The sequence below is a fragment of the Hesperophylax consimilis genome, chromosome 1, assembly GCF_061612785.1.
Source record: "Hesperophylax consimilis isolate HC1 chromosome 1, BYU_Hcon_1.0, whole genome shotgun sequence".
NCBI classification, from domain to species: Eukaryota; Metazoa; Arthropoda; class Insecta; order Trichoptera; family Limnephilidae; genus Hesperophylax; species Hesperophylax consimilis.
Window position 1 is genome coordinate 44,375,854 of NC_142836.1, and position 144,179 is coordinate 44,520,032.

The following is a 144,179-nucleotide window of genomic DNA, read 5'->3' on the forward strand; positions in this document are numbered from 1 at the left end:
GATAGAAGTACCGCCACCAGCACCAAATCAAGAGGAGGAGGTGTATTAATAACAACATTTAAAACAGTGCGCACGTCAAATAATCGCTCCACAAAAATCGCTCAAATTCATAGTTAAAATCTCACCAAAATCAAACAACCGACGGTTGGTGTTTACCTGAAAAACCAGTGAAGTGATTCATCCAATTTAGTTTAGTCTAAACGGCCTAGTCATTACAATTTTAAGTGATTAAAGTGACAATTTGAAGTGACAGTGACCGCCTTGCTAACTCAATCAAAACCTTTTATTACAACAAATACAAACGGACCTGTGCCCTCACAATTAATATTATAATTATTTATCGATACGTCACAGGCGGTCAGTAGCCTGGTGGTATAAACGTTTCGCCAATTCTCTCCGTGGAATACGGGAAGTCAGTTCAAACCCCACAGTTTCCAAAAAAAAAAAAAAAACTTTGCTGCTTTTTTTTTCAACCGCATTTTTTTGTTCTTTTAAATTTAATTTTAATATAATAAATAATATATATATAATATAATATATAATATAAATAATTTAATTTTAATATGGTATAAACGTTTCGCCAATTCTCTCCGTGGAATACGGGAAGTCAGTTCAAACCCCACAGTTTCCAAAAAAAAAAAAAAAAAAAACTTTGCTGCTTTTTTTTCAACCGCATTTTTTTTGTTCTTTTAAATTTAATTTTAATCTGCATTGTAACGTGTGATATTTTTGAAACCCTTTAAACAAAAAAAATATAGAACATCTAATTAAACAATAAACTTATTTTAAAAAATACACAATGAGCAGCACCAGAGGCAAGACAACCATTCTGGATAGCGAAGATAAAATCATACAGTTCCTAGAAAAAAAAATGGACGTAATGAAAAAAGACATAATGTCTCAAATAGCTATTCAAAACATTGAAAACCAAAAAAACATCGATAGCTTAAAAAAAGATATGTCGGAAATTATAGAAAAAAAATTCTCTGCTGAATTAAAAGATGTAAAAAACCTCAAGAACCAGCTGTGCGAACTCACCAAGACCATTGACTTTCTTTCACTAAAAATCGATGACTATGAAGTAGAGAGAAATAAACTACACAAAAAAATTAAGGAAGTGGAAAAAGAAAACAAAAATTTAAAATCTGTTGTAAATCAATCTCTACAAAACTGCCTTGAAACATCGCTCGAAATCAACGGAATCGAAACTAAAAAAGAAGAAAATCCTAAATTACCTATTGAATGCATCTTTAAAAAAATAGGGTGTGAAGATTTACTAAATAATAATTCCATAATAAACATTTACACCAACTCACTAAAGAAATGTATAACAATAAAGATGGCTACAAAAGAACTGAAAGACAGGATCCTTTCCCAAAAAAAGAAAGCGGGATATTTCTCCGCCAAAGATATAAATCACTCCACCTCGATAAACCCTATCTACATAAATGAAAAGCTGACGCCACAAAACAAGCAATTACTCTGGCTAGCGAGAGCAACAAAGGCGATGGGTTACCAATACGCGTGGACGAAGAACGGGAACGTCCTTCTCCGCAAAAATAAGGATACTCCAATTATATACATCAGAGACGCGAGCGACATACCCCTTCAATAACCTGGACTCCCTCCTGTACCTTCAAAGATGACCTCCGGACTCAACTAAAAATGGCCCCTTCAGAAGAAAACAGCATCCCTGAAACTCTTGAATGTGACAATTTTGAAGATGTAAACACACTTTTCTACGACACATCTTTCAACATACTAAACATGAACATCAGAAGCATTCGAAAAAATTTTGATGATTTCTGTATCATTTTAAATTCGTTAACCTTCCAAATTGATTTTATTGCACTCACTGAAACACAAATGCGTGAATGTACCCCTTTCAACTTACCAAACTACACTACTTTTTCAATTCCGTCTAGACACACCTCTCACGATGGCATAACCATATTTTACAATATACACACCATATCCAACATTAGCATAGACAACACTCATTTCAAATATGCAAATGCCGTCCATGCAACCTTCTCCTCCAAAGGAAAAAAATACTCAATTTTAACAGCATACCGCTCCCCTTCTTTATCCCCAATTTTGTTCACACAAGAAATCAAAACTTTTATCAACAATAACAGCTCTAATCAATTCGATTTTGCATTTTTTATGGGTGATATTAACATAAATATACAAAACGCTGTATTAAATCCGACCGCAAACGAATATCTAAATGTTCTATACTCCACAGGATACCTATCATATATAAACAACACTACCAGACCTAATCATCCAAACGATACATGTCTTGACCATATATTTCTAAAAACACACAAAAATTTCCAACATAAATCCGCTACATTAAAAATCGACATAACTGACCACTATCCCACCTTTTACGGCCATCATACACCAAATTTATCCATCTCTGTTGAACCGAAAAACAAAGCAATGATTAAAATCAACTATTCAACTTTAAATAACTTACTGAACGAAGAATCGTGGATCGCTGTCCTATCTAATGACAACCCAAATTTGGCTTTAAATACCTTCTATGAAATACTTCAAAATTATATTAAAAAAAGTCAAGAAACAATAGCACCGCCAAAAAGTAAGCACAAACACATAAAACCGTGGATTACGCGCGGACTAATAATCTCAATACAACACAGAAACAAACTTTTTAAGATCTATAAAAATCACGAAAAATATTGCACATCCAAAAACGAAGCACAGAACCACACCAAACGGAACGAATACATTTTATTTAGAAACTACCTAAACTCAATCATAAAAAAACAAAAACAACAATACTACTCTACACAACTACATAATGCTCATAACGACTCCAAAAAAACATGGCACGTCATAAACGAAATCTCAAACAGGAACCAAAAAGTTCATAAAATTCCTCAAAAAATCATTACTGACAATAACACAACCATCGAAGACGCTGAGAGCATTGCAAACAATTTCAATCACTTCTTTACAAACATCGCCTCAACCCTCATAGATGATAATCCCAGTCTTAGCATTCACTCGAATCAAATTCCTCCCGGCCTTTCAGATTCTAATGTCAATACATATGAACTATCTACATTCAACGAAATAACAGAACTTGAAATCTCAAAACAAATTGACAACCTTAAAGAGAAGTCTGCAAATGGCCCAGATAACATTAGCAATACCACAATTAAATCAATTAAAAAGCATATAATCATTCCAATACATCATATTTTCAACAACTGCATCAGGCATAGCATTTACCCCAATGACTTCAAACTCTCTCACATCATTCCAATACATAAATCCGGATCTCAATTCAAAACAGACAACTACAGACCTATAACTTTAACTTCTCAATTATCCAAAATCTTCGAAAAGTGTTTAAAACGACAAATTATGAACTTTCTAGAATCTAATGATATCCTCTCAGCTAATCAATACGGCTTTAGAACCAAACTGTGCACCGATGACGCTATCTTTAGCTTAACCAAAAGCATATACTCTAACCTTGACTCTAACACTAAAACGCTAACCATTTTCTTGGATTTAAAGAAAGCGTTTGACACAGTCAACCACAGAATTTTATTAAAAAAAATCTCTAAAGTCGGTATTAAAAACAAAAGTTTCATGTTATTAAAAAGCTATATATTGAATCGCCAACAACGCACAAAAATAGGAACAAGCTTAAGTACCTATGACTTGACAAAACATGGTATTCCTCAAGGAACTGTCTTAGGGCCACTACTCTTTCTAATCTACATCAATGACCTATGCAATATTGCAATACCAGGTAAAATTCTCTCTTTTGCCGATGATACTGCAATAACAGTACAAGGTAAAACGTGGGAAGAAACAACCAGTAAAGCCAACAAATGTATTGCAACAGTCAAAGATTGGCTTGATAGAAATCTCCTCAGTCTAAATTTGAATAAAACTATCTTTATTCCCTTTTACAATTCCCAAAAGTCATCCCCTAAAAATAATCTTAATCTGAAGTTCCACAACCCTAATTGTAACTTTGCGACATGCTTAAATTGCGAAGACGTGAAATTCGGACAATATATCAAGTATTTAGGAGTTACTATAGACTGCCAACTCAAATGGACTTACCATATAGAAAAGACGGTCAATAAACTGAGATACCTAAGTTACATTTTCAAACGAATGAGCAACATTGTCAATATAAGAACCATGAAACTTGTTTATGACGCGTTAGTGCTTTCATCTATTTCCTATGGAATAATTGCCTGGGGAGGAACTTACAATAATCACGTAAAACCCTTAGAAATCGCTCAGAAATCCATCATTAAAATAATGTACCAAAGGACCAAGACATATCCCACCAACCAGTTATTTCAAGAAACAGAAATCATGGAACTAAGACGGATCTATTGTATTCAATGTCTCAAATTTATATTTACGCGTCCTATCAATTTCACCAAAAACACAAATCGCTCGAGCCAGAGACATACCACATGCGTGTTCACAGTCCCTCACTGCAAAACTAGGCTGGGCCAAAGGCACATCAACTATATTGCCCCAAAATTGTTCAATTCTTTACCCAATTCCATCAACATGTCTCAAAACCTGAACTTATATAAGAAAAATGTTAAAAGTTGGATAAGAAATAATTTCGAAGCGAGTAACTTTTTTCTATAATTTAAGCCATCTGTTTCTAAATAACTAAACTACCACATGTCTTTCTGTAAATTAAAGATTAATTTCTTTAAATCAAAGAAATATATACATGCATCTATGTTTTATGTGTGTGTGTGGGTGTGTGTGTGAGTTTGTATGCACCTTTATTCGAGGACCTTCACAGGCCTTTAGACCCAGAATCCGAGGACTCACACGAATCCGAGGACGTCCTCGGATTCAAAATGCGAAAAACTGAATATGTACCTATAATCTATGCGTTCTGATTGGTCAACTGTCGAAATTTTGGGCCGATCGGAGAGAGTCCTCATTTTCGTGGCGAAAAATATCGTGTTTAATTTGGCTAGTGTTTCATTAGTACGGATGTGTGACCACCAGGGCGGCGCCGCTAATGCTGGAAATCACACACAGACCCTAAACCGAGGACTCTCTCAAAGTCCTCGGTTTCGTGTTAAAAGGTGCCGATTGCCGGAATGTGAACACCAGGAGGCGCTGCAAGCTCGAGTGTCAAGAAATCTCACCTACGCCCTAAACCGAGGACCCGTCGTTCGAAATTCCTACGTGCATGTGTATATAATAAGTATTGCACTATTAAGATTGTGCCGACAAGGAATTCAGTTTTTGACTGTTGAAACAAAATTCAATATTGCATTTAGTTCGTATTGTGAACTATGTTCTGTAATACTGTTTAATTCGATGTACGGTATTGTAATATTTAATAAGTAATTAGGACACCTGATCAAGTATTTGATTAATCCGCGTCATATATTCTTCTTTCACTCCATTCTTCGTTAATCCGCTCTATGACCCTATTACCTACACCTCACAAAAACGCCTCTGTCTGAATTAAGGACAAGGGAAGAATATCGCCACCTGGATGGGTGATGTTATCAAGCGGGTTAAGGAGGAGCTGTAGGAAGGGTTTTATTAATGCGGATCTTGAAGAGTCGGAAAAAATAACCAAACGCAGAGTAACATTATCATCAAATAAAACATACAAAATCGTTAAAAAAAATTTATGGTTTTTTAGTCGTTTATAATTAAAATTATTGAACCAATATAATAATGATTTAAAACAAATATATGCCAAGAATATTCTTATACATCATTTTAAACACAGAAAATCTCCCAATGAAACTCGGATACATGACACAAGAGCCTCAAAAATGATTTTTTTTTTATTAGTAAAAAAAGATACACGAATTACATAATATAACAATTACATAATATAATTACACAATATAGTACAGTTATTAATTACATAATATTAGTATTTGATGTACCCCCATAAATAAGCAGGGCTTGTGTGTATGGGGGTGTTGTTATATTGGTTTATATTTGGTACGATTCAGTTCAACTGTTCGGAATACTTTTTAAGGTGGCTTTTGAATTCGTTTATATTTGCATTCATTTTTTCTGGTAATGAGTTAAAAAATTTAACTCCGAGATATTCATGGTTGAACTGTCCTATTGTTTTTTTACATTTAGGAGTAGGAAGTATTGACCTTTGTCTAAGATTTCTGTTATTTTTAAAGGGTGCAATTTTATTTTGAATATAGTTTTTATAAATTTGTAATGTTGCATGGTAGAAGTATAATGCACTTAATTTTCTGACCTTAAATTGTTTGAATAAAAGTTCGGACGAATATGAATAGGGTTTTTTAATATGGTTTTTATTATTAGTTTTTGTGATATGTAAATTGTTTGAGTTTGATTTTTATATGTACCGCCCCAGCCTATAATGCCGTATTGTATAATTGATTGACAGAAAGCAAAGTATTTGGTTCTAAGTAATTTTTCGTTTAAAATATCTCTTAAACATCTAAATATATATGTTAGTTTCCTTATTCTGTTGTTCAGAATATTTATATGTGGGGACCATTTTAAACGCTGGTCTATTGTTATGCTTAGGTACTTAATATCGGTCTTGCTTTCTATGTTTGTACATAACATATTGCATTTGTAGTTTTCTGTATTTTTCACAGAGTGAATAATTATATTTATTTCTTTAGGTGTTTCTTGTTTTTTAATGAAAAATGGTAAATAATAAGTTTTTTTAGAATTTAAAGTCAACAGGTTTTCATCAAACCATAATTTTAGTTCATTGATATCTGTATTTGCCATGTTATTTAATTCTGACCAGGTGTTTGCTTTTAGTAGTAGGACTGTATCGTCAGCGTAAGAGACAATGTCTCCATATTTGGAAATATTGAATATATCATTGACATATATAATAAATAACAATGGTCCCAAAACCGTGCCTTGGGGTATTGAAAAGTCGCTATATTTTGAATCGCTGACTTGATTGAGTAATTTTACTTGTTGGGGTCTTTTATGTAAATAACTAGTTATCCATGCTAAGACTTTTCCACTAATCCCTACTGATTTTAATTTACTTATTAATTTTTTATGTGATATGCTGTCGAAAGCTTTTTTGAGGTCTATAAATATGCCAAGACATTTTTTATCGGAATCTAGGGCCGTATATAAATAGTTGGTTATTTTTGCTATCGCGTCGTGAGTACTTGTATTTTTTTGAATCCGAATTGGTTATAATTAATTATTTTATTTTCTTCTAAGAATGTCCAAATTTGTTTTTTTACAATTTTTTCATATATTTTTGATATATTCGAGAGAAGTGAAATCGGGCTATATCGATATACGAGATGTTTCAAAATTCAAGACAAGTTTTGGCCAAAGAAACCACATATATCTGGCAACCAAACTCTATAACATCCTTCATCCAAGTTTGAAAAAGATAGAAAAGATAAATAAGTTTAAGGAAAAAATCAAAACATGAGTAGAAATTAATACAGACATACAATGTATTAAAAACATAAACCTACCAGTCCGCCTCAGCACAGGACCACCTAGTGAGGAGGACTAAGAACAAACAGATGAAACATTTATATTTATATACACTATCATATCTTGTAATTCTCATCAAACCTGTAATTAAATAGTCACTAATAAAAAAAAATTAAAAATTAAAAAAATTATTAAATGAAGACAATGTAAGCGAAACTCAATCAAAAATCTGGAAATAGAAAAATCAGAAAAAGATATTGGCACCTCTAGGACTCGAACCCAGGACCTCTCGCTCTTCCGGGCGAACGCGCTAACCACTGCGCCAAGGTGTCGATATCAAATTCGTCGTTGTTTGTCCTGGGCTCGAGTCCTAGAGGTGCCAATATCTTTTTTCTGATTTTTCTGTTTCCAGATTTTCGATTGAGTTTCGCTTACATTGTCTTCATTTAATTAAATGTTACAATTCGAGGTTTTACTCATAAAGTTAAAATAAAAATTAAAAAAAATTATAATTCTTTCCTTCCAGGCATGATTCTTTATATTTTATTTCTTGGCGTTCTTTTGTATGATGTTGTGCACATAAAATTTAATGTTTTTCCATGTTCTCTGTCTTAAATCTGGTTGATTGGTCAAACATTCTTCGCACTCTTTTTTGTTTGGAATTTTTTTCTTATCCAGAAGACAGCCATTTGCCTTGATACGGCATCCTTCTCAGCAGAAGTCCACATTTTCCTTGCTGTTATTTTCTTTTTCCTTGTGACATGTGCATTTATTGTTGGAATCTCATCCGTACCTACTCCGTGGTCATCTGAATCCCAATCTTCATTTTCCACGTTTGTACCATTAGGAATCGGAGGAATGGATACCGAAGACGGTAATATTGTCGCGGACACGGATTTTTCTTGAAGGTCAATAGTATCTAGATTTCTGCCTTTATTTTCGGCCAACTTTCCGCCATCCATGGCCAGCAAGAGTTTACTCACCTTGCTCAATTGTATGGTACTTTCAGGAAGACGGTAAAACTCTCTATGAACCCGAATGTCATGGCCCATGTATGTTGCCAGTTGGTCCATTTCGTTATTTTTGAGGTTCAATAGCTGATATGCAGTTGCCACTTGCTTCCGTAATTTTGTGGATGTCAGAGCTTTGGGATCTTTAGCACCACATTCCAAAGCGAATTGTCGTAATGATGTGTCTGATCTCAAGAACATAAGCGAATTTATTTTAGCAAATAGGTATACGTTTCTGTCTAAAATTCCCACAGATGACCTCTTTTCAATAAAATATTTAGCAATACGATGAGGCGTATACTTTTGTTGCCTGTTCACCGAACGAGCGAACGTTGGGACGAGCCGCGACGCTTCCAAGATACGTGTAAGAAATTCGTTCCACACTATTTCGAGGACCCAAGACCTCCAAAAACTATAGACCACTAAATCGAGGACCTTCCGAGATCCGTGTATTTTACGTATGTGTAATCCTGAATACGTGGACAGGCCTCGGATATGGGAAGTCCTCAGTTACCGGCTGTGTATTCCGGTTTTTTGAGGACCGTTTTCTAGGTGCTTACCGGGTGTATGATGAAACCGAATAGACAGCAACGATCACGATTAACTTGAGTATACGTATAAGTGTAGAATACATGTCTACTTTATATAATATAACAGGACCTCGAATTCGGGTAGCCAGTTGAAGTCCTCGAATTCGGGATTGGACAAACAAGGGTGTGTGCGTGAGTGTGTGTGCGTGTGTCTGTGTGTGCGTGTGTCTGTGTGTGCGTGTGTCTGTTTGTGCGTGTATCTGTGTGTGTATGTGTGTGTGTGTGTGTGTGTGTGTGTGTGTGTGTATATGTTTGTAAATTTAAAAAAAAAAAAAAGAAAAAATAGAAACTTCTCTAAAAAAAAAAACCAATCACATTGATCTCTATAGATACATTTAACAAGTTTAAAAAAAACTATATTTTAAACACCACTGTTTTATCCTTACACTATAATACCCACGCTCAGGCTTCGACTTTGTGGGATTTTTTTGTTACTCTTTCATTCTATATTACTATGTATGTACCTGAATTGTATATGTATCAAAAATTTTGTTAATAAAAAAAAAAAAAAAAAAAAAATATCAGTCACCAAATCTATAACTTCATCCAGGCTAAAATGCAAACACAAAAATATAGAACAAATTTTCCTACTACTCAAGACGAACCTAGGAAAAATCATTCTTGGATGTGTTTATATTCCTCCCGGATCAATTACACAAATTTACGTAAACCACATTGAAGATGTAGAGGCCCTCAAGCTCAAATATCCGGAAGCTAGAATGCTGCTAATCGGCGACTACAATACTCCCAATATAGACTGGATTACCCATAGCGATAACTCAACAACTCATTTTAATACATCTGCTAATGCTCGTGAAATTATAAATATGTCAAATTTACTAGGTCTTAAACAAATTAATAACGTATACAACTCTAATCACCACTTACTAGATCTTGCATTTAGTAGCGATCCTTCAGTAAAATTATGTAAATCCATAGACCCCCTTCTTCCCGAAGATTCCCACCATCCTCCCTTAAACATCACCATTACTAACAACTTCCTAAACATTTACTCTAATAGTGTTCCTAAATATTCATACAATTTTGCAAGGGCAGATTATCCACTGATAACAAAATACTTAGAAAGTACAGACTGGTCCTTTTTAGACAAAAACACAAATGTTAACCAAAATCTTGAATCTTTTTACTCCATCAACAACACGGCTATTGAAAAATATGTTCCCTTAATTCAATTCAAACCATCAAAGTTCCCCAAATGGTTTAATAATGACTTAAAACACTTAATAATTAACAAAAAAATCTGGCAGAAAAATTTCAAAGAGAGCAACTCTATCTCAGACTACAAAATATTTCATAAATATAGAACTGACTGTAAAAAGCTCTCCAAAAAATTATATCAAACATACATACTCAACACAGAACAGTCTATTCCTTCAAATACCAAAAACTTTTTTACACATGTAAACTCACTAAGAAAAAACAAACCTAGCCTACCAACATACATGTATTTCGAAGGGAAAAGTAGTAGTGATACTAATGACATCGTTAATTTGTTTGCCGACTTCTTCAAAAATGTTTACGATAATGATATCCCAAATGTTCAACTTCCACCCTTTCATCCAAAGGAATCGGTCCACATTCCCGCTTTACATATAAATGTTCCTGATGTTATACGCAAAATAAAAACACTCGACTTAAAGAAAAAAGCGGGTCCTGACAAAATTAGTCCTGCCTTTCTAATTAACTGTGCATCAATAATAGCCAATCCACTATGTCATATATTTAACCAATCATTAAATTCTGGCTGCTTCCCCGACCTATGGAAAAGTTGCTATCTAACACCTGTATTTTCAAAAAGGCGATATTCATGATGTCACTAATTACCGACCCATCTGCATGCTCTCAACTATCCCCAAACTGTTTGAAAAACTTATCCTCGATAAAATCTCCATACATATTAACAACATCATTGTAACTAATCAACATGGATTTATGCCAGGCAGATCCACACTAACAAATCTCTCCTTATCTGAAAATTTTATAGCATGTTCACTCGAAAACAAAACCTTAGTCGACTCAATATATACAGACTTTGTAAAAGCGTTTGACAAAGTTAACCATAAAATTCTTCTCAATAAACTTAGTCAAATTGGAATTGAGGGTAAACTATTGGAATGGATAAAAAGCTACTTAACAAATAGAAATCTATAAGTAAAAAATAACTCTAACCTTTCACACAAATTCATATCTACTAGCGGTGTACCCCAAGGGTCACATTTAGGCCCAATACTGTTTCTCCTTTTCATAAACGATATTGTTACTGTATTTGATAAAAATGTTGAAGTGCTACTTTTTGCCGATGACCTTAAACTATTTAAAATTATAAAAACAATAAATGACTGTATTCAAATTCAATTAAATTTAAATAAACTTCAAGATTGGTGCAAAACTAACAAACTTTATCTCAATATTAGTAAATGCCACATTATAAGATTTTTCAGAACAACACAACCCCTTAACTATCAATACAAAATTAATAATGTTTCTCTCGCCTCTGTAAGTGAAATTAACGATCTCGGCATTATTTTCGATTCAAAATTTAACTTTCTTTCACATGTAGAAACAATCACCAACAAAGGATTAAAAATGCTCGGCTTCATTCTCCGAAATGGCAGAGACTTTAAAAATATTTCAACACTAAAAATCTTATATTCCTCACTTGTTCGAAGTCAAATCGAATATAATTCTCCTATTTGGTGTCCTTACTTTAAAATCCACTCCGACTCTATTGAAAAAATTCAGCATAAATTCCTAAGATACATTAACTATAAACTCGGTCTACCTATAGAATCAATAAATTACAATCACTTGATGAAAGAATTAAACTTACTTAAACTCTCAGATAGAAGACTTATTTCCGATTTGACTTTTATTTTTAAAATTGTCAATGGTATTATAGACAGCCCTGATATATTAAGCCTTCTATTAAACCTTCCATATACCCACTAGAACCACTCGATCCAAAATTCTTTTTAATTTCAATAACAATATCAGGACTGAGTCATTTAGAAACTCGCTTATACCTAGATTGCATGCGGTTGGCAATGCTTTCTCAGAAGTAGTAGATGTGTTCAGCTGCACGGAATATAGTTATAAGAAGGCTATAATAACATACGTCTGTCGTAATTATCAATGTTATTAGGCATAATTCTATTCATAAGTTATCACAGAACCTAAACTATGCACTTACATTTACATCAGATATCAGACAGATGAGTGTTATCTAATAATTTTATATACTTAATCAAAACTATAATTTTTCCCGAAATTGTTATGAGATGTCTTACTGACAGCCCTGATTCAATAGAGCTAACTCTTAGTTCTCAGCAAATTCAACCAAATTCAATATTGAAGGTAACAATAACCTCAATACTAAACTACTGTACGGATTGAAAATAAAAATGCTATTGTACATATGTATACCAGATGTTATTCTTGTTTAATTTTCAACATAATTTCTCAGTAATTATTCTGTTAAACATAATACTGTTTCGCTCCTGTGAACCACTGTAAACATAAATCATGTATATTGTAAAAGCCTTTTACGGCGTCTAAATAAATAAGTAAATAAATAATCATCCACCTCTTCTATAGAAGTCTTTTTATTATATTATATGCCCTCATATCGTCATGACCCCTAACATCCCCTATATTTTTTGATAGACCACTGAATATGAGCCTTAAAAAATCAACACGTAAAAAAACAAAAATATTTGAAATGTCTTGTAAAACTATTTTTTTTAAGCCACCTGACCATGAACTGGAGTCGACAACTCTACCAACGTCGCCAAATGCCGATCGGGTATGACCGAAATTTATTTCGTATATTAACCTCTATAATGTCATCCGATTCCAGAGAAAGGTGTGTGTGTGTCCGAGTTTCAGCTCGATCGGATGTCGAGAAGTGGGTCAATTTCTGATTCTTGATTTGCAATTCATTACCGAAAAACAAAAGTGAAATTAAACGAATTTTAAAATGTTCAGCATTTTTCCCTACGCGAACACACAAGCATTCGCTACAAAGTGATGAAATCCATATCCAACTAACGTATGTATTTGTGATTTTTTAGTCACCGGTGTGCGTTAGCAATAAAGGTTCATTTATTATTTCCGAGACTCTGACGTTTGGGTTGGCTCTCGGCCAGTTTACATCGCTAGTCGCAACGCTAGGGGCTTTTACTATAAGCGCCTTGCCTGACGTATTCATTTTTTTAGTGTTCTGACGCACAAGTTTTTTTGGGCACACTCTCGTCAGATTCCACATAATGGCATCCTTCTAAACCACGCCCTTCCTAGGATTGGCGCATCCACATCCGCATCCACGCATCTTGTCTTGAAGTTATGCAACATATACCTTTGATATTCCCACGACCCCAAGAGTCATCACACGTTATTTGAAAAATGGTCAATGTCTGTTTATTCAACATTCGTTGTGGTGATGGCAACCAGTTTAATTTTATTTGGGAGGCGGGTTTGCACCAACAACACCTTTGCCACAAGTGGTTCTCTACATTTGGTGATTTAGCAGGGGTGCCCGGGTTCATTGGGTAATGTGTGTTCAGGTCTTAGCGGAGAATGCACCTGTCGACTGTCGACAAGCAGCGTGGCGGACCAGATCGGGAGAGGCTATTTGGGGAGACCCTTTGACCTCTCCTAATGGTCTCTCTCTACCCGTCGCCTTGCACCGCAGCGTCATCCTGGACATACTAATCCCTAGATTCTTACCCACCCCTCATACTTTTTCGTTTCCAGAACTTCCTTTCCTTAAAAAGATCCTCCACACAGCATCCTTGAAGATGATATAGGCCCCGACGAAAATTATTTTCCTAAGTTAGGTAGGTGCCGAAGAAGAATTCTCAGGATTCAGAATACCATCGAGAGGCAGATGCACTAATCTAACCTTTATGGAAGAGCTAGGCATCCGAAACTGCTTGGAATCTATCAGGTATCCTAATACACTGTCATTAGACGCGTCGCTCGTCAAAGGGAGTAGGTACTCGAATCTAGAGAAATTCATGGTCAAGATCACCGATGCGTCGGACTGAACACAATCAAGTATCACTGTTCACAAGTCTGTCATGACATGCGGTGCAGGACAATGTAATCCGGGGGTGGTTGGAGAATTTCTGAGATAACACAAAGATCTCAAGAAATAACTTTTAAATTATCGTTTTACGAGAATGAGTTTTTTGAAATTTAAGAGCTAGAATGTGTGAAAATGGAGCTTAGACTTTAATCCATTATTTGGCATTGCAAAGTTCATTCGGCGGCTTCATCTGGAATTGGAGTTGACGTATAAAGAGCCGCAAACGCCTGTGCGAATAGACGCATGCCTTCTGCCGACCCCTGGACTAGCTCATCAGGGTATCGATTCTCCAATCCTTATTCTTGAGTCTCTTCGAAGGTACATTAGACTTACATACACCAAACCTCAAAATACGTTCCACTCGAACAACGAGTGGGTCGAACCAATCGTTGTTCGAGTGGAATGACTTCGTCGAGAATCGACGCCTAAGGTTCTTGCTACAGGGAGGGGGTCACGATCCTCAGAAATAGTGGCTCAAGAAGAAAGGTACATATCAACACATGTGACGCTAAAAAACAAACGTGGCTATCTCCAAAAATCGTATTTTTTAGGTTTTTGATTGGTATCACTGCTTATGTTTTTTTTACTTTATAATATTCAGTTCAAACATGGTTATATCACGTTTTTCTGCTTTAAAAATGAATTTAATAGTAGTAGTTTTTTTCAAACTCGGTCATCTCCATCCTGTTTTTAAATCAAACATGGCCAAATCCGTTTGAACCAATTACATTACGGCATTTTTCAAGATGGCGTCCCATTCTCGAAATGTTTGCTATGCGTGCTAGGTGTGCTCTTCGTGTTTTTTAGTGAAATAACAATTTTAAAATGGAAAACAATACAAATGTGGTGGAAATAATGACTCCAGATAAAGCCCGAAAGATTACCAGATCAAATTATGCCATTAAACGTACAAACAAGACTGAAAAACTGTAAGTAAACTTTGAAATTTAACCGAATTTCGACAGTTACCATCTCAAACGCTCAGGGCTGTGCATGTTTTTTATTATGTTGTTTTAATTCATTGCTGCACCACATAAACTTATAATGTATCATTACTGTGTGCCCGTATTGAACTGTGACATTCAATTAATGTTTTTGGTATATTTATGCTGTTTATTTAAAATAAGTATCTCTTGTTATAAACGAACAGAATTTTATAGTAGATTTTTTAATTTAATTTACCCATTTTGCAATTGAGGAGGAGAATTAACAATGTATTGAATAACTAGAGACTTAATTAGGCAAATTAAATAAAGAAAATCGCAATAAAAAATTATGGAATTTAAATAAGTTTTAAAAATTATGGTAGGTATCTCAATATCATTTGAGATTTTCACAGTAAAAAGTATTATCGTGATTTATTTAAGGGTTATTTTGCCGTTTGCGTCATCTCCTTATTTAGCCAACGTTTCGGAGAGCATTCGGTGTCCATCATCAGGGTAATCGATTACACATTTGCCCTGATGATATACACTGTAATGCTGCTCGAAACTTTGGTTAAATAAAGATGTAGCGCAACACGGCATAATAACCCTAAATTATATCTCTATTATCAAACCTAATTTATAGATAACACTGGCTATTTTTTAATGAGTATGCAGGAACTATAATTGAAGTTTTTTTCTAGATACAAAGCTCCAGGATTGCCTCTCAGACCGCGTTGCGGACATAACAAAAATGCTTTTCAATGTGCCAAATTGAATTATTTTTCCGGTTACTGGCCATTCCTTTTTACCTGCAGACAGGGTATTTGCACTAAATAACTGTGCAACCTGATGAATATGCAAACATTATAAGGGAGCATGCGACTGTGCACAAGATGGTCACAGATATTCCAGTTTTAGATTGGAAAACAGCCTGTAAAGATGTTCTGAAATCCACTTCAAGCTGGCATTTTCAAATTAGTAAATGCAAGCGGATCATTTTCAACAGAAGTGGGAATACAAAGGTTGCAATCCGTGGAGAAATGTCATACAATTGTGACCTAGGAGTGTCAAAAAACATTGTGAGGCGTGGAAAAATGATTTCTCAAATAATTCCGGTGCCGATGCCAACGGGTGTATCTGTGAAAGAAGCCAAATTATCAGATGTCAAAAATCTTCTTAACAAGCACTATGGTGAAGATTGGCAAACTAAATTCGAGGAATTAAATTATTAAAAAAACGTATTTTTCGACGAAGAAGAAATAGTAATCGATGATACAGAGGAGATTTTGGACTTTGTTTAGTGTTTAAATAATATATATTTTTTTATGTAATAAGCACGGATTTGATTTTTTTTATTATGTTTGGCTACTGGTCTGTTCTTCTTTTAATGTTTAATAATGTTTTTTTTCAAATACTCTGCTGTAAAAGTGATTATTATAATTTTCTCCTTTCATATTATCGATCGGTGTCTGTTTTTATTAATAAACACATTTTGTTTTGTTGAGTAAATTGTAACATAATTATGTAAGTTGTGTAAATTTAACTATACGAAATTGTTTTGGTTATTTGAATAAATGAGGAGTTTTTTCAATAATATGAACGCGCATCTTAGCACAACCCTGTTTTATTATGAACACACCTAAATGTAAGTGTACAAAACAAAGATTGATATCTCCAGTGGTTTTTATTTCAAACCTGGCCATCTCCGGATGATACAAAACAAACATGGTCATCTCCAAACTAAAATCTATAATTTCTCGTTTATTATGGATTTGAGATTATTAAGAAGTCCTAAAATCGTATTTTTTAAAGTAAGGCATAGTTATAAAGTAGTATAATATTATCTCAATGGTTAATTTAACCCCGCAAAAGAAAAACTTGATTTACTCTGTTGCGTTTATGATGGAGATGGCCACGTTTGTTTTTTAGCGTCACACATTTCACAGCCGGAAACATCGAAGTCCAGAATCGAAGTTCTAGCCTGAACATCTATAAAATATAGCTGTGATTCGAGAGGAATCTATCTGACAACCTTACAAGGGTTAAATAGCTTGATGGATAGAAAGAGAGTTGGTATAGGTCTAAGTGGGATTCTGAGATTATTATCCGGAGTTTCTTGGTTCGGCAAACTGGTGAAGGGTTGCTCTGTTGAAAAACAATAACAACAGACAAACAAAAAATAGTCGCAATAAAAAAATATCAATTCGTAATTGCTCACAATAAATATCACTGGAAAAATAAATCAATCACTTCATTGTTCCCAATTGATGAATGATTACTAAACTTGTGTGTGTGTGTGTGTATAATTTAGTATGTACGTCTAATATAAAATACCTACGTACAACCAATACATCAATTGTTATTACGTTATTACAAAAACTATAAAAAAATAATGAAAAATTTATGTAAAACTTGGGTTCTTATTTGTTTACTTCGCTCTTTTTATTAAGTGATTATTTATCTATTGACGTAGATAGGTGCCTACTATTTTTCTGTATAATATTGCTGAGTTCCGATATTATTATAGTAGTAATTTTTCGAAGAAAACTTCTTCTAACTGCTTTTCACTTTGTGATGGCATTATTTATTTTTTATTAAAACACAAATAACTTAGTTTACATCACTTTATTTCGATACAAAATCTCAACATGTTTCGTGAACCAAGTTCACATCGTCAGGAGCACAAGTATACTAAAGTTATAATTAAAAATTAGGTCTAGAAAGAAGAGGTAGAAGGAGCGGGGAGGGGTAAGAGTGGGGGAGGGTTATTCAAAGTAGGAATTAAAATGTCATTAGACGGGAAAGACCGGGTAATTGGGAAAATATTTAAAATGGGGTTTATAAAAATTTTTTGTTTATTAATAATATCTGCTTTCATATTCACGTGTTTTCTTATTTCTAAGATTTCAAAATTATTGATTTGAGATACCTTGTAACCAGAATGTAGTATTTTAAAACCTGAATTAATATCGAAAGTATGGTCGTTATTTAATAAATGATCCGCAAATTCTGATTCACAGTTTCCCTTTAAAGCCCTAAGATGTTCTTTAATTCTGATCTCAAAGTTTCTATTAGTTTTTCCTATATAAAAGGAATTACAGTCATTACAGTTGAGTTTATAAACACCTGATTTTTTAGTTTGACTATCAATATCTTTATTATTAAGAATATATTTTTTTAATTTGTTATCCGTATAAAACGCCGGTTGAATATTAAAGGGGATGTTTTTATTTATAATTTTGGAAGTATCATTATCTACAAATAGAATTCTACGCCATTGTTTGTTTGTATCTTTATAAATAGGATAAATATAAAGTTTAAAGAGTTATAATAATAATAATATAATAATAATATCTTTATTTAGGAAAGTTTACACATTACAACTATACATACATATTAAGGTGTACATTAATTTGTAACTTTTATATTTAAGGTTATAAATTTAACAAAAATTAAGAACTATTTATGCAAACATAATATTTTGAAGGTAAATAGAAAATAAAAGCACAGTTGTGGTTTCTCAAATACCGCCTCACTAGGCTAGCCTGTGTTGAGGCAGAATTATTTGTGTTAGTTCCTAATACCATTGAACATACCTATACTTGTATTAAGAAGTATTCGCTCAATAATGTGGTGACTTCAATAATTGCAAATTTGGGTGAATGCACCGGTAAAGGCCCTATTCTTATTTTTAATCCAAATTTTTACATTATCTTTGTAATTTTTTTGTGAATCACTTTGTTTTATGCTGTCTGGAAGAATGTTGTAGAGTCTTGTCGCAAAGTATTTAAAATTTCGTTGACCAAACGTAGTATGTGTTTTCGGAATTTGTAATAAGATTTTGTTATTGCTTCGAGTACATCGTGTATTTGAACTTTTTATGTAGTAATTATTTATATTTGAGTATAGATGAGTTAAGATAGTTTTTGCATATAGCTGCCGAACATCGAATACATTCATAATATTAAAAATTAGATTTGAGTCTGTAATTATAGGTAGCCTTAGAATTATTTTTAAAATTGTTTTCTGAGCCTTTATGATTGGGTCTAGTGCAGATGAAGTGCCGCCTCCCCATGCTATGATACCATACTCAATAATAGATTGGCAGACTGAAAAATAAATCATTTTCAGGTCTTGAAAGCCGAGAAAGTTTCGTATGATTCTAAAAAAGTGCATGGTTTTTCTAATTTTGTTTGCAATTATTTGGGTATGAAGGTTCCATTTGAGATATGGATCAATGGTGAGGCCGAGGTACTTCATCTGAGTAGAGCGCTCAATGTAGGGGCACTGACAACATTCATCGGAATTCAAACACGAGTGTATTCTGATGGAGGCATCATCAGGAGGTTGACCAGTAATATTAATACTAGGTGTGACATATTTAGTTTTCTCTGTGTTCAGTGTGAGCGTGTTTATATCCAACCATTTTTTTACCATGCTTATGTCCGTTTCAGCTTTTTTGTAGACAGCTAGCCAAGTGTCAGCTTCAAACAGTAAGACGGTGTCATCGGCAAAACTAACGATTTTCCCCTGAATATTAATGTTGCATAAGTCGTTAATATACAACAGGAACAAAGACGGACCTAATATACTACCTTGTGGTATACCGTAGTTAGATGAACAAGTGTTGCTAAGTATGTTATTTATTTTAACTTGTTGCTTGCGCTCATTAAGGTAACTTTTAAAAAAGTTAAGTTCGTTTCCCGTAATACCGATTTGTTCAAGTTTGTTTATTAATTTACTGTGTGATATTGTATCAAAGGCTTTGGAAAGATCTAAGAAGATTGAAATACATTTTTTCCTTTTATCAAGGTGTTTTACAATGAAATCTGTGACAGCGGCTATAGCGTCCGAGGTGCTCTTGTTTTCTTGAAACCCGTATTGATTTTCTGAGATCAGTTTATGGCTCACGAGGAATCTTACCAGCTGTGAGTTGATGACTTTTTCAAATACTTTTGATAGGCTTGTTAGTAGGGTTATTGGTCGGTAATTATTTATATCAGTCTTGTTTCCTGTTTTATGTATAGGAATAACGATACCTTGTTTAAGATTTGAGGGGAAGTGGCCCTGAGTGATACTAAGGTTTATTAAATGTTCTAGGGGCAATGCAATTTCCGTAGACAGCGTTTTCAAGATCTTGGTTGTTATGCCATCAACCCCGGCTGAAGAAGTGATTTTTAGGGAATTGATAATTTTTAGAATCTCTTCTTCTGACACCGTTTGGAAATTGAGTCTTCTGTTGGAGTATTGAAGTCCTCTTTCAGTAGGTTGAACATTCCCATAATTTGGTAGACGAGAAGCAAGATTTGAACCAATATTAATAAAGAAATTATTGATGTAATCCGCAACGACCTTAGGATTTTTTGATGTGTCAATAATTTTTCCATCAATGCAGAGTTTTTGTATGGCCTGTTTGTCTTTGGCATATTGAGTATTTGTGGCTTCTCTTAGAATTTGCCATATTTTTTTGGGATCGTTATTGCTTCCTTTGATTTTGTCTCCATAGTAGATTTCTTTTGCCTTTCTAATGACTTCCCCGCACGTATTTCTGTATCTTTTATAGATGTTTAATGAGATTACGTCGTAAGGATTGTCTTTCACTTTTTTGTGTAGTGCATTTCTTCTGCGAATGCAGTTGATGATTGAATGACTTATCCATGATTTCAAGGGTTTAATTTTGTTTGGAATTTTTTTTGACAAAGTTGTGGTATTATTACTTAATTCATTTTTCAAAAAGTCAACAAAATATCTCCATGCATCATCTGAGTTTTTTATTTGGAAAAGCTCTTGCCAAGATTTATTTTTAATTGAGGTTTTTAAATTTTCAAAGTTAATATTATTGTATATACAGGGCCGCCGACAGCTAATCTGGGCCCAAAGTCTAGTAGACTATACCGGGCCCCCTCCCAACAACTTACCGGGGGGGGGGGTGAGATAACAATTAATAAGTTCATGCTTACCTGCTACTGCTAGGAATACTACTTCATTACCTTTTCTTATACCATTATACCAATCATTCGAATTTAGCATAATTATTCAATGGAAATGTTTAAAAAGTTATGGTGAATACTCAAAATAAAATACTTGTGTTTCTTGTTTGTGTGTATTTACATATTCTTCGTTAATCAAGATATCTTGAGGCTAAATTAAATTATTATATTTGAAAGACAGAAAACAGGTAACAAAAATAAATAATCAATTTTCAAATCCAATGGAAAATAAATTAGGAGTACCGCAGTGATCGATCCTTGGCCCCCTATTGTTCATACTCTATAAGTCTATATTAATGACATGGTGAAAATATTTTCAAAATGCAAAGTACGACTATTTGCCGATGATACACTTATATACTTAATTGGAGATAACTATAAAGAACTAATAAATATTTTAAATAATGAACTAGATGATGTATCAAGATGGCTATAAATAAATAAGCTTAAATTAAAAACAAAATGTATGGTGATTGGAAATAAGAAGACATTCAGTGAAAGCAAAATTAAAATTGATGGTGAAATTATTGAAAATGTTACTGAAATCAAATACTTAGGAGTTATATTAGATTCCAAACTAAACTTCAATAGACATGCCGAATATACCCAAAAGAAAATTGGCAAAAAGATATCTTTTTTGGGAAGAATCCGGCCTAAAATTTCCAGAAAAATCGCCATCACCATTTACAATTCAGGCCACTTGCATGAATTTCATAACGACTTGGTAAAAATCGTGTGGATAGATCTTTTTACTAAGATTACGAAAATGTTAGTAAAATTTTGTAGAAATGTACATTTATTTTTATTTTTAAATAAATAAATCCATTATTTGGGCTCGTGTCGTCACTACATGAAAATGTCCCGTCTACTAAAAATGTTCCTATTAATTTTGTAAAATTCCACACTGATTCAATTTTTTTATATGGCATCACTTTGATTTCAGGCGAATTTTTGAATTAGTTCACTAGATTTATTGTTTGTTCTCTGCGAACTTTTCATTTGGTTTGAATTTTTGACAGATGTGAAGAGAACCCCGTACAATTTAGATGTCGGTACGTGTTTTAGAGGTATAATGGTTATGGTGCTGATTTTATCAAAATCAAATTTTATAATATTCTTATTATTATTATAATTTACAAGTACAAGTACAGGGTCTGCCATCTAACTTTTTACATTGGATTTATTGGAATTACATTAGAATTACATTGGATTTATTAATATAGACGTTGTACATTATAATGATTTATGATCAATAAGATGGATCAAGGAAAAAAATATTTATGAGATGTAATATTTTTGGTATGCCTCGTTATTCGGTTGTGTCATTCGTGTGGAAAACGTTCTTTTTTTAAAAAATGATTTTCGGCTATGTAATCATTGTTTTTTCTCACCTATAAAATTATGTCCCATCTTTCCGGTTTATAAAAAAGTACTGATTTTTCGGAACACGCTCTGACAGTTGGGCCTACGGAGCGTGCGGGCCTGGGCGCCCGGCCCACGTCCGTTCCTAGTGTCATTGGCATTTTTTAGTAAAATATCCGGGCCCCGTCCCGGGCCCCCCTTAGGCCCGGGCCCCAAGTTTCGGACTTGGCTAACGTGCCCTCTCGGCGGCCCTGTGTATATAAGAGACTGATCTCGTCTATTTTGTGTGGTGTTGGATTGCTAAGTGAAGATTGTTGTGTAATGATCTGTAATTGTTGATTTGTAAACGATGCTTTTGTTTTGTTTATTAGTTTTGAGTTTTGACCATTATGTGATCAATACATGAACTTGATTCATTGACTATTCTTGTTGGTGTATTGATGGTACTAATTAATCCATGGAATTCTAACATGTTCAGGTAGTCGTGACATTGGTGATGTGGATTATTTGGGAGGATTGTTTGAAAGTTATATTTTATAAATATAACTTTCAAATTAGCGTCAGCAATCAATACTGTAATTAATAATGCTAATATATTTCAACCAACATACACAGTTAAAAATTCGTTAGAATTAGTTAATTATCTAAAGGATTTGGAAATTCCTAATCATGCTATGTTGGTTTCTTTTGATGTAGTAAATTTATTCCCTAGTATTCCAATAGAAGAAAGTAAAACCATCATCAATAATTTGTTAAATTCATCTAACTTACAGAAAGACCTTATCCATGACCTTATTTTATTTTTCGAAGTTATTTTTAAACAAAATTATTTTCAATTTAACAATACAATTTTTAAACAAAAAGATGGCTTGGCAATGGGGAACAGTACGAGTCCTTTGATTGCAGATATTTTTATTAATAATTTAGAAAATAAGATTTTCAATAGCGGTGCCTTGTTACTTAAAAATGTATATTGTTGGAAGAGATATGTGGACGACATTTTTTGCATTTGGTTAGGAACAGAAAGACAATTGAACATGTTCTTAAACTTTTTAAATAAAATACATAAAAATATTCAATTTACATTAGAAATAGGTATAGATAAGAGTTTAAATTTCTTAGATTTAAATTTAACAATAATAGATAATAAAATAGATTTCAATATTTTCCGTAAAGATACGTACACTGATATTATCATACATAATTCATCAAATCATCCCTTTTCTCAAAAAGTCGCAGCTTTCCATTCTATGCTTAATAGATTAATTTCGATTCCTTTGTCGGATCCTAATTATACCTCAGAATTAAATATCATAAAACAAATAGCATCTAATAACGGCTATCCTTATAAATTGATAGTTGAAATACTAAATAAAAAAATTAAACATAAACTCTTTAAACTTTATATTTATCCTATTTATAAAGATACAAACAAACAATGGCGTAGAATTCTATTTGTAGATAATGATACTTCCAAAATTATAAATAAAAACATCCCCTTTACTATTCAACCGGCGTTTTATACGGATAACAAATTAAAAAAATATATTCTTAATAATAAAGATATTGATAGTCAAACTAAAAAATCAGGTGTTTATAAACTCAACTGTAATGACTGTAATTCCTTTTATATAGGAAAAACTAATAGAAACTTTGAGATCAGAATTAAAGAACATCTTAGGGCTTTAAAGGGAAACTGTGAATCAGAATTTGCGGATCATTTATTAAATAACGACCATACTTTCGATATTAATTCAGGTTTTAAAATACTACATTCTGGTTACCAGGTATCTCAAATCAATAATTTTGAAATCTTAGAAATAAGAAAACACGTGAATATGAAAGCAGATATTATTAATAAACAAAAAATTTTTATAAACCCCATTTTAAATATTTTCCCAATTACCCGGTCTTTCCCGTCTAATGACATTTTAATTCCTACTTTGAATAACCCTCCCCCACTCTTACCCCTCCCCGCTCCTTCTACCTCTTCTTTCTAGACCTAATTTTTAATTATAACTTTAGTATACTTGTGCTCCTGATGATGTGAACTTGGTTCACGAAACATGTTGAGATTTTGTATCGAAATAAAGTGATGTAAACTAAGTTATTTGTGTTTTAATAAAAAAATAAAAAATATTATAGTAGTGTTTGCCCAACAATAATAATGATTGGCCGATATTGTTCATTGCGAACCAATCACCGATATTATTATTATTAGGATTGTTCTACATTTCTATATCCATCGTCTCGCAAAACGATCCAAAATATTTAAAATAAATATTTTTACGCTGAATTTATACGCGACGGTCAAATGAGGAATCCACGAGTTAACCCTTCAGGACTCGAAAGGTCATTACTAGCCACAAACACCATATTCTATTAGAGCCTCTGAAGGACAGATATGACCGGGGCGTCCATACATTATAAAAGTATTTTTATCTTTTTTTTTCTATAATACGTAGAAATGTCATTTGTTCGTCATTGGAAAGGTAAATAATCAATCTTTTCAGTTTATATCAAATATTTATACATAATTACATAGATAAAATAAATAAAAAAAGTCAAAATGTACATTACGAATTGGTGGAATTTTTTTAAATGACAGTTGAAAGTAAAATATAATTTTTTTAACTGTATAAACGGCGTAAAAAGTGAAGTTATATTTTTTTCACTAATTACCCAATAAAAGGAATATGTTTTATAAATATTAAACACTTACCAAATTATAGACGTTCCGAGTGAAAATGTCTCGGTAAGTTTTTTTGTTAACATTTTCATGTTTGATATTGAAAAATAATTTTTATAACCATCTATGTTTATGTCAAATACAAACATTGCAAATATAATTTTATCCAGTTTCTAGAATGGTATTTCTTACAACGACAACTTTAAAAAAAGCATAATGTAGCACCTTTTAGATACCTTGGGAGCATTCCAAAATTCTATGAAATTTCACCATTTCGTTGGGACTTGTTGGCAAAAATATTTTAAATCTGAAGGGTCAAAATTATATAATAAAAAGAAGTGTGTCTATAACGGCGTGACACTATTTTTTATTCAAATCTACAGTTTTGGTGAAATTTTGCACACTTGACCTTCAAAACAAGATGAAGTTGACTGTCTACATAAGATTTCGAAGAACCCTCCGATTATTATTTACACAATTCTCATTTATAACTTTTCAACTTGAAATATACTTTACTTATTTTACACCTACCTATAAGTATTTACTGTGTACCTCATCTATCTTAAGTCAGTTACTTAAGATATATAACGTAATATATATTTTTTATTTCCAATACTGTATTACTTAAACAAGATCTCAATTTGCTTTGTTATTTTCTCGTGTTTCTTATACTGTAAGTATCATATGTGAAAATAAGAGATGTGATCTTTGGTTGACAATTACCGGATTTGAGGCAAGTCCGAAGTCCGAACAGCTGGTCTGGTGGACAAATTATTACTGTCGACACTAAAAAGCACGATACACAAGAAAAAGTTTTTAAAAAGTAACCGCCTTCAGTTCGAAGCACTCCGTCCACACGTGTCTGTCCTGTCCAGTCCTGTTGCAACTCAAACGATGGCCATGTCTCAAAAATTTCAACTAAAGTAGACAAACTGTCAACAATGTCAGCAGCCATCATTCGATTCAACAGAACAGTTCAGCAACGTTTTTGATAAATGGTTTATTTTTTTCTCAATTTAATCTTTATTTTTTTGGTTTTATTTTATTTAGTAAAAAATACCAATTTTTATATCTAGGATTATAAATATCTGTGCCTTTGTAGATTTACAAAAAGCATACGACCGAGTCGACAGGAAAAAGCTATGGAAGGTGTTGTCCAAGTATGGAGTGAATACGAATCTGACTCAGGCAATTGCGTCTCTGTATGAGGGAAGCGTTGCATGTGTTAGGGTAAACGGTGGTTTTACGGGGTGGTTTGATATCACAAAAGGTGTTAAACAAGGCTGCGTAATGTCACCGTGGTTATTCAATCTATACATGGATAATTGTATGCAAGAATTGAAGGAGGTGGGATTGGGCGCGAATTTGAATAATTTGAAAGTATGTTGCCTGTTGTATGCTGATGATGCGGTGCTGATTGCTAATAGTATAGATGATCTACAGTCTCTCGTGTCTAGGATGAACGAAGTATGCATGAAGAATGAGTTAATGATGAATGTAAGTAAGTCTAAAGTAATGGTGTTTGAAAGAGAGAGTACGAAAACAGTGTGCAATATAATTGTGAATGGGGAATACTTGGAGCAGGTGGATGAGTTTGTGTATTTAGGAAGTATGTTTACGAGAGATGGGAAGGCTGACAGAGATATTGAAAGAAGGGTAAATGCAGGTAATTCCGTTAATGGAGGACTAAACGCCGTAGGCGCTAACAAAAAATTGTCCAAAGAAGCGAAGTTAGCAGTCCACAACGGAGTGCTGGTACCTACCTTGATGTATGGAAGTGAGGCATGGAACTGGCAAAGAAAGGATGAAAGTAGATTAAATGCTGTTGAAATGAGATCCCTGAGGCGTATGTGTGGTAAAACCATGTTTGATCGTGTGAGGAATGTGGAGATCCGCAAAGAGTGCAAGGCTGATGTAAGCGTAATGAGTAAGATTAAGAAAGGGACGCTTAGATGGTTTGGGCATGTAGAGCGAATGAGCGAAGATAGGAGTGTAAGGAGGATATATGATGCAAATGTGAATGGTAGCAGAAGTCGGGGTCGCCCGAGGAAGACATGGCACGATCAAGTGAATCAGATACTCGAGTCGGGCCATGTCAAGAGTCAGAATAATAGAAGAGTATGTATGAGACGATGTATGAATGTGAATGAGGCAAGGAGTGTGTGCCAAGACCGAGTTGTTTGGCGGTCCGTCCTCTCTGCCTACCCCTGCGGGGAAACGGCGTGATGGTTAGTTAGTTAGTTAGTTTAGGATTATAAACCTTTTTGAACATCTAAAACTTTTTTAAAGCATTTAGGCATAACTCACGAAAAGCTACAAGGCTTTTAGCTTCTTTAACATCTGTCGGTAGTTACTAGTCGGTAGATATACGAGTATATCTTGAAACCTTTACAATAAAGATTATTTTGGGTTCCCGACAAATTTATTTTCGGAGGTCTAAAATCTCCACAGCTTCTCGTGTCAATCAGATAAAGCGACTCTTGATCCTAGCAGGAGTGCCAAGCGTTATTTTTATGTCACTCAGCCAAAGCAATTCTTGATCCTAGCAGGAGTGCCAAGCGTTATTTTTATGTTATTCAGCTAAAGCGACTCTTGATCCTAGCAGGAGTGCCAAGCGTTATTTTTATGTTATTCAGCTAAAGCGACTCTTGATCCTAGCAGGAGTGCCAAGCTTTATTTTTATGTCATTCAGCTAAAGCGATTCTCGATCCTAGCAGGAGTGCCAAGCGTTATTTTTATGTTATTCAGCTAAAGCGACTCTTGATCCTAGCAGGAGTGCCAAGCGCTATTTTTATGTTATTCAGCTAAAGCGACTCTTGATCCTAGCATGAGTGCCAAGCGTTATTTTTATGTTATTCAGCTAAAGCGACTTTTGATCCTAGCAGGAGTGCCAAGCGTTATTTTTATGTCATTCAGCTAAAGCGATTCTCGATCCTAGCAGGAGTGCCAAGCGTTGTTTTTATGTCATTCAGCTAAAAGCGATTCTTGATCCTAGCAGAAGTCTCAAGCGTTATTTATTTTTTCAAATCAATGTTAATTATTTTCCAGAGAATCTTAAGGGAAAACCTGACGGGTTGCTCGATGTACTCACAAAATTTACAAAATGCCCTCGTTTTCAACAAAAACACTATAATTCCGCGTTTCCATCGTTTCAGGAAACTTGTATGTTTATTTACATTTTTTTTTAATATAAAGAAAATTAGTACTTATATAATATATTTGTAAACTAACTAGCCTATATCTAGGATATCTCTGGTAAGACAACACTGTAAAAATATTTGTAAATCCTACTTTCATGGATATGTCCCAAATATTAAATAAATAAAATAGTATTTCTATGGGGCTGTTTAGGAGTGTTTAGTCTCTAGTCCTAGTCTGAGTTCTAGTCCTAATCTCGGTCTTAGTCATAATCCTAGTCCTGGTCCTAGTCCTAGTCTTATACCTGCTTTACACGATAATTTTTTCGAACCGATCCCCACATGGGACCCATACGATTTTTTTTCGCTTTACAAGATCATTATTTTCAAACTTACCATTTCATACAGATAGTTGCTATTAGAGAAGAAATCATATTTTGAGACTGTACTAAATCTTCAAAAATGGCAATACCTTGAACACAACCATAGATCACAATTATGAAAACATCTGTCTTGCGAGCTGTGTCACGTGCTGGGTCATTATCCAATCGATGTTTTTGTTTACCCGTTCGTCTTTGAATCTTTATCATAATGATTTTTATATGTCTATGCCTTGGCCTAAAAATGTCCACCATCTTAAACTGTTGGAAAATCGGTAATAAGAACACGCGTCCCTCACGGTACCAACTACAAAGATTACTAATAGACAAACTGGATGAAAAAAGGTATCGTGTAAAACGGGTACCAGTCCTAGTCTTAACTTGAATCTCGCCAAAACATATCCCTAGTCCTTTTCATAGTCTTAATCTCAGTCTCAGTATTAGTCCTAGTCCAATTGTTTTAGGCATATTATTTGTCTTACTCTTAGACTTAATCTCAGTCCTAGTCGCAGTCCTAGTCTTAGTATTAGTCCTAATCCCAGTCAATGGCAGAATGTGTTATGTTAAAAATGTATTCAACCAGTGGACGCAACCAAACAGCATGCTTTTGCTGAACTCTAGGTTACCTCATCTATCTAAAAATAATTTTAATATCCGGCTCAATTATTGTGGGGTTATTAAGACCATTAACTGAGGAGTTATTTGTAATGATGGCAATTATCCGTATTGTAAGCTAAATTGATGTAAGGTCTGGTTTTTGTTGTATTCTCTCAAGCCTTAGAATTCTACTTTTTAAAATCTGTAAATAGTATAACACAAAGTCGCTATACGCGTCTGTCTGTTTGTGCGTTTAGTTCTTCTAAACTACGCAACAGATTTTGGTAGAGTTTTCACTATCGTTTAGAAAATTTCTTCCGGAAGGTTTATATATACATACTTGCATATTATATTTATAGAAAGTAGAGAAAAGTCGATGTTTTGTAATCAAGTAGTAAAAAATTTTTTTTCGGGTGCTTACATTGCTGACACTGACTAAACCTTGTGAAATAAATAAAAATAATGAACTACGGAATTGCATATCTTAAAAAGGCCTAAAAAAAGTCCGTGATCGAATATATCTCCCAAGGATAACCCACAGCAAACGCCGGGTACGTCAGCTAATTTTAACAATAAAGAAAAGAAAACATCAACATTAAAAACTAAAAACAACAAAACATTAAAAACTAAATTTAAATAACTAGACACTTTTCAACTGGCGTCTTACCCTCCCATCCAATGCATTATCATCCCCCATTCGCTTAGGCTACTCGGCATTGTCAAAATGGGGATGACCGAGTTCCGGTGTGTCCCGTCAGTGATACGTTAGTGTGGAATTGGCATAAAAATCTATTTGAGTGATATTTACAAATATTTAATGCACATTATGTAAATAACACTTACAAGAAACAACTATTTACGGAGGGGGAGATGGTAAATGATGTAAAGATGCATTCAATTTTGTTCCAATCAAAGTTGAAAATTTCCCTTCTTTTGACGAACGATAATCCCCATGTTTGGTTTTGGTTGCATTTTGACCTTTGCACGAAGGTTCCGCGTCAATCGAAATACGCTCAATATAACCCAAACTAAGAACCAAATAATTACCTATTGTGTGCATGTTTTTCCATCTCCCCCGACACAAATAATAATGTTGTTTATTTGACTAATTAAGTTGAAACTAAGCTTTGTTTCAATAATATAGGCTCTTATAATGTAAGCGGAGTACAGAAATTTTACGAAAAACATTAAATAACGATTGTGAATCGGATTATGTAACTCCAAATATAGAGTGACATCTCAAAATACTGTTCACATGACACAGGGCTTAATACCAACGTTTCACCTTACCGTATAATTGCTACAGTGGCGTTTCGTGCAATGATGCAGAGGAGGCTGTGCCTCTCCGCAAAAATAAAGGATAAAGGGGGGAAAATAATCATATCTACATCCACAATAAAGTAAAGCTTTAATTCAAATGGTATAAGCCTTAAAGATACTTCAATTGAAATATTACTCATTGATATTTTCGTATTTCAGGGTTGTCTTTATATTACGTAACTCATCACACTTAGATTTAGACACAACACAATAATACGCTAGTGAGGCAGAGATAGGGCCCGCCTCAGAGATCCGCTGATTTCGCGCAGTCGGAGGAGAGTGGGGAAGTCACATGTAATCGAAATGAACGGTACCCGTCTGGTCGCGCCTTGTTCAGTTTGAGGCGCTCTGGTGACCAAGTTTTGTTTGGTTTTGTGATTATTTGTCACGTTTTTTCTGCAGTACCTACAAGGTAAGGCTATTTGAATAAATTTATTAGGACGAATTTCCAGTTGACGGTCTATTTTGTGTTCGTGTGTCTAAGTAATTCACCTTGATCATGTTTGCACATTATTATCATAGTTTGACGTCGGTAATAGTTTCATTGTTTTTTTTTCTCTCTATAGGTAGGTGTGGGTATACATAATAATTAATTTAAGCAATTTTTTGTGCCTCCCCACTTTTCAACCCCGCAAACCGCCACTAATCTACTACCAACGTATCAACGTCAGTTTTCAACAATATCAACAAGGTTGAAGGCAGTTCTGCAGTAGGTACCCCGATCCATTTTGCGATTGTTGCCTGGTTGGTCAATGTAAACGCACACACCCACTTTATTTATATGCGGAGAGGCCGGTCACTTTGTCAATTAATAACAAGAAACCTAGTCAAACTCAAATAGTGAACAACAAAATTAATATTCATTTAATCTACAGTCTATTACTCGGCGTAGTACCTATGTATTGGTTTAACGATATTGACGTTATAAATAATAATAAAATAAAAACACGCATACCAGAGAGGAAACTTTAAACTTCTCTCTCATTTGTTTATTTTATTTCGCTCGAACAAACAGTTCCGTTAGAATGTGTTGCCTTTGTTTGAGAACTCACCCCAAAAATACTCAATGTTCTACCAACTAAATAAATTTTACTTATTTCATTATATCCTTGTGTGACGAAAACAAATTAAGATCGGTAAATGCCTACGGTTTGTTAAGGGAGCAATAACTAAATTGCAAGCGAATAAATTGATAGGATAGTGGTCAGATGATTGGAGTCATGCGTGTATTATAATACCCCAATGACATGTATAGTATACAAAACAATGATCGTTAGAAAGAAAATAATGATCTGCGTTTCTGTGCTTATCAATTAATAGTTGTGGCTGAATAATATCTACATTGATATGGCGTGATGTTGTAAAAACCTACTGCCTACATGAGAACACCAAATCCAATATGCATTTGAAATAGATTTTAATTGAAAACATATCTCTTGAATTAAGTTTACCATTCGCTCGAATCATTACAGCGTTGCCGAAAATGTTATAAACATCTCCTGCTCTCGCTCTAACTCATTGTAATTCAGAGAAACACGTTCATAGGAATACTAAAAAATAACTTGCTTACGTGAACGCGACAACATTACGTTTATTGATTATGTACTCGGGTCTTACTTATAATGTGTAAATAGATGTCCTGCCTATTAAGTTAATAGTTTATTAGTTCTATGCATAGAATAAAGAAGAAAACTAGAAGTGCTTTCCCTGCAAATTTGAATGGAAACAAATGTGCCACTGATTTACTACCCTTTAGTTCTAAACCATTTACCACCCGGTCTGTCTCTTTCACTTGTTGAAATTGATTGCCATCCCAAATGAATTTCGTAGTCATGGTGAATCCCAGTTTTGCGTGGAAATAAAGGCCCAAATTGGGCTTATATTTGGATCAAGAAACACGCCCACAGGGCTTGTGTTATTCTTTATTCAATTGTGCTATGTTGTATCATGTGATGAAATACAATATGATGCTTTTATTATGTATACTATCGTATCGGTGAAAATTAAATCCAGTTCCAGTGTCAGTTGCTTGACCTAATTTACATAGCTAAGCTAGACGGTTTGTACCTACCAAAAGTAACTGATATATTATATTATTCCATGCAAAATAGTGAGCAAATGCGTCGATCTACTGCTACACAAACAATCTGAAACTTTCCACAGTCCGCGATATTGTAAATAGTTACTAAATATTCACAAAAAAAGGCACTATACAAAATTACCACATTATTGTTATTATTGAATGAACACCCTATACAATACGGACACGTCAATTGATCAGGGCCGGGTGCGCCTGCGCTGCCCCCCTCCCGAGTCGCGCTCCGGGCCACAGGGCAGGGGGGGAGCGGGGCTAGTCCGCTGGTCCGACTGAGCGAACTACGTGACGACGCTCGTCAGTCGGAATAGAAACATCGAGTGCGGGGCATGTAATATGGATCGCTAGCACAGGGAATAATTTGTCTTTCATACACCACGGCCTTTGTCCGCTAATTCGCATTTTACTTTTTCTTTTCTTCCCATCATTCTTTCTTCAGCGTAGTGGAAATATCGAATAGTGCCAAATTTATGTGAATCTTAAGCGGGTGACTTCAGCGGCTGCTTTTTGTTTACTTTCCGATCCTATATCGTCATTATCATTTTTTTTGTTGTGAGCTATCACAATAAATTTCTTCTCTCTTCAAATAATATTATTCATCTGTAATCCATAATGGTTGAGAAAATTTTGGAAGAAGCCAATTATGAAGGTAAGAATCTTTACATTTTATAAAATAGATTTTCGGTTCTGATTAGAGTTTAGCAGTGAAGTGAAATTGAACGAAAATACCTAGTGCACAAGCAGCTAAAGTTCTCTTGGTAAAGTTCCCTGCTGAGAGTGTTGGTTGGTTTTGGTTTGGCCGAGTTGGCTGATCTGTGTAGGCAGATGTGTCGTGTTGTCCCAATCACCTGATCGCGGCCACGCCGGTGTTGGTGCGTGTAGATGTGTGTGGCGTTATTCCGTGTGTTGGTGTGATGTGGAGTATTGTGCCGGTGTATTGGTGTGCAGGCTCGTGTAATGGTGTGCTGGTGTTGCCCAAGTGGTGTTAAAAACAAACCCGGTTTCTCTTGTATAGCAACAATCGCACACACCCTCATTGAAACCCACTAGCCGCATTTATTTTTCCTTGCTTTTGACGTTTATGACGCCTACTTACTCCATCGCCTATGTGTATCACATTTGCAAAAAATATTATAATTATTATCACGAATTTTGCGTTTTGTACAATGTACTTCTTATTAGAAACAACCTGGAAGGATGAGCGTGACAATATTTGGCAAGCTCATTTATAGTGTGACATGCGCCGAATGTTTTCATTATGCACTTGGTAAATACCCACAATGTTTGTAGAGCGAATGATTCAGAACCCTTTTCCTTGCGATTTGAAATATTTATTATCTTCTAGCAGAAATTCAGAAGTGATAGCGTTTGTGAGATTTGTGTTAGCAATATGTATGTACCCGAAGTTCGTAGAAAACATGTTTTTTATGTATCTGCCTTTTAACATCGTATGCTCGAAAGTACAGCAATTGTCATTAGAGTAGTTCCTACCCACCCATTTACATACGCAAAGTTGTATGATTTTTTTCTATTTTTACTCTATGGCATTTTAATTTAAGTACCTACCTACCCTTTACTTTAGTTAAAGTCATTGAAAATAATGTAACTAGATTTTCCCTTTCAGAAAGTGGTGGAAAAGTTTTATAACTCCGAGGGTGTGTCTTGGTGCCGGTTGCGAGAAACCGGTTTCCCTCGACCAAATAATATCTCTTGCCGGCCGCCTAGCAGTTTTCTTTTCACTACGTACCCACCTTATATTATTATTTAAATAGCTATCGAAATATGATATCACCCGTCTAGAACTGACTCGCCGTTTATTATTAAATTATAATTTTTTGTTTGTCTTTGTTTTCCAATAAAAAAATATTAATACTACCAGCTACCTCTATTACTTATAGTTTTTGTTTATTGACGATAATAACAGTTACCTGTCATCAATATGTTATTTAGAGTTATAGTTTAGCACATAGAACATCGTTGGGCTATTTGCCATTGAGTAGGTAACAACCGTAATTTTCTTTTAATGACACTACAATCTTGCTATGAATGAAAATCTTTGCCAGTTTTCCGGGCGTGAAACGCGATGAAAAGGCGAAGCATAACCTCAAATATTGCCTCGTGCTTCTATTATTGCGAATACGCGTAAATAAAAGCATAATGTTACGCCAGATAACAGGCACGTTCGCAGTATGACATCGTTTTTATTAATCTTAATTGGTACCTATCTCGAATGTCTAATATCTTGAGTTATACAAAGCTCGTATGTGGCCGATTCTAAGTGTTCCAGAAAATTAACGTTTCTTTTTGTCTATTTTTTGTAAGCGACATAATCAAAAGTTGTTGACGTTTTGGTCGAACGTTCCTCCCTTGTATGTTTTTATTTGAATACCCCTCACTTGGTCGATGGAAAAGTATTTCTGTTATGGAAAATATTGTATAACTTTATGGCTCTACTTCGCCTAGTTACATAGTTTGTAAGTAATCAAAGCCTTTTCATCCTGGTTTCATCTATAATTTATAGAAGAAGTTCCATATTGACTTCGTGATAGATTATTGCTAGATTAGACCTTTTTTACAGAAATGATCGCATCAGTTTTAAGAATCAGGGAAGGTGCTATATTTTGTCACAATAACTGGATTATAATATATTTGCGACTAGTCATAATAATGTTATTATGGTGCTTATGGCAGCATATTCTGTTTAGCAACAAACGGTGACAAGGAAACAAAGGCAGCAACCGAGTCGTTTCGGCTTTGACCGTCACGGCCTGAAATAACTTCCCAGTTATCCATACTGCCATACCGATAGCCGGTAGGGTAGATAATATCTACCTACACACCATATAAGTGGTCACATAGGTGGAAGACGAATTATTGCAATCCACGCTTTGTCCATCATTTAATCACATTATTGTGATGTATGTATCTTGTAGTAAGTGACGAAGCAAGGTGCCTAACTGGTAATAAATAGTCCAACCAGGCACACGAATATAATATCCTTGAAGCGCCCGAAAGCGGCACAACAGACATGCACTATTTTTGAAACCACATTAGCGCTTGCAAAAACTACTCTCGACCTACATCTCGGGAACATAGATCATTAGAACATCGCTGATTTACATAATATTTATCCAAAACAACCTTTTCGTAGAGGATAACGAACCAGTCGCTCCCGCCGACTACAAACTTTGTTTTTTGATATTAATTGTGTTCTCTTTTAGAGTTGTAGTATCCGTTCGTGTGCGTTTGTTCAATTTCTCAATCTCCCATGAGGAGTTTGACGCTTGTTTTTTATGGCTGCGTAATGTTGTATAATATCATCACGCACGATTATAAATAGTGTTTAGTGTTGGATGAGGCCCAACATACAGTACCCAGTAATCTCAGTATGTTACTGTACTGCGGGTGCTGACTGCTTGCCGAGTATCGTATTGATTGCTCCCGCCGAGGATTATTAATGTGATGGCACCGCACTTTTTGTAGGAGACTTACTACTATATGCGTATATTAATTAGGAAGTTAGTTGATTTGCCAATTAAACAGGTGTAATTCAGTTTTTGGGGTAAAAATATCGACACCCGAATGGTTGCCAAAATAATGTATGATTTTTAACTAAAGATTTTTCATTAATTGTTCGTTAAATAATTTTAATATCTTCTGAGGACATACCTACTCCGATGCAATGCGTGTCGGTAAAACGTAAAGTAGTATTTTCTTACGTAATATTAATTTAAATTCTTGTATTTGTAAAGGTTCGTGATAATAATTGAATAATTGCTTGGGGAGGAGCAACAAACGCAGCTATCGCTCAAATAGAAATCGCACAGAAAACGATATTAAAAGTAATACTCAAAAAACATAAACTAACCGACACAGACCAAATATTTAAAAGCTGTGACGTACTTGATATACGCCAATTATATGTTAAAACACTACTAAACTACATTTTCGACCAAAAAAACAAACCCCAACAAACACAAAATATCACTAATAGACCGGTCAGACAAGCGTACAAAGAAAACATAAAAACTCCAACGGTAAACACTACCTTTGGACAAAGACACCATAAATACCACGCTATTAAAGCATTCAACAGTCTTCCACTTGAAACAAAAATTGAGGAAAATAAAAATAAATTCAAACACAAAATAAAAAAATGGATTAAAGAACAAAAAGACAATATTACCAAAATACTATAACATAAAAGAATAAAACATATACACGCAACACAAAAAAAATATATATAAAACACGCAACACGCACAAACACATATATCATTATAAATGCCGATTTACATTCTCTTTTGATATTTTTCTTTTAGTGTTATAATTATATTTTAATTTTTAATCTTTATTTTTTATTTTAAATTTATCTTTATTTTAATGTTGTTTTTCTTTTATTTTTTTTAAATGTATAAATTCTTAAATTATAAAATGGGGGCCCCAGCAAGGGTAAACAACCCAGTGAGGCCAACATTACTAAATTGAAATATGAAATATTGTAAAAAAAATGTATCAACAATAAAAAAAAAATATATATATATATTTTGATTTATTGCGTCATGTGATTTTTTGCGTTCTTGTTTTGTATTTAAAATGAAAATACTTAGGCACGTTCGTTTTCTTATGAATTGGTTAGATTTTAGTATCAGCACAACGCTTTCCTATCTCCATTTTCGTATCTTTAGAACACCCGAAATCTCCATAATATTAGTAACTGACATACCCAACCCACTCGAAATTCGACAAATCACTTATCGTAGTACATTTTTTTAAATTCGTCTGTTTGAATTTCACTTTAGTTTTCGGTAATGAATGAATGCAAATCTTGGAAGCGGGAATTAACCAACATCCCGACATCCGATCGAACTGAAACTCGGCAAATAGACTCGTTGTCGATCACAATGTGTTCTACCAACTTTTGGTGGCAATCACGCACATACACGCGGACCAATACGCATTTCTCTAAAATCAGACGACATTACAGCAGTTAATAATACACGAAAGTAATGTCGGTCTTACCCGATCGGCATTTGGTGACGTTGGTAGAGTTGCCGTCTCCAATTCCTGGATAGGAAGGTTTAATCTTCGGTCAAACCATTTTTTTTAACCTTCCAGCGGGCGCGTTGAGAAATTTCCCTTGAGCGGGCGCTTGTCGTAAATTTTACGTCATCTAGTTTTCTCCATGTGAGTGGTGTTTTCTTTATACAAATGTTAGGAAATTTCTTTAAGGTTATGAAAAATGATAATAGGCAGTACTTAAAAAAAAACGAAGCAACACTCTAAACGTGTTAGTATTTCAAAACAACTTATTTAGTCAGATTCAATATTCTCATCCTTACAATTGTTACAAACCACCTCAATTGAAGAATGGTTCTTGCATGTAAAGGACTGGCAACGGCAACACTTCATTGATGCTGAGGATCTTTTCTTATCCAGTGCACATAGCCGACAAACACCGCATTTTGGAAAGCTTCTGTTTTCTTCTTCTGTTATCGGTTCAACTGCCCGACCGTAATTAACTTTGAGAAAATCACTTATATCTTGCGGTAAATGTTTGACATTTGATTTGATTTTACTCTAGCATAACTCCAAATTCGATGCTTACGACTAAGTGGTAAGAGGGGGGGGAAGCGATATGGCGCGTCTGTCGTAAATTTTATGACAGCGCGCCCGCTGGAAGGTTAAAGTTTAAAATAGATGTATTATTGTAAAAAAAACTTTGTTTTTCCGTAGATATATTTTTTTTGTCAATAGATTATTATTTGAGTATGGGTTAAATCCACAAATTGGACAAACTTTTTGATTGATTTTAGATATGTGGTCGCTGAATAAAATAATGTGGCCGGATATAAATATTATGTTATTTACGTAGTTTAGTGCGTTATGCCGGCAAGTCGCGCGCTTGCCGGCTGTCCTTGAGTTTATCGTACGCCGCTGGCTTCGTAGGTACTCGGCATATTGCGAATGTAGGCACTGGCAGTACTTGGTTACTACTACAGCAGTGTACTAGTGAAGTAGGTAATGCGGTAGCTGTGTACCCGAATTGCGTCGTTTCTGAAATCGCGAGCCGGCCGGCTTAGGTCGCTCGGCGGCGGCTTCGGTTCACCAATTTGCAGTCGCCACTTGAACAATGGCGAAATTTCGCAGACTCTACTAATTTTATGTGAACTCTCCGAGAAATTTATAAAAAAAACTTTCGTCTTTTTGACGTTGGTTGCTTGCTTTGTTATCTTTTCTCATTCATATGCCTTTATATGTTGTTTACACAACACAATAAATGCAGCTGCGCATTCTCGCATCTCAGTGCACAGTTTAGCATCCTTGTAATTATCATATTGGGAAAAGGACCGATTTATTCCTAATGAACAAAGAATGACATTTTGTTTTGATCTCTAGTTTAGTGGGTAATTGGGTTTACGAAAAAACTACCCATTTCATAAAACTCAATGAATTGACATCGCGTTTGGGTCCCACCCAGGCGCAGTGTGTTCAATTCCTCGGCTGGCTAAGTCCTGCATCACAACACAAGCAACATTTTCAGCTTACTGTGGTGGTAGTAGGAGATTTTCAAATATTGTCAGGTTATTCGTAACCCGGGAAAGTTTGTCTTTCTTTAAAAAAAATAAAATTATAAATACCTATTTTAAAAGGTTTTCTTCACAAATCTGAAATTAAAAAAATGTCTTTCTTAGATTTTCTCGAAGGAGAAACGGTTCCATGATAAGTCGACACCAATGGTAATTCAACAAACCTTTAAAAAGTGAAATAAAGTCATTAAAAGCGATTAAAAAAAAAACAACCAACCTATTTGACCAATTTTTTGTTTCATCACTTTATAACACTTTTTAAAGGTATGTCGAATTCTCATTTTGATGAGTTATCTGTCACCCTTAAAAACAACTCATTTTACCCTATTGCCTCGACTGCATATTTTTAAAATCTCTATTGATAAAATAAACACGTTTACAAATGTAATAATTATAAAACAAAGATCAGAATATCCCTAGGAATGAAACTTAAAAAGAAGAACATCTCTGCAGACTATGCTCTCATAATATCCTCCCGAGATAATAGCAATGTTATTTAATTGACTTGACTAATTAGTGTTTGTTTGTGTGCAGGCCATGAGGGTTCCTTGAGCAACTCGGGCAGCGAGCGCGAGTGCGGGGGGCGCGGCGGGTCTGTGGGCGGTGGCGGCGGGGGCCGAGCGGGGCCCGAGTCTGCCGAGGACCTGCAGCGCCGCAAAGAGGAGGCACGCCGCCGCCGCAAGAAGAAGAAGCGCGCTGCCAGCTCAGTGGTTTCCTCTTGCTTCCAAGGTAACTATGACAGTCTATCCCAACCAAACAAATTCCCAACTTCAACATGTAGGTAAACGTATTGGTTCAATAATGGTTCCTCATATCTGGGAACAATGTCAAGTGAAGTTAGAACCCTCTCCAACTGAGGTTTATTCACTTATTATTTGCGTGATCCTGTTACATTCCAGCTACCCTTTATATAACAGACATTGCCTAGTGAAAAGGGTAACACAATGTATTTTTATTACATTGAGATGAATGTACTGCTCTTCTGCAAGACTTTTGAATAAAATTGAAATGCTAATGAATTGATTAGACGTTACTCCGCTATACAGGGTGTATCAGCACTAACCCGACAAACTTTAACCAGCTATTCCTTAGCATATTTGGAGTAAAAAATCTTATCTGCACTTTGCTGTCCGGTAACGTTTTTTTTTAATAAAAAAATTATTATTCATATTTTCACCACATGTCACCACTGTTTTATCCTTTGTCAAAGTTTGAAAACGCATCTGGCAATATTTTATTCGAATTCGGTTGAATAATGTACGTGTGTACCTATATTGGCGCGCTTTTACAATCATTACGAAATGGCACGGCACCATTCGTCTCATTTTTAACTATTATTATTTAGTGTGTGCGAAAGAGCGAAGACGCTTTTCGACATACTTGCTTATAACAGCTGTTGAACACGAAAAGCAATGCAAATGACAGTGATGGAGTGTGGAAATTATAAATTTTTTTGTTTTTAATTGAAAAAAAATGCTACCGGACAGCAAAGTGCCCATAACATTTTTTACTCCAAATGTGCTAAGGAATAGCTGGTTAAAATTTGTCGGGTTATTGCCGATACACCCTGTATAGATTGACCTGTGTAATAATAGTATTATTTTGTTTCAGAATTGTATAAGCTGACGGGTGAGGTGTTGGGTGAAGGGGCCTACGCCTCTGTGCAGACTTGTGTGAACATCTACACGGAGATGGAGTTTGCCGTCAAGATCATCGACAAGGTTCCCGGACACGCCCGCGCCCGGGTCTTCCGCGAAGTGGAAACCTTCCACCACTGCCACGGCCACCCCAGCATCATACAACTCATAGAGTTCTTCGAGGATGAAGAAAAGTTCTATCTTGTTTTTGAGAAGGTACATTATCTAAAACAATATAAAAAAAATTATACAATGCCCTCTAAAATAATTGTTTGTACTCATTTTAAAATGTCCAATGACAATGAATATTAATAATATTGTTTCTACAGATAATTGGTGGACAGCTGCTGACTCGCATCCAACAACACCAACACTTCTCTGAACAGCAGGCGGCAAAGATAGTTCGTGAAATTGCTCTAGCACTTAACTTCCTGCACGCCAAGGGGATCGCCCACCGGGATCTCAAGCCAGAGAACATCCTGTGTGTCTACCCCAACAGTTTGTGCCCCATCAAGATCTGCGATTTTGATCTCGGATCCGGGATTAACTTCAGCACAAGCCTCACCAGCCCCCTGGCTACTCCTCAGCTCAGGACACCTGTGGGGAGTGCCGAGTTCATGGCACCAGAGGTGGTGTCCCTATTTGTGGGGGCTTCAGCAGCGTACGACAAGCGCTGCGACCTCTGGTCCTTGGGGGTTATCACGTATATCCTGCTGTGCGGCTACCCTCCCTTCTACGGGAACTGCGGCACCGACTGCGGCTGGGAGAGAGGTGAGAACTGCCAGAGTTGCCAGGAACTTCTCTTCTCCTCCATCCAGGACGGGCACTACTACTTCCCGCAGGAGGAGTGGGGACACATCTCCGACGATGCCAAGGACCTTATCGACAACCTGCTTGTGCGCAATGCTTCCAGTCGCATGAGCGCGGCGCAGATCTTGCAACATCCTTGGCTGAAACGAGCAGACGAGGAGCAAGCCGAGGAGGCAGCAGAATCTCGCCCCTTGCGCACTCCTACTAACATCCGCAAAAACCAGTCGGCACAAGATGTTTCCAATAAAGCCGAAACTATCATGGATGTCAACCGGGTCATTTGTCAGCATTTCTCCATGAATTACTCGTACATGGAGAGGCCCAACATCTATCCAAAACAGAAAACGCTGCGAGCCACCCAGTCCTATTACGGGACGGCCAAGAAGCGGCCCGCCATGCTCATGCGGCGTAGCAAGCACGTGCCTAAGGATGTCAATAGCATCTATCAGTTAGAACTTCACAGTGAAAACATTAACACTGAAGATCTCGAAGATAGAATTAACGCCGCCATGAATAAAGATAAGAGTGAACCCAGAGACATACCGTCTGATTCGCACGAAAGCTACCAGACAGCCAGTGACGACGATGTGTTCGGAGATAAAGCCGAAGAGTTCACTCGCCGAGATAAATCTTTATCGGCAAGCGTGAATACCGCAAAGGGTGTTAGGAAAATGTTTGACCAATTAGAACTCTCTGGTGAAAGCGCCAGGTATGAGAATTGGCGTGACCGACCTATTACAAAGCAAACTTCGGCCCAGAAAGAAACTAACTGGAGGGCCCCCGTGGAGGGCCTCTCCACACCCCCGGTGGATTACCCGGTCCCCGTGAGGTACTCCTCTCCCGGTGGGTACTCCTCCACCATGGGGCTCTCGCCCCCCAATGAGTCTCTGTTGATGCAGAGGCGAATCGCAGCCCACACTTCCGTGGAGAAGATCGCAGTGGGCACTTGCTAACTTTTCTACTATTGTAAATGTTCTCATCTGGAAAAAAAAAATTATACTCAAAAGGAATTTCGAAAATTACAAAAAAAAAAGAAAAAATGTGTTTGGCTTCGACAAGGAGAGCATTTGCATAAAAAGTATTTTATTTTATAGTTCGATATTAAAATCATAACTGGTGAAAAAAAATTGAGGTATTACCGGTGATTGAAAAAGTGAAAATGGTTCTTTTTTTTAGTTGTTAAATTTCTTTGTTTTGGATTCTGTAAAGATTCCTCAAATTTATGATAATATCAATTTGAGGTATTATTTATATTTTTCCTGTGTAATCCGTACTATGTTTGTTTGTTAAGATTGTAGAGTTTGGTTTATCACCACACCAGACACCTGCCAACCTCCCACTTTCTCCCATGTTTTATTTTGTCAATGTGATGGGAGAGGGCCATTACATTATTAGTCCATAAAAGTCAACTGGTTTGCTCGAGTTTCTCTATGCAAAATCAGCGGATCTTGCTTCATCTCTGAAAGCTGATAAAACTTGACCATTCTTTTAATGATTCCTAACACTAATAATAATTAGTATTATAGTGGCAATAGCCACAGATTCTCAGAGCAATCTTGGTGGATTGCTAAATGAACCCAATGTCTACGTGATTTTTATTATTTCCTCTAACAATTAAGTTATCTATTAATTTGGATGAACTGAAATAGAACTAGATGCATATATGAAATATATTTGTAATAAAAGCGCAACAAATGAAGTAAGAGTGAAGCGTGTATGATTCTTATGGATAAGTGTAAACGAGTCAAGTTCTTCCTGTCCGAGGATGCAGATATGATATTGTGGAATGAAGCATTTAATATTCTAGTTGTAAGACTTTTCACTTGTGTTATTATTTATATTGTTGACATTGCCGCATGTTCTTTTATTTGATTGTTTTGTTTTTTTTTTGCTAAACTTATCACTTTGAAGTAAATAACATTTTGATTAAAGTACATTTTCCTTTCAAATAGAAATAATGACAACATTTAGCTCACTATCAAGTATATATTTTTTTTTACTTTGAATAGTGACAAAATGTATTGTATTCATTCCATACATATAGAGTAATGCCTAATGTATCTTCAAGCTAAATGTGGATGTAGCTTATTTTATCCGTAAAAAGATCACAATCCTAATTTGTATTGCATATGGACCAAAATTATTTTCCATCTGCACACTGTAATTTTCATGTCATTTCCTTTTACTTTACGTGACTAACTAGATGCAAGTTAAGAAAAGTTATTGTTTTCTTTCGTCAAGCATCCGTTGTATTAGCTGCAATTCTATATAAATGAAATATCCAGTATTTGAGTAGATCTTGCTACTCGACAGAATATAATCCCCCCCATGCATAATCCTGTGATCTTTAATCAATTGTTATTATTTTGATATATAAAATGAATCACTATAAATTATTTGATCATGATTCTCTATTTAAGATACTGTATTTATTGTTAGTCGTGTTTCTTCACACCATTGCCTTATCAATCATTTATTGCATTCGGAAGAAGTGAGACACACAAATGTGTTTTAGTGCACTAATTGTAATAATGAATGCAAACGCCTGGAACACCCGGAGATAAAGATCTTATTCCCACGTTGACTTGTTCAGTCGGGTGGGCGCATTTGGAACCTCACTTCGTTCTCTACTTTAAAACGTCATCCAAAAATTAATATTTTAGGTATACCTTTACTTTGATACGTCAAGTCTCTTAGCCAAAGCCGTTTAAGGTTTCTGTGAACTAAGATGGCGTGTGTATGGTTATGTTATGGTAGTTGGTTACAACTTATATAATTTGTGATATATGCATAAGCAATAATGAGAAACTGACCGAGGGCGGTCAGAGTAGTGCGCTTGCTTACAAGTCTCTAGTATGGTAGTCAAGTAGTCGGCTATCGACTCCCACCACTTCGGTCCTACAAATAGTGTTTAGGTGTTCAGCCGGAATCTTGTGTTGTCTTTTTATTATTCCATAGAGGAAGTGTTAATTCTTTTTAATGAATTCTATTCATCTTCAGTCATACCTGTATAAGCTGCTTGTAAATTACTCCTTTGAATGATTTGAAGTTACATACAGATATAATATTGGAAGTATAATTATAAACTTTTGTCATTTTTCTGATGAACTTATTTAAATTGTTTACTTCAAAGTCACCGTTGATATTTATCAATGACAAATTATATTGTTGGGTTTTTATTTCCTCTATATATGTTGAAAAGATGATAGTCTATTGAATTATTTGTTAGATTTTAAGAGGGTTCTAGCAGGACCTATTGAATAAAATGTGTACCTTATAAAGTTGTAACTGTGGGGGTTGGTGACTCTGTACCTGCCCGAGTTGGTTGGACTAGTGTGAGGAAGCTGTGTCATATATCATGTCCATCCTTTTTCATCTCAGTTGATGACCGCTCCCGGTACGGAATGGTTCCAGTGCGAGTTTTCAATTAACTCTTTGAAGAATGCTTACTAGAATTTACTAGAATTAAGGAATAAAAAGTGTACAAAGATATTTTTAAAAACACAAAACTTTTATATGACTTTAAAATGTTATCTGTAAAAAATAAAACTCAGATGGTTCATTTTTGCGCTGTGGCCTGATTAAAATAAAATAATTTGCAAACAGTATCGAAGTAATAAAGACTTAGAAAACTAGTGAAGGAAGAGGCCATTCTGAGTTTAAATTTCTAATAAATCTAAATTGGAGGAAAACCAGCATTTCCAGTGTATTAAGATATAAGTGAGATTGATTGGAAGTTGGTGCCATTATAGTGGGGGTAAAGTAACACCCGACGTGTCCAGTGAGACAGTGAGATATGGTGGAAGGGAGAAGCAGGATAATACTAAACAATTTGTCCTGTCAAATTGTTTTGTATTATTGACACATATTTTGATAGGTATTTATATACTGTTATATCTATCAAACTGTGCTTTATCTTGTATTTTTTCCAAATAAAGCAGTTTTTTACTGGGCAAATGAAAAACTTAAATATTTTATTTCTCCCTACATGAATATAAAAACCCCTTACACAATATTATGATAGTAATATTTTTTTATTAAATTTATTTTACGTTTCAAACTTATAAAAAAGGAATACACAAAAAAAATATATGTAAGGTATGCAGAACAAAAAAAATTAAGCATTAAAGATCACGTCTGAGAGATTCTTTAAAAAATCAATAGGTTTTACCCATTGATGATTATTAGTCTATGGTTTTACCTTTTGAATTTCTCACTGATGCAAAAAAGAAAACAATGTACTCTCCACCGGGAGAACCATTGTGAGGTTGGTCTTACAGACTGGAAGATAGAATAATCTATGATGGTGCTCTCTAAGACAGTCATCAGGAACATAGAGAATCACACTGCAAAATAGCTGATTTCTCGATATAGCCTCGCGCAGTCTGAACAAGTGGGTGGCATAAGTCCTTTCCTTCTGAGCTGCAAGGAGAAGTCCGAGAATGCCCAGATGAATGTTCCATTGGTATGGCCATAGATATAGATAGTAGCTGCACATAGAGAAATCTTTTTCTAAGCCCTCTATCATGATAGAGCATCTCACAAAAACAACAAACCTTAACATCTTTAAGGCCGACTGGCACGTCTCTTCCATATAAACATGAAATGTCAGCTTACCTCCTTACACAATTCTAAAAGCCGAATTACACTTACCGAGTGCTCGGTCAGCCACTCCGTATGTTACTCGGTCGAGTAATCTCCTTTTTGGAAAGTAAAGGTGATCACATCTAGAAGAGACAGTGAGAGAGTCAGTTGATTGAGATTAGTTTAAAGTGTTGTTAACATGGTTTTGCAATGAAGTTAGACATCAACAAACATCACATACATATAGATTTTTTTTTTCATTGACTGCCTCGGCAGATTCCACTGACCAAGTGAAGCGCCAAGTTGAGTGTGCAGATAGAGAGGGTACTTACTGGATCGAGTTATTGGGCCTCGCTTCTATCCATTGTCTCATCTGAATCACTCACCCGCTACTAAGCCGAGTACTGACTGCACTGATAATATCAGCCGAGCACTCGGCAGGTGTGATTCAGGCATAAGGTCCTTTATATTTGAAACTCGTTTGAGATTATGACCGAGCATAGTGTATCTGTAGTAGTTGAAACTAAATTTTCTGGTGAAAGTCAGTATCATTTCAAGATTTTAACTGAAGCTGGTTTCATTGACTCCATTCAGAAAAGTTATCAACCTCAACTTACGCAAGCAATCTATTTATATATTGTTGATAATGAATAAATAAAATATCGACACTGGAGAGGAAAAATGGCTTAAGTGCCATAAGCTGCGTATATGGCGGTTTAGCCATTTATACTTTCCAGCTTCGATATATAAGGAGTTTATGTGACGGCGTGGCTGTTTTTTTTATTCTGAGATTGATGAAATTTTGCACACTTGACCTTCAAAACAAAAGGAAGGTCTGCATGAAATTTTTATAAACCACCCCCATCCCATTTCCCACCCCTTATAGCAGAAATGTAATTTTTTTATTTTCAAAAAGAAAGACCAGCATTCACGTGTTACGGCTAACCTGACATTATTTGAAAAACTCCTACAACCACCACAGTAAGCGGGAAATGTTGCTTGTGTTATGATGGAGGACTTAAGCAGCCTATTGATACTTTAATAAAATTTTGCACACTTGACATTCAAAATAAAAAATTATATCTGATATAAAAAAAAATCTGCGTAAAGCTTGGGCTATGCTGAGGACTTCAGCTAGTTTCTGCTTTTCCGGCACACACAATCTCGAATATTGGATGACATTATCAAAATTTACTGAAGTTAATATACAAAATAAATCTCAGTACCATCGAATTAGGACATGGCTTTAAGTTAAGAAGTCAAGAGCCAGTCCCTGGGGAGGAAGCTTCCTCCTAATCAAACAAAAAAAAAAAAAAATGTTAGGTAATAACATTAGATATATAATAGTAAAAAAATAACCTTCGTTTTTTACGGTTTAATTTTTCTTAATTTGAACTTGTTTTTGAGTAAATAGAGTTCAAAATTGGACTTTTGTAGGTCAAATTTGAAAAAAAAATGGTCAGTAGGGGGTAAATATTAGCTGTAAATGCATGGAAGCTTAGAACCGGCTCCAAAAGATGTTAACCCTTTAGTTGCCTGTAAAATTTAAAAAAATATATTTATGATGGAGCGGGGTAAGGTCACTGAATAGAGAAGAGAATATTTTATTTAGTCATTGGGTAAGGCTAACATAGACTGACAAATTTTTCAAAAAATTATATATTGCCTCGGAAGGATAAGCATTGTTTCTCAGGTACACAACAATGAAATAGTGACAGAAAAAAATAGACAGTACCTCTGTTCTTCTATAGATACAAGCAAAAAAATTAAAACACAAATAAAATGAGACAAAGACCTTAAAAACAAAATTCATAAAGTGTTTGTTCAAAATACGTAACATATGGTACGAACCTTGAGAACATATAATCTGGTGACACATTCTTTTCTTTGAGATGTGTGCCGGAGATGAAAGCATGTGTGCGGACTATTTTTAACAAATGTGGAGTTGCAGCACAGGCGCACACCTTAGAGGGAACATTAATCGTCAGTGAAATGGAGAAATACAGATTGTAAAGATCCTACGTCTAAAGAAATAAAAGAGACAGTATGAATTATACCGACTAGTATAAATGGGTAGGTCTTCTTTTGTTTCATGTCTTTTTACCAGTAGCTTCCTTCCTGAGTGGTTTATTTATGCTTTCTTCTAAGTAACATGTACCAGCAGTGCGACAACAAAGTCTACCTACACACGAGTATTATCATTTTATTACAAAGATCATCCACTGATCTCTCTACCAGGAGAATACCAAATATATACAAAGAGTATTCAGTACTCCACAAGTTAGTGCAGCAGATCACTACAGATTGGTAAGGTAAGAACATCACATAGATGACTTCAGCAATGTTATTAATGAAAATAGAAAAGAGAAGAAACCTAGGATTGAGCAATGGGTACCCCAGAAAAAACAAGAAACTGAGCAGATTCAAAGATTCCGTTTGTGACAAATCAAATGAATAAAGCAGGTGCTGGGAGTGCACATAAGGACGGGTTGTTTCGGAGAATTTGAACAATTCATCAAATTTCAACGTTCATTTTCGGGTTCTGTGAAAGTCCTATTCAAGTTCTGTTATTATATCATTGTAGGCTAGTTGCTTGACAAAACTGAAATATTAACAGAACTTGAAAAAATCTTTCACAGAACTTGAAAATGAACGTTGAAATTTGATGAATTGTTCAAATTCTCCGAAACAACCCGTCCTAAGTGATGTTAATTCTAAAATGTTGAACCCAGTTGTAATGCACCACATGGGTTTGTAATTCGTATTTTTGAATGGTTACCGATTTTTAATTATGCAAATGGTGTGCAATGAATAATGTCATGCAAAACAATTATTATTTTAACAACTCTAAATTAAATTAGAGTATTCAGATAAAAACAATTGTTCCAAACAATACCTGCATCAGGAGATTTTGAGTGACTGTTACTTGTGTCAAGCTGTAAATAGACAAGTTGTCCATCCTAAGACTTATTAAGAGCGGGAGCACACAGAGAGCGGTCAGAGTTCTGCGTTCTAGTGACCGTTGACCGCTCAAGAGTTCCAAAGCACACAAGCGGCGTTCAAATTCTCGCGTTCTAGTTTCGTTTGGGTCTTTGCATATGCAACATGTCACTAGAAAGTTCATCATCCGATGAAGAATTATTGCTCTTGTGGAGCTTAGCAGCTTCTAAAAAGAAAAGGAAGTATTGGGTGCACCCAATCAACACAACGCGAAAGAGCAAGGCGAATTTACTAGTATTTTTCAGGATTTACTTAAAGATGAACAACGATTCTATATTTATTTTCGAATGTCGATTAATAGTTTTAATGAATTGTATAACATCATACAACCCGATATCGAAAAACAAAATACTAACTGGAGGAACTGTGTTTCATAAAAAGAAAGGCTGGCTGTATTTTCAAGGAATGTATTTATTTATTAAGGATAAGAAAAGACATTAGAATGTTTATAAATAATAACAAAATATACGAATAAATAATTAACATCACTTAAATCGTATAATAAACTCCTTTCCCTAACCAATTCAATGAACTTTTCCGTGTTTGTAACCTCAGACATCGCGGCGTTCTGGCGTTCTCTGCCTCGGCGGGAAAAGAACTCTTAGAACGCGACGTTCCGTTTTGACCGCCGCGGTCTGACTGCCGGCTGTGTGCGTTGTTGTTATAGTATCAGTGCATTCTAATGAACGCCGAACACGGAACTCGGAACTCCTGACCGCTCTCTGTGTGCTCCCGCTCTAAATTATCAATCATGCACTTGGGAAAGAGATATCTTTGTATAGATCCTGTTTATTCATAGTAGTCAATTTAATAGATCTCATTTCTACAGCATTCAGTCCTTCCTCTGCCAGTTCCATGCTTCACAGCAATACATCAGGGATGGTATGACCACTCCATTGTTATCTTGTTGTTAATAATAATATTTTATTCCTTAAGTGACTTTTTTTAAATTGGTTTTTTTAATTAGTTTATTTTGCTTCAGAACAGTAAACCTGAATTTCTTTTTTCATTAGACAAAGATGAGTTTTACAAAAAAAATTAAGGGTAAATAAAAAACAGAACTGTGTTTAAATCAAGAATATATTTAGATTAAAAAATAAGTGGGGTCAAATCACTTTTTACCCTTGGATTTGAAATTTTGGCGACGGGCTTTACCCGGCCTAGAGTTCTTGCCAGCGGACTTATTTTTACCTTTGCCTGAATTATTGTAATCCCCGAAATCGGCGGACGACTCTCTCGTGTTCAATTTGTTGCCGCGCTTCTTGCCTCCGAAACCATATTTACTATTTTTCATATTTCTTTTAGCGATGCTCTTATTTTGCATCATCATATTCTTTTTACCTCCCTTTTTAGGATCAACAAAGTCATCTTGACCCTTCAGACCTTTACGGATCCTTTTAACTTGATTCAGCATGTCCTTCTTTTCTGAATCTCTCCTTTGTTTAGTTTGCGACTGAAATAAAAAAATAAAATGTGAATTTGGAGGATCGCTAGTGTTATGTTTTTATTCTTAGTTTTATCACTTGTACCTTAATAATAATCAGAGTCTGCAGAATTACTAACCTGAAGCTGTTTGCCCATTTTCTTTTGTTGGCGGAGCTGACGCACCTTCTCCGCTCTGACTTGGCCGGCCTGTTTGGCCATCAGATTCTGCCTCACTTTGTGCATATGTGTGTCGCTCTTCGCCATTTCAGCAAAGTAAGTGTCTGGTCTGCAATCAATTCAAAAACATCAAAGCACAAAGACAATTCACCTACCTAGCTCCCAGAACCTTCAACCTTCTCCCTTACATCCTGAAAAAAGAAACTCCGCTCCATACTTTCAAAACACAAATAACTCTATGGATCCTAACATCTGCAATACATTTCAACTACAACACCCATACATTCTACACTTTAACCCCCTATTCTCCCTCCACACATCTCTCAATTGTTTTTATTCATATAAAAAATAGCACTTGTCAATGATTAATTTATTATGTATTCATCACAGAAAATATAAACTGAATCGGAATTGTATAATTTAATTTACTAACTATTATGAATACATATTATTAAATTCTTCAATCTGTAAACTTCACCTGCCATAACACAGGGGCATCCCTACATCCCTAGCGTAGTGGTTGAGATAACATTCAAAATGTATCATCCAATTTAATTTTCTTTGAAGTAAATAAATAAAGTGAGGGAAATACTAGCTGGGGAAGGACTTGGGTCATCTATGGGCTCATCTAGTGGCTGCTAACCCATCAAAATAATTTTAATATATTACTACTAGTATGTATTAATATCACTCGCCAACCCAATGTTTTAATATTTCTTGTCTAGATCGTACCGATCATATAATGCTACATATACATACGCGAGCCGAACTGCCGAACTGAACCTCAGCTTATGGAAAAGGAACAGAGCAACCGCAAATGATGCGAAACGCCGCTGTAGTTGCTTCGTTCCTTTCCCGTAATTCGTGGCTCGGTTTGCCATTAAGTTCGCAAATGTATATGTACCGTTAAATACCTGGGTCTTACGTTTGATACACATCTTAAATGGAACTCTCATTGCTTTCTAATCACAAACATTTATTTTTTCAAAATCATTAGAAATATACGAAAATTTCATATGATGGCTCTCTGCCAATCGATCAACGAATATGGAATAATAGCATGGGGTGGTGCAACACTTTTGGCCATAGATTCACTATAAAAAGTGGAAAAATTGATCATAAAAGTTTAGGTATCCTTAAAACTCTTTAAAAACAAGCTCTGAATCTTAAGCACCTCTTTAAAATCAAAGTAACTAAATACATATTACGAAAATACTCAAAATACAAGAAACACGCAACATAAATCAAAATAATACCTACTAAAGATTCAAACAATGACGAAACAAGACAAAAAAAATTGAATCAATTTAAAATCGCCACTAAAGAATGGATATTCAACAAAAAGTTGTGCAAAAATCAGTGAACTCACTCAAGTCTGGCAAATTTCATATAAAATTATTGGTGACCTGATAACTCATCAAAATGACAATTCAACACACCTATAAAAAGTGTTATAAAGTTACCAAAAGTGACAAAAAACAAGGTTAAATAGGTTACATATGTAACTATTTAACCTAGTTTTTTTTATCACTTTTAATGACTTTATATCACCGTTGGTGTGTTGAATTGTCATTTTGAGGAGTTATCATGGAACCAAAATTATTGTATGATGAACGATGAGTAATGTTGGAGGTACCTACTAGTAAATAAATAGTTTTATAGGAACTCACTTGTTATTTGTATTGATAAACCATAGACAGTGTACAAATTAATTTTGCTAAAAATTCTGTCTCAATACAGGTTCGCCAAGTGAGGCAGGTTATATACAACATAAATATGTATATCTACTATTATTGTCTCCTTATTACCGTGACATTATACATTTTTCTATTACTGTTCTTATGTATCTAATGTTACCTTGGATAGTATGCATTTTTATAATCCTATTATGTTTTCGATGATAAATAAAATAAATTATTATTTGTTAAATTTAAATTTAAAATAAAGCATAGCAAGTGTGGTCTCCATCATAAATGGCTGTGAGTGTCAGTAAAATTCTTTCGAATTTGAATTTGATAGATTTGAATGTGTAGATTGTAGCTAACCGTTTAGTAACAATGTCGAGTTGATGAAGCCTGCTGATGCCCTCAAGAACGCAGGCCTGTGCTTGTCGGTGCAGTAATGTCTCTCTTTTGAATTCATTTACAACGGGGTCCACGCTTATATCCAATGCAGGCAACTTTGCATTGTTTGCTCTGATATTCCTGTAAATTAAACAAAACATATTATAATAAGTTGCAAAACCCACTCTGGAAATTTTTTCAATTTCGAGATGGTCGCAATAAATATTTGGAACACCTAAAATATCTTACACTAGCTGACGTGTACCCGACTCTCGGAGAGTTTTCTCTAGTTTCCTTTAATATAATATGTGTGTATTATATATATAAACCTTCCGGAAGAAATTCTCTAAATGATTTTTTTTTTTTTTATATTAACTCCACACAGGAGGCCCTGAAGAAAATAATTTCCCTCAGGGCCTATGTCATCTTTGGGGATGCTGTGTGGAGGGTCTTTTTGTGGCGAGGAAGTAGTGAACATGGGTCTTGAAGAGTCCCATGTTGTAGGAGGGAGGAAACACAGAGGCCGGCAGTTCGTTCCACAGCCGAGCTGTTGAACTTAAGAATGAATCGTAGAAGCGACCCGTTATCATGTGACAAATGTCAACCGTGTACAAATGTTGGACGCGCGTTTGGCGTGTATCCCGACTACGCACCGGTGCCGAAGGGATCAATGACGCTAGTTCCTCAGAGCATATTTTCCATTGTAATACCGATAGAACAAGGACAGCATACCTACCTGACGCCTGTGCTCTAAAGATTGCAGTCCGTTTGTTAAGTTTGGGGAATCTATCAAACGGACCGCCTGTTTATGCACAGAGTCGAGGGTTTTTTTCAGGTATTTTGGGGCTCCAGACCAGAGATGGCTGCCAAATTCGACAGTAGGACGCACTTGCGATTTGTACAGGGTCAGCAGTTGTGTACTATTAAAGTATCTGCGGGCCCTGTACAGTACGCCCAGCTTCTGAGAGGCCAACTTTACTCTGTGTAGTGAAAACCCTATCAAAAATGCATAGTTTAGAAGAACTAAGCGCACAGACAGACGCGGATAGCGACTTTGTTTTATACTATTTAGAGATACTGCGCTTTGCAAGAGAAATGCGTCTAGTAATAAAAACAAGTCCCTCAAAAGTACTTGTATATTATACTATGGTTAAATATCCGCAATTACTACTGGACAATGGTTATTATGCATAAATCATTTTTCATCAATTCAATAACAATGAGAAACAATTGGGTACTACTATAGCTATTAAAAAGCATTGTAGTTGTTTTGCATTCTTATTAAACTGATACAAAGTACATATAAATATCCAGTAATTCTGGATATTTACCATACTCTCTACCAGATAAAAAAGTCCGTCCTATTCAAGTACTGAGCACTAATTGCACACAGGTAGCAATACATATGTTCATTTGAAATTAAACATAGTCATTATGGCAGACCATGGAAGTAAGTAGCTATGGAATGGCAGTCTAAATGGAAAGCATGGTAAGCAGCTTTTTCATTTAAGAAAAATGGCATTTCATTCTCATCATTAAATTATGTGAAAGTTTTATTACTACGATTGAAGAGAGGAATGTCAATAATTACATTTTCAAAGAAATGTTCAATCATAACTGCCTTACTTTGGTTTTTCCCATTTACACTGTTAGTTAAGCCGATAACTAACATTGATTGAATTTAATATAATTACCTCATTATGTACTTCAAGTGGATAGATACAGAAGAATTATATAAGCCATCAACTGTTCTTCATCCCGCTTTCTTCTACTTTTGTTGAAGATTAATTTATTTTAAGGATGAGTTGTTTCACAGCAATTGAACAATTCATCAAAATTTCTTAGTTAATATTCAAGTTTTGTGAAAGTTGTTACTATTCAAGTACTGTGAAGCGGCCGGCTCACGATGAAATTATAACAGAACTTGAATTTTTACTGTGTAATTCTGGGAAACAACCCGCCCTAAGTATCCTAGATTATATATTGCAAATAAATTAAATATATTGCAAATAAATTACACTAATAAATTATATTACGGCAATAACGAGTTCACAGCTATAATGAGCAATTACAAAATAATATTTTAGTTCAGACTTATCTTCATATAATTGTTGACTGTTATAACGAGGTCGATTCACTGATATACCGTGCAAATAATTTAGTAACACTAACTAACTAACTAACCATCACGCCGTTTCCCCGCAGGGGTAGGCAGAGAGGACAGACCGCCAAACAACTCGGTCTTGGCACACACTTCTTGCCTCATTCACATTCATACATCGTCTCATACATACTCTTCTATTATTCTGACTCTTGACATGGCCCGACTCTAGTATCTGATTCACTTGATCGTGCCATGTCTTCCTCGGGCGTCCCCGACTTCTGCTACCATTCGCATTGAATGGATCGTTGGGTCTGAAAAAAATAGTTGGCAATTATTCTCAAAGTAGTAACAAATAAAGGGGCGGTTAGCAGCCCGTCACCCAGAGGCGGCTGGATTTCCTATCCCGTTAGGGACGGATTTATATTTTTATGGCACTACATGTGTAAGATTGTAGACTATGTGAACCATTGCTATCCATCGGGCACAGTGTAAAATCGTTATAAAATCTGCAAAAGTCATGCGAAATTTGTTCCCTTTTTACGTCTTCTTTTGTATTACAACTCACTGTCAATTTTGTTTTAAAAACATTAAATATGCTTATGAAGGTACCTAGTTACGAGTACCTACATCCCTGCATGGGGTAAATTTATGATAGTGATGCACATCTTTTTCAACAGAGGGGCCGCTTTGCCTATTTTTCAAATAGGCCTCGACCCACAAGCGGATTTTTATTTTTGTTTTCATTGAGGTGGGGGAGGTTGACGGTGAAATTCAAGAGATAAGGTGTCTGTTGATTTTTTGAATTTCGTGCTATGCAAACCGGTTCCTCAAATTTGGTTCCATTTAGGAAATGCAGCGTAAATTAACCAAAACTCTATTAAAAAGTGTTCTCAGCCAGGGTTTTCAAGAATTACCCCAAACATTTAGACTTTTCTCTATAGCCGTGTGGGTCGTATGAAATTGACATGCAGGCCGCAAGAATGGGGGCCGCAGGTTGTACATCTCTGGTTTGTGAAAAGTAAAATTTTACAGCCAAAAACCAAAACAATCCCGCAGCTAGTTTATTTATGACAAGTGCGATTTTACAATCGGTAGGTACAGTACGCAGAGTGGTTTATTTATGAGTATGCACAAGTTAGTGATAACAAGATAGATAATTTAGTGATATTTTTCTTGGAAGCCTTGAACCAGGTGATAGTGGTTATAATGTGTTGATTGTTTTGAAGATGAAATTGAAAAGCATGAAAGCAAAATCTTTAAAACAATCATTGATATTAGCAAATTTTAGTAATAAAAGTGTATTTTTCTAATTTAATTTAGGTAATACCTACTCGTATTTTGATAATGTACTGTACTTTTGTAAATATATTGATAGTAGAGGCATTGAGGTAGGTACATACGACTTTTAAAAAACCGATTTGGATGTAACGATTACAATCTTAACAAACGGACTGCAATCTTTAGAGCACAGGGGTCAGGTAGGTATGCTGTCCTTGTTCTATCGGTATTACAATGGAAGATGCTCTGAGGAACTAGCGTCATTGATCCCTTCGGCACCGGTGCATAGTCGGGATACACGCCAAACACGCGCCCAACATTTGTACACGGTTGACATTTGTCACATGAGAACGGGTCGCTTCTACGATTCATTCTTAAGTTCAACAGCTCGGCTGTGGAACGAACTGCCGGCCTCTGTGTTTCCTCCCTCCTACAACATGGGACTCTTCAAGACCCATGTTCACTACTTCCTCGCCACAAAAAGACCCTCCACACAGCATCCCCAAAGATGACATAGGCCCTGAGGGAAATTATTTTCTTCAGGGCCTCCTGTGTGGAGTTAATATTTTTAAAAAAACATAACAGTTATAAGGAGAAAATTTAGTCGGCCCCCTCAAGCTCGTTATAAGTTTGACTGTAAATGTGTTACTTAATAAAAAATATATGATATTGTAAACAAAATTTATTTAACATGAATCCTGAATGCAGCCCTTTACTTACTTACCGTGTTACCATGACAACAGGTAGTTGAGGGCGGAGCTTAACTATAAGGCACATTAAAAATATGATCCTTTTTCTAGAATGGAATATGGGTTCTATTGCCATTCCATAGCTTTTCACGTGGCAGATGATTATTTTGAATAAATATATTTACTAATCATGTTTTTGCAACCAAACTCAAGTGCCTCACATTTGTCTTTTAGTTGCATCCTGTAGTTGGAGTGCTACATCTGGAGCCATGGGAGCTGGGTTACTGATAATGTCCAATGTTTCTATCCACGGCAGTTTTAAATGCATTTCCTGAATCTTCAACTTCATGTCGGCGATATTGTTGACAGCCTTCTTCTTCTCCCTGATGAGAACCTGATTAAGGCCTGGCTTTAGCAGGCCCTTTTGAAAGGCATCTTGTAACTGAAATCAATGTTAAAAAATAATATTAAGTATTGCTTCTATTCTTCATGACACTTTGATTCAACTTAATTACTATAAAAGCCAACTATTTACATCGTGGAATGAAAAATACAGTATCAAAAATTACAATAAAAAAAATAATTTTTTAAATTTAAAAAAAAATCTTTTTTTTTTATACAAAATATCAAGAATACCAACACACCAAAATGTAACAGAATTAGGACAGAAATTATTGTCAAACATCAATATGGCGGCCGAGCCCATAAAAAAAAGCAAATTTTCATTTCACATAATTGTAATATTAAATGCAGTCTTTTCTATTCCCCCTGATGTAAATAGTTGGCTCTTTTAGTAATTGAAGACCCCAAGGCAAGAAGTTGTTAACTTACATTGAAGGCATTCTGAGATATTTAGACTTTTGCGTTTTGCCTTATAATTTTTTATTTGAATGTCATATACAATGTACTGATCCTTCATGGTGTAGTAAACAAACCAAATTTACATTACATCTAGTAATATTAAGTAGTTTCGCAGTCTAAAAGTTAAAATAAACATTTTTTCTACAAAAAAATGTAGTTAACATGTTCATGCCATCTTCAGGGATAGGTGAGGAAGATACAGAATTGAAAGGCAAGAACATGTTAAATTCTTGTTGTTTTATTTAATCAAACAAATTAAACTTTTTTTTTGATATAAAGTAACTAAATAATAATTATTATTATTGAAAAGAAAAGGTTGCAGAGCATGTGTCAATTTTTTTTTGAGACTTTTAAAAAATCCACGAAAAACCTCATCATATGGTAACAATTTTTGGATATCATTCCATTTGGCCGCATCGATTTCTTTGTTATCTCTCACTTTTGATGATAGCATTGGCGGAGAAGATAATGTTTCACACCTTTTTTTTAAGATCCACATCTTTCCAAGGCTCTTCTTCGGAGAGTGATTCGCGATATTTATAAATCCCGAATTCCTCCACTCTTATCCAGCGAATCCCTTTTTGAAAGTTAACCTTTTTTCCGATAGTGTTTTTTGTATTGTGTATAAAGTTCAGATGCCTTTTTATAATCATGTTTTTGCATTTCAAATGGAGTTTTATACATATTTACATGAATTTGGTCAGATTTGTTGCTATCGCAAGTCCCACAAATGTCTGTTTTAGGCACACCAAACGACAAGTTGAAATCCTCTGTAAAGATCCTAGTGTTTACGATTCAACGAAACAAGGGCATACTCTTTTTCTCCACAAAACATATTATAGATCTCATACAGTTTTGGGATTGACAAATCGGATGCGAGGTATAAATAGAGGAAAATATTGATGTGTTCTCTTACTTCTTTAAGCTGGTTATCTGGTGTTTTGTTAGGCCTCGTGCAGTAGCGACCTCTGTGACTTACTGCTGGTGGTGAAACTCCTGCAGCTACTTTTCTCCTCGAAATATCTAATCTGCCTCTACCTATTTGGTAAATGGATTGTAAGGCTGGTTTGCAAACTCTTTCATTATTTCCTTGTATTGAAACAGAGTACGTAATATTGCAGGATCGGTTGGCCGAAGTGATCCTGGTTATATTTTTAATATTCGTCGATCTCAATAACAAAGTTGATTGGGCTTCTGAATGTAGTGAATAAAACTCTAGAAAGAGTTTTTGCCTAACTTCGGCATTAAATCTTGAATTACATTTCAATCTGCAGTTGCTAAAACAAAGATTTTCTTCCAGTTTTGGTGTTTTAGCAGGTTTAAGGCTTTTTTATAATTAACATAAGAATCACCTCTCATCCTAGCGTCCCGCGCTATTTCTCTTGCTCGCCGTAGCTTGGGCCTCTTTCTACTCTTTTTAGTGCCTGAAAATAATACACACATTCATATCAGTTAGCGAACAGTCAAAAATGTTTTTTTTTAATGTTAATCTGAAATTATATACCTAGGTACAGCAAGACAAATTACCTTCTAAATGACTGTTTTCTATATTAGAAACGTTTAAATTCTTTTCAATTTCGCTTTCAGCGTCCTCAGTATATTGTCCTACACTGCTTTCCACAGCAAGAGCTGCATCTGAAAATAATAATTTAATCTTCATTACATGCAAAACAGTAAAATAAAATTCAATTCAAGTTATAAAGCCTTATCCTCGCCAGTTTGATTTAAAGTATTGAGTATCTCATCTTGTTGTACGTATTCCAAAATTATATCTACTGTACCAGTGGTAGTAGCGATATACTCTAGACTACTCTGATTATCTTCTGAAAATACAAAGTACAGTAAAATAATCATTTTTAGTTCAATGTTCAAAAGAATTTAGTGTCACAATAAAGTATTTTTATGTTTACCTTCCGACATCATGTTGAGGTATTCCTAATAATATCCCAAACTCAACACCAGTCAAAGAGTCTTGAACACTTTCTGAAACGAAATATTGTAAAGCATTAATGAAGGAATTCAAAACATAAGAAAAAATAAAAGAATATTCAGAGTCACAGAGTAAAACATTTTTTTTGCATTTACCATCCATTAAAATTACATTATTTTGAGGTATTTCTAAATGCTTCTCAGGTTGTACTAAATTAGTGGACTCTTGAACACTTCCTGAAACAAATTAATAAGCATTACAATAAAAAAATTGTTGACTTTTAGACAGAAAAACTCCAAAACAAAAATGATTCACCCATTTTCAAACTACTTTAAGGATAAATTAAGATGAACGATAATGTTTTATACAGCTTACCTGATTCCCTGATCAATTTTTGACACATCTTCACCATTTTTTCACCTCTGGAACTCATTTTCGATGATTTTTAAATAAAAAACACGCACTGCAAAACTTTTTAAAACCACCAAGGTAAACGTCAAAGTCAGTGAATAACATGTTAAACATAAAAATCTAAACCAATGTAGATGGGAAGAAGTTGTTAATTACAGAATTACGGCAAGAACTTGCTAAATTAGTAGTTAACAAGTTCTTGCCCTGATTTTATCAACTTAATGTCACAGAAACGCGTAGTTAACATGTTCATCACATTGATTTAAGCATGTTCTTGCCGTTTTTAAGCTCTGGCATGGTGTTCATTGGAAAGATCGTATGCGAATTAGTTTAGAGAGCATTCTAACTCATTTTTTACGAAAATGTAAGTTAACAACTTCTTGCCTTGGGGTCTTCAATTATTATGTTGAATTCAAAAAAATTTACAGCAATCCTAAAAGATTACCATTATTTCTTATAATGATTAAGTGGAAATGAAGTAATTTTCAATAATCTATGGTATGAATGAGGCATAATAGTAAATATTTACCATCCGTGACAATTAAATGACTGAGAAAGAGCTTTCTAGTAAATTTTAAAGAATTAGGAAGAAGGGCAAACTTTTAGAATCGCTAGCCACGCTCAATACAAACATGTCAAGCAAAAACTGAACTGTTAAAATGCATGAAATTAAAAATAACTTTAAAGCAGCATTTTCCATTCCCTCTAATGTAAATAGTTATCTTTTACGTAAACTTACCAAATTCCGTCACAAGCACACAATTAACAAACAAAATAACACTTGATTTCAACATAAATACTACTGGAATCAAATATTTATATTGGAGATGTAAAACATGCAGAAAATAGGTTTTTTAGGCGATGCACTACATCGTGTAAAATTTTGAATCGAGCCACTAACAATAACATCCCTTGTGTAGATGGCGATAAGGTTTAAATTCACGCATAACACTTTTTTGAAAGAGGATTTTATTTTATTTTGCAGACGTTCCGGCACAAATATTTAAATGTTTTGGGATCATCATAAAAATAACTTAATTAGCCACATTATACAATAAGACCATAACCGAAAATGGTTTAGTAACTAGTAGATTTTGAACTTTAAAGCAGTTTTTATAGGCCTGATACATTATTTTTTTCTGAGCTTATAAAAAGTCTTCTCAAAAACAATAACACTCAATTATTTCAAAGGCCAAGCTGTGTTCTACTCGCAGTATTTAATTTAGTCATCTAAAACAAAGCGCACTTGATAAGTGAAATAACACTAAACTGCGCTATATAAATGCCATGTTATTATTATTATTATTTCTAAGCAATCAAATTTTCAAAACAGAAACACATGTTTTGCATTACTACGTAGCCTTAAGTTGTTAGTTTGGGTTATTTTAATATTTTATTAATATTTCCTAACTTTCAAACTTAATTGTGATGATTAAGAAAAAGTAATGATATCAAATGCAAAAATATTACCTAACTGTCAATAGAAGTCGTGGGTAATATTTTTGTGTCCACTTACAGAAAATAGGGACATGCTTAGTACTGGTACTATATATATTAATTACTATAAATGGAAACTGACTGCATTTGTGAAATTTTTAATTTTATTATATTACTACGTATTTATTATTTTTACTTAGGTACTGCGTGTCCCTATTTTCTGTATATTTACCGTGTTCTCACGTGTACTTTGTACATATATATTATACATAACCTTTAACTAATTATAATTTTATGCTGGTTAGTGATATGAATAGAATCTACAATTATTATAATAGTGAAATATCATTCATAAGACGGAATTCTCGTGTTAAAAATAGCTTATTAGCACTATTGCTATTTAACCTATGACAAGGATACATTAAAAAAAATATATTATTACCTCTGCATCCGAATCACTGACATCGGAATCACTACTCTGCATTTCAAATTCAGACATGATTAGATGAACGCCTTACGGTTTTTAAATTGGATAACGAATAGGTACAACAAACAAAAACAGAAACCAGTACAATCGGCAACACGTGAATGTCGTAAACACAATAATAATCTGTCAAAAAAGAGGTTATGTTAGTTTAGTACATGACTACAATAATTTCTTCTATGGTCTACGGCATAGATAAACCACTCACATCTACAGAGCATAAATAAACCCGAATGAACAACTATAGTGATATACTACGGAAACCATACACTAAATAACAAACTTTTTTTCGTGGCCAAAAGATAAGTTGACAAAAATTTATTTAGTGAACCTGAATGTAAAGGTTGAGATGAGTCGATATATCAATATATTTAGTAATGAAGTAGGCTTTAGATGTCAGGGCTCCATTAGAGAGCAACTTGATGGACGTAAATATCTTTCTAATATGTTTAACCCGTCGTGTGTAAACGTTAAATTTTCGCCGTTGGTCAGCTGATTCTTTTGTCGTAGTAATTTACTTGTTTTTTGCAAAATTTGTTTTTGTGAATTATATCGTTTTATCGGGTATTGTATTAACTCTTTTTTTATAAAATTATCATTTTATCCACAATAAGTTTTTTTCCTAGAATACCTAAAGATATGCAGAGAAATGTTGTTTATCATATCTGTCGGCTACCGCAGCATACGACAGTTTAAATAGCAACTAAAATTTCGGGCTTATATCATTTGTCTCGTCTGCATTTTTAACGGGCCCGCAACGGAAGTACTAGCCAAACTTAAAAGAGAACTCTAATGAAACTATGTTATAATATAACTAATATCCATACTCTAAGGGACTCTGCTGTGATTTAACTGCTAACTTTGGGGTAAAGGTAACGTATGTTATAATCTACGCTTTCATAAATGTCGTGATACAAAATAAATTAAGCATTAGTTTTTTTTTAACAATATCCTACTACTAGGTAAGAACTAACTTGTTCACATCAGTATTCATTTTAATTTTAATACCAGATATCGCTTAACTCCACTTTTCTTTTATGCACTCAGTCACAGCGAAAATATTTAGTGATTAATGAAATACTTTCATCGGTTTTTAAGAGCCTAATTATTATTGTTTTGTTGTGATTTTTTGTAACACGGATATTATTTCCATGACTTTGTAGCGCTCGCAAGGTCAAGAACCAAGATGTGGGTACTCAGTTGTTTATGGTATAAACTTGCTGAGCCAATAAGAATGCAGTATTTTGGAAAACATTCGTAAAACAAAATGGTAGGCCGGAAACCGGACATCAATATTTTGAGGGTTTGAGGTTGAAAGTAGTTCGCTTGTGAAGACCCCATGTTTTGTTCATAGATGAACTATGGCCGCCATCTTTAGTTTAGATGTATGTTTTTCGAAGTTGATTTGATGAACAGTTTTGTCAGTTATTGTTTTACTTCGAAAGTTTTACTGCATGTGAGTCCTAATACGAAGTACCAGTGTGGATTTTACTGAGGACACTTGTATTGAAGCAGGACTATTGACTTTTTACGTGTTTTGACTATGTTTACATCCTTGTTAGAATTTTTTTGTTGTGTTGCTGTCAATTAAAAGGTAAGATTTTTATGTTTATTACTATTTTATTTAGATTTTTGAACGCTCATTACCAACTTGTAGATAATTTATTTTGATTTCTATCACTTTTGCTTTTTCACGGTGTTTGGAAGCTAAGTCTTTATGCTGTCCTTTCTCTGTTTATGAATAATATTGGTCTTCAATTCGCCTAAGTTTATGATATTCTCCCCCATACGTGTGTTTAATCGATTAATTGGATATCAAACGTTTGGTTTTATCCAACATTGTCACTGAAATAGAATTGCACAATTCAGTGTTGGCACTGCCATTTAAAATATAACCCTCTGCCACTATATTGTCAAACACGCTATCTGTTTTTCTAAAACTTTTGACATCAGTTAGGTTATTATCGATCATGAAACGTAAGGTTTTATCATTTTACAATGTATACCCATAATAATAAACAGTAAAAGTGCCCAGACATGATTTATAGTATGTAGTTTCAGTCGCCGAGAAAATGCCCACCATATTATGCTGGAATCAGACATATATTTACTCATGTAGATAGCTTGAACTGCCTGAATTAAGTTATTCGATTAGGTTACCTATTTTTTTATGTAACATCTGTTACTAATGGTATTCTATATCTGGTATGACATAAAAAAATAATCAATAGATAATAATTCATTAGAATACTATATTTCTACCTACCTCGCACATAATCTTTTTCAAATCCCCTAAATGAAACCATGTTTTGTAACAAATAAAAATCTTTTAGTTATGTATAATGTTACTCTTCATAAATGATTTTCGAGATACATTACAAACAAAAATGAATGAATTGTCACCTTATATGTTGTCATTTATATTGTGTCATGAAATCATCAATCGAACAACGAATACATTTATAAATAACATCCTTTCTATAACTACTGTCCCAAAACATTCTCAATAAAATAAGAGCTCATTAGATAATGTTCATTGCTTATTTATCGTACTAAGCAGGTAACCTTTCTCTGCAATACGTCTCCATAATGTGTTCCAAGACTTCATGTTTATATTAAATAGTAGATTTTGCTCATGTACGCTCTGAAAATCGTAAATTTATATTGTAAGTTAAAATTAAAACTTTACCAGTGGAAAGAGAAAGTCTGCCAATCGAAAGGTTTTTTTTATAAACTTGGTCTGTTTGTTTACAGTGCTAGTTTATGAAAAGGTCAAGTCATCCGTCATTAACTATCAATATTATTGTTAAAATTTACATATCATGGTTAATTTTTCCTCTTGGAGAGCTGTGCCTGATTAGTTATTATTTAATGTCTCAAAGGAAATTAACTTTATAAGGGATCAAGTTGATTATTGTTCTAATGTGACGTTTGCTTCAGAACAAACAAAAGGTAATTGTGTTTGATATGATAAATATAAAAAGTGTAACAAAACCAATTACTTTACTGATAAGCTTCTTTTAAAAATGTCTAGATGGCAGTGTTTTTTTACATAATAATGTTTTTTTTTGTTTCAAGTCTTGAAGCCATGAAGGCCTGATGAACTTTCAAATGCACTTGTTCTTCTATTTCTAGACATGCTTTGGATGAATGCAAAAAAGAGACCGTACTATTAAAGGCAGCCATATACTATCCTTATTGAGCATGGGTTTGGGCATAATACAGATGTTCAGATGGCCTGGAACAATGAAATTGGCAGACATTTTACAGCAACAGAGCACACCGTTGTGTGTGGCTATTTTGATATCTGCTTACTCGATATAATCAACTGCAGCAACCAATTCTCCCATTGAGTTGGATAATCCTTTTTTTTTACAGCAATGGTGACTGCAAAAAATATGACAAAACGTTTTTGAAATGTATTTCACCATTGAATTTACTGGAAAGAAACCCAAATACGGATGGATCTATGCAAAGCTGGTTTATTGTTATAACCATTTTAAAGCCAGGCATAAGTATGCACACAAAAGTGCAGTGGAGGGTAAGGTGAAAAGCTGGAATCAAATGTATTAAATTTTTTTTTTTTTTTTTTTTTTTTTTTTTTTTTTTTTTTTTTTTTTTTTTTTTTTTTTTTTTTTTTTTTATAAATTTAATTTAGATTAAATTTGATAATATTATTATTAAGTTCTGCAAGTGTTTTAGTTTTTTATTATTGTGACAGCTGTTTCGGCTTACAAGGCCATTTTCAAACTGTGGTTAGTCCACATTGAGACGACGTTTTTATACTATTTCAAATGTAAATTTTGAAGGTGCATACATTGGAAAATGGCCTTGTAAGCCGAAACAGCTGTCACAATAATAAAAAACTAAAACACTTGCAGAACTTAATAATAATATTATCAAATTTAATCTAAATTAAATTTATAAAAAAATTAAATGGAGTTCTACGAATTAAACACAAAAACAATAAATAAATGTATTAAACTTTCCAATCAGCCATGGCCACAAGCAGTGGTGATATTGTGCTTGAAAACCCCATGCCTCGAATATACGAGTGCCTTATCCATCATCCTATGTTCATTAGGAATTGGTGAAGAGGTTAAAATACTAAAGTGCTACCGGTATCGTATAAATCAGAGGCGATTTTTCTACAAAACCATTTAAAGCTCTGCTTGCTTACCGCCAGTATAAAATATTTTCTTTACGCTTAAAATACATATTTAACCTTTAGTATGCCACAAATTCCTGTCAGCATTGTAAGATTTGTACACGTCGCATACCGAGAATCCCTATAGACACGCTTATGTAGCATTATCTTTTTATGGGGTTTTAAACTTTAAACTGTTGAAAACAAGAGCGGAAAATTCTCAAAATACAATTGATTTCAGGCTGAAAATATACAGAACTGCACAAAAATTACCTTGGCGAGTTTTGCTCAAATAACGGAATAAAAACTAGTATTTTTGCAATTGTTTCTGTTTACCAAATACTACAGCTTATTATTCATGTATTTATTTATATTTCATTGTTATATCGTTTCCCCGGAATTTTAAACTTTATCTAACAAAAACTCCCATTTGGGAGATTTTTAAACCTCAATTAATTCCCTACTTTAATAATTTTAAAATTGAAATATTTTCGTTTTTGTAATGCCGTTGAATGAAGTTCAATTTTGACATGCTTAGATAAAATGTTACAGTCAGTTGGGAGATTTTTAAACCTCAATTAATTCCCTACTTTAATAATTTTAAAATTGAAATATTTTCGTTTTTGTAATGCCGTTGAATGAAGTTCAATTTTGACATGCTTAGATAAAATGTTACAGTCAGAGACGTTACATTCATGAAATAAGTGTAAAATCTGCAGTTTTCAAAGGTTAAAACCATCTTTTGAAAAAAACCCGGCACGGAAGATATCAGAACGGTCACCCGTGACCTATCGGAAATTTTGGTCATAAAAAAAATTCATCAGGAAGCGATCGGGTATTCGACTCAAAACCTATAGTAGCATATTTGAATGAAACATGATTATGTTGGTTAATCAGAAAAGGAGTTTTGCATTGCTTGAAGTTTGACACATATTAGATAATAAATGTTTGAAAGGTGCACGCCATAACTGGTGAAAGCAAAACATATTTCTGATTTCATTTTTTCAATATGACAGGCGATGCCCTAGCTTTATAAATTTCGCAAACCAACGCATAGCTGACGAGCTACAACTAATTGAGGATCTCCTCCCTTTGGCATTCCCCTCCCCCCCCCAAAAAAACACATTATCTGTATCGTAAGTTCAAGCTTGAGAGAATCCGACATCCCAAAATTTTAAATCGTAAACTTAAAAATACGTATTGAGCATTTTATACTTATCAGTTTTTAATAATAAAGTTGATATTATTAGTGTTAGTAAGACCAGTAATCGCCATCACAAAGTCAAGACCGAACTGTAGAAAACATTCTTTAAAATATTAAATAAATTATACATATTGACTAGAGCGATTTTTGGCATCTTATGTTTGCAAAAATGTTTGTTGTTGAGCGATCACTTGTTTCCATATTAATATTTTGATGAATTATATTGATTAAATAGTATGGTAAATGTATATATACAACCAATCGCTCTATTGGACATTATATAAAACACTTTTTTTTAAAGTAGTATAAATATGTATACGGTGTTTGAGAACGACTAAACCATTTAGAAGTTTTTATAAATATTAAAGAAAAATAAACTTGGAACGATAATGGCTATGTCACAGGTGGCAACTAAATCGTTAGTCAATAAAGTCACTGTCCGCATGTGCACAGTGCAAGTGGTAAGTAGTAAGTTAGTTGACTGCATACATTTTTTTTTCTATATCTCCCTCCATGCTGCGCGCAAATCTTTGTAATAATAAATAATAATTGAATTATTTTTATAGCGCCGTAAAATACCGCAAAATCACCTCAAGGGCGCTGTAGTTAGGTGGGATCTATTGTCGCCCTGTTGGACATGCACAATGAGGTTGTCTCCTACAATGAAATAAAAAAATTATTTTTACTAATGTATCATATTAATTAGAGCACGTTGAGGACAGAACCTTTTGAATTTATTGGAAAATACAGATTATTACCTAAGATGTAAGACATCAAAATGTTGATTTTTGTGTCCGGCTGAAATGCATGTGACATTACAGGTCATGCATGGCAGTACTGCAGCACTGCCATTCGAATTATGAATGCATGTGACTTCACAGGACACGTATCGAATTTTACTCAGTTAACTTTGAAAGCTAATAAGTTTGCCATTTTTAGAGATGTCGAAAAACTAATTTAAGATATATATGTTTATTAGACAATCTCACAAAGTTTTACTACAAATACAAGAGTTTACAGGACAGTGATTTTGTTGCCATTTATCACTGTCCTCGCTACCGGCTATGTGTAACCTATGCATAAGATTTATAGTACATACATTTTACTAGTAAAGCTGAACAATAAATATCTATAACTAAAACATTATATACTAATTTATATGTAATAAGGTTTTGCGCGGATCTACGCTCGACTGATGGCGATTCCAGACTTAGTTATTTGGATACAGGGTCTAACGATACGTTGCTGATAGGCGTAAAGCAAAAAAAAATAGTTGCCGATTTGATCTCCGCTGACATTCTTTATTATTCAATTAAAAACAAAAAAATATTTACATTATTTCAGTTCAATATTTTTCATCAGCCTTCTGTGGTCTTGCTTTAATGTTCTGTCTCTTTTAAACACGCCCAATTTTACACATTGTGTGCGCTCATCCGCCCTAGGCTGGCAGTTCTCATCGGGTTCAGCACATCTCATTTGTCTAAGATCTCTGTTTCTCTTTTCTTTACCAAGATTGTTATTGAATCTTTTTAATTTAAAATTAATTTCTAATCAGAATTTTCTGTATGTTGAGAGCTATTTTTAAAATAAAAATTATGCACTCATTTGCTGCCTCTCAGTAACTGGGTATTTGTGTCCTGATCATAAGTTATGCTGAATAATATGTTCTGCGGGTGTCACTATGAAAACAGAGTTATTTTTCTTTGTCCATCATTTAATTTGATAAATTAAAATACGAAGTTGGAACAGTATTATAATGGTTAACAATGCTCCTAATGTTTATTTAGGTGACATAATAAACCTTGTGTTGTTCATTTATGTGTCTTAAGTAACTACTTGCAATGTTAAGCAATTTAAAGAGTAGGCGGTGGCATAATGCATAATGTCTTGCACCTTGTCTAATGTCAAGGTCACTAGAAACCTAATTTTTAAACATGTGTTTTGGTAATAATATCAATTTCAGAATCATTATTGTTTATTTATCACTAGGTGAATGGTTCCTCTTGTCATTTTTAGTTTAAAATCAATCTTTTGATGTTCTTATTTAGTTTTTAAAATTTCAATTCTATTTTAATAAGCACATGAAAAACAATAATTTGTCTTTCTTGATTATGCCATGTATCGTTTCACCTGCTGCAATAATATCAGGGTAGCAGTATATGTATTAACATCAGTATCAGCATGTTTTATTATTCTGACACTCCATTAGCAACATGATAATTTTTGTAGTCTTAGGTTTTATCTTCATTATTTGGTGCATGTGGATAAACAAGCCATGACACTTTATCAGTCTATTTTCCACTAAATAAACTGGGAACATTTGTGTCGAACTTGTAATGATATATTTATATGCATGTAACAGAAAGCAAGGTCTTGCTTTTGTTTAATAATTTCGTTAAACTCTTGCCCAAACCTGTCGATGTGTTATATATTTAGATGAGGCATGAAGTGAAAAATAAGTTCCACTTTTGTACGTCCAATTTGGCCTCCAACTCTCTAACGCTAAATGATCGGGAACTACAAAATTCAGTCTACCTGCACCGATTATCGTGTTGTAATAGTGGAACACGTTTCAAATAGATGTTAATATTAAACACCGCCTCTATTTGTTGAGCTCTACGCCTGAACCTAGTACAACCTTTCATTGGAATCTTTCTTTGTAAAATTTCTATAATGTTGTTAGTCATCGCAAAAACCATGTAGTCAAAAACCATGTATCATGGATTCAATTCTGTTGTTGATTTTATGACTTTCCTGGTTGTTGAGAGCTTATTCTCATTTGACTTTTTTTCTGGTGCCTCCATCAACCCAAAGTGAAAGTTTTACCAAAAATGTTTGTTATTTGTATTAAATCCACAGTATGACTATTATTTTTTAATAATATTGGGACAGGTACCCCATCAAACGCAGTCATTTTTGTTTTGCAGCAATTTGTTTTGCAATTTGCATTGTCCCGCATTACGTGAAATAAGCAGGTACCTATATGTTATTAGTGTTGATTAATCCATATTAGATATTTATGTACAAGAGAAATAAATAAAAATCCCTGGACTAACCGTGGTACAGAGTTGTACCTACTTTACCTTTGCCGCCTGTGAACAATTTGAAAATTGGTCCCTTTTGTTAAAAAGGTTGTGCATCACCGACCTACAACAGTAATGTTGTAGGTCGAAATCAATTGTATCAACGATTTAGTAGCTGAGTAGACAAATGCTTCTGGTTCCCAGCCATGTGTCGTGGGTTCAATTATTCCTAGCTAAGATCTCCATCATTACAACAGCAAAATTTTGCGGTTTAATGCAATGCACTACGTCGTGTAATATTTTGAATCGAGCCGCTATCAATAACACACCTTACGTAGATGGCGATAAGACTTAAATTCCCACTTCACACCATCCACCTGTTTTGATTTATGCAAGAAAAAAACATGGACAAAAAGTGCCTTTTATTTTATTTTGTGGATGGTTCAGACATAAATATAAATTTTTTTCGATCATTTTATAAATAACTTAATTTGCCACATTATACAATAAAACCATAACCGAAAATGGGTTCGTAAGTAGGAGATTTTGAACATTAAAGCAGTTTTCATCTATAAAATACTCGATTATTTCAGAGGCCAGGATGTATTCTACTCGCAGTATTTAATTAAAGCATCTGAAACATTTATGGGCGACCAAATTTTCAAACCAAAAACACATGATTTTAAATCACTACGTAGTGTAGTGTATATGATTTGGGTTTTTTTTTTATATATGTCAGGTTATTTGAATATGGTTATGTGGTTGTTTTTGAAAAGACCAATTCCAATTCTGCCTTGAAAGAAATAAGTATCAATCCGAAGTTAGCGGGTTGAACTCCGTTCCTGTTTGAGAAGCTAAAGATTATTTAGTTGTATTCACAATTTATTAATTTTATAATATATATATAGTACTCGTACAATTGCAGCATCTTCCAAAGTAGAAGATACTAGCTGCTTGAAATAGTTTTAGCCATGTTTGGTAACCAGATCTGAATGACCAGGTACTTCTCCGCCTTCCTCCCCCATCTCCTTCCCCTCCACATTACCTTCCCATCCCCATTACCTTCAGCCCCACAATATACCCCAATTGGGGATGCCATAGTCTCACTATCCCCAGATTGGAAGTAGTTGGGACTCTTGTGCAGTATTCACATGAAATAAAAAAAATCCTGTGATAAAGAATATTGTTTTGGTGTGATACGATTTCACAATCGATATTTTTAAAATGAATATATTAATCAAATTTATTGCATAAAATTTACAGAAATTGAACACATTTGACCCTTTCCACTTTCATGTTGCAAGTTGCGATAAGTATACATAAATAATGCTGGCTTTGGACAGGTTTCTGTACGTACCTATAAAGTTTTACCATATTTATCTATGAAAACAATAATAATTCATTATTTTCATGCATTTTATTTCTCTTTTCAATGTAGAAGCGATAGTTTTCGCTTTTAAGCACTATGCTTGCTTCTCCAAAACATTATTTTACGAAAACAAAATGTGTATTCGTTAAATTAATTTCTTGCAAACCTTATTTCGGTTTGTAATATTACCAAAATGAAAACCTTATGTGAAATAAAGGCAATGTTGTTGTCTTGTTGGTATTGATGATTATCAATTATCGAAAATCCTCCCGATCCTAGGTACAAGGTAATTAATTGTTCGATTTTGTATTAGCGAGTTGTTATTATTCTCCTTATTTTAGGACCTTGTCGTAGGTCAGATCAATGTTTGAATCTCTTTCTTCTGTTCACCGGTTCCCTTATGAAGAGTTAACTCGATCGATACCAATTCTGAATACGCCAGACGGCTAAGCTAATACTACTGTCTATAAAGCTAGGTATTGCTTTATAGCCAAATTGTGTACATTATTAGCAAAATAAGTGATTTTTATATATTTGATCATTTGTGCAGGAACGCATAATGACAGTTATCGAGTTAATCACAACAATAATAAATAGATTCTATAATGCGCATGCGTGAGATGTGAGCGGGGGGGCAGTGGGGGCAGAGCGGGCGGCGGCCGGCCGCTCCGTTCCTTCCAACCCAGAATAGGCCTCACACTGCGCCGTCGCGCGCCGCACATCTCCGCTGTGACCACACTTTACTCAACGAACGCCGTGACTGGCTAACAGCCACAACTCCCGAGGATTGTAATATTCAAACATATCGATATTATTTAAGTTTTTATGGAAAACATTGGGGTATTTTCACATACTATGAATACCGTTAGAAATGCGAGCATGATATAAAGTTTATTTTTCTGATTCTGATCATTGTACTAAAATTGTGTAATTTTAATATTTTCATTAATAATTATTGATTTCACTCATATTCCGAATATAATATAAACCCACATTCCGAAACGGTTCCAACCGGCTACAACGTCATTATGATGTAAAACGCAAATGTCTGGTAAGACAGCTGTCGCCAAAGTTGCCCGGTGTGACGTCAATGTCGCCGGATTGTCGGAATAAAAAAATAAAATCGATCATGTCGTTTTGACAGAAAATAAAAATGGCATATTTAAAAAAAAATCTTTTTCTTAAATTTTTGCGAGAATATAAAAAACAGTGATAAAAGCCATTCTGTTTCAAGTCATTCAACTAACTAAAGGTTTGGCCGTCGGCTTCATGTGACAGGGTTAGCTTAGCTTAGTTAACTAGAACACCGCATTAGTTGTTACTAGCTGACGTGTACCCGGCGTGGCTCGGCTTTTCTCTAGTTTCTACAACTATAATATGCAAGTATTATGTATATAAACCTTCCGGAAGAAATTCTCTAAATGATAGTGAAAACCCTATCAAAATCCGTTGCGTAGTTTAGACGAACTAAGCTCTGCAGACAGATGCGGATAGCGACATTATTTTATACTATGTATTTAGAGTTCTATCCCGTCCAGTATCCACGTGACTGCAAATACATTTATATCCAGAAATGTCGCTTCTTTGGAATGAAGATTTTCGTTTCCGTCACCGTACATCCTCGGTTTTAGTTCTGTTAGTCCTTTGTCTGAGCGTTGAAAACTTATGTGTATTGTGTATTACGTATACATACATGTTTTGTTATTTTATGTTATATATTTTTCGTAATATTGCCTCTTTTGTTCTTTAATTTTGTATCTGAAAATTTTTCGTTTCTTAATACATAATGTAATACACGTAAATAAATGGACGAGTTTGTTTTAGTAACGTAAGGCGCGATGGTGACCCTATTGCGAGCCAAGGAAATATCGCGCTCCATTGTGTGGTAGGTACTTGGTACTCGTACTGCATTCACTGCTGACTGGTCTAGTAGTGGTAGGTACTTTAGTAGCGGGTACTCGTTATGGACTGGATGATTTGTTGGTGTGGTGTGCACTTCTCCTCTAGCCACGCTGGCTGACTATACTATCATCAGCTCGCACAGAGATGGCAATTGGCGAAGGATTGATTATTCTATACTTTATGCCTGGCTGCCTAACCCTAGATCACTAAACCCAGCCACCTTACCCGCTTCCATCGCCGAGTCGGAGAAAGCTTCGTTGCTGGCGTTTTTTTGCTTCAGATTCCGCGTCATGTCATTACATTGCAATACATTTTGCCTAATCCTGCACCGATCGATTGCATATTGCATTCTATCACAATATTGCTATGCTCGGTAACTATGTGAGTTCACCAAAAGGAAAAATGTCAAGCTTTCCTAAGGATTGCATATTTTTTGTTATTACTGGCATTGCTACATTTATGTACCGCCGGATAATGCAAATACTTTTTTAGACCCTACATACACACATAGTAATTAAAATTAATTAGAGTGATTGCGGACTTTTTTCCCTCGTCAAATAAGCCTTATAAATGATTGTTCTGTTCGAAATATAATTATCTTTTTTTATATTTTTACTCAGTAAACCGCAACATAACGAGAATATTTGGTTTTAAAACATTGTTGTCGGAAAATGTTGTGTCGTATCAGATCTGTGCGCTCATGCGTTACATTATCCTAGAGCGGTTGTGACCTCCCGCTGCCACCAGCAACCAGCAACCAGCAACCAGCATGGTCCTGCAGCCCGATCCTGCAGCCCGATCCTGCAGCCTCGCGCGTCCCGGACAGATTGATTGCGGCGCGGTGGTTTGCGCGCGAGCGTACTGTCTAGTATAAATAGTATAGTCGTGTATAATGTACACTACTAAAGGTGTTGACGTCATCTCTGTGTTCCTATGTTGGTTTGAGGAGGAGAGTGGGGGGAGGGGAGTGGGACTACCGCTTCCTGTTAGAACGAGACCCGACTGACTGAACTAAAACAATACGTTCATCTTCATTAGTCGTATTCCTAACTAAATCAATACATCTATATTTGATTGGACTCTACTATGTGTGCTTAAAATAACACGATGACTTGTTTTAAGACACTTTTTTATTTTGAGCAGGGCCGTAACTAGAAGTTTGGGGCCCCCTCTTTGTCCCACTTCCACCTCTTGTAAGTCTTGTTGATGATTGTGTTTTTGATCTTTGAACTCACTTCCGTGCTTTCAGAAGCAACATTTGGTCGCGTTTCCCTATAAAACGGAACCCATTAAAATATCAATCATAGCGCGCACAAAGAAAGCGCCGCAGGCGAAATTCTTACTAGGTCTAAGGTCAAATGAATAATAAATGCTGTTGATTCTTATTTTTCGGAAAGATAGATTACAAACAAAATTTGGTCACGAAATCTTTTGGAATTACATAAAACGGAAACTTTTAAATTGCATGAAACATAAATGTCAGCCAAACCAGGCGACGATTTATCTATATTTAAGGTAAAACCACAAGATTCCGTCCTTTTTGTCATTCCAAAATAATATATTTTTATTTTTTTGTTATTTTGAGCGGCTTATTAAACATACTTACTTACAGTAATTCTATGAACAATGACGAGAAGATTTTTTTTATTGGTCTAAGGTTAAAAGGCCAAACCAAAATATGCTGTCATCTTTATCATCCTGATAGACGAATATTATAAGAAATACCCGTACCTGCTGACAAACTGCTTCGGCAGTTTAGCGGGGTGGGTGCTTGTAATGAAGAATAAAAAAATGAAAAAAAAACACTTTAAAAAGCGGGCTTGTTTTGAAGACAAATATTTTTCCCCTAAATCCCTCTTTGCAATACGAATGTGAATATATTGTTTAATAGTGACGATACAGATAAGATATTCCATTGCTACTCCAATACACTTTTCGCATATCAAACCTTTTTTTCTTACATAAAAAAATGTCTCTACCACAGACATAGGAATTAATAGACGAGAAGATAATGGCGAGGGGTAAAATCAACTGTTGAAGAACGAAGGGGGTTAAGCTGACTGTGATTCGTCAATAAATCAATCTGACAGTAAATAGGCATCTCGCATTATAATATCACCATTTAGTTCTTAACCGGTCAGCAACGTAAGCAGATATACACGATAAAATAACGATAGCAGTCAAGTACAATAAGCGTGTTTACACGTCAACGCGTGTGTTTCCACAAAAATCGTCATAACTCCGTTATTCTTCTAGTGACATCCCTAAAACAAAAAGTAGAATATTCGTATTGAATGAAGCTTCACATCTCTATTCAAAGTTATCCATAGAAACCCGTAAAAAGACCTACTCAGTGGAAGCAAATTTTACCCGCCAAATCGTAAAACGACGCCAAGAAAGCCGTTTCCCGCCTCGCAAGTTTAATTATTTTTTTAAAAATATATTTTGTATGAAATGGTCAAAAAGTGAAGTGACAGAATTGTTTATTGAACATTTGTACGATGAAATAAGTGTTTTTTTTTACATTATCCGTGATTTTAGTATCGTTTTTACATAAAACATTACAGGTGAGTCATTTTTACAATTTTTTCATGTTTCCATTCTAAATTTAAATATTTACAAATGTTAATATTTATTTATGATACAACAATTTGAAAGCCTATTTTGTAACCTTTCTAAAACAGTCTTTACTATTCGGCTCCGTTCAGTAATGTTTCATTTATAGAGCTTTGATTGTGAGGCGGTAATAACACAACGTTTTCGTGAAATTGACATTTCGATAAAGACATTTTAGCTTCAAGTTCGCGAAAAGTCGGAGGGGTTAAAAGTAAAATTTGCTTTTGAATGAATAGACATTTTTACATGGGAGCGCAAATTACTCTCCACGTTATGAACTAATTTGCGAAGTCCAAATTCGGCAAAGTAAATTTCTTCTGTTTGCAGAGTCGTAGTTAGTTTCAGAGTATTTAGTTAAGACACTTTTACAAATGTTTCATAATTTACTTACCCCAGTAAACAACGATGAGCACACTTGAGAATCGCTACATTGTGATGTGATAGTATATGTTTCTAAAACTGATCCATATAATACGGTGTGAATAAGCTTAAAATAAAGTAAAATAATGCTTACTTATGGAATGTAATACGACAATTGGGTTTATTCTCTTTTTCACATCTATTTTTACAAGTTTTCATAGTACAAGTCAACATTTTGCCGTGTTATTTCGTAAAATGAACCGATGATGCCTCGACCATAGTTCGCACAAGAATGATGACGTCACGTTTTCAAATTTCACTTGAGGCCATACGCGAGCCCAGCCGGCTCCAATGGAACCGGTATGGGGAGTGGGGATAATACGCTTTTAATCACTTAGGGCAGGTCTACTAATATTCATATGTCTATGGTCTCTACTGTTGAAAGGTTCGGGACTTCTTCGTTTTCACCAGAAACACCTCAAACTTCTAAGTATTTTGTTTTGTGCACCTATTGCTGTACGCACTTCAGGATAACTTGACTAAAGTGATTTGTGGTCCATTATTAACTACAGTAGAGTGAAATTTTAACGGGTTGGCGTAAAAAACAGCCAGTGATTTTGTAAGCAATGCTGTTAGACAAAAATGTTTGTTATAGGAACGGAAAAAATATATATTTGAGATGAATCCCCGCTCTGGAGCCCCATGCGCTCGGGGCCCCGGGACACTGCTCCGCCTACCCCGGCGGTAGTTACGGCCCTGATGTTGAGATAAACAATAAATATCGAATTTCGGGCACACATTACTATCGGTCGAGAAGGAGGCCATGGAAGCACTTTATTTGACATTTAGTTGCGAGGATGTTATGAGTTATCACCGCTATCAAGAGTTGAGAGTTTTTTAAATAACAAAAAAAATATTTTTTTTTTTTTTTTTTTTTTTTTTTTTTATTAAATATCAAAATAATATACAAAAATCAAAAAGTCCCAATAAACTACTTTAAAGTAGTTTGTCATTGGGTGCTTTTAACTTAAACAGATTATATCAAATGTATACATTCATATCATGAGAGGTGTAATACAATAAAAATAAAAACAAAAAACAATTAAAGCGTATGCAGTTAGAAATAGTTTGTATTAGAGTCTAGTACAAACTATTTCTTTCAGCTAGCCAATTTTTCAACAAAAAAATTCTTTTTATATTTGTACATTTTTTGATTTCTGCAGGTAACATATTTAAACAATTTGGTATCATGTAGTCTAGCGTTCTTTTTCCATATTTGTTTACATGCTTTGGTACGATTACAGGGTGGCCACAGACCTGGAAAACCGGGAAAACCGGGAATTATCAGGGAATTTTACCGAACCGGGAATTATCAGGGAAATGTCAGGGAATTTCAAAATATTCTTAAAATATCAGGGAATTCCAAAAATAAAACGAAATTCGTTATTTACGATTTGTGAAGTCCCAAAGTTGTGTTTTATTACTTTTACTTGCGGCGTGTGTAACAAAAGATATGCTGACAAAGACAAACTATATAAGTAGGTATTTTTTTATTATTATTTTCGTAAATAGCCCAACACAATCATGTCGTAAACCCCCCGCCTTGGTTTTTCCCTATACTATGTAGGTGCGAAATCTCTAAAGAAAAATCTAGCAAAGTTACAACAAAGTGTCAAAAGGGTCGGACACCCAGTGCGGTCGTAATAAAATTTAAAGATCATCATTATCAACATTTTTACAAAGTGTCAATACTTACTTTTTTTTACTAAAATCGGTACTTCCTGGACTCAGCTGGATACAGAATGGTATGTGGTATATCTATTCTATGATCATAAGGGAAGTAAAAAGTAAATCTCGGTGCAGTAAGTTGGATCAGTTTCTCAGTGAAAATCAAGACGTGTTTTTTTTTGTCCCGTGGTACCATATTTTATTCTAGTTCTGTTTTATTGACTGTCTTTTATTTTTTACATTTTGTTGATGTAAATACAGTAGAACCCCGTTAATTCGAAATCCACGGGACATCAAAAATCAATTTTTGAATTAACGAATTCCCACGTAATTCGAAATTTTATGAAAAAAAAATACGCCGAAAATCGATTTTCTCGGCCGCCTCTTCTAATCCGGGTGGTATTTTAGGAGTAAATTCGTATTAATACCAATTATTTCTTTATTTATTTATGTAGCGGCCGGCCCTTTAAATTCAGATATTCGCAATAAATTCGTAAAAATGCTATATATTTACGCGTAAATCGAGATTTCGCGGATATTTTCGGTCGCGGCCTACCCTTTAAATTGAGATATTCGTAAAAATACGATATATTTCCGCGTAAATCGATAATTCGCGGCCGTATTCCGTCGCGGCCGGCTCTTTAAATTCAGATATTCGAAATAAATTCGCAAAAATACGATATATTTCCGTGTAAATCGAGAATGCGCCGCCGATTTCCGTCGCGGCCAACCCTTTAAATTCAGATATTTGATGTTAATTCGTAAAAATATGATATATTTCCGCGTACATCGAATTTTATCGGCAGTTTTTCGTCATGGCCGGCCTTTTAAGTTCAGATATTTGAAGTAAATTCGTAAAAATATGTCATTTCGGCGTGAATAAAAATTTTTCGCCCGATTTCCGTCGCGCCTTATTTTTTAACTCGGATATTCGAAGTGAAGTTAGTAAAGATACGATATATTTCCGCGTAAAATTGAAATTTCGCGTCCGATTTCCGTCGCGGCGAGCCCTTTAAAATTCATATATTCGAAATAAATTCGTAAAAATAAGATATATTTACTCGTAAATCGAGATTTCGCGGCCGATATCCGTCGCGGCGGGCCATTTGAAATTCAAATATTCGAAATAAATTCGTAAATATACGATACATTTACGCGTAAATCGAAATTTCGCGGACGAGTTTCGTCGCGGTCGACACTTTTAATTCTGATATTTGGTGTAAACTCGTAAAACTACGAGATATATCCGCGTAAAACGTATTTTCTAGGCACTTCAAACTCGGATATTCGAAATAAATTTGAAAAAATACGACATTCCAGTGTAAATCGATTCAGATTTACAAAATAATAATACTAATTAGGACGATGTATAACCACGTAAAAATACATTTTTCGGCGGTTTACCGCCACGGCTGACTTTTAGATTCAGATTTACGAAATATTATGATTTATTTTCGCAAAATCAAATTTTTTTGAATTACTCGAACAAATTTTCGTGCGCGGACAAAAATAAATTTCGAATTACGAATTAACGAGTTTCGAATTAAATAACCGTTTTGTATGAAATTTTTTTTGATTTTTTTGGCGAAAATTTCGAATTACGCGTTTTTTCGAATTATCGGGGTTCGAATTAACGGGGTTCTAATGTAATGGTTTAGTTTTGTTCTTGGTGTAAAATTCTGTATATGTAATATGTTTGATGATTTCCATTCTAAGTTAGTAATTCTTCTATCTTGTTGCTAAAAGAAGGCATAGATTTTGATTTCACATTTATTCATTTTCACTACAATATTGTATGTTGTGGAAATTTTACCCTTTCTTTTACATCTATCTGTTCTTATTATTATTAATAATAATGATACCTATACACGATCTGTCAACTAATTGGTGTGTGTGTTTTTTATAGGTATTTTAACATTTAAATCATGGATTTTAGTATTTCTAAAATGACATTGCATCACTATTTATATCATAGTTTCGTGTAAATACATAATAAATCACCTTCTAAGCTTTAGTCAAATGCTATGGTTCAATTTTCTCTATTACCATATTTTTATTTGTATTATCTAATGTCCCAACTGCTTACCCAAAGGGTATATTGTTTTTTTTTAAATTATTAATATTCTAAACTGTTCCCTAATATTGTTGCTTCTTTCATGTGATACTTTGTTAGTATCTCTTTTAATGTTAATATTTTTTGTTTATTTGTCTATTTTTGTCTGGTATTTTCATTTGTACACAAATTGTCTTCAGGCGAAATATCATAAATTTGTAACAAGTGTATTTTGTTTTGAATAGATCATTGTGGTGCAAAGAAATAATAAATGCTTTAGATGACGGAATTCCCTTTATTTATGTCTCTGTTCTAATTTTCTGGCGAAGATGATAATCGTGTTTCAAAAATAAAATTTTGAACGTTATATCCTTATATCAGGGAAAAATATAGAAACTGCCCTGGAAAACCTGGAATTATCAGGGAATTTTGAAATCCGTTTTTTGTGGCCACCCTGGATTAGTCCTTCATTTAATGTAAATCGAGTATTGTAAGTGTGTTCCAGTCTATTTATGTACATAGGGCTATTTATGTACTGAAAAATTATTTTATACCACATAATTGCTCTTACCGAGAGGATTTTCAGATTTTGATAAAGGTGTGGAACATTATGCCTTTGTTCATATAAACTTTTATGAGCTAATAATTTAACAAGAGAATTTTGAACTGCTTGAACATGATTTATATTTGTTTTAGAGGAAAATCCCCAAGCTGTAATTCCATACCTTATGATAGATTCAGCTAGTGATAAATAAATTATTCGAAGTGTGCATATTGGAACATAAAATTTTAATTTATATAATCTACCAATAATAGATCTCAGTCGTTCACAGACTTTATTTATCTGTAAATCCCATTTGAAAAAACAATCAATAATAACACCTAAATAAACATATTTTTTAACCAGTTCAATATTTTCACATGTACACAACGCAGGGATACCAACATGTAGGCAATCTGAATTGTGTGTTTTAATTTCGGGTATAATAGTATTTACCTTGGCATTGGGTGATCTAATGTGTATCAATTTAGTTTTTTTTGCATTTATGATTAGGCCAGAGTCGTGAGACCATTTTAAAAGTTCAATGTAATCTTTTTGTAAAAGTTCAATACATAATTGCAAATCACTGCAAGAAAACACCAATGCAGTATCATCCGCGTACACAAAGTGTTTTACATGTTTAAAAATAAATTTAATAAAAGATACATAAATTATATATAAAATAGGACCTAATATGGAACCTTGAGGAACACCTGCTAAGATTTTTCTTTTTTTACTTAATGTGTTCAAAAGCTTTATTTGCATGCACCTGTTGTTCAAATAATTTTCAAATAGTTTTAGAAGTTTCCCTCTTATTCCTATGATTTCTAGTATTTTCAACAATTTTTTATGGTTAATAGTGTCAAATGCCTTGGAATAATCTATAAATAAGACTAATACATGATGTTTATTATTTAAATTATTATTTATCAAGCTGGCAAACTTTTGAAGTAGCACTTCAGTGCCCTTTTTTTTTTGGAATCCATATTGGTTAGTATCAATAATAGAAAAATCTTCCAAATATTTTATTAATTTAATTTGAATGTATTTTTCAAGAATTTTTTCGAGTGATGGCAAAATACTGATTGGTCTATAATTACCCAAAATGGTGTGCTCACCTCCTTTATAAATGGGTCTGATAATACTACATTTTAAATCATCTGGAGATGTTTACATAATTATTTGGTAAGGTAATGTACTTTCGACAAAGAGGATATTACATAATATATATACTTCTATATTACTCTCTGTGGTGTAAAGCTGGACACACGGCTGAGCCATTTGGCCCGTACCATTTGGACACGGTGCAATTTAGGAGGAGGCGAGCCAGTTTGATCTATGTTCAGTGAAGCCAAGCCACAAAAATGAAAATCGGTAGGTTGTTAAATATGTATAGGGACTAGTTGTTACATTTCAGGTTGCTAATAGCGAGTTCAGACGTTCCGATTTTAGTTGATCATAATTGACAACCTTCCTTGAACCTTCTTTCAACAAAGTTGATCAAGTTTTTACTTGGAAATCCTGTCGTTCAATAAAAGTTGATCAACTAAAATTAAAACTTCTGAACCCGCCATTAGAGAACTTCAGAGAGAAAACTTTCCCCGCAATATTTTAGGGATGGCATCACCATCGAGTGAACAACTCGAATTTGAGATTTTCTAAAATATGTCATAAATAAGAACTACAAAATCACGCCAAACACTGCCAACTACAATACCGGTCTGGCGCATACACTTACCCTTGGTAAGCGTTACGTATATTGACCCTTCTTGAGTATGTCCTTGATAACATGTTCTGTATGGTCGATTGTTCAGAATTATTCTGTTAAAGCGAAGCTTAGTGCCAAATCACTATTTTGATTAATCTTTATAACGAATTTAAAAAAAAATTTTTTTTTTATTTATTATAAGAAATGTATGAACGCGTAAAGGAACAAATTAAAAAAATACAGTATTATAGCCAAGATTATCTGTGGCAGTTTCACTCGATTAACTATTTTGCTTTCTTATAAAATTATTTAAAAAATAAATAAAAAACAGTTTTTGCTTGAAATCGAACGTTTCTAGACTCCTTTTGTCAAGCGATTTTAATGTCTATTACCTGCGATATAAGGTATACCAAGAATATACACATTTTTGGCTTGTAGCTTGCTCTTAATGTATTTAATAGTAATCTAATTGTTGACAACGATGACTCCCGTACTCCGTACATGCTTTGTAACAAACACGCTTGTACTGCACACAGCCGCTTGTTTATTCCACGCTCGCGCACATTTTAATATTTTACTGTGTATCTGCCTATACTACTCAATTCGTACTGAATGCACGCTCCTAGTTGATGAGATCTAATTCATTGTTATGCTGCCAGTCCACGTTGGCCCAACGCGTACAGGACTTGTCCGTTGGATGCGTTGGCCGCCAACGTTGGCCGGTCAACCCGATTATTGTCGGTTTTCGTACACACATCTAAGGATCTTTGCGCCAATCCGCGTTCACACGTTGGCCCAGTCTTCAGTTCTCAATAGGCTTTCTGCGGAGACAGTCGTGTTGATTATTGCGTGACTGATTATTTACGTTTATAAATTACGATGATTAATAAATAATTGAACGTGCTGTACAAATAAATTGTTGCAGCTGCGATAATTTCCACATCCATCTAGATTTGACGGCCGCCGTGGGTAGGGCCGACTTGCAATCCGAAAGTCGCGTGTTCGAATCTTGTTATTTCACAATTTATTAATTTAAAAATAATATATAGTATACTTGTGGCACGTTCCAGAGAGGAAGATGTACTCTCAGTATTGCCCTGGTGTGTAAGACCACCATGCAGAAAGGTTGCTTAAAATGGCTTTAGCCGTGTTTTGGTGAGCAGATCTGAATAGCCAGGTACTCCCCCCATCTTCCTCTCCCCATCTCCTACCCCTCCCAACTACCTTCAGCATCACAACATAGATATAAAATGTGCCATATTCGATTTGCCGCCTTAACGACATGAACGTTTTTAACTGGCCAACTTTGGCAACGGCGTTCACACGTTGGCGACGGCGTTCACACGTTGGCGAGTTGGCGCCAACGTGTACATTCGGCATTTATTAGGTTTACCAAGAAAACATTTTTTACTCTGTTTTTCCTTACGGTAGTTGCAAAGCATTTTTTGATTTGTCTCACAATAACCAAACTCGGCAATAGGGCTGCTCGCGAATTAAACTTAAATTATAATATGGGGGGAATTTCAAAATAATTGGAATGTTTCGAGATTTTCACTATTAGGATGGGTTGTTTCATAGAATATGACGGTATGCTCTTGCTATCGTTGCTGGAAGTACCTTAACTCCTCAGGCCTATTCTGTAAGAAGTTCGGAGTATTTACACTTTGCAGTTTTTTGTTGTTTCATATAAAAATAATTATTGAAAAATTCACAGAATTTGAACAATTTATCAACATTCATTTGCGAGTGCTGTGTACCATTATAGGCCAGTTACTTGACAGAACCGAAATAATAATAATAAGAATTTATTCCAGAATGTATGCAGGGGTAGTGCAATGCCAATACATTCCATATTTTGAAATAATATACATAATTAGAATAATACAAATAATACATAGGCGATTTCGATAGGCACAAATAAAATGGAATTTATTTGAAAAAAGAAAAAAGACAAACACAAAAATGATTGTAAGCGTAACATAACCTGAAAAGAACTTTCACAGAACTTGAAAATTAACTTTGAAATTTGAAGAATTTTTCAAATTCTGTGAAAGAACCCGTCCTTAGAGATTTCCCCAGAATTTCTGAATGTATCCGAAAGCTAAAAACTGTTTTAGAAACGTCATAATATATGGTATTTATTATTAGAAACAAAACATATTTTTTTAATATAAATATTTTAATTGCAAACATTAAAACGCTCACTTTACGTTTTAACTAAAATTTTAAATTAATTTTTTTTACTAAAATTGCTGATAGTGAAAAAAAAAATTACCCTTATTTTATTATACTAATGTGTTACAAACGTTATCTTCTACGTTTTTTTTTTTTCGAATTGCTGTCGGTTCCTTTGGTTTTGTAAAGGTGCACATTTATTTATTATTACACGCCCTAATGGGCTTTTACACACTACAGAGTATACTAGAGTATCACAGTTATTATAAATTCTACCAAATCAAAACAATAAAGGAAACATAATACAACGAAAAAAGAAAAAATATTAAATGTTACAACAAAAGCATATAATAAAATAAGATACATTAGTAAAAATGATAAGAAGTCTCACATAAATAGATATTCAAAATAAAAATATATATATTGAAATTTTAATTTAATTTTAAATATATATTTTGAAATCTTTTGTGGTTAATTTCTAGATTTGAATATAAAGCGTGGTGTTTTCTCTTTCTAATACCATTTAGATCATGTTTCTCACCACACAATAAGAAAGTTGCAACCATTTGAATTGTTCGCAAAAGCAAACAAATTAGTCTGAAGGGTTTTTTTTGTTTACATTAGTCTGCACAGGAAGCCCCGAGGAAAATAATATCCCTCAGGGCCTATGTCATCTTTGGGGATCTTGTGTGGAGGTTTTTTAAGTAAATGAAAGAGAGGAAGATCTGTGAAGGAAAGGGGTATGAGGGGTGGGTAGGAGTGACGGATTCATCCCTCTCACTGCGGTGCAAGGTGATTCAGTGGTGGAGAGTATCCTGCTGGAGAGGTGAAAAGATCTCCCTCAACCCGTCCGTCATGCACTAAGTGGGCAGAGGCATCTGCCGCCAAGACCTGGACAAACCTCACCCCATGAACCCGGGCACCCCTGCTAAATCACCAAACGTAGCGAACTAGAAACAATAGGTCAACTTTGTGTGCTGCCTGCGTTTAGGTGGATTTTGTATTGCGCGTGCCAATGGGATCTAGGCTCAGATACCTGGGAAAACATATTGTAGAACCAGAAGACAGTCACATATCCAATGACAACTCTGGTGAACTTTATAAAAGGGACCGGGTTTACTGTTAAAGGAATGAGATAAGATGAGAGATAGCACACTGGGCTTATTGCCTAAGTGCTCATGGGAACCTTACGTTAACCATCTCCTCTATAAAAAGGTTTAAAAAATTGCTCACCTTACATCTTTTCATCTCCTCTATAAAAAAGGTTTAAAAAATGGCTCACCTTACATCTTTTCATCTAAAAACTGAACTAAAATGACTGAAATACACATTTTATTAGATAAATGTGATCTAAAAATTACTGTCATCTCACTTTTTTTCATTTCATGCAATAATAAGCAACCCTCCGATGGGCAATGCACCTTTACCCCTTTGTATAGGCAACGTGGCCTGGTCAGGCCATATTTTTTATTTTATTTATTTATTTAACGCCCAGAGGGCTTTTACATGGTTGGTAGTATAATTTTAATTTGACAGATACTTTGAAACATAAAAAATAAGAATAAAATTATATTTGATAAAAGCTATGCAACAAGTCATACAAAAACAGAAAATTACAGCTATTTGTAGATTTACATGATGTGTTTAGGAGTATTGTTGAAATAAATGTTTTAAATGATCCACAAAACTTGCCAAGTTGGTATTGAATATGTCAACATCACCCAAGTAATGATTTCCCATGGTGTGAAGTCGTTGTATCGGAGAGTGGGCAATGTAGTTACGCTTATGTGTGCTGCTGTAGAATATTGTATTTTGTCGTGTTGTTACTGTGGGTTTATAAGTTGCAGGAGTTCACAACAGTCGAATTTAGAGTTAAGTATTTTGAATAAGAATGTTAAATCGTTTATTTTACGTCTATCTTCTAATGTATGTATTTTTAGAGTATTTAATAAGAAATTGTATTTTAAGTCTTCGACAGGGATATTTAATTTAAAATTTATAAAACGCAGAATTTTTTTTTCATACCTTTGTTCACAATTTGATGGATATGATTGGTGAAACTTAGTTTTTCGTCCAAAATAATTCCAAGATCTCTCATTTCCGTGACTCTTTCTAAAGCTATGTTATTGATGGAATATTCGAATAAAACAGGATTTTTGTTTCTGAAGAAAGTCAAGGTTTTGCACTTTACTACATTTAAAAATAAATTATTTTGAACGCACCAATCTCTATACGAAGCCTAGTGTTTTCATACCTTTGTTCACAATTTGATGGATATGATTGGTGAAACTTAGTTTTTCGTCCAAAATAATTCCAAGATCTCTCATTTTCGTGACTCTTTCTAAAGCTATGTTATTGAAGGAATATTCGAATAAAACAGGATTTTTGTTTCTGAAGAAAGTCAAGGTTTTGCACTTTACTACATTTAAAAATAAATTATTTTGAACGCACCAATCTCTAAACTTACTAATATTTGACTGTAGTATATGGCAATGATTTATATAAGTTATTTTCTTGTATAGTTTGATGTCATCTGCAAAGAGCAATACCTCGACATTGTTGAAGCAATTGGTTATATCATTGATGAAAATGAGGAACAAAACCGGGCCATGGTGACTACCTTGTAGTAGGCCACTGGAGGTGTTGGCTATCAAACTAGTTTTATATAGAAGCTGATGTGCAAATTGTGTGCATGAACGTGTCAATATGTTGCATATGTGTATATAACGGAACAACCTGTTTGCGCATACGGTACCAACGATGGCAAGTCCTTTTTCCATCAGAATTCTGGCCAAGTCGAGCGGTATAGCGATACCTGTCAACTAAATCCAACACCAGTCGTGCACCTTGATTCACTTCATGATAAGCATCTGGAAGTTTTCCGGTGTTAATTTGACCTCTGAGCTGGTAATTGGTATCCGAATCACAGAACTACACAAGACCTTGATGCCACATGCGATGGTCTTTCCATGCCACGTGATAAAGTCCTTGAAGTTTTTGTCTTATTCTACCAACTAAATGCTAACTCATCGACAATAGCACCATTCAATGCCGCTCGCCTACTTGTATTGTATATTGATACCGCTTGCCAAAAAGTAAAATCGCTTGAAATTCAAATTGGCCTGGCCAGGCCATATTGCCCATCAAAGTTAATTGAGGGTTAATAAAAAATTTCTTTGTTTCTTTGAAAGAAGTTGCTTGAATTTGTTCTTTGAATGAACCTTTGGTTTCATAGAGGTTGTACATTTTAATTCTTCTGTGGTCAACTTCTAGATTTAAATATTAAGTGTGATATTTTCTCTTTCTAACGCCGTTTTAGACCTTATGTCTAACCATGACAGTAAGGGAGACAATGATTTCTATGAGACCATATGAGCTGTTCCCAAAGCAAGCAAATTGACTCTATGGGGTGCTAAACCATTAAATAATTTTTATTTTACGAGGTTGGAAAATTATGAAGGTTTATTTAATTTATCCTCGCCTTTGTGAGTCAGTATATGGACTATGTTATTATGTTAATGAGTTTAACTGGTGGGGCGCACTGCTGATGTTCATGGCAATAACGTGAGCAATGCTCTTGTTGCAGGTAGAGGTGCTGGCCATCGGGAGAGTAGCGGAGGCAGTGTCCGCGGGCCGGTAGCAGTGGATACTGCAAAATGAAATTGATGGCAGTATGTTTGCTCAAAAGGGAGATTATGATTCAGAGTCCCGGCTGGTAAGTTCCGAGCAAAGCGATTTTTTCCATTTTCATTCCACTATAAAAACTTCACAGCAAAGTAATTTAGTTAAGTTTTCTTTTGTTTCATATAAATTCATACTATTTTATTACATTCCGAAATTTACATAATTGGCAGCTTGTAACTGTGTTAAAAATTGACTTTTGCATTGAAAAAAGAAATATGACGACTTTGTTCTGAAAAAAGTTGATCTTTGCCAAGAAGCCGGCTATTCAACTGACTGGTGTTTGGTAGGACACAATATCACAATGAGTTTGTTTGAGGTACTCAAATACTGAAATGAGGTGTTGAGGTGTCCCACCTCAAATGAGGTGAGGTGTCAACATAATTTCACAATGAGGGGGGGGGGCTAGAGAATTTCAGAGAAAAACATGTTAAGCATCGAACAGGTGGGACAAATACATTTAGTGAAGTGGCGGGACAGTTTGCATGTTTCTATGGGACATTTGTAGTGCCTCTTGTATGAGGTACTCAACACTACAACTACGACGCCCTACGCCGGTAGAGCGGCAACAAACCGTTTCAAATTGTTATTATAAAATATTTAATACCAAATTTATAGTTGACTAACCGCTTAACAGTTTAACAGGATGGTACTTTTGAAGAACAATAAAATTAAAATAATTTAATATTTAAAAAACCACGTAGTATAAAAGTAATAGTTTGTTAGCATAAAAGTAAGGTTGGTGGTTGTTTGTTACAGGACTGCGGACCGGCCGCCACCGGGGAAGGCAAGGAGCCCGCGTTGGATTTATTATTAGTAAATCAAATGAATCGTCACAGTATGGATACTTGTACAGAAAACTCCGTTTCTGCGCTCTCCACTGATCTCCACGTTCCTGACTCTAGTGTTTCTTATGACCAAGAGAGTGACCGCTTTCAGTCTTATGTCAAATGCGACTCGGATGCTAAACTTGACCAAGATGATGAGTCTTCCCGACATTCAAACCCCGTTTCTAATCTTCTTTCCATAGAAGATGGAGTGCTGGAGCCAAGTTTATTTTCTTCTAATGCAGAAAATACTGAGGTTCATAATGGTGAGCTCAGATTCATCTCTGAAGATACTTCAGAGCCCATGGAAACAACAACCATTATTCAAAGTGTTCCCAAGTTTGCCCAAAACTATACATTAAACGTTAATTCAGGAGTTGGCAATATAGCCGCTATTCAAAATGTGGTACAAAGTGTGTCGAGTGGAAATCAAACCTTATGGTTGCCTACAATCATTTCTTCCAACACATCACCTGGCAACGATGAGCCAGTGTACCAAGGAGAGATGGAAGGAACCTCCACCACCATGTCACAAATCATCCTCACCGGTCCTGGCCAACATTTCACTACACATCCCGTAAATAATCCCATCTTATCCACCTCTAACTCTAATCACAAGTTTGCCCCCAAAGTGCAGATACTCAGTAGCATCACCATCCCCAAGCACGGATCCATCTCGTCAAACATGAAGGGCGTCATCCATGCCAACTACTTGAGTCCAATGGACATAACCAAGTTGAACTCTCCCACTGCAGCCCTCTCCACTGCTCCGCAGCCCAAGCAGCTCCTCAATAACTCGGTACTCACAGCTAACAGTCAATTATCCAGCTCCATGAAGGTCTCCACCAGTGCCGCTAGTGCCAGTGCTAGGGGGCAATCGGCCAAGGGTCCGTCTGTCATGAGTTCGGCTGGTCTGCAATTAAAGAGTATGTCCAGTGTAAATAATCGACCCATACATAAATTAAATAATGCCGCCAGTGCCAAGGTTAGCGCCAATCCAATATCTAACCAACCCAACCAACAACAGAGTCACGTTCTATCTCGAGTTGTTCCTGGGCCAAAAATGTCCTTACAGTCTGTGGGAAGAGGTCTGAAGACAAACAATTCTTTTCAATTCAATCAAAAAGTTTCAGGCAGATCTGGATCGTTTCCAAATATGGTTCAATCTCAGAACCTCCAGTCAGCCATGCCTGTGAAAATTATCCAGCAACAGAATATCCATACTAATAATAAGGGTGGATTGAAAACAATGCCTCCTTCCAGGACTGGAATTGGAACAAAGGGATCAGTCAATTCCTCACAAGGGAAGTCATGGTCTGGAGGCAATATGAATCAAGTGGGCAATCAAAAGCAAGGCACGTATACAAAAAATATTGCCGGCGTGGTTGGCATTCAAAAAGCTAATGGTAAAAGCACCCCGCAAAGATTGGTACTACAACAATCTCCAACTCAGTTGATGACATCCAACAATTCATCACAAAATAGAACAAACGCACCCTTTGTGCAGCAACCCAATGACATGGATGGGACTGTGAGGTATATTAGTTATAATTCAGATACTAATCAACACGTCTCTTCAAATCAAAATCTCACGGCACAAATCTTGCAATCGCTGTCGCAGCCTAAAAACTTGCATACAAAACAAGTTTCACAGGTGGTTGCCTGCAATGTTCAGCAGCCAAGTAGAGATGGCTATCGTCGCATCGGTGACTCATACGAACAATGGCGACAAATTCAGTAAGTGGACATCTTTTATTTACGTACATAATAATACATATTTATTTACGGACTAAACTTGCCTTGTTACACAAGTTACTTTTGTAGACTTAATAAAAACTGATTTTCTGTTTCAGTGGGGATCCAACAACTCTTTTAATTTCTGACGATATCCTCGGAACAGAGGAGCGCCCTAATTTATCGGATGATTCCTTGTCCTTCCATTACTACACTTTACAGCTTGTAATGCTGGACCACACCTATGCAGGAACTCCTCAAGCCATTGCCAGTGCAACGAGTAGTGTCCCCACCCAAGTGATAAGCACTTCCCCCTTAAACAATACTTCCCTCATACCTTCTCCAGTGAACAGCCCTCCCAAAGCTACTCCCACGAGCTTATCATCTCCAGTGAACTGTGCAATCCCCATCCAACAGTCTCCAGTGCATTCTGCAGGGGTATCGATGCTCACTGCCAATGCTCCTGGAACGTCTTCTGGTGCCTACCAATTCAGCAGTATTCTCCACCCGGATGATGATGATACAGCTTCTGTGATATCCTCCGTTGACGGAGACGAGCCCAGACAAGACAGAAATGGTAGCGATACGGAAACTGCTCCAGAAGGTGAAGATGAAGAAATTACTCTCTGTGTCTGTGATTTCACTCACGATGATGGCTATATGATCTGTTGCGATAGGTGTCTTGTATGGCAGCATGTTGATTGCATGTTTATGGATCGCAAGAACATACCTGAAGAATACATGTGTGGGAAATGCCAGCCAAGGCCTGTGAATCGTCAACGAGCTCGCTCTATTCAGATGAGGAAACTAGAGGAACTTAACTTACTTGGACTGGGATCTTCGGGAAGCGAGTCAGCTTCGGGGTCTGTGAAACGCAAGAGGACTGCCGGATGCAGACCACCTGGCGGACCATTAAGATCACATAAGAAACGCTCCCTTACGTTGACAGTGACGACCTACAGCAATACTATTGGCGGTGTGAGTCGTACGGTTCCCACGCTTACTCCACAACCTCCTAACTTACAGTCTGCTCTGTACACCTTACCCCCGGCACCTGCACCGGCTGCCATCCCCAACAATAACAACAAGCGCGGACCCAAACGGCCCCGACGTGTTGACAATGGACGTAAAGGTCCTAAGAGAAAATTACCTGATAAGCGTTTGAAGAGGAAAGGCGATGTTGTCAAGTACCGAAGTAAATACTTCTCTCCTCCAAATTCATCTCAACAGCTCAACCAATGGAATGAAAGCTACGAATTGGCCATGACAAACCATTACAGTCCAGAACTGAGGGCTAAAATAGCCAGGAATTATTCTAACAAAAGTGCAACCAATGCTTCCACCATGTCCGTGGTGCTGACTGCACACCATTGCACCACTGTGCCGCATGCGGGTGGGAAGATACTCATAGCCACCAAGGACATGAAGGAGAACACTCCCATCATAGAGCTTCGGGGGAAGTACATGCTTTCGGCGCAGCACAGACCCCAGCCACACCCCATGGGGCGAGCTGGTAGTCAAAGGCCCGGCCCTTATTTATTCTTTTATAGATTCCCTAAAGACCCTACTCAGGTCTGCATAGATACTAGGACATATGGTAACGAAGCCCGCTTTGTTCGGCGCTCTTGTAAACCCAATGCGGAACTTCAGCACTGTATCATCAAAGGTGCTCTTCACGTTTACTTAGTTACCATCAACGCTGTACAATCCAATACAGAGATAAGCATTCGGCACGAGTCCTCAGGAAGTTGGCAGCCGTGTGCTTGCGGTAACCCCAAGCATTGCAAACAGTCCGCCCCCGGGACAGGGTCTGGAACTGGGACTGGGACTGCCTTGACTCACAGGAACAACGGGGCTTCAGACAGGTCGGTGCGGGAGAGGCGATCTCGTACTCGACACGCAAGCTCTTCCTCTCACTTCTCTTCTCAGCCCTCTTCCACTACGTCCGTTATGCCTAAAGAGAATATTTCACCCAAACTACAACTACAACCCCACAACAACCCCAGCCCTAAGATGGATAGAAGGCGAAAAAGTGAACCAGAGTCTATATTGAACATTGTAGTTAAACAAGAGAAGGAAGAAAAATTGACGTCCACCCTTCTGATTAAAAAAGAAGAGCCCGTTATAGAACCTAAAATCGAATTTCTTCCAGATATTAAGCCAGTAATGATCGAACCCGAGTTGCCAGTTTTGATCAAAGAAGAAATCCTGATGGTACCCGATGTCGTTGTTCCAGAAATCGTAAAAGAAGAACCAGAAGTAGGAAAGACTCCAATACCAAAATTGTCACCAGTAAAGATGGAAATAGCTCTTGAAATAGTAGAAAGTATTTTGAAAATAGAAAAAGTGGAGCCTGAGCCCGAGTCTGAGCCCGAGCTAGAACCTGAACCTGAGCCCGAGCCCGAGCCTGAGCCCGAGCCCGAGCCCGAGCCTGTACCCGAGCCCAAGCCAGTTGAGGAAAGCGAGCCTGCCAAAGTCAAGGAAGAAAAACTGATAATTGAACCTCTAGTAGATTCAGTGGTCACCTCTCCCATCCAGAGAAGTGTTAGTGCTCCGTCAGATGGAGAAAAGCTGATTGACCGAGAGTGTGCAGAGCCTCCTCGAAGGACTTCCACCCACTCGGCCCATTCCACTCGCACAACCCGCGCCACCTCTGCTACCGTGCCTGCGCCCGCCAGCGAGTCTGCTGATGAGAAGAGTGACTCCCAGGAATCTAAAGTGCAATCTGCTAAAGATAAAAAGAAAATGGTGAGTCACTTTGCATTCTTATTTTCATGCTTACTAACGGTATGCTCTTGGTACCTTTGCTGGAAGTACCTTAACTCCGGAGTATTTCCGCTTTGCAATTGTTTCATATAAAAATAATTATTAAAGGACGAGTTGTTTTAGAGAATTTCAACAATTCATCAAATTTCACAATTAATTTTCAAGGACTATGAAAGCTCTATTCAAGTTCTATTATTTTTTCAGTTTTGTGAAGCAACTTGCCCATGTTGATATAATAACAGAACTTCAATAGGACTTTCACAGAACTTGAAAATTAAAAATAAATTATTATAAGCAATAATTAGTGCCTGAAATATCCATACAAATTGAAAATATTTCCGAGTAAAAATAAATGCCGCCGATGGGAATTGAACCTGCACCTACTGATGTCTGGTCAGGTGCCCTGGAACTCTGAACCACTGAGCTACGTCGGCTTATTCTGAACATGCTAAATAATTCAATATGTACTAGTACTTCAATCAACAATTACTGCTTATTATATTTTTCTCTAATTATTGCTTATAATAATTTGTTATCCTTGTGCATAAAAAACCTTGTTTTATAAACATTAATTTTGAAATTTGATGAATTGTTAAAATTTTCTGAAACAACCCGTCCTTAAGTCTTAAGTTTTTCAAATTGTGGTTGGAACCTTTGGTTTCATAAAGGTGCACATTTTAATTCTACTGTGGTTAACTTCTAGATATGAATATAAAGTGTGGTGTTTTCTCTTTCTAATACCATTTAGATCATATTTCTCACACAATGTTAAGAGAGATACAACATTTTCTGTGAGATCGTGTGAGTTGTTCCCAAAAGTGAATAAATTAGTCTGAAGGGTTAGAATCTGTTTTCAATACTGCTGTCCTCTATAGGCTTAGAATCACAGATTTGTAAAATTTGAAGATTAGTATTTATAATGTAAATAACATTGTTGCAGACGCGGGAAGAAAGGAAAATGGAAGCCATAATGAAGGCATTTGAGCGAATGGAGAAAGCCGAGCAAAGAAAACTAGAGAACCGGGACAAGCAGAGCAAAAGGCGGGAGTCAGACCCGCAGCAGTCCTGCTCCGTCACCTCCACCAGCGAGTCCAAGGAGCTTTCCGTGGAGCACGCTGATGATCACTTTCAGCAGTCAATGCTCAAAGGAAGGCGGAGGTCAGTTCACTTCATTTGTATTTACCCATTACCTGTAAACAAAAATATTCATAATGTAAACTTTTTTTTTAACTTATTTATTGCACATGTACCTTTTATTTATTTGAGGTTAAATTATGAAAAATACAATGGAATTCAAACACATTTTGAGTTCAATTATCAGAGCATTCTTTAAATTCAATTTGTATTTGTGAAGTATGTATGTAGTTATAAATGTTGGTACTAAAATGGTGTTTTGTTTGTGAGCAGAAAGGGCAGAGCTCGGACCACAAGTCAGACTAGCCGGAACCGGCTGAACTCAGTGGACAGCGACATGGTGACCTCGGAGGACGAGCACTGCTCCCTTATGTCCCCCCCGCGCAGCAACAGCATGTCTGTGGCAGAACACTTTACCGACATCACCCCCCTCATTCCCCTCACTCCCCTCACCTCTGAGGAAGCCCATTCCTACCAGGAGCTGGCCGAAACTAACATCGCCCTGGGAGAGTCTATTAATGTAGGTCACTTTATAATTTATACCTAATCTATTATTTAGTTGTTTTACCCTAATCTGGTACTTTGTGATCATTTTATAATACATATTGTTTTATCTTTTACTTTCAGAGAATGAAGGTGGGCTTAAGTTCCGCTTGCCTTCTGGTGGAAGCCGCTGTTGGACCCTTGGAAACAACTTTCAAGTTTCCCAAAACAAAAAAGACCATAATGAATGAATGGCTTAACAAATCGCCTGAACCAAACCTCTCTTACGAGTTTGGCAGTACATTGGAGTTTAGCAACGCCTCAGATAACAACAATAGTTCACATCCCTTTGCTGAGAAACACACTTTCCTAGGTGGAAAGTCAATTGAAAACCTCGTCAGGGTGGCCAACACCATGATAGGCAGCTTAAGTGGCGGAGTGATAAGTGCAGAGTCTACCCCCGAGAAGAGCTGTGGAGGTCAACAGTCGGAGCCTGAAACAGCAGACTCCTCGTGTTCCCCTTCTCCAATTGACTCTCCTTCGACCTTCTCGCAAAAAGCAGTCAAGAGGGTGGCGGTGGCGCGTGATCTGTCCAGAGACCCAGTTGGTTTCTCCCCAGAAAGAAATAGGACACCCAAGAAGATGCGCAAATTCCTGAGGGTGCCAACAGATCCCAGCCCCTTGAAGCGTTCCCTCAGGAGCAGTGCGATCATCAGCAGCACTGGCATCTCCCAGGAGGCCGAGGAAGAGGGGGAGCCGGAGCCCTGCCCCATGAGCATGGTGCCCCCGGGTGGGCTCAGCCCCCCTCCAGCGCAGCCCCCCTACCCCACCCCACCTCACCCCAACCTCATGCCCCCGCAGCACAGTGCCAAGAAGCGCTGGCTTAGACAGGCCATTAGTGAGGAGAGTGACTCTCCAACTGCCGGTAACAAACATAGCATTAATGCCATTTATTTTTCTTATTGGCAAAGAAAGATATGTCAATACAGCACAAACATGAAATACATATAGGGTAGTCCCTTTTGAAACATTTATTATTTAATGATATATATAGAGTAGTTTCTTTTGAAACATTAATTATTTAATGTTATTCTTTGACAGAATCCCCACCCAATGAAATGATATATTGAGTAGTCCCTTTTGAAACATTAATTATTTAATCTTATTCTTTGACAGAATCCCCACCCAATGAAATGGTGACTCCCCTAAAGAAAAGAAGATTGGCTCGTGAATCTTTATCAATAGAACCTTCTACTTTTGGTCATGTAAGTATCTTATTGAATAATTATTGTACATAAAAATTTCTTGTTTGTCATTGGGAATATACATTCAGTAATGTCTATTTTTCTTTCAGAGTGATGATGCCCAGTGTGCCCCGATGCTGGGAACTACTCCAACTAAAGATTTTAGTAATGAAATTACGTTTCGACAACATTCTGTAATCTCATTGGAGAAACCGCCTCCACCAGAAATTGTGGAGAGTCATTTTAACCCCGAAAAGTGTAACTTTATTGCCGTTTCTAACATAGCCATCTGTCCGGAAGAGGTCAAATATCCTCAAAAGCTTGATATTGTGGTACCCGCTGCAGAATTATGTTCAGCGCTATCTCCAGTAAAGGTTTTATCAATTCCCAAGGAAATGAAGCTAGAAGAAAAAGTAAATAATAATGAAGTGTTTCCCCCTTCTGAGGATAGTGAAAAGGCCGAGGTAAAAGAAGATGCCCCGACGCCTTTATCTAATGATACAATTGTTGTGACTCAAAGCAATACTGAAACTCTAGCTTTTTCTGTTTTCCATCCTGTCCTTAATACACCCACTGAGAGTTTAGAATCTAAAGCTGAAATAGTAGCAGACGAGTTAAGTAATACTAATGATAAAGTTTACCTTGATTCTGTTGTGGGAGAAACTAAGAGTGAATGTGGTATCATTAATTCTACAGAAACCAGTGGAAACTCTTCCCCTATATTAGATGAAATGGATGATATCCAAAAGAAAATACACTCATTCCATACAGAGAACATTCAGATTCTCAAAATCAGGAATAAAAAACAGCCCAAAGAGAAGCGTAAGAAAGTTAACCTGAATTTTGATCTCAGTGTGAGTGCTGACAACCAAACAGTTGAAGTCAAGTTGAAAACTGACAAAGAATCTGTGGAAGTGTTCGAATCTGACAAAGTAGCGCATTCTGTGGATTCTTCTGCTGAAACCTCGCAATGTGTCTCCATCACTGTAACTCCGGAAAACAGCAACACAGGAATTCTGGTAGAAGCTGACGAGGGGAGCATAAGTCAGTATTCGGTTCGCCTACCTTCTCCAGAGATAGAAAGAGCACTTCTCCCCCAAGTTGATCCAGAACAGCAATCTAATGAGACAACTGGTCAATCTGAAAAGGAAGATCCCGATTTTACAGAAATTACCAACAATAATTTTCCATCCACAAATTTGTTTTCGGATACTTTCAGGATGAAACCATTTACTGAGGAATCGCAGAAGTCCACCGAAGCATCAGCTTCCATTCCCGATATAAACGTAATTAAGAATGCCATTGACATGACCACAAACCTAGAGACTAGCGTTTTTAAGGATGGAACAGTTTTAAACTCGGATGACGAATATAAAAATGTTCAAGAAATTCTGGACCGTGTCAATCAGATGGATTCCAGGAATAGTGTTCTGCTATCAGGGGTGTTGAAGGATACCAACCACTCGGTTAGCAACGAGGTTACAACTCCCACTAAAATGTTCCTGGGCCGGTCCAACGATCCTCGACTCAATCCCCCACCAGTTGAAATACCCAAACCTGTTAGAAGAAAGGTTAGTACCCGCATTCTCTTCACCACGTATTATGTATTATAGTGGGTGTTGTGTGAAATGTTGACGATGCCCTTCTGTTTCAGCTGTCTATAAGTGAATACCGCAGGCGCCACAGTATGGCCAACCCTACCGATGGCTCCTCCCCTCCATCCACTCCAGGAGAGGTGGAGGACCAAGACATGTCGCGCTTGGAGAAGAACCTCGAGGACTCCATCAATAGTCTGGATGCGCTGTCTACCATCAACATTGGTTAGTTCATAAACAAATCTTCTTGTTCAATTATACAGGTGTCCCAAAAAATAGTTTCAAGCCGTAGTCCAGAGGTAGAGCACCCCTTGTGGTACCCAAATCACCCATATATGTATGTTCCACAATTTTTGTGAAACCTTGACTTACAAGAGATTATTGGCCACAGAGACATGAATTATTGAGATACGCGCTCAATGAAATTTACAGGTCTTTAAGAAAGATCTGGGTGAATTTTTTTCAGTGACTTAAAATCGTCCTTGAAAATTTGAAAAGTTTTGAATATCAACTAACTTCGGGATTCAACATTTTTTTATGGCGCAATGGTATCAGATCTGCCCACAATTGTTTTAGCGTCTGCAAGGCATACGATTCATCTAATTAGTAAAAAAAAATCTTCCATGAATCTCAGTGATTCATGTCTCTGTGACCAAGGACGGGTTGTTTCGGAGAATTTGAACAATTCATCAAATTTCAACGTTCAATTTCAGGTTCTGTGAAAGTTCTGCTATTATATCATAATAGGTTAGTTGCTTGACAGAACTGAAATAAAAACAGAACTTGAAAAAATCTTTCGCAGAACTTGAAAATGAATGTTGAAATTTGATGAATTGTTCAAATTCTCCTAACCCTTTACAACCGGCTTCACACGAGAGTGAGTTTGTGTTTGAAGACAGAAAATAAATTTGTTTTTTTGAACGGAACCGGTGTCGATTGAACGTGCGGGAGCTGCTTATTTAGAGTACTTTCAAGCGCACATGTTTCAACCAGTAAGTCGCCCAGACCTATGAGATATGCACATAACAATTTTAAAAATTTTTGCCGGTTGCAAAGGGCTAAACAACCCGTCCTAATAATCTCTTGTAAGTCTAGGTTTCACAAAAAAAAAACTAAAAAAATTCGCGGAACATTTATATGGAAGTAATTTGGCTACCCCCTAAGGGTGTTCTACCTCTGGATTTCCGATTGACACTATTTTTTGGGACACTGTATAACATCACCGCCTAGACCCTAGACTGCAACCTTTTACTATTGATTTGGTTGACCTTTTATAGTATTATGTATTAAAAACATGCAAATTCTTATTTTTTTGCCACAAGCACAATACATGCGAGTGACTGTATTTTCCAACTGGCCACATTAAAAAATATATGTTTACATGGTGTCCGGAAACACATAGTAAAAGTGGGAAACTGGTGAACCTACATCACATGAGAACCCCAAAGAACTTTTTTTTTCTATTTTTATGTTTTTTTTTCAATTTTTATATGGGTTAAAAAACTCTTGGAGCTGGATCTACGCTTCAAAACACATTAAACAACTGATATTAACCCCCTAGCGACTGATTTTTTTTCATATTTGACTTTGGACTCGATTTACTTGAAAACGAAATCTCAAATCAAAAAATGTTATTCTATAAAATCGACTCCAAATGTAATGAAGATTCACCAGTTACCCGCTTATTTCAATGATTTCTCGGCATCGTGTATATATTTCAATTCTGCCATAACATAAATCTTATTGTTTGATCTAATACACATTTGAGTAAAGTTAGGTAAGAATGTATTATAATGTTGGGTAAAAGCAAGTGAAATGTTGTAGGTGTGTTTAATGGTCAACCATCAAAGCTAAAGCTAAAGCTAGGGAGACATCGAGAAAAGCTTAGTGAGAGGCTTCGAAGGGAGTTTGGTCTGTCGTGTCAAGATGAGGAGGAAGCCTCTGTCCACGTGCCCACAGGTAATCTTTATATCACCGGACCATTATACACTACACTAGCGGGTGGAAAGGCTTCTGTCTGTGCCGTGTCAACTGTGTGCTTGTGGGTTTCTATTTTGCTAAACTGCTCATTACATACATTCTGTTACTTGATTCCAGTGACATCTATCTTTTTGTTTGACAAAATTATTATTACTAGTGAATATAATAAAAATATTGACCCCTAGAGCAAATTTGGGAGATACGTCTACGAAAAATGACAAACGTCTTTTGTCTTTAGTCTTTTTGGGAATTATTTCTCCCAGCCAGAAATCGACACATAAAATTCAAGCTCTCTCATTTTGTATTAAGGTGAAATATATTATGATTTTAACAGCGTTAGAAAGAAAGTACACCACACTTGTGTTTTCATTTAAAAGTTTACCACAGAGGATCCCGAAAAATTATAAATAATTCTAACAGCATTTAGCATTTGAAAAATATTTGTCAAGATTTGCAAATTTTTTAGTCAAATTTTTATGCAAAATAAAAAAATATTGAAGTGACTGTATCTTTTATAATAGGTACTTTTGTCTAATTAAATAAATTTTTAGTTTCGTGTAAAGTGGTAATTACTGTACATGATAAAAACTACTGGTAAATTACGCAAAAATTTTATATTGTTAATTGTGTGTGTCGATTTGTAATGCCAAAATCTGAAAGAGTTTTTCATCTGCTTTCAAAAACAGTATTTTATTGTGAAATACATTCCCGCTCTAACCGCATTTTGTAAGTTCGCTTAAAACAAATATAGAGGCTCTAGGGGTTAAAACTTTATTCCACTTTTTAGTTTTTAGAGTAGGCCGGTTTCAATAATGATAATAATAATATTTGAGTACATGTTTGAAACTAAAATGATGGTTTTTATAGATTTTTTTCATCTGGGGTAGACAACAAATTATTTTATGTGTACATTTTATTGATAGGTGTATATCTCTTTTTGTATATTGTAGAGTTATTATACATATCATGAGATATACAAGTTCCTGTAAAACAGTGGGTACACATCCCGGACCCGTTTTGTACCATACTTTTTTACTTCATGCGGCTCGCTAAAGTTTGATTGTGCATCACTAATATAAAATGTGCATAAAATCATTAGTTTTCCACACCTAACCTGTAATTGTGTAAATACCTTAGCAATTAGTCACCATTCTGAATATGACTTCATCAGTTGAAACTGGTCTAGTCTAGAAAATTAATAAGTGGAATAGAATAAAATCAGTTAAATTTGAAACAATATTTATTCATTGCAATGGAATTCCACCAAAAATTAACATTTGAAAAAATATTACTTTTATCATTATTAGAGAGAAAAAGAAAGGATACTAATTATTCATCTTCATTAATTTGTACCACATAAATATTTCATACTGTGTTGTGTTGTCAAGGAATTTAGTTTTTTTTTAACACGTAATACCCGGAGGTTGAAAATGAAACACATGCGGCGGTGGTGGGTCCAGATTGACCCGGCTGAAATGATGAAATTAAAAGGCTTTTTATGCATTTTTCGTTCATATTCTTACTTTTATATGATATTATTGTAGTTCCTCATTAACTCATAACATATCCCCTGTGTTTCTTGTATGAACATGAAAGTTTTGGAAATTAGTGTTCCGTAAATTTTGCGGTTCGTCGATATACAGCGGCGCGGACATCCCGCGCAACAGCTAATCAACGACTGAATCGAAGACGGCCCCGACGGCCGATGCGGGTGCCGGGCGACGGTCAGGGGAATGAGGAGGGCAGTGCGGGAGAGGGGGACAGGAAGCGTTCGTCAGCGGAAACAAACATTTTTATTTCTATAATTATTAAAATTTTCGATGGTGTGCATTTACAAGAATATCGTGTATTATTTAAAATACCAGAAATAAATCACTTATTTGATAATTTCCTTGTGGCTGTACCTCTAATAGAAAGTTGTGTAAAGAGAAAATAAATTCAATTTAAAGCCATATTAAACGATGATTGCCTATGCAAATATTAGAAAATATTATATAATGGCATTCAAATTCAAGTTGAGTATTTACTTCCTCACACATTTATTTGTCACAATTAAAACCATTGAATGACATACATTAAAATATACTAAAACTTTTATTTTTCAATAAAACAAATTTAAATTAACAATTTTCATTTAAAAAAAAGGAATAAAAGCAATATTCTAAATACGAAAATACAAAAATGATTCGACGATTAATAAAATTTAAATACATACACAAAACACCAAATGGATTTATTATTACAAATTCAGCGGCAAAATAATTATATAGCACTACCAATTATAAAAAGTTCAACAGTTTTTTATTAGTTAAAATATATTAAAAATGCTAAAATTCACAAAAATAATTCATCGATATATTATATCATTCAATAAATGTCATCGAAACGTATATTGCTAAAAATATAGCGGAAGCGATTTCTAGATAAAGCGGAGGGGAAAAAATGCTGCCGGAATAAATCCTCGGTAGTCCAAAGTTCGCTTAGTTCTAACTTTCGGCCGCGATTTCTTCCTGAAGCCAAAAGAACTCCAAAAAATGCATACATTTCTGTCTTCGTAATGTTAGGAAAGCTGGAATTTTTCGGATTGAGCTGACAGAATTTATTCGTATTTTCAATAATTTCCTCCACCATTTCATTTGAAATAAACAAATCAAAAGCATCTCTGATGGATACTATGTTCTGGCTACCGTTTTTCAATCCAGGGGTAGAAGAAATAATGTTATGGCTTCTGGTACGTGAGCTGGCTGGTGGCGCAGAATTCCATTGGAATCCGGAATTCGACACGTATAAATGTTGATCTGCAACGGATTCATTCGAATTTCCTACACTAACTTCATTATCACTTCCATTTCCACTTTCAGATATTTCCTCTAGTAATATTTCTTCCGGATCACTTTCAAATTCTGGATCTAATGTTTCGAATTCCAAGTCGCCATCATCACTGATCTCACTGTTCGAACTGTTAAGTAGCTTTTCGATCTCATTATCAGATAAATAATTTTGCTTTGCCATTGCGTTCGTACGCTACGAAAAAAAAAATTAAAACAAAGTCACAAACAAAAATCACAATACTAGAAATGTGCCCGAATGGTTGACAACATCTGCGCGGGACTGTGAGAGACAAAGACGGAAGGACAGAGCGAGAGATATGCTGTTTCGTCGGCTGCTCGAATTCAACTGAGAAGAAATGAGTTTTTGCGTGTTTTTAAACACAATTATTCTTATAACTTTTTTAAAACGTGTCCGATTTTAATCATTTTTGAGTCGAAATGTGGGTAAATATTTGATGAAAGAATAGACTAAAGGAAATTAGCCTAAACGAGATATTTGCGGCAAAATCTTTTTTTTTTAAAACACTGGGTCAAACCAGACCCATCACCGGAGTCGAGGTGTTAATACTACCATCTTACATACGTCCATACTACCCTCTTACATACGTCCATATTACCCTCTTACATACGTCCATATTCCCCTCTTACGTACGTCCATATTACCCTCTTACATACGTCCATATTACCCTCTTACATACGTCCATATTACCCTTTTACATACGTCCATATTATTTGTGCAGTTGATTGTCGAGATAGGCTTTTAACAGAGGGGAGATTTGCAGGTGATGGAGAAGCGGGTGAAGAGATACTGCAGGAGGAGGTTGGGAGGCCCCCCGAGCCAGAGGAGCCTGCCGCCCCCCGCAGCCAGGAGTGCGCCTCCTTCACCTCCTGCACAAACATGTCCCCGCTGGTATTGGATCGATAGTGGAGTACAAGTGTAGTCCAGTGTCCTATAACAAAGGGAGCGAGTTGGTTCATCCACCCGCATCATGGGTTGGTTGGTGCAGCACTGCCCATGGAAGATAATATCATGTTAAAGCATACTACTTTATTACATATAGTTTATTTTTAAATTTAAGTGTAATTTTGTATCTCTGTAAATTACTGTATTCTATATAAATCAGCTTTTTTTTATATTTCTGCAAGTACAAACTGTAAGTTTTATAATTTTGTACATATTGTATATAGTGTTTGTATAAATATATTATTAGTTACTTGACTCCATTGTACGTTAAGTTGGTTAAAGTTTTGTGTAAACTGCTAATATGTAACTTTAATTAATGCAATTATCATATTCATTTGGAATGCATCGATATTGTACTTGAAATTTTGGCTGGTAATGTTTCTAACCTACACATTAATTGTATATTTTGCCATTTTCTGATTTATTATTTTGAATACCTTTTACTTGAAACAAATACATTTTATTTCATCAGGGAAATAATAATTTTTCATAATTGCCTTCATAAAAGAGCTTGTATTTTATATAAAACCTGAGCATGCTTTAGCCAGTTGAAATCATTATACATATTTCTAAAATACATTAACTTCAGTGCATAAATAACTATTTCATTGAGACATTTTCCATTGTGTTCTTAATTTTGTTTCTTCTTATAGATAATATTATTATCTTATAATTGTATCTTGTGATTTTAAAACAGATTTATTTATGTGAAAAGGTTTGTGTTTATGGTTATGTAGTTTATTAAACCTAAAAAATATATTTATTTTTTTTGATCTTGGTCTTTAGTGACTAAATAAATATGACCTATTTATAAAAACAGTTTCCCGTACTTGTAAAGTATTGTGCTCTTATTATTTAAAGGTTATTCATTTAATTAAAACATGAATTGTAGTAGATGGATTTGTTTGGGTAGAGTGGTCTTGTAGCATATATATGTTGTATAATTAGATATTGTGTCATTCCATGTAAAAGATTTGAATATTCACTAAGAATAACAGCGTACAGCACAAAAATCACTTATCATTTTCTATTCTCAAATTTCAAATGATCAGCAAAATGGCTAATAATAAAATTATTATCGTTAGTAATAAACAAATATACTTTTGGCGGTTTGTTAATAATTATTATAAAATCAAAAGGTACAAATTTATGTATAGTAATTTAATAAATATGGTCACTGAAACCTACATCACATCCAGAATAATGATATGATTGCTAGTTTAGTTTAAATGTGGACATCTTCTGCGTGTTGGTTGATAACTAGCTTTAGAAATCAGTTACAATCTCTCACAAGTAATAGGTATGTTATATTTCTACAGTGAAATCTACTAGGAAAGATAAAATGTAGAAGGTGCCTTTTATGATTATTAGCAACGAACACGTAAATATTATATTTAATGGTGTGAATATTGTAAAGTAGTCCCACATCTGCATTGCGTTACCTACTGAGAGACCATCACCAGTTTGACCCTGTGATTTGAGATGCTTATCTTGTGATAAACATTGCTTTCAATGTTCTGTTTTAGTTTTTACTTCCGATCTTCAAAATTACAGCCATTTTCCTAAAAAAACATTACGACCAGCTCCTCCAGAATTCTGAGTTGTGATTGGAAACTTGCTCTACTCTTTGGGTGATCATTTCTACTACGATATTAAGCATAAGCTAGTATAAATAGGTTTATTGATAACATTGACCAGCCTTTATCTTCAACTCGGGCCAGCACAAGTGAATAAAGCCGCATTTCAGATCTTGCTAAAAGTTTTTCCCTCTCCCTTTTTTCAGCTCATAAAAAGATGGCCTTTGTTACAACCACCACCCAAATGTTTATTTGGGTATTTATAACACTTTACTAAGGATGGGTTGTTTCGCAGAATTTGAACAATTCATCAAACGTTCATTTTTGAGTTCTGTGAAAGTCCTATTCAAGTTCTGTTATTATATCATTAAAGGCTAGTTGCTTGACAGAACTGAAATAATAACAGAACTTGAAAATTAACTTTGAAATTTGAAGAATTGTTCGAATTCTCCCAAACAACCCATCCTAAGGAAATTGTTTTCCTGATATTCCCTGAACTACACTTTTTTATTACATATTATTAGACATTGGATTATAGGCATGTGCATTATGCATATTTTGGCCATTAGTTACTGAACATATTCCCATTTTTATAATTTAATTTAGACTTTTGATGGTGCATATGTCGACATTTTTAATCTAATGTCTACTAAATATTATGTAATTGTTAAAAAATTCCTTTTAAATTAAGTAAATTCACCAATTATTTCAGATAAAATCTCAGTGAATTTTTATTTTAAGCCAAGCCATCTTTGTGACAACTTCATATATATACATATGTATTGCTGTAGGCCGCCAGGCAACTTGCAATTTAATACATAGTTTTAATTAAGACTTAGTTAAATTTACCGTTTTGTAACCTGATTAGAGGTTACATTTAAAATAAAACATAATTTTCTTCAGAATGATCAACTTGAAGGATTTTTGTGATATGATCACACATAAGCAAAGAAATGCCAAAGTAATTGGAATTATATATCAGTATTTAAAGAAATACACAACTCAGAAAATTTAAAAAAAATCCAACCGTCTTCATTGTTTAACTGTTTGAACATGAATGAACTTGACTTCCAATTTGCAAGTTGTGTTAATTTCCAAAGTGCAAAAATAAAACATATTGCCATGGATTTTTCCTCTTCATAAAATATTATAGATATTTTGGTGGTATCAACTGTCAATTTGTGTATTCATGTAAAAGAGTCTAATAGGGCTGACAGATTACGCTATACGGATCATGGCTGGGCCTATTTCAGCATATCACTTGCCATACATTCCCATTGGAATGTATTGTGAGGGATTTGCTGAAATAGGCCAAGCCACAAGAATATAGTGTGGTCTGAAACAGGCTTGACAAAAAATTAACAAGTTTTTATAGCGACAAAGGCCATCATTGTGTTTAAAACTAACCCCTTTAACTACTCTCCCTTGCTACTAAACATATATACTTTAAGAAGACCTGCAGTCTTTCTGTGAAAATGATATATTATATATTTTCTAAATTGCTGTCTCGTGCAGTCAAACGAAACTATTGGAAACAATAAAATAAATATATGTGTACACATGTTAGCGTGCTAATAACTACCGATCTAGTTCATCATTTACTGACATGTTAAAGATAAAGTGCAAGTGCACATTTAAACATGTAGTCCATACATCAGATCCACAGGCATTTATCCCATCAGAGGTCAAGATCGGGCCCACGCAAAAGTTATAACCGTTAATATCTACATACTTTAACTATCCTATTAACGTGGAGATTATTCTTATTGCCCTATTTATGGAATAGTTTTATTTCATCTTGAGTTATTTCTATTAGAGCACCAATATCTTATTAGTTCAGTCAGGGCCGGACCTGAGCCAAATGACGCCTGGCACTAGTAAAAGCCTCGAGGGCACTATCTAATGGTACGTATACATTTGCGAATTGAGCCACGAATTGCGGGAAAGGAACGAAGCAACTGCATTCGGCGTTTTGCGCAATTTGCGGTTGCTTAGTTCCTTCCTAAGTTGAGGTTCAGTTCGGCAGTTCGGCTTGCGTATGTATACGTAGCATTAGGTATTATCAAGTGAATATTAATACATTAGGTATTATCAAGCCCAGAGCGGACTGTTCCAATTACCCCTACACAGGGCCGGCCCTGACTTCATTGCTTGCAACAATATGTATTACTTGCATATTCTCATTCTACTTTAGCTTCATTACTTATACTTACTAGCAAATAATCAAATTTTAGTTAGCAATAAGATGAAAACTTGCATTGTGCGAGCCGTACTACAAACATTTATTTAATAAATTACTGGGGTTGTATAAATGGAGATGTACAAATAACAATAGAGATTAATGTGATATGATTTAGGGCATAATAATGACTAAGATCTGTTTGCGGTGTAAATTTTGCATTAAAAACAACACATTTGGACTCCTCACAGTTCTGTTGGCATTTTAATGCAATAGGGTTATAACTTATTTGATAATTTTTGTATTCTTTCACAATAGGTGCTTTTTATGTTTGAACAAATTGAAACTCAATCACTGATTTTTAATTTTATTTTATTCATTAAACAAGTTATTTGAAACCCTTTTTGGAATCATACCTTTTTCCATAGCTTTTATTAAATCCGGAGGGTCTTTTGTGTTGAAAACTTATCCCAGCGCGTTCGTATCATCTAGTGATATTATTCTAATTATCCTTTGGTTTTCTTTACTCTTTATAAGAACTAGCCCAATATTAATTATACCTATCTTATTACTCTCAGAAAACTTTTAATATGAATTTAAGATTCCAAGCAACAGTGACAAATCAGAACTCTTTTGAAAAGTGATAAAAGAAATCCAGCCTAAAATCTTAACCTAACCTAGTTGACACGTTGATGGACAGAGTCCTGTTGGCAAGGCCAATTCGATTTTTAACAGAACTGTGATGGAACGGCTAGCTGCATTTTGATTTTGAAACTATCCAGTACAAGCATTCTATGTCACAAAGTGAATAAACAAATAAAGTGTACAATTTTTTTTAAATTCATCTTTTTGCTTTTCGATTTTGTTTTTATGAATGAATGAATGAATGCGAATCTCGGAAGTGGAAATTAACCCATTTCTCGATATCTGATCGAGCTGAAACTCGCAGATAGACTCGTTGTCGATGACAATGCATTTTTTCATGGACATATACGCATTTCTCTGAAATTGGATGACATTACAGCAGTTAATGTAGTAAATAAATGTCAGTCCTACCCAATCGGGATTTGGCTGAATTGTTAGCACGGTTGGCTCCAGTCCCTTTCTCCAGGAAGTTGATTCAATCCTATGTCAAACCAAAAATAAAATACATTTTTTTTAAATACATCCATCTACATATTAAGTAAAAAAAATCATTTTTTTTTATGGGTAAATTTTTTAATAATGAAATTTCAGGATCTTTTGAAATTAACTTGTCACTACACAGTTATATGGAGGGAAAATATCATCCTTCAACGTGTTAACCTTAGTTTTTTTTTTCATGCCTAGATATAACTGATTTTACAGTGTTCGTCTGGTTACCGTATTTAAGCAGCAATGCTCGCTTCCATTTAGATAAATTTTGCTGACCTTGATAAATGTGTTGGATCTGAATTAGGTTATAATTAAATGCAAATCTTCTGGGTCTTGCTATTTAGAAACTTCATTAGTGTTAAATATGGCCTGGCTTTACAATACTGAATAGTTAGAAGGCATTACACCCTTCATTTTTTTTATTTCCTTAATGCAAGTTGGCAAACATTTGACACTGCCTTGAAAACAAAATAGATTTTTCACAGAAACAAGGTCTATTTGAAAATGTCCGTGCTTTCTTGTTTCCACAAAGTTGCCTTTTGTTTGGCACCTGGCAACGAGCTTCTTTCTGCGCAGGATGCACGAAATGCTAAAGTAATGTAATTAGATAATGTCTCCTAGGCCGGTCCGTTCGTGTACAGTTTATATTCCTACATCCCCACCCTTCAGGCAACAGGTAGACGGAGATGGAGACGTGGGAAGCGCTTCCAGAACTTATTTAGGGAAAAAGATTGTGATTAACTTGTAACTTTAACTTGCTTGCAATCAGGTCAGGCATGTTGGTTGGTTGCATTACATTCTCATTGCTATTTGGCTTTTGTAAAGTAAGTGCCATCTGTGTATGTATATCTAATTGAATGCTGTTGTACTTTCTTGCCAATGTTTATTGTATATTTTGGGCGGTTTTATGACACCACTTGTAAAGTTATTTGGAAATTCTAATAGATATTATATAATAATAGAGATAAACCAGTAAATAATAACAAGAGATAAATAATATACAGAAAGATCGTAAGTTACAATTAGCAATATGAATATTTTTGGTATAAAAGTTATGTAGATAAAAGAAATATTACCAGCTATTCAATGTGGTTAATTTAATTACAAAGTTTTTTTTATTTATCAAGATTAAAGGTTAATGGAAATAACATTTCACACTAACCAGTAGATTATGCTCACTAAGCACTTAGCTAACCTCATTGGGATTTCATGGAAACAATCTTTGGTTGTGGACGCCATCGGGACATAATAATTCATTATTTAATTTATTGAAGGCCTATCAAGTTGGTAACAGAACCTGAAACTGCAGCTATGACAAAACAATGTACATTTAACATAATCCTCTTGTATTATACATTTATAGTTTATATCTAAAAGCCGAAATAAAATTTATAAATATGTGAAATAATTTTTAAGAAAAGTAGAAGTTATTGTGTATAAAATAAAAGCATCCCGTTAACTTATTAGAGTTAACGTTTTCTGCCAGAACAGGGACGATATATGTCAGAAATAAGTGTTTAAATATATTTTATTCTAATTAATAAAAAATTAGTTCAAACCTTTTTTTCTTTCCTTAACGCCAAATTCACCTAATCTCTTTATACTCGACCTGCTCTGACTGTCACCAACCAAAGCAACTATATATTTTACTAACAAGTTCTTACTAATTTTACAATTTGGGTACTGCTGCCCTGGAAACCATTTATTTGATGACCAATACCTCTGCCAAATGTCTGGTAACTTGGGCAGACGTGGCTGGGTTCGCGGGGTGAGGTCCGTCTAGGTCAGATGTTCCCAAAGTGGTCTATATGGACCCCCAGGGGTCGATATCGGCTTGCTGGGGGTCTGTCACGAGAAAAAAATTTGTGGGTCCACGAGATTCAAATGGGGGTACATACGAGCGGACCCCCATTTACCTCAAGTCAACATTTGGGAATTCCGTAAATGACACAATAGACCTAACACAAATATAATAGACTGAGAAATTACTTATTTGATATTTGTATTTTTATATTTCGTAAAGTTGTTAATTGAGGTTTATAAATAGAGTCTACATTCCTTTTCTCGTCAGAATTAATATATTCAAGCACATTGGAAGCCGCGAATTTTCCTAGTTCCCCAACTTGTTTTTGAAAAACGTCCAGGGTAATAATGACGTTCAACATTTAAATGCACTTCACACAGACTTCAAAACTAAGTTTGAGGACATTTTGACTATGGAAATGGAACGTTGAAGAATCGGATATCATGTGACCAGAAGAACTGACCGGAATAAGCACTGACAAAGAACTTAGGGGCAGTTCTGTAGAGCCAGCTACAGAAAGAAATTCCCGTTGCTTATCCTGCTTCATTTTCATTTGGTGTAGTACCTCACAAGGGCGCCCCTGTCTGCACAGTATAAAGACAGAGGAACCATACCACCACCTGGTTGTTGGACAGGCAAGGGAAGGGAATCTTTTTACGAAAAAAATAAATGATTATCACATGGGACGTTAATAGTTTTAGGAAAATTAAATATTCGGCAGGGGGTCTACGGAAAAAAATTTTTTTGGCAAGTGGTCTAAGTGTGGCAAAAAAGTTTGGGAACCTCTGGTCTAGGTCTTTGAGGCGGATGCGTCTGCCCCTACTGTGGCGGGCCGGATCGGGAGACACTGGTTGACACCCTTTGACCTCCAACATGACTATTGACCTATCGCCCTGCAACGCAGTGGGTGAAGTGGATTCATACGTCCGTTACTCATGAAAACACTGACACCCAGATTCCAACCCACACCTCATACTTGTTTCCTTCCAGAACTTCCTCTCCTTTATTTCCCTAAAAAGACCCGTAGATGACATAGGCCATGATGCCATTTATGACGCCATTGCAACAAATTTGTTTTAGATTGGCTAGTGCATCAGTTATTTGTCACTAGTAGGTAACCTGTTTTGCCATCACAAAATCAGGCTCGAGTCTCGAGTGTAGTGTAAGATTTTAAATTCTTACAAAACACTTATTTAACATTTAGAATATGATATTTGAAAATGACTAAGGACGGGTTGTTTCGGAGAATTTAAACAATTCATCAAATTTCAACGTTCATTTTCAAGTTCTGTGAAAGATTTTTTCAAGTTCTGTTTTTATTTCAGTTTTGTCAAGGAACTAGCCTACAATGATATAATAACAGAACTTGAATAAGTCTTTCACAGAACCTGAAAATGAACGTTGAAATTTGATGAATTGTTCAAATTCTCCGAAACAACCCATCCTAAGAGATTTTTTAATAAAATTTTTAAAAAGCTGTAAACGAGGGGTGCCCAAATAGTTAATCGAGAGAAGTTTTAAACCAATCAAAGTCTTTATATTATATTTGTAATTAGTTAAATATATAAAGCCTTTAAAAATTATGAAAATAAATTAGTAGAATATTGATATCAAATTAATATCCCGAGGATGTACCCAATAGACTTTAACCAGCGATTCCCGAGCTTCGCGCTCCGTCTCTTTCCTGCAGGACCGTGAAGACGAGACACAGCACATACCACATGATTCATTAGGTTGTATCCAATGGCGATGTATGACGGAAGTTTAAAAAAAAAAACAGTAAAATGTCGTCTTCATTTTTTACTCCAAATAAGCTCAAGAATCTCTGGTTATAGCCTGTTGGGTATGTCCTGATACATCCTGTATACATATAAATGAAACAAAGGGTTTGACAAGAAGTGTAAGTAAAGGAAAACTTAATAAAACAAAAAAGTTTTTCATTAGATTCCTGGTTCAATAAAATATTTTTTTAGCGAGTCATCCAATACATCAACATTATGATCAGAAGTGAGTTCTATGATCAAAATATTTAACGCTTTCTCACAAAAGAGTATCGCTACGAGCCAATGTTTTAAATTACAAATTACTAAGAAAAATTTTCGCTTGCTTATTATTAATTTATTAAATAATAACCTTTTACCAGTGGATTGCAAGCAATGTCGGATACCTGACCCGGGTCATGTGGAATAACAAAGAATGTAAAAAGGAGGGTGAGTTAGTTCGCTTTAAATAATATGGTTAGTTTCATCTTTAGCTACCTGCAAAGTTAAGTATGTCAAGCATTAGTGGGTGGTAGATCACTTTATTCTTAATAATTTGAAAGTTATGAGTATGGACACCCCCTGCTGTAGACCCTAAGATTTATAGAATGTCAGGTTTGGTTTGACTGTCCTAAAAAAGTGGCATGTCTTTTAACAAGCATAAGTACCTACTTATTCGCAGACTCCATCCAATGCTTGTGAACTTATTCAATTAACAACCAAAATAATGGAGTCAATACGTAGAGCCAAACGGAGCGTCTTCGAGAGTACTGTGTTATTTATTATTACCGTCTTGGCTCCTTGGCAAGTCGGCGCCCGGGGCGGGCTGCTCCAATAAGGAAAAAATATACAAGCTGTACTAACTTCGGGAGGTGATTCTACATGATAGTACAAATAAAAAAGATAAATACTTAACTTTTTTAGAAATTCCAACGTTTTTAGGTTAAAAAGTTGATTTTTTTTAATGCAAAAATATGTTTGTAAGTACAGAAAAAAATACGGAATTTCGAAAAAAGTTACTTATATTTTTTACTTCTACCATATTCATAAAGATCAATAAACGCTGATTAATATATACAGGGTGTATCGGCACTAACCCGACAAACTTTAACCAGCTATTCCTTAGCACATTTGGAGTAAAAAATGTTATGGGCACTTTGCTGTCCGGTAGCATTTTTTTTCAATTAAAAACAAAAAAAAAAAAAAATTTCCACACTACATCACTGTCATTGGCATTGCGTTTCGTGTTCAATAGCTGTTATAAGCAAGTATGTCAAAAAGCGTCTTCGCTCTTTCGCACACACTAAATAATAATAGTTAAAAATGAGACGAATGGTGCCGTGCCATTTCGTTGTGATTGTAAGTGTGCGCCAATATAGGTAGACACGTGCATTATTCAACGGAATTTGAATAAAATATTTGCCAGATGGGTTTTCAAACTTTGACAAAGGATAAAACAGTGGTGACATGTGGTGAAAATATGAATAATTAATTTTTTATTAAAAAAAAACGTTACCGAACAGCAAAGTGCACATAAGATTTTTTACTCCAAATATGCTAAGGAATAGCTGGTTACAGTTTGTCGGGTACGTGCCGATACACCCTGTATGTCTTCTTTGGGGATGCAATTAAAATGATACGTATTCAATTAATTAACATATTTCTACTTTCTATTGTGTTCCAATTTTCAGCATGTTTATATAATTAATTCATATTATATAAACATGCTGAAAAGTGGTTAGCTAGGTTAACTTAACTAGCAGTGGTTTGAACTCGCGACGCCTGGATGGGAATCTGAAGCATTTGTCCACTCGGCTTCTAGCCGGTTACCTGGTATGTTTTAAAGGTTTCCGTTTTAAACAATACTAAAATATTTCCGTTCATGAAAAACGATTTTCGTCTAAATATTGTTGGGATACCGACTCTCCGTAAAATAGAAATCGAAAGCATTAATCTATAAGTTCGCCATTCGACCTGTGAAAAAAATTCGCCGGCGGTGCTTTTTACGTGTGTTTGGTAATGCAATAATTAATAATCCACTCCCTTCACCCACACCACATATCCACCCCAATAGGCCTCTTGCATCCCATTTTTTTATTTTATTTTCCGGTTTAGGCAAATATTCTAAGACATTCTGTATTTTTTTTTTTTTTTTAATCGTATTTTTGAAACCATGGCGATTTTTTGAAAATTTTAATCCGAAAAATCGGACCATTTTTTCATAAACCGGAAAGACGGAACATAATTTATGGGTGCGAAAACAAAATAATTACATAGCCCAAAAACATTTAAAAAAAAAACGACGCATTTCACACGAATGGCAGAGGAGAATAACGAGGCATACCAAAAATATTACATCTCATAAATATTTTTTTCCTTGAACCTTCTTATTGATCATTAATCCTTATTAATTTATTTAAAGTTTTATTCCAGCAGTACTGGGAGGATATTGCAATCTCAGTCTGCCATATTAAATGAGATGACATATAATATAAATATACTTATACACAATATTATAGGATTGATGAATATATACGATTATAATGTTCAGTCACTTAATCCAAATATTTTACAATAAAACCTAATGTACATAAAATTAAATGAATTAAAGGGGAAGGTTTATCAACAATATGAAATATATAAACAAGTATAAAGAAGGTTCTCATAAAATATATTTAGTTGGTCGAAGTACCTATATATTCTATATGTACCAAGGTTGGTTTTTGTTTTTGCAATGAGACTATTTTTAACAGCTGCACATTCTAGTTATATAACATATAACTTGATATTGTACCTCTTGTTTGATACTATCCAAATGTTGCGATTTAAATTATTCTTGTACTCATAAACTCATAATAATATATTATTAAATTTGATTTTGTTAAAATCAGGACCATCACCATTATACTTCTAAGACAGCCGCCACGGAAGGATAATCTGTACGATTTTCACATCATAACATCTGTCACTTCTGAATAATATCTGTCATGTCAAAACGAAGTACTTCCAATTCTAACGCTGCGTTTTGTTACTGTTTTGTTATTTAATTAAACATGGATTCGTGTAGTAACCGTAGGATCCGAGATCGTAAAAATAATTATAAATATTGTATGGTTCCTTTGTGCCCAAATACTTCGGCGACTACTAAGGAAAAAAGATTTTTCGTTGTACCGCGAATTTCAGCAATTAGAAAACAATGGTGTATTGCAATTCATAGGTCCAGTCAATTGGGTGAACTGTCAAATAAAACCGTACGATATGTCTGTGAAGATCATTTTAATGTAAGTATATTTTTTACAATATTATTGTTTGAACACAATATTTAAAAAATACATATTTTTCTTTGTTGCATGCTTCACGAATAGTTTGCTGTACAGTACAGTAGGTTGAGTAGGTGGGTCTATTACCTAGTGACAACAAGCCTACACACATTACAATATTGTTACACTTTTGCAGGCTATTCTCAAATGAAGATACTTATTATATTTGCATTGTTAAGTTTGTATTGAATAAATACAATGTCTCTTGATAAGTTGTATTTTTATTTTCAGTTAAGCGTGGATGCTCGGAAATGGCCCCAACATCTAAGTAAAAGGGTGCTTTTAAAAAAAGGAACCATTCCTCATAAATTTGAATGTCAAATTGGAGCTGATGGGCGAGATCTACTCAATGTGGTGGATCAGCATCCAAGCTCATCTAAAGGCGGTGAAGTGTTTGTTGCAAGTCTCGAGCCAATGTCTCCTTGCCTGTCTGATGTGGATGAGTCTGTTCCACAACAGATCATCAATCAACCTCAAGACTACGTTGAACTGGAAGTGTCGTTTCCTCTCGAGAAGCCTCAATGCTCTGGACTCCAAATACTTCAACAACATGTGGATGGACCACAAGATACATCAAGCTCCGAAGAAAACTTTCACATGTTGATAGTTGAGAACGCAACTGATTCGAAAGCCATTCAATGCAATTTGAAAAAGAAATTCAAAAGTAAATTGACAAATACAGGAAAAGAACACAGTAGGGGTCCAATCGAGTGTTTAACTACTCGTGACGTAAGTACTTCTCCTGTGAAGCATAATAAAAATACCAAGAATGTACAACTAAAGCATGTCACTCTTCAGCCAGACAGTTCTGCCTCGGAATCGGCATCTGGTTCAGAATACTCCCAACAAGCTACGTCAGATTCGTACGTTGATAGTAGTTCAAATAGTGATTTCAAAAGTCTGTCATTGAAATTAACTCTGCAGCATATTGAAAACAAACCAAAGCTGTATTTAGGAATCCTTAAAGATTTTTATTGGATTGTTAAAACCCTAGCACTCCTTGAAAATATAAACATTTTAAATGTTTTAATCGTTTTAAAAAAAATTAAATTAAACTCTAGTTTCAGCATTTTAGGTGATGAATTTGGCCTTTCTGAGGCTCAAGCTTCAAGAATCTTTAAGCAAAGTTTACCGAAGTTATCTCGTCATCTTGCAGAACTGGTATTTTGGCCTAAGTCAGAAGCAATAGAAGCCTTACTACCAATTCCATTCAGAGCAAGATACAAACATGTCGTATCAATCATAGACTGTTTTGAAATTCAGATAGAGAAGCCATCAAATCCACTGCAGCAGGCACTAACTTGGTCAGAATATAAAAAATGCAATACACTCAAGTACCTAATATCAATCACTCCTGATGGCTTTATTAACTTCATTTCAAAGGGCTTTGGTGGACGTACTACAGATATGATGATTGTGGAAAAGTGCGGCTTCTTGGACAACTTGTCTGAAGGCATGTCGGTAATGGCAGATAGAGGTTTTAAGCAACTAGCTACTATTTTAGAAGGCAAACATTGTCAACTTGTGCGTCCACCAAGTGTTGTTACAGGTGTAAATAGCACTAAAAGAGAGGTGAAGTTATCCAAGCAAATAGCAGCCCTGCGTATACACGTTGAACGTGTAATAAGCCGGCTCAGAGAGTATAATATTCTAAAGCCACATTCTTGTATAGACTTCCATTTGACTCAACAAGTTGACCATATTGTTATGATTGCATGTGGACTCATAAATCTACAAAAACCAATAATTTGATCATATTAGTCTTATTAATATTATTAGTCTTTTAGTGTTTTGTGCTCTACGCTAATGTTTAGTTTAAAATGTTATGTGCGCTTCATTATCATATAAACTTTAACTTGAATATAAATATTCATAATATGTACCAGTGTAATTTTGTTTATCCTTCATGTAATGTATATAGAATAAGTCTAAAGTGTATAATATTATGTAATTATAGCGCCAGTATGTGTTTTTTATAAAAACATATGTTGGAGCTTTTACTTAGAGTTTATAGGCAATGAAGCCACCAAAAGGGATAATATCAAATACTGTAGAATAATTTATGTATAACACCTTCAACTTCTTACATTTACCATACATTCTGATTATGCTATACTAGCGCCTCCTAGCCCCGTGACTTCTGTGGGTTGGTTTTTTTTAATGCATGTTATTTGAAATGTTTTCTTTATTTTACGTTAATAAATTATATAAGTCGAAAATAAAATATTTAGTAACCTACATACGACCTTACTGTTCTTATGCTCACACGTAAAAAGAATATTAAAGCCCGCCATTAGGTTTGTATTGTCCCGAAGAAATGCAACATGCTACACTAGCGCCATCTAGCGGCCAGCGTTACCAGTCAGTGCAAGTACTGACTATAATAATGCTTCCAATATTTTACTGAGAGTGGATTGATTGCTATTCATTCATTACGCCTTACTTTTACATCAAGTTTATATAAATACAGTTGTGTTGTAGCAAAGTGATCATGTTCCACTTTTTAATACATTTCTATTTGTGTTAGAATTTCCACTTTGTAATCATTTTCTTACTTCCAATAATAAATACAAAAAAAATCTATGCGATAATACAATAACATGTGTACGTATTATCAAATAAATACTAGGTATAAATGTAAAAATATGTCTTATGTAAACTTTTTGTTTTTGTTTTTCTGTCACTTTATACAAATACATATTATACTATGGTGGATGGGATGAAAATAATATGATGCTATTGTACATAATTAATATAATCATGTATTATTATGAATAAAGAAGCGAGTGTAGTGCAGTAAATACGTGATTTATTTCAAATAATGTATACCTATACATTTTTTTTAAGTACAGGAAATATAGCTCTGGACCAAAACAGCATGGCTTTATTAATAGCTTCGACACAGAATTCTTCATCGTAATCGATGTGGAAAACATTTATTTTGCCAGATGATTCAAAGTTGGGTTCAGCAACACAAAACACTCCCTTGAATTTGTTCAGTACAAACATTTGTATTTGCATTTGTGCATAATACTTTCTGGCAACAACACCCTCAAAAAAGTAATTTTTCATTGTACTATGTTTGACTGGACACTTGACCTCAACAATATAATCATCAGTGACTGCATCCGGGGAGCCACCGATAATTGGTAATTTGCAACTGATTTTGAAACCACATTCTTTATATTTGTGTCCCAGTTGGTTTGCTAGTACCTTTAACACCAAAGGTTCTAAAAGCCGACCTCGTTGCATAGCCTTTGTGTCTGGAATCTTGGCTGCCCCTAAGATGACTTCAGTCAATGTTCCATCCAATGTTTTGCAGTTAGCTGCCTCGTATAGTTTGGATGCAGTAATTCTGCCATATCGCATTTCGTACCATAACGGGCAGTTAGCCTGCTTTCTTGTTAATGAAAAAACTTCCTCGAAGATATTTGGAGGAATATTTAGATCACATGTAATAAAATTGATGAAATCTGTAGCACTTGTATTGTGCAGGTTTCGTGTTTTCTTAAAAGCAGAAATCATCCTGTGCATGGACAAACAGTCAGTGGGCTTCGGATCCATGTAAAGTTGAGTCAGTTGGCATCGAAGCCCCTCCTTAAGACTCCTTTGGAGTACTGCTGCCAGGAAATCTCCATTACCTTTTTCCACGCTTTTTACTGCGTTCTTGCCAACTTGGGATGCCAGAATGAACTTTTGGGAGGTTCCGACACACGATAACTTTGATTTTCTCCAATAACAGTCGACAGATGTCGACGCTGGTTCTTCACTTCTCCTATGGAGCCATGTTAGAAATGCCAGTGCATGTTTACAGCCACCTGAAAGCAAAATGTTCCAAATATAAATTATTTGTCAACAGGTAGCTGGCAGAGACCCTCGCAATGATTCTGTGTTTGTTACATCACACAAGAGTTTGCTCTTCCCCACATCTCCATAGGGTAGAAGAGTGTAGAGGTTAGAGGAGAGAAACATATTTTACAATATAGCGACATACAGTTCAACTAACCTCTAGAAGCTGCACAGTCTTGACATTCTAAGACTTGTATTTCATCTTCCATCTCATCACACAAAAGTACAACAGAGTATGCTTTTTGGCGGACACGGTGCTCGGGGGTTATTTTTGCTTTCACTGTGCAGATAGGACCTTCTCTTTTTACCTGCACATACCCGATAGCATTATCACCATAACTTTCACGTGCAGACCTTTAAAATATATAATAATAACACGTTGAAAACAAAAGACAGTTGCATATAACTGAATGTTAACAATTGTCTTAATAATAATAATTGATGGAAACATAATATATAAGTACATATTAAATGTTGTCAAAATATATAACATAATATTCGTATATTAGAAGATACAGAAAAAATACTAACCTTTTTGTTTTGACATTTCTAATTTCGCTTCCAATGAAATTCATATTATTACTTAGAAAAGTAGCCATCATAAATGAATCTATGTTCGGCAAATTGTCAGACTGACCCTGAACAAAACCTACTTCAATCATTTCCAAATAATATATGCTTAATTTCTCAACAAAGTTAGCGGACTACAATACAAACAGCCAAACCCCAAACAAGTGTCAATATTCAAATTCACAAGTCGCCGGAAATCAAGGTGTTGCCATATAAAAAAAATAATCAGTGTGGAATTTTACAAAAATTAATTCAATAATATTGGAGACGGAACATTTTCAAGTGGTGACGTCACAAGCCAAAAATAACAGATTTATTTATTTTATTTAAAAAAAACTATACATTTCAAAATTTTTTGAGTAACATTTTCGTAATCTTAGTAGAGAAATCTATCCACTCATTTTTTTCCAAGTCATTAGAAAATCCTTGCAAGTGGCCTATTAAAGATACCATAGAAAAAAATCGCCTTCGACGCTTTTCCGTGTCTTTGCGAGAGTTGAAACTAATTTTCCCGCTCCCTTCGCTCTCGTCACTTACTCCAGTTGGAGATACCATAGTTCTACAGGTTCCGAAGTTATTGAGGAATTGAAACTAATTTGTGGTATTCGCAATTATTTTCGAAGTATTTTTTATGTGTAGGTAATCTACATATTTACGAGGGTGGTTTGAAAAGTTTCCGACCTAACAATAGATAAGGTTTTTTTCCTAAGTTTTTTATTTATTTTTCTACATAGTCTCCTTGTAACTCTACACTCCTCTCCCAGCGATGCTCCCATCTCTTTAACCCATCCAAATAGTACCTACTCGGCGTTTTTCTCTGCAAAATAATTATTCACAAAGGTGATTGCGTCCTCATTTGACGAAAATCTCTGTCCTCCAAGCGCAGTTTTTATATTAGGAAACAAAAAGAAGTCGCTTGGGGCTAGATCTGGTGAGTAAGGTGGATGGTCAAGCAGTTCAAACCGTAAATCGTGGATTTTTGCCATGGCAACCGGTGAGGTGTGAGACGGCGCGTTGTCTTGGTGAAACAGGATTTTCTTTTTCTGCACATGTCGCCGTTTTTCCGCAATTTCCGACTTCAAGTCATCATTCATGTCAAGTAATGATGCGTAGTATGCTCCTGTTATATTTTCCTTTTTGAAGATAATAACTCCATGACTATCCCAAAAAACAGTCGCCATCACTTTCTCAGCCGAGAAAACAGTTTTTGCTTTTTTTGGAGCCGGCTTCCCCTTTGCAGTCCACTGTTTTGACTGAATTTTTGTTTCGGGCGTATAATGGTGTATCCAAGTCTCATCTACACTAATTAATCGACGCCCAAACTAGGATTTATTGCGCCTAAACTGCGCCAACAGAGCGTTGGAAATGTTCATTCGAACACGTTTTTTGTCTAACGTGAGCAAACGCGGCACCCAATGCGCGGACAGCTTTCTCATGTCTAAATATTGATTTAATATGTGACAGACACGTTTTTTGAACATTTTCATAACCTCTGCTATCTCTCTCATTTTAATTCGGCGGTCGTCTAACACTATTTGGTGAAGTTTAGCAATGTTATCGTCAGTAGTTGCAGTTTTTGACGTCCCGAACGTTCACCGTCTCCCAAGCTCCTACGGCCACGTTTAAATTCAGCTGCCCAAAATTTCACTGTGGTAAATAATGGTGCAGAGTCCCCATACACAGAGTCCAACTCATCTTTGATTTGCGTAGGCGTATTGCTAGCCAGCCACTTAGTAAAGCTGAAAATTCTGTTACCGCATAAATACCTACTACCCTCACTTTACCGGTCATAATTATGAATAGAGTTCAAACACAGTGTCCGGAAACTTATGGTACAAATGGGAAACTGATGAAAATACATCTTATAGATACCCCAACAAAAATCTTTTTTTTCGATCTGAGCGTTTCGATTTTAAAACTTTTTCCTATTTTTTCAGTAAAAACAAAAAATCCTCATAAAATTTCAATATTTCGAAATTTTCACAGAAAGACCAAAATTTCCCAAGAATATTTTTGTATATAAATCTCCCCTAGATCTAGGAAAAATTCCCTAGACGCTGGGCCATGAAAGGGCACATACTCGTACATTCTCCTTTATACACATTGAGTTTATACATACAGGGTGTCTGGGGGTAAAGTGCGCAAGTAAAACTTCGGGGGATGATTCTGCATGATAGCACAAGTAAAAAAGAATAAATAACTTTTTTCGAAATTCCAATGTTTTCAGGTAGTTTTTAGGTTACAAAGTTGAATTGTTTTGAAAATTTGCATGGGAAAATAAACATTACTGTTTATAGAAGTCGTTCGGAAGGAGATCGCCCATGTTCGCCCCATAAGAAAACAATCTGTTGAAACAGTCGTCCATACACATCCGATCCGAGTATTGACTTAGGAAGGGCGTGGCCTATTTTATTACCGATCCGATTGTTTGAAGGCGCGAGGTTCCTACCTTTGCATAGAACTGAAATACACGTCTGACCACAGACATAGGAATTAATAGACGAGAAGATAATGGCGAGGGGTAAAATCAACTGTTGAAGAACGAAGGGAGTAAGGCTGACTGTGATTCGTCAATAAATCAATCTGACAGTAAATAGGCATCTCGCATTATAATATCACCATTTACTTCTTAAAAGTAAAATCTGCTTTTGAATGAATAGACATTTTTACATGGGAGCGCAAATTACTCGCCACGTTATGAACAAATTTGCGAAGTCCAAATTCGGCAAAAAAATTCGGTTCTATTTTCAGAGTCGAATATTTCGTTTAAGTATTTAGTTAAGACACTTTTATAAATGTTCATAATTTACTTCCCAGCAACCAACCAGCTTTGTGTTTCGCGTCCAGACGTTTCTCGATGTGATAGTATATGTTTCTAAAACTGATCTATATTATACGATGTGAATATGCTTAAAATAAAGTAAAATAATGCTTATATATGGAATGTAATACGACAATTGGGTTTATTCTCTTTTTCACATCTATTTTTACAAGTTTTCATAGTACAAGTCAACATTTTGCCGTGTTATTTCGTAAAATGAACCGATGATGCCTCGACCATAGTTCGCACAAGAATGATGACGTCACGTTTTCAAATTTCACTTGAGGCCATACGCGAGCACAGCCGGCTCCAATGGAACCGGTATGGGGAGTGGGGATAATACGCTTTTAATCACTTAGGGCAGGTCTACTAATATTCATATGTCTATGCGTCTGACCTTTCTTCCGACCCGTCAGCAGGGTTGCCAATTCGTGGGGAATTCCCTAATACTCGAGGTATTTCTAAGATTTTTCCAGATTTGCATATTTTGGGAAAAGAAAATTCGGAAAAGACTGGATAATGAAAAATAAATGCTAATTACAAAAAAAAAATTCATTTTGGAGGTAGAAGGTAGAATTACATATGGAACTTATGGAGTATGGTTATTTTGTTCTCCCCGCTTTGGTGATTCGGTAATTATTTGGGATCGCTGGCCACGGCTAATAAAAAGTATTTTTAAATAAAACCTTGTGATTTTCCTTAATTACTATTAAAGGAAACTGACTGCATTTGGGAATTTTAATTTTTCAAAAATTCTCTTTCGTTGTATGGGATGACAGCCAAAATATTTTTTGTTGACGACATTTTCTTTTGTTGGTATTCCTGATACCATATGATTGGCTAGAATTTTTACCATTTACTTTATGCAAATTAGGTAGGTACCATTATGGTTGAACTCGAACAATAAAATGAAGGTATTCAGGCATCTTAAAATTGTATAAAATAAAGTCGCTATCCGCGTCTGTCTGTTTATGCGCTTAGTTCTTCTAAACTACGCAACGGATTTTGACAGGGCTTTAAATATCATTTAGAGAATTTCTTCCGTAAGGGTTATATATATAATACACGCATATTATATTTATAGAAAGTTGATGCTTAATAATCAAGAATTATATATTTTTTTAACGCTGGCTAAACCTTATGAGATACATCAAAATAATGTACTACGGAATTGTTTATCTTAAAAAGGCCTATAGAAAATTCAGCGAAGGTATATGTCCATCTCCTAAGGATAACCCACAGCAATGCCGGGTACACGTCAGCTAGTGTTTTATAAATAAAGAAATATTTAAATAAAAGTTTAGGTTATTATAGGTTAGGATAGGTTAGGTTGGGATAGGATGAGGTTAGGTTTTAGTTTCAATTGTGCTATACTAGCTGGTAAAAAAATCCTTTGTTTCATGTCGCTAATATTGTAAACAAAATTACGCGCCATTGTTTTTCTTTTCCGCATGAAGTCGGCTATGATCTAGCCACTTTGTAGAATCAGGAATAACAATTGACAGAAATTATTTGAAATGCCTGTAATCCCATACAACGAACGCGAATTTTCGTTTTACGAAATTAAAATTAAAAATTTCCCAAATGCAGTCAGTTTCCTTTTATAGTAATTAAGGTCAAAAGGTTTTACTAAAAATATTTCGTATTAGCCATGGCCAGCGATCCCGAATATTTATCGGTGATTTTGAGCACATTTTGTGGGTGTTTTAAAACAGATGCATAAGTAGGCAACCCTGTTCATAAGGCGAGTGGGATATCTATGCCCGTAAGTAAATGAGTATTGATAAGAATGACAACCAACCACTTCTCCCCGCAGTACGGATGTGTCAATGTTATGTAATAATATTATGATTCAATATATTAAAAATATATATAGACAAGTTCTGGTGAGTAATTATTACTACGCGTGACGGCCATTTCGTCTTCTAAAGCATTATCAAACCTGATAATGCCTTCAGAAGGCAAAACAAATGTATATTTTTTTTTTTTTTTTTTTTTTTTTAACATTATTTCTGGCTTTCACCCTTCAAGGGTGTTCTTGGCCATCATTTAAAATTATTGAGAAATGAAAGGTGAATTTAAATATTAATTTTATTTAAATGGGCAAATTTCAAAATTATAATGAAAATTGGAGTCGAGTTCAGACTTAGAAGAGATGAGATGTTGAATGGAGGGGAGGCAATTTTAGATAAGGCTTGATAGAAGAGAGGATATTTATTTAGAGAGGGACAACCAAAAAATATGTGATCTAAAGTTCCCACTTCTAGACCACAGAATGTACAATCTGGGGAGTCAACAACGTGAATTTTAAAAAGATGGGAAGGAACGGAACAATGTCCGATCCTCATTCGAATGAGAGAAGAAATTTCTTTTTTGGAAAAATGAGGGAATTGCTGAAACCACGGTTTTGATGGAATAGTTCTTTGTATTGAGGCATAGCAGGCTCCCTTGGATTGACTAGCAATGTGCCAATACTCTGCCCAAACATTGCGGGATCTATCTTTGATGATGGAAAAAATGTCAGATAGGGGAATGTGGTTTACGAGGGTAACAACAGGGTTGGACGCTCCTTGTTTTGCCAAGGCATCCGCAATATCATTACCCATGATACCAACATGTCCAGGAATCCAAATCAGAGTTAGAGTTTTACCAGAGCTTTGAATGGAGGCTATCATCTCTCGAATAAGGCATACAAAGTGATCATCAGGATGAAGAAGAGGACTGGATTTAAGTTTTTGGAGGGAACTGAGAGAGTCAGAGAGAACGAGGGAATGTTCGAAATTATTTTTGATTATATATTTGAGAGATTCTATTATTGCAATGCACTCGGCTGAAAATATTGAAAATTGATTTGAAATTGAATGAAATATTCTGTCATTAGAATTATTGTGGTAAACGTTAATACTAGAGATGTTCCGACTAGTCGGCGACTAGTCGGTAAAGCCGACTATCCGGCCACTATTGTAGTCGGCGATTAGTCGGCGACTAATCGGCAAAGAGCGCCGACTATCCGGCTTCTTACGTTGTATGTATTTCTCGATAATATGAATGCGGGGAACTACATGAAATAAAAACCTTGATTATATATATTTTTTTATTATTTTATAATCACGACGATTTTTTTTATTATTTTATAATCGACGGCCGGCATAGTCCAGTGGTAACGCATTGGACTGCCATTCCGAAGGTCGCGGGTTCGAACCCGGCGTGCGCAAATAAATTTTATTTGATTAATTTGTGTTATTTCACAATTAATTAATTAAAATAATATATAGTATATTTGCGGCACGTTCCAGAGTGGAAGATACTACCAGTATCGCCCTGGTGTAAGACCGCCATTCAGAATTGAAACGTTGCTCCAAATGGCTTTAGCCGTGTTTAGTGACTAGATCTGAATAGCCAGGTACTTCCCCACCTTCCTCTTTCCCTTCCCCACTTACCTTCAGCCTCACAACATCCCCCAATTGGGGATGCCATAGTCTCACTGGCTCCAGACGGGAGCAGTTGGGACTCTTGTGAGGTATTCACTATAAAAAAAAAATAAAAAAATCAGTCTTATACATTAAAAAATGTAAAGCAATCTTTCCTTTGTTAATCAGTTTTCAAAATTACTTGCTTGTAAAGAAAACATAATTATGAAATTTATTGAACAAAATTAGTACCTATCCTAATTAAAATAAAAAAAACAACATAATATCTTCTTATCTTCAATGAACGTTTATAAGTATTTCTTATTATTAAAATAAAGAGTAAATTTTTTAAATTAACAAACTCAGTTATATGTATTAAAGCAAGATTGTATGTACAAGATGCACAGTAATATATGTATATATTATATATATATCCAAAAATTCTAAACATGAACTGTTTGATAAAAACAAAAAAAAATGAAACAAACATATTTCTTATAACCATACCTACATAATCTAATCAAATCAAAGTCACAATTGTGACAACCAAAAATATCATAATCTCCTTATATTTTTTATAACTTACTTATATTTTTTAATTAAGGGTAAATTATGATGTAAGAAGACTAAAGCTTCTGCTTCAAACCGTAATCGGCTTAGCCGACTAGTCGGCCGACTAGTCGGTCTTATTACAACCGACTAATCGGCTAGTCGGCTAGTCGGCGAAAGTCATAATCGGCACATCTCTAGTTAATACCTATACCACAGTTAGGAGAGTCGGGAGATTTGGATCCATCAGTAAATAAAAGAGAAAAGTTAGGCCATTTAGATGAAATAATGTCATTGAAAATATTATTGACAGTTCGGGCCGGGAGATTGGAATGACTTTTAAGGATTCCGATCCCTTCTATTATTGTTGGGGATAGGGTGACGTGACTATATTTTAATTTGTATAAGGGAAGTAGATCATTTTGGATGATGTGAAGCTCTGAGAGAGACTTAAAATTTTTACAGATGTCAGGAAGAGGTTTAGTTGAAGCTCTGATTGTAGATGAATGGGTTGAGTCAATGAACAACGAGACGCTGGGGATAACCTGATGACATTTAGAATTTAAACATTTAAGAACAAATTTGTCAGCAAATAGTTGGCGCCTTAAATAAAGAGGAGGATCAGAACATTCTACTTGAAGGGAATTGATGGGTGACGATTGCATCGCTCCAGTTATAATTCGCAAAGATTTAGATTGAATTTTGTCTAATTTATCAAGTACATTTTTTGAGGCAGTACTAAAAAGTGGGCAGGCATAGTCAAGATGGCTTCGAATAAGTGCGTTGTAAAGCAACTTAATGCAAGTAGGGTGAGCTCCCCACCAAACGCCAGATAAGGATCTGATGATATTTAAATTTTTTTCGCATTTAGTAACTAAATTATTAATATGGGAAGACCATTTAAGTTTCCTATCAAATGTTACTCCCAAAAATTTTACTTCAGAAGCGTTGGGGATTGGAGAATTTTTAAATAAAATTTGAACGGGGGGGTTTTTATGGCGGTTTGAGAAGGTGACACACTGAGTCTTTTGGATTGAAAGTTCAAAACCATTTAAGGTGAGCCATGTGCAAAGGGCATTCATGGCTTCGTTAAGATATTTGACGGCGAGAGGGATGATTTTGGATGATAAGAAGAAAGCTATGTCATCTGCGAACTCAATAACTTTTACTTGTGGGGGAATAGTGACATGCATATCATATGTATATATATTATACAGTAAGGGGGACAATACATCGCCTTGTGGTAAACCCTTCCAAACAGACCTACTTTGAGGAGAAATATCTGGAAGTTCAATGAAAATTTTTCTATCTAGAAATAGATTAATAATAGATTGGACAAACATGGGGGGAAGGCCAAGGCCTAGAAGTTTTTTTTTCAGGATTGGGATGGAAACATTGTCAAAGGCGCCTTCTATATCTATAAAGACGGCTAGACAAACTTCCTGTTTAGAAATTGATAAATTAATATCAGTGCTGATGATGGCAAGGTTATCTTGAGTGGATTTTTTTTTCCTAAATCCAAATTGAGATGGAGAGAGAAGCTGTTTACTCTCGACAAAAAATTCTAATCGGTTTTTAATTAATTTTTCATAAAGTTTACTGAGGGTGGATGAAAGAGCGATCGGCCTGTAGTTGGATCCAGAATTTGGTGATTTGTTTGTTTTTAAAATAGGGATGATTATTTGACAACTCCAGTCATCAGGCATTATACCAGTCTGGAAGATTTTGTTTAAGATGCTTAAGAAGTGGTTTAGAACATTATCATTACTATTTTTGATTATGCTGTAAGGTATACCATCTCTGCCTGGAGATGAGTCCTTGACTATTGATAAACAATTTTTTAGCTCAATTAAGGTGAATGGAGAGTCTAGCCAATGATTAGACATAGGAGTATTATAGATAGGCGTTATTTCATCTAAGTTAGGTACAGAAGGGGGGGCAATTTTGTCCAAGAATTCATCTATCCATTTAGAATGAGACGCTCGAGGAGATGGTGAACTGAAGGAGGATCGAAATCTTCGGATCATAGACCAAACTTCCGAAATTGGAGTGTTCGGAGATACTGAACTGCAGAAGTTGTACCACCCAGATCTTTTTTTTGACCTCAATACCCTTTTGGCATTGGATTCAGCGTTTTTGTATATAAGATAGTTCTCCATAGTCATATTGTAACGATAGGAAAGAGATTTAGCTTTCCGAATTCTTACTACTTTGGAACATTCCTCATCCCACCAGGGAGTTGGAGGGAGTTTTTTTTAAAAGAGATTTAGTTTTAGGGGGAGGATTTGATTTATTTATTGCAGTTATGAGCATTGATTTGAAGTTATTATAGTCATCTTTGACGGAAAATATATTGGTGTCGGGTAAATTTAGTAGGAACTTGTCCATATGAGAGTTAAATTCATCCCATTTGGTGTGTTTCGTTTTAATCTTTGTCGAAATATGAGACTTGTCCGATTGGAAAGAAGTTTGATAAGTAATGGTGATCGGGAAATGATCACTGGAGCAAGGGTCGGGGGACACCACCCAAGAGGAGAGAGAAGCCAGACTAGTAGAACATATCGAGAGATCCACTGCACTGGGGTTTGTGCTGGGGCGAGAGATCCTAGTAGGAGATCCGTCATTCAAAAGGAAAAGGTTGGATTGATCTAGGAAATCCATCACACTTCGACCATCTCGGTCGGAGAAAGCAGAACCCCAGACGAGGGAATGGGCATTAAAATCGCCGAATATAAAGAAAGGAGGGCTTAGTTGACTTACAATTTGCAACCAAATTTGTTTATTGAAGTGGGCTGTTGGGGGAAGATAGACTGAAATAAAGGATGTGTCCTTTATTTTAGCTGCAACCATTTGGAAGTCAGCATTGGGGGGTTTGATATTATTTATTGGGGAAAATGATATGGATTTCTTAATAAAAAGGGCAGCACCGCCGCCCGAACCTTCCGGGCGGTCGTCGCGGAGACAGGAATACCCTCCCACATTAAAGTGGGTGGATGGAGTAAACCAAGTCTCCGAGATAGCAGCCAAAGAAATAAAGTTGGAATTTAATAGGTTAAGGAGATCAGATTTGTTAGAAATAGCACTTCGGCTATTCCACTGAAGTATTTTGAAATCTTGAAGAGTCATTTTGAATAAATGATTTTAATGTGGAAATAATAGTAGCAGCGTTGGACGGTAGATTAGTTTGAGAAGAAATAAGGTCAATTAGAAGCATAATGAGAGTTTGGATAAATGCAGAATTGTCTTGGGAGAGTTTTTCAGAAAGTTTTAGAGAGTTCATTGAGGACGGATTATAATTATTTGCACACCCATTTGTGGCATTTGAAAGAGGTGAACCATTGGGATTTAAGAGCAGTGAGTTGTGTTGTTGCTGATCGTATCCAGGAGCCGGTTTAGAGATATCGTTTTTGTATGTGAATTTAGTTGAACGAGAAGAAGTTGTTGTAGAAGAGGGAAGAGGGTTGGATGAGGAGTTGCTGGATAAAGCCTCAGCAAATGATTTTTTGACAGGCGGGAATAGTTTAGAAGCCTGCAGAAAAGACAAGTTCTGAGAGGCCATAGAAATTTTTATATTTTTTTGGCGAGATTGTTCTGGGCAAGAAGTGTTGATAGCTGTATGTGAGCCTGAGCAGTTAAAACATTTGGGTGAGGAGGAAGAAGGACATTGGTCAGCTGCGTGGTTTTCTCCACATTTAAAACATCTGGGTTGAGATCTGCATGCAGCTTTGGTATGACCAAAACGGCAGCAATTGAAACATTGAGTGGTGGGATAAGTATACATTTCAACTGGTAATGAGTTGAAGAATAAATATATATGGGAGGGAAGAGATTGACCTTCAAAGGTGATAACTACAGATTGGGAGGGCTTCCAGGAAATTATACCCTCAGAGGAGTCCTTGTAATTTAGCCTCCTGGCTTTTATGGGATTGCCAATGTGTTGGGGGGTTGAAAGTGAAGACAGAATTTCTTCGATGGACAGGTCGGTCGAGATACCTCTGACCAGGCCCATGCGAGTGACATTGAAAGTAGGGATATATGCCTTGAACTTTGAATTAGATGAAATGAAGATATTTTTGATGAAACTGTTGGCAGCTGACCCTGAGAGGAATTCGACGGAGATTCGGAAGCGACCCTCGGCTTTTACACCTCCAGGCTTGATTGAAAGGTTCTTGCTATTTGATAGGAATTTGCCAAATTCAAGAGGGTGGATGGTTTTTCCTTGCTCAGTTTTTTGGGCGTATACTATGAATGGGCCACGGGAATGAGGAGAATAAAAGTTTGTTGGAGGAAGTTGAGAAAGTGCTGGTGGGGATTGTGAAGTCGAAGGAGAGTCAAGTTTTATTGGGGAAGAAGGAGTAAATTTCCTTTTTTTAGTAGAAGTCAAAATGACAGAATCACTGTCAGAAATTTCTCCATTTTCCCCGTCTGGGGGGTCTGGAGAGGGATCTGGGGGCTTTGTAGGGGGTCCAGGAGGGAAATCTTCCTCCATTATTCACAACAGTAAACAACTACAATAATAGTATGGAAAATGACAGAAGTAAAAAAAGGTTATAAATATCTGGAAATCAGCAGCGAAAAGTGACTCCTGGAAGATCAGGAGGGAGAAGAAACCTCAAGGCACAACACACTACACTTTTTTTTTGCCAGAAAACAAAAAAAGAATGGTAAAAAATTAATTTTAGATAGAGCAAAACAAAACAACTGATGACAGCCAAATGTTATTGTTGCAATCTCCAAATGTATATTCATAATGAATAATAATATTATTGGATAGGTATATGAAATACCTCCTCCTTATACACGGTGTCCGGAAACTAGTAGTACAAGACGGAAACTGGTGAATCTACATCACATTTGGAGTCGATTTTATAGCATAATTTTTTTTTATTTGAGCTTTCGTTTTCGAGTAAATCGAGTCAGAAGTTGATTTTTTTTGATAAAATTCTTATAAATTATTACTGAAGATCAAAGTACCCAAATAATTAAAACCATTTAAAAGTAAAACAAATAAAGAAACCCGGGTTTAAAGCATTATTTTGAAATCACCCTTCATTTAATCCGGTGTAATCATAAAATATTTCTGCTTGGCAGGGTTAAAACATCTGTTCTTCAAATATTCATACCTATCTCTGATATATTCGCAAAATATAGCTTTCTCTAGTATGTTGGGTTCTATTAAAATATGAAGGAAAGAGACGCACGATAGTTTTCAAAAATACGATTAGTCAAGGAACTTAGATACAGTAGTGCTCGAACCAACGTGAACAAGGTTAATATTATTTTTTTAATAATTTATTTATTTGTATAAAGTACATTAACTAATATGAAATACATTGGCTTTAATAACTTCTTGAACTCATTTGGAAATGGAATCAACGAGTTTTTTCAATTGTTGCCTAACAAATTGCCCAGACAATTTCAGGAATTTAAAGGACAAGAATTGCAATCCAAGCAGGTGATATTGCTATAATTGTAAAAATAAAGATCCGTCTTTGATTTGTGGTAAGGTGCGTTACCTTTTTGGAAACTGCCAAACCTACTACTTACAACTACTTCGTAACCCACTACGACTACTTCGTAAGTTCAACAGCTGATCTATCTTCCAAAAGATTTTTATACCGTGACACGTGTCACCACAATCTACATATCTGCCCTGATGATGAACACTACGATACTGTCCGAAACGTTGGCTAAAAAAAAGCGCGTAAAGAGAAAGCGCAACACAGCATACTGTCCCAAAAAACTTTTGGACCTGAGAATCTAACATTTACATCAATTTATTTCATGATAATAATTCTAGTCACTTACGCACTGACGGATCAGCTTTCAAAGTTCCCAATCAATATCGGCGTCACGTTTATTTTTCAAGCGGTGAAATAGATTTCCGAAATTTGGTAGGTATCTCTCATTTTGATTGGTGTCCGCAATAACTAACTTAACACACCTACACAAAAACACACGAAAAATGTTTTACACCTTCTAAGAAATTATTATGTTTACGCACCAAAATGTAGTTTTTTGTGTAAATTTTGTTGTTTTGCGACAAAAAGTTTGCAGGAGGCTAAGATATAGTAGCGAATACACGCTGTTAGCGGAAAGCCATCTCGTATGAATCTAGTTAGTAAACTTTTTATACGATATGACAATATGGTCAATGTTAACGGCAACACGTTGACATGAAGCCATCTTGCAGAGAGTAAAATTTCAGGTGTATTGGTCTCATTGAAAAAAACTGAAAGAAAGTTAAACTTCCGAAAAACTATTAATTTTCATAAGTTGCACTCGTATTTACACGCACTCATGAGTAATTTATCAAAAACTTACATAAGCCGTACATTTAACCTCGGAGTGTGAAGGCCGCCTAAGTGTACCTAAGTGATAAGTTATAGAACAAAATTAAGTTGTACTGTATTTGAACTAGAAAGTTGGTTACTTTACTGCACATTGTTTTTAGTGTTATTATTCTCTTGATAAATTATGTAAGCACTGGATGTTAATTCATTTATCATACATAATCAATTCCAATTGAAGTACTTATCTTATGGGACTGGGACACGGTCAAGCGGCTTGATCGCAAGCACGTAGTTTTTTTGTCTATTGTTGTCTATTGTTGTCTATTATTGTCTATGCTTAGCGGCTTGACAGCCCGCATCAAGCCTCTCCGTCAAGCATGGCCACGCCTTCCTGTGATTTCGTGGTGGTCTATGTATATGTACTTCTATGCCTTCCTGTCATTTCGTGACTCGCGGCAAAATGGAATCTGTCAAAGACAAAGCGTTCTTGGCTCTTACGTTAGTTTTATGTTTGAATAAAATAATAAAAAGAAACGAATTTGGTGTCAAGAATGGTACAAGTTAAGGTACCGCTTTACCCATGAGCATTTGCAAAGTGTATTACAGGCTACAGCTATTTTTTGTATGAATATCTTGTGCGGTATTCATACAAAAAATATGTTTTCTCCATTGAAAATTCAGAAAATTATTTATTCTACAGTTTGATTATTAATGACCTTGAAAACCGCTGTCATAATTATTAAAAAATACTAAAATACTTCCAGAATTTTTAAATTAGATGGATTTCTACAAATTGAACACAAAAACAATAACTAAGTACCTATTTTATAACAATTTTATTCAATTTATATCATGGTTTATGATACGTGATATTTATTTGTCTATTGTCGTTTGTCTATTCCCACAAAAATATAAATTCGCATCAAGCCTCGCCGCAAGCACGTAGAATTGCGCAATGCTTGCAAGCCAGCTTCGGTACACGGTCAAAATGCTTGACACAAAGTGCCATAGACAATAAACTACGTGCTTGCGATCAAGCCGCTTGACCGTGTCCACGTCCCATTATGTTTGTTCATTTGTTATTTTTAATTTACTTAAAGAAATTTTAATTTTGTAATCATAATTTCCTTTCTTGGTTTTTTCACGAGTCACGCCACTATTTTCAATATGTCACTACATCGTCGATTCAATTTACCTAGCGTCTAAAAATTTTTTGGTTTTAATTTACTTTAATAAGAAAAATTTTGTAATAGTTATTTCATTTCCGGGCTTTTTCACTAGTCATAACAATTTTTTCGACAGGATATTACATCGTCAAATTTTTTTTTTTTTTCTCATTTTTTATTATTATTATTATGGTGTGAAATTATATTTAATACCATACTCTCAGTAAAGCTATACATATCTGATAAAAAAAATAATATCTTATACTCATTTTTATGTATTTTACATTCATTTAGCAATAGCAACTGTCTTTATCATAAGTCATTTGTCAATGGGTAACAATATACTTATATAAATTTTCATAGATTAGAAAGAAAACCTCACTCCAAATACCCACACAAGATCAAAATCATATCTCTATATATTTATTCATTATGTAATTGATCTTATAAATTTGCTTTATCAACCTCTCTCCATCATAAGTTCTTACCATGATATAGGCCATTTTATTGTTTTTAGATTTATAGCCTTCAAGATTCTCATCATACAAATAACTTTCAGAACGTACAATAATACGTGTTTCATACATCAATCATTGACACAAACATCACAAAAATTCCTAGACATCATTCAGAACTCACTAACTCTTATATTTTTATATTATATTAATTAAATTATAACTTTGATTCAGCTGCATGTGACTAAGTACAGTCAATACACTATGAGAATAAGAAGAACTATAAGAACTAAGTAAAGTCAATACACTGGACTAAACAAGAGTCGCTTTTGATGGATCTGCCTATTTCTGTCTGTCCTAAAACGGGTGATATCCTAGTTGGACAGCCAAGGATCGCTGTAACAATGTATTATGTCATGTTTTTTAAAAAATTAAATAAATAAATAAAATAATTGTATCTTTGTCTTGTTTTGAGTTATTGTTTAAAAACGAGTGAATAGACAGCAGAAGTGAATTAAAAAAACTTAAGCATCTTTGTTGTAGCGCTACTGCAAATTTGGAACGTTAAAATAAATTAAAAAAATAATAATCCTAGCGTTCGGCATAAAGTGAACAGCATTCTAAGCAGATAAGTAGGTCAGTGTTGATTTATGGGTCGCCGCAGGTCGCCGTGTGCGGTTTATTTATGGGATTGTTTATACATTGTTTACATTGCATTTTGCTTTAAGAAATTTTCTCGTTAATTTAAACATAAAAGCGAATTGTGGGCGAAATTTGTAGTGATTTAAAACGCGTTATTATTGTTTTGATATTAATACCTACTTTAAGATTTATCAACGATGCCTTCGACGTGTTTGAAAACAGTTGTACGTTTTTAATGTTTTGATTTTGAGACTTATCATCGATGCCTTTGACGAGGTAAAAATTAACTGTGACGTGTTTGTGTTTTGAACCTACCTTACCATACCTACCTATGCCAATAATAATTCCTATCCGTTGCGTCGGCGTCTCAGATCGAATGACGAAAAAATTTTAACCCTGAAATAGCCGGAAAATATTTTTTTTGTTTTTTTTTTGGTGAAAATGCTCAAATCAAAAAACTTTATGTTTATATGGTTTCCCCATGTGGTGTAGATTCTCCAGTTTCCCGCTTGTACTACGAGTTTCCGGACACCGTGTATATCTCGACGGCCTGTGGTCGATCGTGGTCGAGGGATAAGACAAGGGATCCGGAGGTCGCGGTTTCAAATACTGGCGCGCGCGCTTTTTAAATAATGAATCAAGTCATGCGGATGGTATGGTGTGGTGGTCGTGGTCGTGGACTTGAGGGACGTTCATTTTTTATATATTTTTTTATATTAGTATAGTTTGTCGCTGTCAAAATTACGCCTTCTTTTCTGTTTCTTGGGCAGGAGAACAGCCTGGATGTTGGGCAGAACACCTCCCTGAGCAATGGTCACGCCGGAGAGCAGCTTGTTGAGCTCCTCGTCGTTTCGGATGGCCGACTGCAGATGGCGGGGGATGATCAATTCAATTCAGTGCCGGCAACCCGGGCGTTTATTTATTATTAGTTATGTACATACATGATTTTTCTCCTTACCCTCCTCACTAGACAAAGTCTGTTCTGAGGCTGGTAACTAACAATTTCTAATTACATAAAAACAAATAAGTGGTTAAAAAAGAAAAAAAAAAAGAAATATAAATATTATAGTAAAAATAATAATAATAAAATAAGAGGAAAATCAGAAATTAGAAACAGAGTAGAAAAAAGAAAATATAAAATTTTAGATATTAAGAATATTACTTATCTCTCTTCTTTCTTTGACATTCAACCAGTTTAAAAATCTTTTGAATACCCAATTCAAATTATTAGATGCGACATAGGTCTTTGTTTGGGCTACAAACTTATTGAATATATGTGGTGCCAAGTAAGATTCATGTTTTTTGGCAAAATTTGATTTGATATATGGTACTTGTAATTGATTGTGTGTGTTTGCTCTTGTGTTTTGCGAGTGAGTTATGAAGTGTGGTGATATTTTTATGCAGTTTTTGTAGATGATCTTCTTTATGAATAGTTTATTTATGTCTAATAGGTTATTGTTGATCATTAGCTGTTCTGTCGGATGTTGATAAGGCTTTCTGAACATAATTCTGATTATTGTTTTATGATTAATTTTAAGTGATTTGAGATGAGTCTCTGCTGCTGCTCCCCATACTGAAATACCATACATAAGAATACTTTGACAGAGTGCAAAATATATATTTTTTAGCTGAGGTAGTGACATAATGTTTCGAATTGTTTTGAAGATGTAAGAGAGTTTCCGTATTTTTTTTGTAATTAGGTTGATTTGGAGATCCCATTTTAAGTTATTGTCAACAGTTAAACCGAGATATTTAATATTTTGCGCATAATCAATTTTGTCACAAACACAGCGTGAGTTAGTTAATGAGGTAACTGTGCAGGGGTGAAGATGAAGTTGTGGGTGACTATCTGGCTGACCAGCTAATGTTTTACTGAAAGTTAAGTATTTAGTTTTAGAAATATTTAGTGTCAGTAGATTATTTATTAGCCATCTATTTACTTCAGTCATCCCTGTTTCCGTGTGTTTGAAGACGTTTTCCCATGATTGGGCTTTGAATAAAATTACAGTGTCATCTGCATAACTGATTACTTTGTACTCTATGTTCCCTAGGCTTATCTCAGTTAGACTGTTAATGTAGATGAGAAACAGTATGGGACCCAAGACGCTGCCTTGGGGTACTCCATACCTGTTGCCTACTTTGTCACTTTCTTGATTATTTATTTTTACAATTTGTTGTCTATTTTCAATGTAGCTAATGAACCATTTTAGTGGTGGACCTGTTATGCCAATGTTTTTGAGTTTTTGTTGGAGTAATTTGTGTGAGATGGTGTCGAAAGCTTTTGCTAGGTCTAAGAACACTCCTAACACCTTTGAACCGCCATCTAGGTTTTTCACTATGTAGGTGGTTAGTTCCGATAAGGCGTCTTCTGTTCCCATTTTCGCTCTAAACCCGAATTGACGGGTGGAGATCAGTTTGTGTTTATCAAGGTATGCGAGCAGTCTTTTTTTCATAGTTTTTTCTAGTAGTTTCGATAGCGAATTTAGCAGAGTGATTGGTCTGTAATTTAAGATAAGCGTTTTGTCTCCCGATTTATGTATTGGAGTAATACAACCTATTTTTAGGTGATCGGGGACAATGCCGAGGCTGAAACTTTGGTTGAAAATATGTTGAAGTGGTATAAGTATATGTTCTCGGAGACTAATCAGTATATGATTGGAGAGGTTATCTGGGCCCACAGCGCAATTTGGTTTGAGAGAAATAATTAAATCTGAGATTTCCTTTTTAGTTATTTTGTGAGCATAAAACGAATGATTTGGTTGTATGGTAGAGGATAGTTTGGTTAAAGAGTCTTCTGTTGTGCCGTTTTTTATAAGAATTTTTTCAGCTAAGTTAGATCCGACTTTTGCAAATTGGGAGTTAATAAAATTAGCTATTTTACCAGGTTCATTTTTTGTAAGGGTTTTGTTTCCATTTATTAACAGTACTTTGATCTTCGAGTCTTTTTTCGGATTGGAGAAAGTAATATCTTTGACGATTTTCCAGATTTTTTTGGGATCTTTTTTGGCGGATTTTATTTCTTTTTTGTAGTACTTGTATTTGGCTTGTTTGATTAATTTATTACAAAGGTTTCTATATAGCAGGTAATTATTTTTTAGTTTGTCGTCATATGGGTTTTTGCGCACTTGCATGTGCATTGTGTCTCTTTTATGAATGCTGTTTACTAATCCTTTCGTGATCCAGGGTGTTATTTTTTTTTCTTTATGTGAGTAGTTTTTCGGGGTATTTTTTGTTGTATGTTTAGCAATGTAGGTTCCAACTGTGTTCATAAATGTGTTCAGCGCGTTGTTTGGGTCGGGTTCATTTATTACATTTGACCAAGATTCCTTATGTATGTCCTCTATTAGGCACTTAAAATTAATTTTGTCTTGTACGGAGTTGTTTTTTTCATCTTTTTGTTTCTCGTTATGATGTATGCTAAGTGTAGTAGTGAAATGATCTGTGACCGTTGATCGAATAATGGATGAAGATGTTTTTTTCCTAGTTTTAACAAATATATGGTCAATACAGGATTCAGAGTTTGACGTAATTCTTGTTGGTGAGTTGATTGTCGAATTTAATCCATAGTGAGTAAGTAGACTTAAGTATTCTGTGGTTATTGGTTGCCCGTTTAGTAAGTTAATATTCATATCCCCTGCAATAATTAATTGTTGTGTTTTTTTATTTTTATCGAGAAGTTTATTTAAGGAGTTGAGAAAAGGTGAGAGATTGTTATAGCTTGGGGGTCTGTAGACGGCAAATATGGAGATGTCTGTTCCGAGGGAGATTTGGATACAGTTTGCTTCGGTTAGGTTGATTTCTGTTATTGATGGGTTTAGTGAATCTTTGGCAAAGATTACTATACCGTCGTTTTGATTTAGATGTTTAGTGGAATGGAGAGTTGTATAGTCTTTTAAGTTTAGGTTTGTGTACGAATCATCTAACCAGCATTCAGTCAAGATAATAATGTCGAAGCTTATGTTTATTTCGTTTAAGAGGACCGAGAAATTATCGAAGTTCTTTCGAATACTTCTAATGTTTTGGGAAATTATGTTTAAGTTGTGTTTTTCTGTAAACAGAGAATTAAATTCTGTCGCTTTGTCAAAAGTGTGTTCTGAGTTGTTAAATGTTTCTGTATCAATATTAAGTTGAGTGATCATGTTGCGGTTGCGAAGTTACATAAGTTGATCCATACAAAGTTCACACATTTTGCTAGTGGTGGTAAATAATGAGTAGTATAGGAGTAAAAATTGAGAGTAAAATTAATCAAATACTTTGGATAATATAAACTTTTAAAAACATAAAATTTCATGGTAAAATAATTAGAATACTTTGGATAATAAAATAAAATCCTTTTAAACCATAAAATTCGATGGTAAAATAATTCAAAGATTTTGGATAATAAAAAATATTTAAAACAGTTACATTTGATGTTAAAATAATAGCAGTATTTTGGATAATAGAAACCTTTAAAAACATAAAAATGGATGGTAAAATAATGAAAATACTTTGGATAATAAACACCTTGAAAAGCATAAAATTTTAAAGGGAAATAATTTAAGTACTTTGAATAATAAAAACCTTTAAAACAACGAAATTTGACAGTAATATTATTCAAATACTTTGGATAAAAAAAACCTTTGGTACAATATAATTTGATGGAAAAATAAGTTGAATAATTTGGATAATAAAAACTTTTAGAACAATAAAGTAATATGGTAATAATGATGGTAAAAAAATTCAAATACTTAGGATAATTAAAACATTTTAAGCAATAGCATTTGATGGTATAATAATAAAAAAACATTGGATAATGAAAACCTTTTAAAACATAAAATTTCATGGTAAAATAATTAGAATACTGTGGATAGTAAAATAGAATCCCTTTAAACCTTAAAGTTTGATGGTAGAATAATTCAAAAACTATGGATAATAAAAAATATTTATAACAGTAAAATTTGATGGAAAAATAATAACAGTACTTTGGATAATAGAAACCTTTAAAAACATAAAATTTGATGGTAAAATAATGAAAATACTTTGGATAATAAAAACCTTGAAAAGGATAAAATTTTAAAGGAAAATAATTTAAGTACTTTGAATAATAAAAACCTTTAAAACAATAAAGTTTGACAGTAAAATTATTCAAATACTTTGGATAATAAAAACCTTTGGTACAATCTAATTTGATGGAAAAATAAGTTGAATAATTTGGGTAATAAAAACTTTTAGAGCAATAAAAATTGATGTTAAAATAATTCAAATACTTTTGATAATTAGAACATTTAAAACAATAGCATTTGATGGAATAATAATAAAAATACATTGGATAATAAGAACCTTTAGAAACATAAAATTTCATGCTAAAATAATTAGAGTACTTTGGATAATAAAATCCTTTTAAACCATAAAATTTGATGGTAACATAATTTAAAATACTTTGGATAATAAAAACCTTTAAAGGTATAAATTTGTTGGTAAAATAATTAAAATACTTTGGATAATAAAACGCTTTAAAGGTATAAAATTTTATGGAAAAATACTTAAAAAACTTTAGATAATAAAAACCTTTAGAGCAATAATATTTTATGGTAAAGTGATTAACATAATTAGAGTAATAAAAACATTTAGAATAATAGAATTTGATGGTAAAATAATCAGAATAGTTTGGGTAGTAAAGACATTTAAAATAATAAAATTTTATGGTAAAATAGTTAAAATACTTTGGGTAATAAAAACCATTGGAAAAATAGAAATTGAAGTAAAAATAATTAAAATACTTTGAAAGACCTTTAAAACAATAAAATTTGAAGGTAAAAATGTAAAGATAATTTGGGTTATAATTTGGGTTATAATAGAAAATGATGGTAAAATAATTAAAATAATTTGGGTTATAATAGAAAATGATGGAAACATAATTAAAATAATTAGGGTTATAATAGAAAATGATGGAATAATAATTAAAATAATTTGGGTTATAATTGAAAATGATGGTAAAATAATTAACATAATTTGGGTTATAATAGAAAATTATGGAAAAATAATTAAAATAATTAGGGTTATAATAGAAAATGAAGGAAAAATAATTAAAATAATTAGGGTTATAATAGAAAATGATGGAAAAATAATTAAAATAATTTGGGTAATAAAAACATTTAAAACAAACAAATTTTATGATAAGATAACTTAAATAATTTGGGTAAAAAAAACATTTAGAATGATAAGGTTTGATGTTAAAATAATTAAAATGGTTTTGGTTATAAATACATTTAGAGCAGTAAAATTTGGTGTTAAAATAATTTGGATAATAAAAAGAATTAGAAAGATTTTTGTAAACAAAATCGGTAGAAATAATTAATGAAATGGGACTTGTAGGGGAATAATATAGTTGCAATGATTGCAATGTGTTAAATAATTCTGCCATTATGATTTATTGCAATACAGGAAGTTTATAATAGAATGCTCAGTTATCTACAGTTGAATCCCCATTTTTTTCAAATCATTTTCATGTTTTATTTCTATTATTTTTTCCCCAGTTGCTTTGCGGACAAGCAATTTATTAGACTTGAACCATACAAATTGATAAAGGGTTTCTTTGGCCCTTTGCTTCGTTTTCCACATCAGTTCCTTGAAGTAAGGAGAGAGTACTTCATTGATGAAGATAGGAGAGGTTGGGTTTAAGGTTTTGGCCTCTTTCTTTAGCGAGAGTAACGATTCCCTTGTTTTTTGGCTGTACAAGGCAATTTGTAGTTTGACCGGGGTGTTCCGCCTGCGATCTTGGGTCCTGGTCACCATGCGGATGTCTTGTAGTTGCAGGGGCAGTCCTAGCGAGCCAGCTACCCGAAGAACGGCCTCCGCGGGTTGTTCTCCCGTCCGTAAGTCCACACCCGCTATTTCCACGCTGTCGGAGAGTTTGACTTGTTCTAAATCCGCGAGTCTACTTTCCAGGGAAGAGATTCTGTTGTTTTTTTTTTCGTTTACTTCACGTAGGAATTTAGCTTCTTTATAAATGTCCTGTACTTGTTTGAGGTTTAATAGCATGTCTTCATATTGTTTACAGATGAATTCACTGCTTTTTTTGAGGTCATTAATTTCCTCCTCAAACATTTGTTTTATTTCAAAAATTTTGTCATCAAAATGTTTAGTGAGACGATTATATAAGGAGTCGGCTTCTGATCCGAATGTAGCGGACGATGTAGCAGGTGAGTTCGGTCTGCTTTTGCATTTTGGGCATTTCCAGATTTGTTTATTTTTTAATGACATTTTTTTGAAATTGATGTCTGTGATATTTAAGCAATTGTTATGGAAACCGATGTTGCAAGTGGCACACGTGAGCGCATGGTCATTTTTGGTGATAAGGTTTAGGCAGGCTTCGCAATTCATTGTTGGTTCGCTTTTTTATTTTTTTTTTCAGATAAATATTCGGAATAGAGTAGGATTCGGTGGTTAGTGCGGCCTCTGTGTGGTGATCGAGCTAATAGATTTGTAATGTTTGTAATAATGTTCTTGTTATTGCTCGCAGACACAGATGGCGTTAAATAAAAACGAAAATAAATAAATAAAGGTTATAGTGAAATTTGCTTTTTTAACTTATTTAACTGATCTGGTATGCACTGGACATAACAATTTAATTTATTTCATTTATATATTTTAATTTTCACTGTCTTGATTTAAATATCTATAGGGAAATATTTTTATGTGGGTTGATTTTGTTACACTTTGTAAAATAAATGTCAAATGTCACAGTTTGAATGATGTTTTTAAATAGATCATTTAGAACAGATTCGTGTATTTTTGATTAGGGACGGCTGGATGAATATACGTAGGATAAAGCACAGTCGCCACTTTAATCCGTTCTGGGTTCACAGAACACTTTTTAACAAATATTTTTTATAATTATGTCGGGAGATGAGCAAAACACGATATCACTCTGTTGTATTATTATTGTAACTGCGAATCCTGGTCTTTTTGTTGTCCCTGGCGGCGAGGCCGGCCAGCTCGAGAACCTCGGTGGTCAGGTACTCCATGACGGCGGCCAGGTAGACGGGGGCACCGGCGCACACCCTCTCGGCGTAGTTGCCCTTCCTCAGCAGGCGGTGGATACGTCTGACGGGGAGCTGGAGTCCGGCGCGGTTAAAGCGGGACTTTGCCTGTCCGTTCACTTTGTCATTATTTGTGTCATTTATTAATTATACTGGAGCCAGTGAAACTATGGTATGTCGTGAGGCTGTAGGTAGTGGGGAGGGGAAGTAGATGGGGAAGAGGAAGGTGAGGGGGAGTACCTGCTATTCAGATCTGGTCACCAAACACGGCCAAAGCCATTTCACGTCACGTTTCAATTATGAATGGTGGTCTTATACCAGGGCTATACTGAGAGTCTCTCCAACTCTGGAACGTGCCGCAAATATACGATGTATTATTTCAAATGAGTAATTTGTGATATAACAAAAATAAAAT

At 35.0% G+C, this 144,179-nt stretch overlaps 4 protein-coding genes across 5 annotated transcripts in view; 2 read left to right on the plus strand and 2 right to left on the minus strand.

Moving 5' to 3' along the window:
* Positions 1–32,946: 32,946 nt before the first annotated feature.
* Positions 32,947–45,670, plus strand: Lk6 (MAPK interacting serine/threonine Lk6 kinase). Its single transcript, XM_089634549.1, has 4 exons — positions 32,947–33,319; positions 39,794–39,988; positions 40,871–41,112; positions 41,226–45,670. Exons 1-4 carry the CDS (start codon positions 33,283–33,285, stop codon positions 42,657–42,659), a joined length of 1,908 nt encoding a protein of 635 aa, XP_089490675.1. The 5' UTR covers positions 32,947–33,282; the 3' UTR covers positions 42,660–45,670.
* A 4,682-nt stretch (positions 45,671–50,352) lies between these two features.
* Positions 50,353–62,312, minus strand: LOC149426982 (putative rRNA-processing protein EBP2 homolog). Its single transcript, XM_089639380.1, has 5 exons — positions 62,108–62,312; positions 57,248–57,468; positions 52,938–53,096; positions 50,854–51,001; positions 50,353–50,743 (listed from the first exon to the last, which is right to left on the minus strand). Exons 1-5 carry the CDS (start codon positions 62,162–62,164, stop codon positions 50,402–50,404), a joined length of 927 nt encoding a protein of 308 aa, XP_089495506.1. The 5' UTR covers positions 62,165–62,312; the 3' UTR covers positions 50,353–50,401.
* Positions 62,313–63,518: 1,206 nt separating this feature from the next.
* On the plus strand, positions 63,519–110,662 carry upSET (SET domain-containing protein upSET). 2 transcript variants are annotated; one of them, XM_089634561.1, is made up of 12 exons: positions 63,519–63,743; positions 88,562–88,690; positions 89,416–91,220; positions 91,337–93,965; positions 94,924–95,141; positions 95,391–95,637; positions 95,745–96,525; positions 96,777–96,865; positions 96,955–98,415; positions 98,499–98,664; positions 100,264–100,398; positions 104,033–110,662. In XM_089634561.1, exons 2-12 carry the CDS (start codon positions 88,649–88,651, stop codon positions 104,173–104,175), a joined length of 7,716 nt encoding a protein of 2,571 aa, XP_089490687.1. In that variant the 5' UTR covers positions 63,519–63,743; positions 88,562–88,648; the 3' UTR covers positions 104,176–110,662. The 2 variants fall into 2 exon arrangements, with proteins under 2 accessions (XP_089490687.1, XP_089490695.1); XM_089634569.1 differs by lacking the exon at positions 100,264–100,398.
* Positions 110,663–136,459: 25,797 nt separating this feature from the next.
* Positions 136,460–144,179, minus strand: part of LOC149426984 (histone H2A-like) — an 8,367-nt gene continuing 647 nt past the window's right edge. Inside the window, exons 2-3 of the mRNA XM_089632495.1 lie at positions 143,682–143,883; positions 136,460–136,628 (exon numbers count right to left, since the gene is read on the minus strand). Of these exons, the coding sequence (XP_089488621.1) occupies positions 136,460–136,628; positions 143,682–143,883 (371 nt within the window). The remainder of the gene's footprint in view (positions 136,629–143,681; positions 143,884–144,179) is intronic.

Coding starts and splice junctions, on each gene's coding strand:
- Lk6 (XM_089634549.1), top strand. CDS start 33,283: ATGGTTGAGAAAATTTTGGAAGAAGCCAATTATGAAG. Junction 39,989..40,870: donor GGTTTCCTCTTGCTTCCAAG/GTAACTATGACA, acceptor ATTTTGTTTCAG/AATTGTATAAGCTGACGGGT. Junction 41,113..41,225: donor TCTATCTTGTTTTTGAGAAG/GTACATTATCTA, acceptor TTGTTTCTACAG/ATAATTGGTGGACAGCTGCT.
- LOC149426982 (XM_089639380.1), bottom strand. CDS start 62,164: ATGTCTGAATTTGAAATGCAGAGTAGTGATTCCGATGTCAGTGATTCG. Junction 53,097..57,247: donor GATGCAACTAAAAGACAAAT/GTGAGGCACTTG, acceptor TTTAATTTACAG/GAATATCAGAGCAAACAATG. Junction 51,002..52,937: donor CTCGACATTGTTACTAAACG/GTTAGCTACAAT, acceptor AATTGATTGCAG/ACCAGACACTTACTTTGCTG.
- upSET (XM_089634561.1), top strand. CDS start 88,649: ATGTTTGCTCAAAAGGGAGATTATGATTCAGAGTCCCGGCTG. Junction 88,691..89,415: donor ATGATTCAGAGTCCCGGCTG/GTAAGTTCCGAG, acceptor TGTTTGTTACAG/GACTGCGGACCGGCCGCCAC. Junction 96,526..96,776: donor GAGTGACTCTCCAACTGCCG/GTAACAAACATA, acceptor ATTCTTTGACAG/AATCCCCACCCAATGAAATG.